Source organism: Crinia signifera, chromosome 11, assembly GCF_055691185.1.
Source record: "Crinia signifera chromosome 11, ASM5569118v1, whole genome shotgun sequence".
In the NCBI taxonomy this organism is placed as follows: Eukaryota; Metazoa; Chordata; class Amphibia; order Anura; family Myobatrachidae; genus Crinia; species Crinia signifera.
In genome coordinates, this window is record NC_139227.1 from 19,701,475 (window position 1) to 19,845,653 (window position 144,179).

General features: G+C 45.1%; 2 protein-coding genes and 1 pseudogene across 5 annotated transcripts; 2 read left to right on the top strand and 1 right to left on the bottom strand.

Moving 5' to 3' along the window:
* Positions 1–8,241: 8,241 nt before the first annotated feature.
* Positions 8,242–91,695, bottom strand: CYLD (CYLD lysine 63 deubiquitinase). 4 transcript variants are annotated; one of them, XM_083165234.1, is made up of 21 exons: positions 91,583–91,695; positions 91,340–91,434; positions 67,744–67,903; positions 66,093–66,176; positions 65,143–65,769; positions 50,771–51,073; positions 45,080–45,185; positions 43,520–43,654; positions 37,113–37,232; positions 36,103–36,162; positions 34,835–35,217; positions 29,392–29,557; positions 25,576–25,717; positions 25,376–25,498; positions 23,813–23,904; positions 23,209–23,275; positions 19,569–19,701; positions 15,574–15,682; positions 13,591–13,709; positions 12,432–12,648; positions 8,242–8,839 (listed from the first exon to the last, which is right to left on the bottom strand). In XM_083165234.1, the coding sequence occupies exons 5-21, from the start codon at positions 65,647–65,649 to the stop codon at positions 8,655–8,657; spliced, it is 2,967 nt and encodes a 988-aa protein (XP_083021360.1). In that variant the 5' UTR covers positions 65,650–65,769; positions 66,093–66,176; positions 67,744–67,903; positions 91,340–91,434; positions 91,583–91,695; the 3' UTR covers positions 8,242–8,654. The 4 variants fall into 4 exon arrangements, with proteins under 4 accessions (XP_083021360.1, XP_083021361.1, XP_083021362.1 ...); XM_083165235.1 differs by having other exon boundaries at positions 37,113–37,229; positions 91,522–91,678; XM_083165236.1 differs by having other exon boundaries at positions 34,940–35,217; positions 91,522–91,678.
* Positions 91,696–96,920: 5,225 nt separating this feature from the next.
* On the top strand, positions 96,921–97,056 carry LOC146046495 (U2 spliceosomal RNA; annotated as a pseudogene).
* Positions 97,057–112,666: 15,610 nt separating this feature from the next.
* On the top strand, positions 112,667–139,799 carry SNX20 (sorting nexin 20). The gene is made up of 5 exons (XM_083164177.1): positions 112,667–112,748; positions 121,431–121,545; positions 129,917–130,062; positions 133,838–133,977; positions 138,292–139,799. The coding sequence occupies exons 3-5, from the start codon at positions 129,924–129,926 to the stop codon at positions 138,976–138,978; spliced, it is 966 nt and encodes a 321-aa protein (XP_083020303.1). The 5' UTR covers positions 112,667–112,748; positions 121,431–121,545; positions 129,917–129,923; the 3' UTR covers positions 138,979–139,799.
* The last annotated feature ends 4,380 nt before the right edge of the window (positions 139,800–144,179 follow it).

The following is a 144,179-nucleotide window of genomic DNA, read 5'->3' on the forward strand; positions in this document are numbered from 1 at the left end:
CATTGGGCGCTGGGCACATATCAGTCTCCACTGGGGGGTTTGACTTTGTTCCAAGCGAGTCACTCGCAGTCTTTACTTCAGCTACAAAAATCAACATTTGTTTTTTTTTTCTTTCTCTTTGTAACTTCCCGGAGGCCATCGAGCTGAAGTTAATGACAGGCTAAAAAGTATTAGTTACTCAACAGCTGGCAGACAACACTTCCCTGTAGTTTTATGTCCCAGCATATGCCAACCACTCAGAACATGTTATAATTCATACGCGATCTCCTACCACAGAAGCAGATGGGTTGAAGTATTGTTATTCTCACTCTAGTTCCCAGCCCTTGAGGGATCACTAAATAAAATCAAAGCAGATGGGCGATTATAGCCTCATTTGTGCTTGTTACAATGTAATGCACCCGGATATCAAACAGCATAAAGCAAAACAAAGATTAGGCTTAGTGGGTAACGTGTACATGGGGGGGGGGGGGTATGAATGGGGGAAGCCAAGAGTAGACCTATTTATCTCAGCGTTATGTCTTGGAAAAGAGTTATTCTTCATTTGCTGGTTATATGATCCCTGTACGCTGCTTGGGGAGCATTGAAGCTTAACAAGTGTCTGCCTGTGTATAAATGGAAGATGTCATATCCTACTTAGAGGCAGATTAAACACTGGAGTGGGGAGCTGGTGAATTGGCAAGGGTGCACCCATTCCTGCTTATCAGTTTTGCTGCCAAACAACAAATCGTTCCCCGGGCTGAAGGATGAAGACACATCAAGCTTTGTGTTTTCAGTTCAAATGGTTCCAGGTAAATTGTTGTAAACGTATGATTCTGCACAATACAATAAGAACTTGGAGCAACTCGCTTTACAGAACTATATAGAACGAGAGCTGCATAGGCTCAAGTGCATTTAAGAGCCTGGGAATTTGTAGGTGACTAATAAAGTTGTTGAAGAAGCAAGGTGCTGTGGGAGAAATCAAGGCAGCAGGGTCATGGGACTTTGGGCCAATCAGATAGCTTTGAGGAGGCAGCTGGAGGAGGGGTATATAAGGGATAGCTTGAGGGGTAGCACTTCCTCTTGGAGTCCGGATCCCCACCCTCCCTTCCCTCTCTTTCTTTCCACTTTTGTGCTACCTTGCCTACGGGCTGTCCAAACAATTTATTAACAAATTTTAATACTTAAAATCGGCAAGAAGGCGCTCTCGACCAGCAGTCGGGTGAGGTGTCAGGCAGTCACTGTCCGGTATTGCCCCCCTTTGCCAGGACGGTGGGCGAGTCCCCAATTGGGCGGGGACAGTGGTCACTTCCTGGAATGTCCGCGTCATACCTAGAAGGGGCGGTAAGACGTCACGGTGCAGGCTGTACCTCACGTAAGGGGTGTTTTGTTAGAGTGGAGCGTCGTAGTCGCTACCATTGGCATACACCTCTGACTGGTGCTGGTCTCAAGTGCTTTTCTTGGCCATCCCTTTTGATAGACAAATAAGGGTCATACCACCTCAATAAATAATGTGACCAGTGTAAACTTATGCCATGGTTGTCCGAGTCGTTATTTTAGTTAAGGTGTCCTGTGTGATTTATTTCTAGGCACTTAAGTTTAAGTTAAGGTATAGGCCAACCAACATAATTCCTTAGGCACCTTATAACAAGGATATAAATAGAAAAAAGAGAGAGCGCTTGTTTTTATCAATAAATTGATGTGCAAGAATGGTATGAACTGCTGAGCATGGTACCTGTAATAAAATTGGGTTAAAAAATATTTTTATGGGTAAAAAAATATGCAAGATATAAGGCAGATGTTTATCAGCTCTTTTTTGGATATTTTTGTGGGGGTATGCAAAGTCGGTTGGTGGATGAGGTTTCCGGTATACTAAGCTTTCCCTATCATACCTTTGTGTCCTCTTCCGGACTTGTGGGAGGATTTCTGAGTCTCACTTCGTCATAGATGACAGAAAAAGTTACTCCCAGCTGATTACTGACTGGCCACTACCCATCTTAGCAATCTGTTTGGTCCTGATGGTGGTGTGTACGTTGGCAGGGATCCTGATTGGGCAAATGCCAGACTTCTCCAACCCTTTGATGGTAAGCTTCCCCCCTGGATTCAAAGCAGATTTCAGGGAGAACCAGACGTAACTTTGAAATGTCAGGTCATGCGTCAAAACCCAGTATGGGCTCCGGCTTAGCTTGTCTTGCCCACCAACAAGCAAATAACAGGACAAGCGAGATGGTAACAAACCATGCAGAACTGAGTCTATACCAGTGCAGTAGAGGGGGTGCAAAGGGGATTAGAGGAGCCTGATTGGCAGGAACACTTCCTCCTGCTAGTACTGCCCCTTCAGACCCCTATACTGTTGGCCTACTTTAAAATAAAACAGAAAAGGGAGGGGGGCCCTCTGCCAGCCACGCCATAGCACCTAGGGCACGTGCCCTTCACACTCCCCTGCTTATGCACAAATGCCCCCTACTCTATAAAACTGTCCTTTCTCAGCGCATTGGTTATTGGTTCTAACTTTTTTTCTTTCTTGATTATTTTGTTACGTGAAGTGCTCCAAGCAAACGGTACTAGGTCATTCTTGTTCTTCCTGCTCTACACTAATACGAAGCAATAATCTCCTCTGTAAATGATACGCTCCTGGAATACTCATTTATTGTTATGATGACCAATAAGTTACTTTCTAGTATTCCTACTGCAGTCTTACATGGTGTGCAGGGTTGCATCGGGTTGGTGGTCCTGGACCAAATTATTCATGATCAATATCATTGGCAAAGCCAGTGCTAAAGGTTTCCAATCATAAAACATGTCAACAATCAGAAGCTAAACTCTGCCCACGACATACTGTAACTGAACCACCACGTAACCGGTCAGGAAGGCACAATTCACTCAGTGTAATATTTTTTCCAAATTGATGGTGCAGTTCCAGGGATCATACGCACATTGCACATGACTAGTTACGGCAAACTTCCCTACTTCTAGTTTCTCCTCTCCGAGAGAGGCCCAGAGAGGAGACTCAGCTGCACTTCAGGGGCGGTGATGGAGCCAGATGCAATGTGCGCCATTTCAGCCGCAACCACTCCAAGAGACCGACAGAGGAGGGGGATGCGGGGGTTACAGGGGGATGCGGGCCTTTCAGGGAGGGTAGGCAAGTATCAGTTATGGCTTTGGTTTGCAGTTACTACATATCTAGTAAATGTTCTCAAAGATGTCACCTTTATTGTGGATTCCAATTTTTTTTGACCATAGTAAACTTAGTAAACTCAGTATAAACTAGCATTTCATACATTACTATAGAGATGGGTTGGGATCATTTGGTCTACAGCATGATGGTCGACAGTCATTAGGTCAACATGGGAAAAGGTTGACATGGGTCTAGGTCGACATGGGTCTAGGTCGACATGGTTCTAGGTCGAAAGGTCATTAGTTCAACAATGTTTAGGTCGAAAGTCAAAAGGTCGCCATTGGGTTTTTCACGTTTTTTTTACCTGAATGTCAACACAGTCGACATGGACACAGTTTAAAGTGCACCGCATCCCCTTGCATCGCCCGCTGCAATCGCAATGTGTCGGGCACTATTTTATTCTCCCACCATGCCCTAGTGGATGGTAGGGCATGAAATACCACCTGTCGGCTCATGTCGGCTCAAAAAACAGTAAAAAACCTCATGTCGACCTTTTGACTGTCCACCTAGACAATGTCGACCTAATGACCTGTCGAACTAACGACCTATAACCATGTCAACCTCTTCCTATGTCGACCTAGACGCATGTCGACCTGATGACTGTTGACCATCATGCTGTAGACCAAATGACCGCATCCCATAGAGATCACTGGGGGCAAATTTGGTAGGTTCATCATGTACTGCGTTGTGTACTCAGGCAGTACATGCTGGACATAGCAAATGCTGCACATGCTGCGTTCCAGCTCCCTTTGTGTTATTATTTAAATGTGTAGGATTCGTATCTGAAATAAATATAATATCTGCACAATAACGGCCACTTAAGCTGCATATGCCATGTATTGCACCACAGCTAAAACTAGCTAATATTACAGTACCTAATGTGTGCAAACCCCACAGACAAGACTTATATACATATAATACAATCCACAACATCTGGTCTATAAAGGTGCAGAACACGGAGGACAAAGTGGGTTCGAATTACAGCATGACATTATGGTTGGGGGATTCAGACTCATTAGGTGCGGGGCGAATTCGCTACCCCGTCCGATTGTTGAGGTTTGCACATGCGCTAATATGCCCATGTGCAAATCCCCAGATTTTTTTTTTAAATCATTTCAATGAATTCATTATTATTTCTGAAGTTCTATGTTCTTGCCACAAGATGGCGCTCAAGAGCAGCCCATAAACTACCAATATAAAGATCCTTTCAGACAACAAAATTCCTTCTCTGTTCAGAGTTGGGGACCAGAATATGAACTTTTAGTATAAGGGAGCCTTAAAGTAGCTTCATAAAAATCTAAATCACAAGGAATAAAGCAGTGTGTGTTTTGGGAATTAACTCCCTGTCTACATCTTTTTAAGTTTATTAAATACATATAAGGGAGATGTGTACAGGTGCTTTTTGCGCCCCTATAACACTTATTTATTAACAGTTCTTTTATAGCGCATACATATTCCGCAGCGCTGTACAGAGAATATTTGAACATTCACATCAGTCCCTGCCCCAGCGGAGTTCACAATCTATATTCCCTACCACATGTGCATGCACACACAGACATTCTAGGGTTTACTTTGTTAGGAGCAAATTTTTGGATTGTGGGAGGAAACCGGAGTACCCGGAGGAAACCCACGCAAGTACGGGGAGAATATACAAACTCTGCACAGTTAGGGCCATGGTGGGAATTGAACCCATGACCTCAGTGCTGTGAGGCAGCAATGCTAACCATTACACCATCCGTGCTGCCCCTCACTAACGAGGCGAAGCAGGAAGTGACATCGACAGGATGTATTAACATCTTGTCCACCTAAGAGCCAACTCCCCCCTCCAGCCATGTCCCCTGGAGCAGACAACGCATCAGCTTGCGCTGTTTGCTTTCCCCTGGCTGGCTGTACTGGGCATGTGCGAGATCTCACTACTCATACAAGATCTCCTGTGCAGCCCGAAGCATACCTTGCTGTGGGGATAGGGCATCGCCACCCTGCATATGTCGAAGGCAGAGGTTAAGAAGAGTTATTTGTTCTCTAGGACATGGGTTCTCAAACCCGGTCCTCAGGACCTCACACAGTTCACGTTTTCCAGGTTACCCGACAGGTGCACTCATTACTCATGGACACATTTTAAAAGATCCACAGGTGGAGCTAATTATTTCACATGTGATTCTGTGAGGAGACCTGCAAAACATGCACCGTGTGGGGTCCTGAGGACGGAGTTTGGGAACCTGCGATCTAGGACATAGTGTTTCCCAAACTGCCTGTCTAGGTACCCTGGGGTGCCATGAGGCTCTTGTATCTCTGATTGGTGGGTCAGGACCAAATTAAATTGCTAGTAGCCAACAGGATAGCTGTTCGCCATCCCGTTCGCACCCACCAGTGTGGGGCGGTGGCGACGGGCTGCACCCATGGGAACGCCCATGAAAACGCTGGGGGTTCCCGTGGTTGTTAAGCAGTGACGAGGATTAGGCAGTGTTACACGAGTCAGGAAATTAGGCAGTGACACGTCACCAGGTAGTACCCAGTGAGTACTACTGTATGCAGCCAGCATTGTTCATATTAAAAAGATCTATCAGATGTGGAAAGTATTTGTCGGTGTGTACATAACTAGAGATGGGTCGTTCGCGAACAAAGCGGGTCGTTTGGACAGATCCCATAAAAGACGGAGTGATCCCGAAAAGGTGAACCGTCATACTTTTACTTTCAGTTTCGTTTTCCATCACAATGCATTTGCCTGAGCTCAGCACTGCCACCTGTGGCAGCTGAGATGTACTAACTCTGGAGACTGAGTACAGTGCTGCGACAGCAAGTGAAAGAATAACAAGGCTTCTGCTGCTAGGGATGGCCATCGGTCCAGACACCATCGATGGTTGCCATCTGTGGCGATTCTGCATCCAGCCATCGATCAGTGTTTTACTCGGTCATGTATGTTCTTATTTGTTTATCTCACGGTTTAAAAAAAAAAAAAGTAAAAAAAAAAAAAAGGCAATACATGATTGTAAAACAAATTATGCTTTATTATCAAATTACCCCTCCCCCCAAAGCGAACCGTTGACTTGTGCAAAAGATCCGGATCTTTTCACGGACTGATTTGCTGGATCCCAGCTCTCGTTAGTGACCCGTTTTGCCCATCTAACCATGTAGGTTGGTTTTGTTTCTATGGAGATAATTCTGGTCCACACGGAACGCTGAAACTTTTGCAGCGTTGCGCGTGGATCAAATGCGGCTCGTATGGCCGCCCGTCCCCCTCGCTCGCCAAGTTCCCCTCACAGCTGTGAACGGATGTTTTGCATAAACAGCCATTTGCAGCCTGGGGTGCGGGGGCCAAATCATTCAATGGCCGCGATCATCGAATGATTTAAAAGGTGCACGCAAAACGAAGACTCTCTGGTGTCTTAGCTTTGCGTGCTTCCTCTACAGGAGTTTAAATGAGTTTTAACCTGAGCTGTAGATTTAATATGAAGAATATCTCGCTTGATGTAGAACAACTAGTTGGGGTGAATAAATATGAATCCGATCTTGAAGAAGTCTCAGTTGTTAGGAGACGGAACGCGTCAGCGCCCCATCTGGTCTGTGGCCAAATGATTGTCATCACAGCAGTAAGCCCTTCACCACCCAGGTCCCTCTCTGTGTAACAGCTGGACGGTTCTTGGGACCCGATCCACAGGCACCTTAACTGGACCACTCCCGTTAGCCACCCACTAGAGGCTGACCATGCTTCTTCAGCTGATTCCTGTGGAGCATGGCCTATACATTACAGCTTCACAATCCCGGTGGCGTTTCTTCATAGAACGGACTGCGTGGCAGGTAAAAGCTTCCCATTAAAACCTGTGCTATTAATGGGAACAATATCCTTATGTTTGGAACACTTCAAGTACTTTTTATACAGGTATGCCTGCGTGATGCATTTATGGGGTTCCAATTAATACTCTCCTGCATCCGCTACTAATTGATCAGCTTAAGAATATCTGCCTGCTGCTTCGTTAACAGCTATTTGACTTACTTTTTAATTGCTGGGATGCAAGCAATACTAATTAATTGGTTTATTATTATATACATATATATATATAAGCCTTGCGGCTTTTATCAAAATATATATCTTCTGCTTATGCAAATTTGTGAATAAATCGGATTAAGCATTAATTATACTGTATGCAGCCTTTCTAATACCACTTTCAGACCGCACTCTAGACCCGGGTTATTGCCGTGTCCTTGCGGCCGCAACACGGGTCGAGGTGCGGTCAGTGCAGTGTGAATGGGTTCCTGGGTCGAGCGACCCGGGTCCCGCTCACAGTATGGTGGAGGTATCGCTGTCAGCTCCACGCGATGCCTCCTCCCAAGCCCCCTGGTGATATGCCGCCGCTCAGCACCGCCGCTCAGCACCGCCCTGTGTGACGTCACCGACAATAAGCCAGGTCAGATGCGGAGCTTTCAGACCGCAAATGTCATGTTGCTAAAGGGACCAGTGTCCTAATCCTGGGTGCGACCCGGAATTTGCGGTCTGAAAACAGTATACATCTCCAGGAATAAGGGAAACACATGCTTGAGATTAGTACTAGATGGACTAGCTAAAGCTTGGTAGGAATGTTCCAATCAGAGGCTTAACTCTGGGAGGCAATGGAGTCATCTGCCACTGTGCTCCTGCCCCCAAGGGGGCACCTCTCCTCCCCTGCACTATGAATCAGTTCATTGAAAGCGGTCAATATTGCTTCTGTGGCTGACTCCTCCTCCTAGCAGAATAGATGTCACACTCTTTATTCTAAACATACATTTTTTCAAGTGTCACAACCTATATTAGAACCCTAGGTCTGTCGTACTGGAGTCAGACACCTTACTGACTGAGCGATTTGGGGGGCACCAATATATATTTTGCCTCCGGGCAACTGGGACAAACTTACGCCGCTTCCAAGTCTGCTCTATCACGGTAAGCAAGACAGATCCTCCTAGAACCCCAAGACATAACAAGGGAGATAAAAGTATATGGGCATCCATATTTTTTCCCAGAGCTATCCAGGTAGGGGGAAAATGCAACGCATTGCTGCTTCTGCACAGCGCAGTATCCCAGCCTTACAGTATACAGCAGAGAAAAACGGATCTTACACCAAACACTTTTATTTGTGCGGTTTAATATTTTCTCAAACAAAAAGAAAATAACACAGTAAAAGTCTGTTAAAACTTAAAGCTTCGGCGATCTTCCATCCTGTCACTTACATTCAGTGGAACTTAAAAGACCAAAAAAGGAGAAAAAAAATGAAATACTTGAAGTGCAAATAAATTTCTTATGCAGTTGTATTGTGTTATCTTCTTTGTTAACAGCAAATGGGTTAAGGAAAACACGGGAAGAATTGCTGTAGTGTATAGGAACGCCTTGACAGCTGCACGGCTACGTAAGAATTTACAACAGGCTTGGGTATAGTGCGGCTTTTCAGTTGTCGGACTACAATTTCCAGCACAGCATGGCAACTTCAACAACTGCCGTAGTCACAGGTTTATAATCCAATGTCCTTGTTCACTTGTACAAGCTCATGGTGGGGCTCTGGTATATGCACATGTAGGCATCGCACAGGAGCCGCCGCGCGCAGCCCTGGATATTACGAGAGTCTAAGGCGTGAAGTTCTTCTAAGGACATCTTCAGATATTCCCCAACTTCCGGACAAGGAGTGACTTGTGGAATGTTAAAACCATTTTGCCCACCTGAAGGGAAAAAAAAACAAAAACATTAATCTTAACCTTTTACGATGTTTCTCAATTAAAAATCTGAAAAAATAAATAAAAATAAAATTATATATATATATATATATATATATATATATATATATATATAAATAAAAGTATGGACAGGAGCGCAGCACTCGGGATGGAATAGAAATAAATCAACACGTAGCCAAGCTAATGTGGTTGACGTTTCAGCCTTGCGGCTTTTATCAAAACAGCTAACAACACAGCTACAAAAACGCGTTTCTCCGCCTTTAGTCAGTCATCAGCGGATGACTGACTAAAGGCGGAGAAACGCGTTTTTGTAGCTGTGTTGTGTTCCAGATACCGCTAAGGCATAATTGCCCATCGCTTCCAACCACGCCAGATGAGTGGCAATTGTTCTTCAGGCTGCTACTCATACCCCTTCTCAGCTTCTACAAACATCTTGCTGAGTGTGAGGGTGGACTGAGTTTTGGATACCTATCAAAGGCTAAACTGTGGAAACATCACTACAGCCTGAAGCCCTATTGAATGAGCGGAACTGGTAACTATGGAATCTGCCTTGCCTAAATTATGTCAAGACTGAGAAATGAGCCATTTTAGCTTACTACAGATGTATCGAGATTCATCTTTGCAGGTAATGGCGACGCCATCGCCATCACCTGCATCCCCGCCATCTGAATGCCGGAAGGGGACGCGCGCGCACGTCCCCTTCCGACGGTGCTGCCCTTGGTCGCCCGGTGCCCACACCGGGCGACCGCACCCCCCCGCAGCCTCCTCGGGTCCCCCCCGGCACTATCGAGCGGGAGGCGGACAGTATTGCGTCTGTTAAGTGTTGTTATTGAAGTGCACTTCGCTGCTATTTGAGAGATATTTTATTGAATATATATCTGCTTTATATTTTTTAATAAATATTCCTACTATTGAGGAAATCTGTATCTGGTATCTCCTTTCCTGAACATAGCTGCGCTCCTTGGTTATGCATGCGAGCCTAGGCAGCATGATTATCACTAAATTGATTCTGTCTGTACAGAGGTACACAACCTCTGTTAACAGGGAGCAGCAACAGTGTTCAGGGGATCCATTATTAATACTACTGGTGTGCTTATTCCTTCTATCCTACCAGCGCTCCTAGGTGACCCCAGGGTCACAATTATATAGTCTCATTCAAAGCAATCAGATCACGCATGGCTTCATTGATTTGTACACAATACCATTATCTGGGTTCACTGTTGTTTTGGGGCCAAACACGGAACAGTAGCTGGCAAGCCGACAGACACTGGCTGCAATATGGCAAAGCAGCTTCAGCTTAATTGGATCTCAGTGTATATTACCTTGAACAGATTCTAGATCTACAATGTCTAGTCAGACCGTCAATAAGTTGCCACCATATGGTCAACAGTGCTTAATGTTGACTGGTACCAAAAGTCTACGGGTTCAAAACATGAAAATGGTCGACACACAAATCGTTAACGCATGTTTTACCAACATTTGCTGGCTATCCTATCTACCTGGCGTCTGCTGGGAACAGTAACTTGTGGCGAGCGATGTGAGGGGACACATTTGTACTGATGGTAGTCACATAACTTAGAATAGACAAGATCTGGCCTAAAACCCTACCCAAAAAACTTGTGTTGATCTCTTGTAATTGTTGCTCTTAAGTGCTGTCGACAATACTGTATGTTGTTCATGTACTGACTGTAGATCTATTATACCGCACCATTTGAAAAAAGCAATCCAGATCTCTTCCTATAAGACAGGGGTGGCCAAACCGGTCCTCGAGATCTACCAACAGCCACATTCCCCAGATCACCTAGCTGGTGCACAGCTGTAGTCATTACTAACTGTCACATTCCCCAGACCACCTAGCCGGTGCACAGCTGTAGTCATTACTAACTGTCACATTCTCCAGATCACCTAGCCGGTGCACAGCTGTAGTCATTACTAACTGTCACATTCCCCAGATCACCTAGCTGGTGCACAGCTGTAGTCATTACTAACTGTCACATTCCCCAGATCACCTAGCTGGTGCACAGCTGTAGTCATTACTAACTGTCACATTCCCCAGATCACCTAGCTGGTGCGCAGCTGTAGTCATTACTAACGGTCCACATTCCCCAGATCACCTAGCTGGTGCGCAGCTGTAGTCATTACTAACTGTCACATTCCCCAGATCACCTAGCTGGTGCACAGCTGTAGGCATTACTAACTGTCACATTCCCCAAATCACCTAGCTGGTGCACAGCTGTAGTCATTACTAACTGTCACATTCCCCAAATCTCCTAGCTGGTGCACAGCTGTAGGCATTACTAAATGTCACATTCCCCAGATCACCTAGCTGGTGCGCAGCTGTAGTCATTACTAACGGTCCACATTCCCCAGATCACCTAGCTGGTGCGCAGCTGTAGTCATTACTAACTGTCACATTCCCCAGATCACCTAGCTGGTGCACAGCTGTAGGCATTACTAACTGTCACATTCCCCAAATCACCTAGCTGGTGCACAGCTGTAGTCATTACTAACTGTCACATTCCCCAGATCACCTAGCTGGTGCGCAGCTGTAGTTATTACTAACTGTCACATTCCCCAGATCACCTAGCTGGTGCACAGCTGTAGTCATTACTAAATGTCACATTCCCCAGATCACCTAGCTGGTGCGCAGCTGTAGTCATTACTAACGGTCACATTCCCCAGATCACCTAGCTGGTGCACAGCTGTAGTCATTACTAACTGTCACATTCCCCAGATCACCTAGCTGGTGCGCAGCTGTAGCTATTACTAACTGTCACATTCCCCAGATCACCTAGCTGGTGCACAGCTGTAGTCATTACTAACTGTCACATGACCCAGATCACCTAGCTGGTGCACAGCTGTAGTCATTACTAACTGTCACATGACCCAGATCACCTAGCTGGTGCACAGCTGTAGTCATTACTAACTGTCACATTCCCCAGATCACCTAGCTGGTGCACAGCTGTAGGCATTACTAACTGTCACATTCCCCAAATCTCCTAGCTGATGCACAGCTGTAGTTATTACTAACTGTCACATTCCCCAGATCACCTAGCTGTTGCACAGCTGTAGTCATTACTAACTGTCACATTCCCCAGATCACCTAGCTGGTGCACAGCTGTAGTTATTACTAACTGTCACATTCCCCAGATCACCTAGCTGCTGCACAGCTGCAGTCATTACTAACGGTCACATTTTCAAACCATCTGCATTCATTCCTACTATAGATCCACAGGTTGCCTGGAAAACATGCACTGTTGGTAGATCTTGAGGACAGGTTTGGCCACCCCTGATATAAGACACATACTGTATATAAGGAGCAATCCACATTTATCTTCCATAGGTTTATGTTCTAGCTTGGTTAAGTCCGAGGCTCCCCCTTTAGTGTCTAAAGTCCGCCTATAAAGCCGCTGATGACCAATCAGTGTGCATGCATTTAGTAGGCAGGAATATCTGTATATATGGAATACTGAGGACCAGAGGAACATCGTCAACATATGCTTCCGTTCTCTTTTCACTAAAATGTCCCGAAATGTATCATATTTTGTGTGGGATTACTAAGGAACGTCATGCGTACCATCACGGTCTGCCATGCTGTCAAAAAATACCCAAGAAGAGTCATCCCGGCCGTACTTTACGAAAGCCACATAATGACTAGTCTCTATGCAGAGCACGGCAAACAGGTCCATCTTCTGGTATGGTATGCAGCCCCGGCGCCAGTCCCAGTCCGGCAGCTCTTTGGGGAGAGATACTGGGTTGAATTTATGATGCTGTCGTTTCGGATGGAGGTGAACCTAAGGAGACCATAGGAGAAAACATATAAACACAACAAACAAAACATTTCAAAATCGATATATATAAAATGTGTGTGTATGTATGTGTGTATTTATTTTAAATTGATTTATTTACAGATTCTTATATAGCGCAGCGTATTCCATTGCTCTTTACAATTGGAAACATAGATAAAAAAAACTGGGTAGTAACAAACTGACATAGAGGTAGGAGGGCCCTGCTCGAAGTTTACAATGTATAGGAGTGTGTATGTTCCAGCAGAACTTTGGAATGCCAGGAGCAATTTACACCAATCTTGGTACACATATGACTTGGAAACTGGAAAAAAGTACTCTGGGGGTAAGACACCCCTAGCAACCCTGTCCCGGGGTCCCAAAAAGGGGGTCGGGACACTACACAAAGTGGGTCAAGGAAGATATAGCAAAGTTGCATAACATTAAGGGGGTAGAAGTTATTGATTGGGTACAGACTATGTTCACATCCACTTAACCCTCAATCCCGACTCCCGTTGGGGTCCCAAAACGTGTCCGGCTACTACAAAGTGGGTTTGGGGATAGAAGATATGTACGGCAGAGTTGCATAACATAAAGGGGGTAGAGGACATGGGGTTTAAGAAAAAAAAAAAACAACAGGTATATGCCAGTCACACCATAGGCATGGGCATGGCGAGCAGTAAAGCTTAAAAGAAGGATAAAGTTCGAGTTATGCTAATTTCCCAACCAAAGGAGCATTGATTACATTTACAAATGTTTATTAACCCACATGAAAACAATGCACAAACCTATACCAAAAAGACCAAGAACATGTACCGCTAGGGGTTGCTGTGCATTTGTACGTCCAACTTATGCCGGTACTGTAACTGAAACCACATTTTATTGAACACAACTGCTACCAGATCTAAGGCAGCAGCGCAGAACACGTCTCTGTACGCAGCGCGCACTAACCTGGGTGTTACAGGTCTTACAGAACTGCTTGATTTTCCCGGCAGAAATGTCACAGTCGTCATAGCACTCTCTGCATTCATACATGGCCAGCCCTCCGCAGATACGGCACTGCCTCGGAGCTGGAGAGGAGTAGGAAAAAGGCAGGGGTGACCATCAGGGACCGAAACGGTAACACTGGGTAAACGGCTGCAGCATCAGTAATTCATGTGGGTAACACAAGAATAGTCCAAACCAGCTACCAGTGGCGTAACGAGGGTTCAGGGGGTGCAGCTGCTATGGGGCCCTTGCTGTTTTAGGTCCCGCAGCTCCCCCTGCACCCACACAGTCATAGATTGGGGGATTCAGGCTGAATCATTAACCAGCCTGAACGGAGGAACCTTACCCGGCTGGCCAGAGCAGGAAAAACTGCAGCACATGGGATTTGTAGTTTAGCTGTTACTGCCCAGACTCTGAGCAGATTAACTACAAATCCCATGATGCCACTATTCATTTTAAAGATGGCCACCGCGGAGCTAGCAGACACAGCACATGGGCTGTCCTGCCTGTCCACTCCACACCAAGAGCCAGATGGGCCTCTCCCAGTGTTGCTCTGTCAGTGCCAACTGTAGGGTTTAAACAGGAGGGTGCAGATCGAGCAGGTGGGCGGAGCTACATGTCAGTGATTTGGGGGTTTATTGTACTGCGCTCAACTTAATCTGCTATAGTTATGGGCCCCATACATCAGCAATCACAATTTATGGATTTCCAGATACAGGGATTTTTTGGCCAGATAAATGGATTTTACAATCTATCTGACTTTGCCCACACATTACAGATTTATTTCAGTGATCGGCAGATTTTTCCATCTAAAGATTGCATCTTCATATCTGGAAATTGCCCCAATCGATTGTCATTTCAGCTGTTCATAATGTAAATAGATGAAGAAGACAAATTGGGAACGCCCACACATATAAAAAAGATCTGCAGATAATACCAGATTATTAAACATGTTTAAAAATCTGATTAAGCAATCGATTGGCGATTTTGATTGGGATTGCCAAAAGGGGGAGCCCACACATCTAAAATTAATTGTGGCAATCATCTCCATATCTGAAAATTGTCACAATTAATTGCTGATGTATGGGGCCCTTAAGGCTCTGCTTAGCCTCAGGGGTTACCCGTTTCCCCTGTGGGTCATAAATGCAAACCCCCACTCTTTTTTGGAGCTACATGGCAGCCTGCATATGTGAGGAGGAGGCAGTTGCAATGAAGACACTGTGCCCGCCCATTTTTGTTTTATTACTTGATTGGTCTCAAGATAAGAGAAACTGAACCTTTCAATAAAAACATAACAGACTTTGGGGTAGATTTATTATAGCGGCGCTAAGAGCGCCGCTATAACACTCCCTGCTTCGCCTCATTAGAGAGGCGAAGCAGGAGGGGACACCGACAAGATCTACTAAGATCTTGCCCGCTGAAGTGGGGGAGCGCTAACTCCCCCCTCCAGCGATGTCCCCTCCAGCTGACAGCGCATCAGTTAACATTGACGTGCCGACTGGACTGCGCATGTGCGGGATCTCGCTACTCATGCGAGATCCCCAGCGCAGCTCAGCGCCAGCAGCAGGGACGGCGCTGTCCCTGCTGTAGGTATAGGGCATCGCCGCCTGCAGGTGTCGAAGTCGATAGCTGCAGGCGGCGGAACGGCCAGCGATGCTGACCGTTCATAAATCAGGCAGGAGGCAGGCGCGCAGTACAAAATATCGTAGCTGTGCTATGCCTCCTGCCTCACACCGCCGCTGATAAAGTACCCGGACAGCATGTGTGATAGATCAGGGGAAGCGCTATCCCCTGCCATAAGGCACGGGGATAGCGCATGTTCCCCTGATCGCCAGATAATAAATCTACCAGTCTGTTTCTTAACCGGTTAACACATTTGACCCATCACACTTCACATTATACAGAAATATACAGACACCTCTGTTACAGTAATAGGCTTCTACTCACTGTCTTCCAGTAAATCTGTGATATTCAGATCCAGGGAAGGGAAGATTTTGTTGAACATCTTAAAGTCTTTTCCGAATCGAGGCATCTGAATTATTAGGCATGATGGAGCCTATGGAAAGACATAATTGATTGATGTACTATATATAACATAAATTAAGAGGGTCTATTTCTGGCTATCTTCCGGTATTATTAATCAATTATCATTCATATTGACTCAAGGACAGTATTAATACTTAAATATGAATTTCATTTGCAAGTTGAAATTCCTAGCATCGTTGTGGCACAGAGCCGTGAGTCTTAGTGCACCCAATACATAAAAATGGGGGTTCCCATCATTGTCTCCATATTGTCCACACTGCAGGAAGGACACACCACTCATGGTCCAAGGTGAACGCTATACAGAGACCTCAAGGAGAATGGACAGACTGCTATACGGAGACCTCAGATAGAATGGACAGAGGGAACTGCTATACGGAGACCTCAGATAGAATGGACAGAGCGAACTGCTATACAGAGACCTCAGAGAGAATGGAATGAGGGAACTGCTATACGGAGACCTCAGATAGAATGGACAGAGGGAACTACTATACAGAGACCTCAGATAGAATGGACAGAGGGAACTGCTATACAGAGACCTCAGAGAGAATGGACAGAGGGAACTGCTATACAGAGACCTCAGATAGAATGGACAGAGGGAACTGCTATACGGAGACCTCAGATAGAATGGACAGAGGGAACTGCTATACAGAGACCTCAGATAGAATGGACAGAGGGAACTGCTATACAGAGACCTCAGAGAGAATGGACAGAGGGAACTGCTATACAGAGACCTCAGATAGAACGGACAGAGGGAACTGCTATACGGAGACCTCAGATAGAATGGACAGAGGGAACTGCTATACAGAGACCTCAGAGAGAATGGACATAGGGAACTGCTATACAGAGTGCTCAGAGAGAATGGACAGAGGGAACTGCTATACAGAGACCTCAGAGAGAATGGACAGAGGGAACTGCTATACAGAGACCTCAGATAGAATGGACAGAGGGAACTGCTATACAGAGACCTCAGAGAGAATGGACAGAGCGAACTACTATACAGAGACCTCAGATAGAATGGACAGAGGGAACTGCTATACAGAGACCTCAGAGAGAATGGACAGAGGGAACTGCTATACAGATACCTCAGATAGAATGGACAGAGGGAACTGCTATACAGAGACCTCAGAGAGAATGGACAGAGGGAACTACTATACAGAGACCTCAGATAGAATGGACAGAGGGAACTGCTATACAGAGACCTCAGAGAGAATGGACAGAGGGAACTGCTATACAGAGACCTCAGATAGAATGGACAGAGGGAACTGCTATACGGAGACCTCAGATAGAATGGACAGAGGGAACTGCTATACAGAGACCTCAGATAGAATGGACAGAGGGAACTGCTATACAGAGACCTCAGAGAGAATGGACAGAGGGAACTGCTATACAGAGACCTCAGATAGAATGGACAGAGGGAACTGCTATACAGAGACCTCAGAGAGAATGGACAGAGGGAACTACTATACAGAGACCTCAGATAGAATGGACAGAGGGAACTGCTATACAGAGACCTCAGAGAGAATGGACAGAGGGAACTGCTATACGGAGACCTCAGATAGAATGGACAGAGGGAACTGCTATACAGAGACCTCAGATAGAATGGACAGAGGGAACTGCTATACAGAGACCTCAGATAGAATGGACAGAGGGAACTGCTATACAGAGACCTCAGATAGAATGGACAGAGGGAACTGCTATACAGAGACCTCAGACAGAATGGACAGAGGGAACTGCTATACGGAGACCTCAGATAGAATGGACAGAGGGAACTGCTATACAGAGACCTCAGATAGAATGGACAGAGGGAACTGCTATACGGAGACTTAAGATAGAATGGACAGAGGGAACTGCTATACAGAGACCTCAGATAGAATGGACAGAGGGAACTGCTATACAGAGACCTCAGATAGACTGGACAGAGGGAACTGCTATACGGAGACCTCAGAGAGAATGGACAGAGGGAACTGCTATACAGAGACCTCAGATAGAATGGACAGAGGGAACTGCTATACAGAGACCTCAGATAGACTGGACAGAGGGAACTGCTATACGGAGACCTCAGAGAGAATGGACAGAGGGAACTGCTATACAGAGACCTCAGATAGAATGGACAGAGGGAACTGCTATACAGAGACCTCAGATAGAATGGACAGAGGGAACTGCTATACAGAGACCTCAGAGAGAATGGACAGAGGGAACTGCTATACGAAGACCTCCGATAGAATGGACAGAGGGAACTGCTATACGGAGTCCTCAGATGGAATGGACAGAGGGAACTGTTATACAGAGACCTCAGACAGAATGGACAGAGCGAACTGTTATACGGAGACCTCAGATAGACTGGACAGAGGGAACTACTATACGGAGACCTCAGATAGAATGGACAGAGGGAACTGCTATACAGAGACCTCAGACAGAATGGCCAGAGCGAACTGTTATACGGAGACCTCAGATAGAATGGACAGAGGGAACTGCTATACGGAGACCTCAGATAGAATGGACATAGGGAACTGCTATACAGAGACCTCAGACAGAATGGACAGAGCGAACTGTTATACGGAGACCTCAGATAGAATGGACATAGGGAACTGCTATACAGAGACCTGAGATAGAATGGACAGAGGGAACTACTATACGGAGACCTCAGATAGAATGGACAGAGGGAACTGCTATACAGAGACTTCAGATAGAATGGACAGAGGGAACTGCTATACAGAGACCTCAGAGAGAATGGACAGAGGGAACTGCTATACAGAGACCTCAGATAGAATGGACAGAGGGAACTGCTATACAGAGACCTCAGAGAGAATGGACAGAGGGAACTGCTATACGGAGACCTCAGATAGAATGGACATAGGGAACTACTATACGGAGACCTCAGATAGAATGGACAGAGGGAACTGCTATACGGAGACCTCAGACAGAATGGACAGAGGGAACTGCTATACAGAGACATCAGATAGAATGGACAGAGGGAACTGCTATACAGAGAACTCAGATAGAACGGACAGAGGGAACTGCTATACAGAGACCTCAGAGAGAATGGACAGAGGGAACTGCTATACGGAGACCTCAGATAGAATGGACATAGGGAACTACTATACGGAGACCTCAGATAGAATGGACAGAGGGAACTGCTATACGGAGACCTCAGACAGAATGGACAGAGGGAACTGCTATACAGAGACATCAGATAGAATGGACAGAGGGAACTGCTATACAGAGAACTCAGATAGAACGGACAGAGGGAACTGCTATACAGAGACCTCAGAGAGAATGGACAGAGGGAACTGCTATACGGAGACCTCAGATAGAATGGACATAGGGAACTGCTATACGGAGACCTCAGATAGAATGGACAGAGGGAACTGCTATACGGAGACCTCAGATAGAATGGACAGAGGGAACTACTATACGGAGACCTCAGATAGAACGGACAGAGGGAACTGCTATACAGAGACCTCAGATAGAATGGACAGAGGGAACTGCTATACGGAGACCTCAGACAGAATGGACAGAGGGAACTGCTATACAGAGACATCAGATAGAATGGACAGAGGGAACTGCTATACGGAGACCTCAGATAGAACGGACAGAGGGAACTGCTATACAGAGACCTCAGAGAGAATGGACAGAGGGAACTGCTATACGGAGACCTCAGATAGAATGGACATAGGGAACTACTATACAGAGACATTTCTTAAGCTAAAAAAGCAATTGCTAAAAAGCCACTGCTTCAAGGTCAAGACATTTTCTTTTTTAATTGCAATTCTGATTGAACTAAAAAAAAGTTTAGAACAAATACATCTAGTAAATGACACGCAATGATTTTTTTCTTGATTCCCAAAACATTTATGTTTGCATGGCTTACCATAGTTACCACTGAGAATGCTCACCTCTGCAAACTTTAAGCTGCTGTTAATAAATGACCACTCTAATAGCTGCTGAATGGTGGGTACCCCAACATTCTCGTTCTTGTCCATGAAGATCTGGTAGAAGTAGCAGTCTTGTACTTTCTGTCCTGCTGACCTATGAGTTTGTAACAGATTGCTAATTAACCAAATAAAAAGAACAAATGTATAATATATACATACATATATATATATATGGATACACAAAAGAGAGGGAGTTCAGCGCCAAGATATGGTATACAGAGAGTAATTAGAAGGATAGTTATGTGGTCCCTTTAAAGTAAAAAAGCACTCCCCACTAATAATGGGTGTCTGCACGGGTCCAACTTGAGGGACGGTGGTGGACCGTCTCTATAGAAAGAAGGATATTTAAAGAAAGTTTGCGGATCCCGGCGATCTATGCTTAATTATATAAAAACTGGACAAATTTGACTATGTCAAAAAAGATAGAAATTTATTACAATAAATGAGGGGATATGGGGTACACAGCAATCAATAAAAAATATATGAAACTAGCACATAAAAGTATAAAAAATGAGTATTACTTATAATAAGAGCAGTAGTATTGACGAGAGATAAAAACAAATAAGAGAAAATTCCTTTAGAATAAAAACCTTTTTAGAATAAAAAGAATATTTCACAGTAGCTTTAGTATAAAGGAAACATAGCTTAACTGAGGGATGAGGATAAGGACTCAAAAGCTGCCCGACATGTTTCGTCTTACAAGACTTCCTCTTGAGGAAGACGAAACATGGTAAGGAGAGCGATCGTCACCTGACGATCGCTCTCCTTACCAGGCATCCCCCTACTACCCGCTGTTCCTGTGTTGGGTGCCCGAGACGCCGAGTCCACGTGGAGTGACCAGCGTTCCTTGCTGTGGTTTCCCCCAGAGCTCCGGAGGCGGTAGGAGTGATTGCCTGGATTGTATATATAATATCGTGTGGTAGCCAGCCCACAGCAGTGTGTTTTTTGGTACGAGCATTATATTGGCTGTTACCTTGGAGCTTTTTACTGCCCATTAAAATTTCGTGGTTTTACACTATGGAGCGCTCCTCCTTTGTTCTATTTTGACAGATCTTCCCCCGTTCCTTAAATCCTGGGAACTAATTTGGAGTGAGCAGCAGTCTGGAAAGAGGACTTGGTGTTTTTTCCTTCATAGAGTCTGAAACTCTTGAAGTTTGTACCAGCTGGTTGGACTCAATTCAGCGCTAATTTTACCAGTCTTCTTTTGCAATATATATATATATATATATATATAATAACGATTTTCAAAAAAATGAAAACAGTGCCGCCTCCTGTTTTCATTTTTTTGAAAATCGTTATTATATACTTCTGATGTGGAAGGCACCTCACCTGTTGACCTATTGGATATACTAAGTGCCGGTCCTCTCGACCTCTATATATATATATATATATATATATATATATATATATATATATATATATATATATATATATATTTGTGTACTATCACGGTGCCCATCGCATCGCAGACCATAAGGCATGCGATGGTATGTGATGCGATGGTATGCAACGAGATTTCCCCCGATGTCATACAATGTTAAAATTGTATAGCATTGTATATGGCATACAATGCCATACAATGCAATGCAATTTTAAATTGTATAAGCACCCTAATGGGGGCTTACAATGTTAAATGCACCCCCACTATGAACGTGAACCCGAAGCGTGGCGAGCGCAGCGAGCCCGCGAGGGGCGGAGGTACGCCTCCTCTGACCTTTTCAAACCCCCACTATCCACCTCGGCGTGGAGTTGATGTTATATAGTGTGGCGAGCGCAGCGAGCCACCGAGCCCGAAGCGTGGTGAGCGCAGCGATGGGACGCGGAACACATGTAAAGTAATACGCGTGCGCTCGCCACGCTTCGGACTCGGTGGCTCGCTACACTATATAAAATCAACTCGTGGATAGTGGGGGTATGAAAAGGTCGGAGGACGCGTACCGCCGCCCCTCGCGGGCTCCCTACGCTTCGGGTTGGCGTTCATACTGGGGGTGGCATGGGGGTGCATTTAACATTGTAAGCACCCAACTGTAACCAACCAAGATCCCGACACGATCTAATGTGGGTCGAATAGAAAGTGAAATCTCACCGTGTGTACACACCTTAAAAAAAATACATAAAAAAAAAAAAAGCATCAGCAGCAAAAGGGTTAAAGAAAAGCAAGTAATCCAGCAGCACGTTCGAAGTTTCATGTACAGCCTTACAGGGAGTTTTTAATTTTTGGAAAATATTTATAATACAAAATTAAAAAAAAAATGACCATGTCAATTAAATATAAGATTTCAAATCTTATTCATATAAGAAAAATGCAAGCTGCATCATGCATAAAAGTGGCTTATATCGGTCTAGTGGTTAAGATATCACTACAGTACATTATAATAACAGTCCCGTTTTGCCATCACTTTCATTCTTAGTTCCCACCACTAGATGCCACACTCTTCATGTTTTATGTTCACTTTCTCCTCCTGGATCAACTAAATCTGGATTCCTTGTACAAGGATCGAAACTGATTACATTTAAGTTAATCATTAAAATCTACATATTAACCCCTTCAGTGGTTGTTTTTTTTGGGGGGGGGGGAGCGCTCCCCACTGGGCGAGTTTTTTATGGGGAGCGCTCCCTTGAAAAATAAAAACACCACTACCTCCCTGGGTCCGGGCAGCGCCGCTGCACTGTCAATCAGCGCGTGCCCGGACCTGCGCCCCCCCGCGCCGCGTCCCTGTCCCCGGCAGCCAGCTTGTCATAAGCCGGCGCCCGGGACTTCAATAAGAAACGCGGAGGGGAGGAGGAGAAGGAGGGGGTGCCGCAGAAGGGAGGGAGCCGGGCAACGCGAAGCTGCCTTAGATCAGTGAGTGAACTCAGCACTGGCTCCAAACAGTGGCAATCCTGAGAATTTTACGGGCTTGCCAGACTGGGCACTGAGGCACAGCCCGGAAAATTCTCGGGATTGCCACTGAAGGGGTTAAAATGAATCAAAAGTACATTTGCTAGGATTACAAAAAGCTAATTGTAACTATATTTTAGGAAACAATCTTTTCAAACTCCTTTGAGGTAGAGCCACACTCTGTTTTCCATGTTAAATGGTAGTTTGGGCAACAGGAATTCTACATAAAAGTAAAGGTGCCCGTAAACGGTGCAATGATTGTATACAATTTGGACTAGATCGCATTGGTTTTGCAATGTGCAGCACGTACTTTTTGAGCTGTGCGATGGGACCACGCATCTCATCGCACCCAGCAATTGTACAGTGTATGGGCACCGTAAGACAGCGGTAGCCAACTCCAGTCCTCGAGAGCTACCAACAGTTCACATTTTCCAGACAACCTAGCTGCTGCACAGGTGCGCTCATTACTACTTAGACATTTTAAAAGATCCACAGGTGGAGCTAATTACTTCACTTGTGATTCTGTGAGGAGACATGGAAAACATTTACTGTTGGTAGCTCTCGAGGACTGGAGTTGGCTACCCCAGCCTTAAGACATTGCATTAAGGTCTATGGGGGGAGACAAACGGCCATTGCACTGAAAATATTTGTGACTCTCCCTAATTATCCTCTAGCAGAGGCTGAGAAAACAAATGAAACTCCAGTGTTAAGAAAACTTACCTTATTTTTAACAGAGGATCTACTCTTAATATATGATGGAACAAGATATTCAGGAATTCCTCTGGATCTGTAAATAAAAGCAAAAATAACAATGTGACACAAATAACTCACTTGTTACACCATTTATGCCTACGGCTTTTGTATCTGTTCTTTGTTGACTCATTGCTGATGCATAAGAAATGGAAAGTTACAGTACAGTGTTTTCCTAGAAAAAAAATTCTATGCAGTTACAACCGCAGTCACACACTGTATATAGGCCATACTTTCCTACCCTCCCAGAATGGCCGGGGAGGCTCAAGAAAATCAAGTCCCATTCCCGGCCCCCTGGGAAGGTGGGCAATTCTCCCGCATCGCCCCGCAGTCCCCTTCCCCGCTGCACCGCAGATGGGGTTTTGCGGGTCTGCTGTAAAGGAGCGGGGCTAAAATGACACAAATCGCATCATTTCACATAATTTTAGCTCCTCCCCCAAACCGCAGAATCATGAATTGCCGCATTTGCCTGCCAAGGGGGCAGGGCTTGGCCTCGCCCCACCCCCTGACATGTACCATGATAAAGGCATGCCTAAGATGAAAGTCTGTTTTTCATGACTCTAAAAATACTCACCTTTTTCTTCTGATGTAAACCCAGATGCGGCTTCCACTTTCTCTAAAATTTTCCTTAATTTCATGATTTTAGTTGCACATACATATCCGTATCTAAAAGAACATAAGAACGGGACGACAAACAATGAATACTGCAGATCAGTTGGTGCATGACTATAGATCTTTATGAGCTCCAAACTTTTGAATTTCAGATCGTCTACAACGTACTGAACAATGTAGCACCACTTTCACAAATATCATCCAATCAGATGTTCATAAACAAATATGGATCAATTAAGATAAATCAAATTTGTTCACTTTGCTTTCATTAAATAAACTTCAAAGACTAAAGCAGGGATTTGTTATGTTATTCTTTTTAGGCCCCATATACTATTGGCCCAAATCGGGTCCGATGCGTGGTCCCATCGTATCTGAGCCCGAGTTCGGACTTGCTGCCCATCCAACCTCCGACTAGCCACCCTCCAGGCGGTGGGGCACGGGGTCGCATGTGATACATCGCATGTGAAAAGGACCACATGCAATGTATTGCTTCCTATCCTGCCGCCTGGAAAGATCCCGGGCGGCTTAGGGGGGGTTTGGGTGACCCATACATCGCACCCTGGATTTTGTACCCGGCTAGCAAACACTTTTCCATTACAAGCCAGACCTGGCATTAAGCCAGGCAGGTGATGTCATCAGGAGGCGGGGCCGGGCGGTGCTGGGAGATAACAGCATCTGCGAGCGGCGCATTTACAGTGCAGTGAATGGGACTCGAGTCACGTGGACCAGGTTACACGTTTCCACTGCCCCTGGACTCGGGAGCTTCCCGGGTTTGTGTTTTCACTAGCAAAAAACCTGTGCATCAACCAGGGTTATTTTTGCTAGCGGAAAAGGGTATAAATAGCGTAAAACATGCATCCATTTTAAAACTTCAATTCCTGACAGCCTGCAGAACATCTCTGTGGGACATTACCAGGGATGGCGGAGCCTGGAGGGGCTTGTCCTAGGAAGCACGCTGGGAGCAAAAGGCGAGAAGGACAAAGAGGTATCTAATAAGGTGTTTGGCACATACCGCTCAGTACCAGCAAACTTACCGTATTAGTCACCGCAATGTGTGCAGTCAGGTGTTTATTGAAAGGTGGCCGGAGTTGGAAAGGTTTGAGGGGGGGTTGATTATTGAAAGGGGGTGTCAGTGAGGTGATTACTGAAGGAGGAAGTGCTATGAGAGGTAGACATTTGGACCTTGTTTGGATCTTGACCTATTGTTGCTGGTTGCCATGAAAGTTTGAGCTTCAGAGTCGCAAAAAAAAAAACAGGTCATAGAAAGTGGACAATTATTGTAGTAAGTGTGGTGGTGTCACATTTTCCACCCAGAAACCCCAAATTATGGGTGGTGGCGCAAAAAGTTATAGTTTGCAGAGGTTTGCCTAAAACGATTAAATATTAGCAGCTGCCGGGACTTGTCTGGGTAATGGCATCGTCTGGCAAGCAGGGAGTGATGGAGCACTGGAGGTGGGGGCGGGGGGGGGGGGGGGGGGGAGTTGGAGCCATGCTGCATTGAGCATGGCGACTCTTCTTCACTTACATTCTCAGAGGGTTCACAATCTCTGTCCTAAGAAGTGCTTGTGTCTCACTGTAATACTCCACATCGGTTTTCTCTTTCGGTCTCAGGAGGACAGAATCCAGAACAGAACTGAAAGAAAATAGGCTGCACGGACAGACGAGAAGCGTTATTTCATGCTGACAGAGGCATACAAGGTGCAGCGATACGGTGTACCTTCTTACCAAAATAACGTTGAATCAAGGTAGCAGGAGTTGTAATGACCCTGGATCCCTTTCTTCTTTCCAATCATTACTTCTAATCCTTCCTTTTCTGTTCTTGGGGGAGTATTCCCTTCAACTACTTCACTTAAGTATCCTCCAAAAGCTTCATGTACAACAAAATAAATAAAGCAATTACTGCAAATCAGTACACCAAAGCCTCAGCACAACACAATGTATCCGTGGTACTTTTCACTGATGACTTCAGTCAGGCTGCTATAGTAGCATACTATGGATGAGACCTATTCCACGTGCCAATACCATTGTCATAGGACATCTTTGCCGATGTAGTGTCAAAAAGCCCCTCTGGGCCCACCATGGTGCATGAGAATCTTTCTGCTGAATAACATCTTATTCACAACACAATGTGACTAGGATGCATGAGGAGACTCTGCTGATAAATGTAATAATATGAACCTTGTATATTTGTGCGTGACTGAGGGCCTTATTCTAGTTCACTCTTGTGACAAAATCCTTCTTAGATGGACAAAACCATGTGCGTTGCAGGGGGGCAGATGTAAAATGTGCAGAGAGAATTAGATTTGGGTGAGTTATTTTGTTTCTGTGCAGGGTAAATACTGGCTGCTTTATTTTTACACTGCAATATAGGTCTCACTTTGAAGTAAAACCCCACCCAAATCTAACTCTCTCTGCACATGTTACATCTGCCCCACCTGCAGTACACATGGTTTTGTCCATCTAAGAAGGATTTTGTCAGAAAGAATGAACTAGAATAAGGGCCCGAGTCACAAAGTGCTTGCTTTGTTTGCAAATGTATAAAACCATGCTGCACTTTAGGTGGGGCAGATGTAACATGTGCAGAGAGTTAGATGTGGGTGGGGTGTTTCTAAACTGCAGTGTCATAAATAAAGCTGCCAGTATTTACGCTGCACAGAATCAAAATAGCGCTCTCTGCACGTTAAATCTGCCCCACTTGCACCGCACATGGTTTTTCCCTTTGCATACAAAATGTGCCTTGTGATCAGGTCTGAATAAGGCCCTCGGCCAGACAAAATATACAGGTGTCATATACAGATGTAGCCATGGACATCCATCAGTGCAGCAAGGATGAGTCATCACTAGTATGTCTGCGAATGGGACGTTCACATGTGTGGTCGGCCGCCGGGCTGCGACTGGTTTAAGCCTGGCATATAGTGGAGCATGCTGCGATGCATTTGCCCATGCGTACGCTTTACAGCATAGAGGACGCCGCCCACACCTGTAACCTATTCATCAGCACAATCTTATTCTGCGTCCTATCAGCACTGTGTTGCAAATAAGCACTTTCGGCCCAAAAAAATAAAAAAAGACGTCTGATGTTAGCAGAGTTGAATGGGACCCAAAGGCTCACTAACGTCAGCGTCTCACGCTGCATAGCATATTAAAGCTACATGTATGATGACACATCTGTATAGATTCTGCTTTCTTTCAGGTAAGAACCATTGTAGAACATTCTGTCCTTGTTACCCATACATTGCTGCGCAGTAGTTTATTGATTGATTGAAACGAACTTGAACAGAAAAACGTCAGCTTTCAGCGAACAACATAAAAAGAGTTCCCATTCAAGGACGTTTTGTTCGCCTTTATAAAAGCATCACATGTATTTGGGGGTTGTAGATCCAAGTAAACAGCTAAACAGAAATGACTCACTGCTATTCACATTCACTCTTAAGGTGCCCACACACTAGAAAGATCTGCGATCGTAAGATGTGCGCATAAATTAGCCTTGAAATATTTTTTCCATCCTGGACAAAAGATTTCAGGCAAGCGCACATATTTACCAAAGATTTTTCTTAAGATCCCGTGTGCGTTCCTATGGATCTTTTGTGAAATCTTTTTATCTTTTGTGCAGCACGTAAGATCAGAAGATTCAGCTAAAGATCCACGGGAGCGCGCATCGGACCAAAATCGGCCGATTTATCGAAAATCGGCCCAAAAATCGTTCTAGTGTGTGGGCACCTTATCTGCTATACACTCCGGAACCAATATTGGGGCAGATGTATTAAGCTTTAACAAGAGATAAATCAAAGGGTGATAAGGGGAGATAAACATCCGGCCAATCACCTGCCAACTGTCATGTTACAGGCTGTGTTTGAAAAAAGTCAGTAAGGAGCTGATTGGCTGGACGTTTATCTCTCCTTATCACCCTTGCATTTATCTCTTGTTAAGGCTTAATACATCTGCCCCAATATGTGAATCACAGAAACAGAATCGGATACCAGATAAGAACCACATAGTCCCTTTCAGTCTGCTTTCTAGCATTAGGGTATTAAAGTTAGTTTAGGGGGTTGAGTTACAGTGGGGCAGATGTATTAAGCCTGGTGAAGAGATAAACTGGAGATAAAGTAGAAGGAGATAACGCACCAGCCAATCAGATCCCAACTGTCATATTTCAAACACAGCTGATTGGCTGGTGCGTTATCTCTTCCATGTTATCTCCACTTTATCTCCAGTTTATCTCTTCTCCAGGCTTAATACATCTGCCCCAGTATTAGTTGTTGTAGCAGTTTGCGTTAGGCTATTAACCCTTTTGAGTGCCAACGTTGGTGTGAAAGATCCTCAAAATAGTCGCTAAAAATGCCAGCGCCGCTCACAGCGCCTGTTCCTTTTGTTTGGGTGCAATGTTTAACTAGATTTCAATTGATTGACTTTTCTGTATTTGTGTTTATTTACACTAAAGAACAGTCGCTGTGAGCGGCACCGGCATTTTGAATGGATATTTTGACGATCTCTCACAGCAACATTGGCACTCAAAGGGTTAGAGGTTATCGCTAGGGTGACGTTTGTGGTTAGGGTTGTCATAGGGTTGGGGTGTAGGGGTCAGGAAACGGGTAGGGCTTGGGTATTAGGGTTGGTTTAGCGGTTTGTGTTAAGCTCTTAGATTTAGAGGTTATGGTAAGAAATCGGGTATCGGGGATAGTTTAGGGCAGGCGTTCCCAACCACGGTCCTCAAGGCACACCAGCAGTGCAGGTTTTGTAGATATCCAGGCTTGAGCACAGGTGACTTAATTAGTATCTGAGGGATTCTGATTAAACCATCTGTGCTGAAGCCTGGATATCAGTAAAACCTGCACTGTTGGTGTGCCTTGAGGACCGTGGTTGGGAATGCCTGGTCTAGGGGTTTAGTTAAAGGATTCAGGTATTAGGGATAGGGTTTAAGGGTTAGGCAACCCAATACAGGTGTGGATCGTATTGTTGACCCGACTTAGGTCAACAGGCATTAGGTCGACACCGTTGGGTCGACAGGCAACTAGGTAGACAGGGTTCTAGGTAGACATGGGTAAGGTTGACAGGTCGCGAGGTTGACAAGGTTTTTTTCACTATTTTTTTTACTTGAATGTCAACACAGTCGACATGGACACAGTTAGAAGTCAACTGCAGCCCCTCGCTGTGCTCGGCACACTATTTTATTCTCCCACCATGCCCTAGTGAATGGTAGGGCATGAAATACAGCCTGTCGGCACATGTCGGCTCAAAAAACAGTGAAAAAACCTGTGTCGACCTCGTGACCTGTCGACCTAACACATTTGTCAACCTAAAACCATGTCAACCTAGGCACCTGTTGACCTTCATCGATGTTGACCTAGAACCCTGTCGACCTTGTTGCCTGTTGACCTAAGTCAGGTCGACAATACGACCGTATCCCACCCAATACAAAACAGGGGACTGCTATACCAGCAATTACATGTGCTACATAAGAAAGACCAGCTATAAAACAGTATCTGTACGGTCCCATCGTTCCCCATTTTAGGGCTCTGATGTGATAATCGCAGTCATTACCTAAGGAATTACATCGTTCTATCTGGTTGGAGACTGGCTGAAGTGACGCGAACCTGGAGTCTGGCCTGCAGCTCTTCAGCTTCACGAAAAGTGCTTTTTTGGGGGCACAGGTAAAAAATCTTGTCCCTTTAAAAGTGCCATCTGTACATCCTGCACACTCATCTTCCTGATTGAAAAAACACAGCAAAAGAAGCACCACAAACAGTTCACTAAATGACTCGCAGGAACACGTGGGCATACCGTACATTCAATATGAAATGGAATAATGTAACATCCTCAATCTACAGAAGTATGCAAACATCTGGGAGCCACTGGCCAAAGGGCATGTCACACTAAAAGAATAATCACCACAGGGTACAAAGTTAAACATCTTTGTGCACATTTTCAATTTGCCATTTATATATTATTTTATATTGAAGTGGTCTCAAAGCTGGTTCTTCAGGTTAGGTGAAGACCATTCACAAGACAAAAACTGATAAAAAAAAAAAATATCTGGGCTTAACCCTTGCAAACATCTCTGTGATAGATGTGCTTAATATCAGCTGAAAACACCAGCATCGCTCACATTTGTTATATAAATTCAAATTAAAAAAAAATATTAATTTCCTATAGAAAAAGGTAATCATTACAGGTCATTATGATGAATAAAAACGGTACTTGTGTAGTTTCACGGCCCCCCGATATATCAGATGAGATATCAGCCGATATATCGGATGCGATATCGGCCGATATATCTATGCGATCCAAAGCTATTTTTACCTGTTCATAGCCCCACTATCCACTACGCATGGAGTTGATTTTATATAGTGTGACGATCGCAGCGAGCCACCGAGCCCGAAGCGTGGCGAGCCCCGCGAGGGGACGCGGATTACTGCGCTCGCCACACTATATAAAATCAACTCCGTGCGTAGTGGATAGTGGGGTTATGAAAAGGTCAAAAATTGCTTCGGATCGCATCGATATATATATATCGGCCGATATCACATGCGATATAATCGGGCACCGTGAAACTACACAAGTACCATAAAAACATTTGCTTGGCAATTTTCACACCGATTTTGACGAATTCACGTGGCACTCAAAGGGTTAATGCCCATACACACTGGGCGACTTTGACCTGAAAGACGCTCAGTTTATTCATCTGAAAGTTGGCCAATCTGCCGCTTATCTGCTGGTATTACCAGCAGATGTGCGGCGGAGTTTACAGCTTTCCATAGTGTTCTGCTACGGAAAGACGTCCAACCCGGGGAAAATCGCGAAAACAGGCAAAAACCGCTCAGTGTATGCACTGAGCATTTCTCAGCCCAGAGATTGTCCCCATCATTGGTCAGCATACACGCTGGGCAGAATCACCCAGTGTGTATGGACCTTCACTCTAGACAACATGGGTTCTTCCAAAAGGCCAAAAGAGAAATAAAAAATAAAGCTAAAATAACCCTTTCATGAATAAAAATCATAGAACAATGGAATTTACCAGAAGACAAGGACTACTTGGCCCATCTACTGCAGTCTACCCATTTTTAAATCTTATGGGGGATATTCAATTCCAGCGTTCTTTCCGACAGGGGAAATAGCGGCAGCCACCTACCTGTATTCAATGATGTTGTTGGATCAGTTTTGTTGGAAACGGTCGTGGATTGTTGAATTTGCATCCATTTCCATCCAATCCACGTCCATTCTTTCCAGCACTCCCCCTTTTTGCCACTCAACAGAAAGAGCATTGAATCCCACATGTCCAGATACTTTAGTGTTGGGAGAAAACGGGCTAGGGTTCCTAAGAATCCAGGATTAAATACCCCCTGTAACTTCAAACCCTATTTTAACCTTAGTTCTTTGGGCACAATTCAGATACGGACGTAACTCACAGCTGCATCTGTGGACTCAGTTGCTGTGCAAAAATATGGCAATGCCGAAGGTGGCATCTTGTATACAGTAAATAGACAACTCCTGACCGTTTCTCTGATCCTGGTGAACATCACAAATCAGTGTAACCCTCAGATTACTTAGGATGTCTGGGTTATTCACACTGTTGTGGCCAGTGAAAATCAATCCAAAGATGCAGCCATTGGCCTTGGCATGCCCAGAAAATGAGGCAGAAACGCTATTGCCTTCTGGGAAGTTTCCGGATGATGCCCACAAATGGTCGAAGCATGTAAATCAGGCTCCGATGTCAAGGGCACTGCGATCGATCTCGCAGAACGAGGTGTAGTGCTACATCTGCAGATCTCACACCATTGTAGATGTACATAGAGTATTGGGTTTGTGAATAAGTCGCTTTGTACGAATATCCTTATGGACAGTATATCCCAAACACCTTTAAAATGCTCTATTGCAGGGGTCCTCAAACTATTTTGCTCTGAGACCCCATTAGACAATAAAAATAATTACGGGAGCCCAGCAAGTTACTGCAGAAAGTTATCATATCACATGTGTAGTCAGCAGACAGTACATACATGGCAGCATTGTGGAGGCACAGAGTGATGGGAGGAGTCTAATATACCATAACCCATCACATCACAGGTGCAGTCAGCAGACAGCACATACATGGCAGCATTGTGGAGGCACAGAGTGATGGGAGGAGTCTAATATACCATAACCCATCACATCACATGTGTAGTCAGCAGACAGCACATACATGGCAGCATTGTGGGGGCACAGAGTGATGGGAGGAGTCTAATATACCATAACCCATCACACCACATGTGTAGTCAGCAGACAGCACAGACATGGCAGCATTATGGAGGCAGAGTGATGGGAGGAGTCTAATATACCATAACCCATCACATCACATGTGTAGTCAGCAGACAGCACATACATAGCAGCATTGTGGAGGCACAGAGTGATGGGAGGAGTCTAATATACCATAACCCATCACACCACATGTGTAGTCAGCAGACAGCACAGACATGGCAGCATTGTGGGGACACAGAGTGATGGGAGGAGTCTAATATACCATAACCCATCACATCACATGTGTAGTCAGCAGACAGCACAGACATGGCAGCATTATGGAGGCACAGACTGATGGGAGGAGTCTGATATACCATAACCCATCACATCACACGTGTAGTCAGCAGACAGCACAGACATGGCAGCATTGTGGGGGCACAGAGTGATGGGAGGAGTCTAATATACCATAACCCATCACACCACATGTGTAGTCAGCAGACAGCACAGACATGGCAGCATTATGGAGGCAGAGTGATGGGAGGAGTCTAATATACCATAACCCATCACATCACATGTGTAGTCAGCAGACAGCACATACATAGCAGCATTGTGGAGGCACAGAGTGATGGGAGGAGTCTAATATACCATAACCCATCACACCACATGTGTAGTCAGCAGACAGCACAGACATGGCAGCATTGTGGGGACACAGAGTGATGGGAGGAGTCTAATATACCATAACCCATCACATCACATGTGTAGTCAGCAGACAGCACAGACATGGCAGCATTGTGGGGGCACAGAGTGATGGGAGGAGTCTAATATACCATAACCCATCACACCACATGTGTAGTCAGCAGACAGCACAGACATGGCAGCATTATGGAGGCACAGACTGATGGGAGGAGTCTGATATACCATAACCCATCACATCACATGTGTAGTCAGCAGACAGCACATACATGGCAGCGTTATGGAGGCACAGAGTAATGGGAGGAGTCTGATATACCATAACCCATCACATCACATGTGTAGTCAGCAGACAGCACATACATGGCAGCATTGTGGAGGCACAGAGTGATGGGAGGAGTTTGATATACTATAACCCATCACATCACATGTGTAGTCAGCAGACAGCACATACATGGCAGCATTGTGGAGGCACAGAGTGATGGGAGGAGTTTAATATACTATAACCCATCACATCACATGTGTAGTCAGCAGACAGCACATACATGGCAGCATTGTGGAGACACAGAGTGATGGGAGGAGTTTAATATACTATAACCCATCACATCACATGTGTAGTCAGCAGACAGCACATACATGGCAGCATTGTGGGGGCACAGAGTGATGGGAGGAGTCTAATATACTATAACCCATCACATCACATGTGTAGTCAGCAGACAGCACATACATGGCAGCATTGTGGAGGCACAAAGTGATGGGAGGAGTCTGAAGTAACAGACAATTCAACAGATATTTCAGACTCCTTGAATCCGTGACTGAGATTAGAAAAGTCATCAGCCTGATGGTCAGCAACATGGAGTCGCGACCACATGCTGAGAAGGTCAGGACCCACAATTTGAGAACTGCTGCTCTACTGTATTATCCTCTATTATCTCTGGGGTGAGGCTATTCCACTATACTTTGTGTGAGGTAATTTTTTCTCAAAATTTCCTTTGAATCTTCCTCCCGCCTGGACCTGGTTTAAACACTTGATGTACTATAAAGTTTCTATCATGTCCTCCCTTTCCGTTCGCTATTCCAAACTATGCATAAATGGGGGGTATTCAATATGTGGCGATATTTCCAGACAGGAGAAATATCGGCACTCACCAATACCATGCTGCCGTTACCAACAGCATTGAAGGGTGTCAGATCCAACTTATTTTAAATTCAGATCTGTTTGTTCAGAAACAGCTGCGGGTGGTGGAATTCACGGCCGTTGATTTGGACAATCTGTGGCCATCTTTACCGATCCACAGGCTTTCAAACACTCGACAGACGAGACATTGGATTCCGACTGTTAATTTACTGTCTGATGAAACAAAAACGGCCCGGGATTCCGACTTTTGGGACGTTACACTAGTCGGAATCCCATATTGAATTCTTAACCTTTTGAGTGCCAACATCTCTGTGAGAGATGGGCAAAATATTGTCTAAAAATTCCAACATTTAACTTTGTACCCTGCAGATCTTTTCTTACATAGCGATTAAGTCCTCTGGTCTTTCTGCTATGTTTCTCACTGGAACTACTGTAGATGTTTCAGCAGAGGGAAGCCTTACAATCCATTTACCAGATGAATTTCCATAAACACAAATGACATCAGTACACTGCATCATAACAGCAGGGGTAGTGTCCATTCTAGCACCCTGCTCCTCGTAAAATCCTTGTAGTTCCTCCTCCCTGCCTGGGGTGTCGCTGTCTGCTGTGGTGCTGCAAGAACAGTCTGGTTTCTATCTCAATGTTGAGATACAAACCAGACTGTTGTAGAAACACCACAGCAGACAGCGACACCCCAGGCAGGAAGGAGGAACTGCAAGGATTTTTCAAGGAGTAGAGTGCTAGAATGAAGACTAGCAGGGCAATATCATAGGGGGAAAAAAACCAATGTAGTTTAAAGCTCAACTACCACATGCGAAAATGTAATGTGAAACAAAGGCTAGATAGACACTATTTGTTATAATGTGCCAAGATGAGAAAGGCGTAACCAATCCCACAGTAGCATTATAGAAATTCTCAAGTCTTAATTGATCTGCTGCTAATTACCAGCTCTAGTCCAGCTAACATATCGGTGACACCTGCAGGCTGACCAATCCAGCGGATCACCCCATAAAACGGGGGGTTCTCTTTAACTTCTGCAAGCGATCCCACCTCTAGGCCGTGCAGATTAGACAGGTGCTGAGGTCCGGGTGGGCTGTCCTGCAGGGATGTGTGGTTTAATTCTCCGATGACTGACTGCACAGACAACGAGAGAGGGGTGTGTCCCATTGTGCCGTTAGTACTGGACATCTTGGAAAGGCTAAATGGGAGAGAGTGGAATCGATTTTCTCCAGGGGAGCAGCTGCTTGCTGTAGGTTGTAGAGGGGGTGAACAGTGTCCGAATGAGGAGGGGGATGTCTCGGTCAGAGACTTTGCAGAATCTTCGACAACTAGGAAATGGAAAGTAAATCATTAACAATGGGACATGTTACTAGTAAAGTATACAATTAAAGGAACACAAAAAGAACATAAGGGGGTTGTATTGAGCACAAAAAAAGTAAATATAGGGGGGTATGCAATGTGCCAACGCTATTTCCGACGTGGGAAATAGCGGCGGCTCCCTATTCAATGCTGTCATTAACGACAGCATTGATGCGGGATCACGGCAGAACGGGCCTGACTTCAGAAGCTGTCGGGCCTGTTCTGCCAATCACGGCCGTGGATTGTCGTTATCCGGGCCGCAGATCGACAATCCATGGATGTTTTCGTGGCCACGCCCCCTTTGCGCCCATCGGCAGGCGGGACATTGAATCTCGTCTGTCGTTATGCGGTTGATCTGACCGCAAACGGGCCTGGATCACGGCTGTCGGCGGGGATCGACAGCCGTGATCCTAGACTGCATGCCCCCAAAGATGGGGGATGGGGGGGCACAATGCAGAACACATAGGTGGTACAACACACAAAATATAGGGTGATACACAGTGCAGAACACATAGCAGCGGAGGCCATGAGGGGGCCTGAATGGTCTCTGAGTTGGCATAGAAGGGCATAAGGGGACTCAGAGGCTTATAAAGGGGCATGAGTAAGCTCTGGCATGCAGGAACTATGTCATTTGACAGCAGATAAGACAGTAGATTACCCATTTACTTTGCCCCTTTTCTGATTTAGGGAGTTCGGTGGGGCGCTATTTCACAAACACCCACAATGTGTGCCACCTGTGCACAGGTAAAAGCAGAGCTCACTCCACATATGCACGGAATTTTATAGCCGTGGTTTCTTAGTAAACATTGTAGAATCATGAAGATGAGCTGAGTAAGAAATGTGATGTACTGTACCTTCACAGCGGCTGCTCTCTGGAACACCAGAACTGCCCCCTCGGGATGACCTCTCACGAGCTGTAAGGGCAAAGATGCTATATAAATGTAGTCCTTTTTTTTTTTTTTAGAAATCCAGTAGTTACTTAAAAAAATAATATTAATACATGAAAGCAATGTTCTGACGAAGGTGGGAGGAAGTCACAACTTTAGACAAAGTGTGTGGAGCTAAAATACCAGCTAAGCAGCTCCTGCCTGCCATGTTACAGGCGGTGTTTAAAAAAAAAATGACAGAAGCGGATTGGCTTGTACTTTATCTCTCGCCAAGGCTTAGGACATATGAGTGGACTGGGCATTCTCCATGCCTGGGTTATTCCTCGATGCGTCTACATATTTACATCATGTAACTATAATCACTGTCATTATATCGTTGGTTACATACACACGCTAAGAAATCCTATCTTACTGATAATCATGATGCAGATCTTTCCACCGCAGACAACCTGAGCTACAGATCCCCGTCTCCACTGAGACATCACATTTAGGGCTTACAATAAGTAAATGAATGCGAATGCTTTTGTTCACGGCAACGTTGGACAAATGTCTTCTGCATAAGACTGCCTATGACCCATACCCCTTCACAAATGGGTACTATGCCCGTCTAGTGTGCCCGCATCAGGGAACAAAATGAATGGAGCGGGCAGGACAGATCCCTTAATGCAGGCTATTAACCGGTGGCATGTAAATGTGCACATATAGGCCCTTATTCAGATCTGATCGCAGTACAAATTTGTGCGCTGCAGGTGGGGCAGATGTAACATGTGCAGAGAAAGTTAGAATAGGGCGAGTTATTTTGTTTCTGTGCAGGGTAAATACTGGCTGCATTATTCTTACACTGCAATTTAGATTTCAGTTTCAACACACCCCACCCAAATCGAACGCTCTCTGCACATGTTACATCTGCCTCACCTGCAGTGCACATGGTTTTGACCAAAGCCTTTGAGCATCCACATTTCCCATTTCCAACCTACCTTCATCCATGTACCAACTAGTCTTGGTCTTTGGCTGGTGCGGAGTTTCAGCTGAGCTGCCATTTAAAGTGTAGAAAAATTCTGACCGGTTTCTGCTGCCAGTCTCAGAGGTAGATCCTGCTACAGAAAGGAAAGGCAGATATTGCAGGCTGTTGAAAGCTCAGACATGGAATCATTGGGCATTTACAGCCCTGGCAGTTTTCACCACATTCATAAGACACGGCATTTACCTACAGTATGAAGCGTCCCGTTAGAGGAGAAAGACACGGAGGAAACACGAGTACACTACGAATCACTAATCCTCACCATGAGAAAAAGTGCAGCCAAAGATATGGACTTGGTATAATGGGTGGCAAAACTCCAAAACCTTTCCTGTTCCCATTACCGCCTGCACGGTGTGAAGAAGCCCATGGATACAGGCTGAACATGTGATTAGCTCTCATTCCTCCAATAAAATCATGTGGTACAGGGACATTAAAAGCATGTACAAAGCCTAAAAATGTTAAGATTCTATGGAACACTGGTTCTGATTGGACAATAGAAGTAAGCAGGGTGCACCACTGAGGCATCATTTGAAATAGATCAACATTTAATATATGATTGTATTAATAAATTATAAGGCTTCCTTTACTCTCAGTTGGTAAATGGAAAAAGGCGGGCCTGCAGACCACGGGTGTGGATCGTTTTATCGACCACACTAAGGTCGACAGTTATTAGGTCGACACAGTTGGGTCGACAGGCAGGGAGGTCGACAGGGTTCTAGGTGGACATGGTAGAAGGTCGACAGGGGACAAGGTCAACATGGTTTTAGGTCGATATAGCGTTAGGTCGACATGGGTTGTGTCGACAGGTCTCGAGGTAGGCGTGGGTTTTTTCACTGTTTTTTGGCCCGAATGTCGACACAGTCGACATGGACACTGAAATCAACCGCAGCCCCTCGCTTCGCTTGCTATGTTTCGGGCACGGTGCCTCGCTGCGCTCGGCACACTATTTTACTCTCCCACCACGCCCTAGTGGATGGTAGGGCATGAAATACTGCCTGTCGGCACATGACGGCTCAGAAAACAGTGAAAAACCCATGTCGACCTTGCGACCAGTCGACATAACCCATGTCGACCTAACGCTATGTCGACCTAAAACCATGTCGACATTGTCCCCCTGTCGACCTTCAACCCTGTCTACCTGTCTACTAAGTGTAGTCGATAATACGACCGTAAGCTCAGACCACACAGCATTCAGTTCCTTCTTACATCATGCCACATCTGTCTATTTTCTGGTCTCAGTCATTGCTTTGTGACCAGCCAAGCTCAACCTACAGCCAAAAATACTTACTGAGAGCAGCAGCAGGTGAAGCTCAGTGGGTGATAAAATGGAGAATACTAACAATAATTTGATAGAATTATATTAATTGCCAACTTCTGCTTTACACAATCTTTCCTACACAACACAGAAAAATCTACCTCAGAGGAGGAGTTGTGCGATTCCTGCTAATAAAGCAAGGTACCAGTTTTAGGCAAACTTACTATGTACCATTGTGGTGTAAAGTTGTTTATTTTTGGTTTCGGTGACATTTTTCTAATTTTGAGACTATCAACACTTAGCAATAGCTGCAAGTCTGTCGGGGGTAGGTGTATAAAGCAGTTATATGGGAGGAGAAGTTATAAAGTGCCTGTTACTTTATCACCGGCCAATCAGCTCCTGACTGTTAAGTTGCAGACTGGGTTTAAAAAGGGACAGTTAGGAGCTGATTGGCCAGTGATAAAGTACCAGGTATTTTATCACTTCTCATTTATCGCTGCTTCATACATCTACCCCTCAGTGCCCGTTCACGGGCAAGAGAGAAGAGCCAGAGGTATATATAGCAAAAATAGGTTAAAAATGAATAAATAAGTCTCTTGGTGCAAATGCATGCATGGAAGTCGCAATTTCAAATGCACACAAGGAGAAGTATATTGGAAATGTAGGGAGTACTCCTGCATGTCTTAGTTCATGCACAGAGATGGCCCATCTTATTTGTACTGTATGTCCTCTCCAATGATACATTAGGCCAAAAACACCTGAATGATCCAATACTAAATGATCCCTTATTACATAGCTAAGCTCTCTTTGATGCGACAGGTCAAATTGACAGCATGATTGCTGATGTGAAATAAAAAAAGACAAATAAAGCTTTTTCTCGATTAGCTAAAAAAAAAAAAAAAAAAAAATAAAAAAAATCAGTGTGTGCAGCCTTTGCATACTGTATTTCAAGGAAGGCACTTTGTTTAATAGATTTAATGTTCCTTTATAGTTAGCCATTAATTAGGGAGCCAAACAATGCAACTGGACAATTTTATATGTACCCTATATCTAGGTTCTGTTGCAGAGTTGGTAATAAATTGTGATCAAAAGAAATTTTCACAGGAAAAATGTTTCTTTTCTCAAGATGTGACCACCTTGCGTATCTTATACAAGGTGCAAATAATACACCTCCAATAAGGAGTATTGTGCCTTGCCAACATTTGCATGAATGTGCCCTTACAGAACTTGTGTGACTGCCCCTACAAACCAGCTGAACACCTTGGTGGTTAGTGTAAATGAGTTTGACTGCATCACCAGCAAGCATTTGTGTCCACCCCTTTTGTGCACAGTGCAAATTCACTTACTACTCTTAGGGGTCGATCCTTTTAGTTGCGGGTTGATTCGCATCACAGCACTGGGTGCTCTTTTCAGCGGACAGAATTCGCCTAAAAGCTCTTGTACTTCCATTGGGTTGTGAGCAATTTTAAGCGAATCAGCCCAGCGAAGGGTGCGGGATCAGGTGCTGTTGCTGGCATTCAACCTTTTGAGTAGTATGCCCGCTGCCGCAGTGGGTCGTCCGCATTTCCGGGCATACTACCAATATACAGGTGTGTGCCAGTGGTGCCTGCAGCTGTAGACCACAGGCGTATCACTTCTCGGGGCACCCCCCCCCCCCCCCCTCTGGCGATCGTACGATGGAGCTCTCCTGCTACTGCTCCCGACGCCATTTGCTGCATTGCGCTGGTGGCAGGCCCTGCTCGGGGAAGTTTGGGCACCTGAGTGCCCCCGAGCCACCCTGAACATCCCCCAGCCTTCCGCCTGGTCACTGCTGTGAATAGTGGTGGCAGGGGAAATCCGGCATATGATCACCGGAGCGAAAGGAGGGATGGGGAGGGGGGGTTAGTGGTCTCCCCCGTCTGTGATGGGTATTTCTGGGGCATGTCCTACCCCAGAAAAAAGGGGTTAAATGCATTGGAAAGGCACCCGAATGGCACTTTGCGGCTAATAGGATGGACCCCTTATTCTAAAATCCATTTTTTTTTAAAAACATTATTTTAATTGTACCATCATCTCTGCCTTGAGAAGGGAGTGCGCTAAATGGTACTTTCCTGACAGAAATGTCAATTATTTGCCCCAGAAATAAACAAACAAAACAACCATTAATCTCGTTAGACACATAGATTATCAAGGAAATTAGGCAGGTAGAATTAGCCAAGGAAAACATCAGATTAATGAAGATTATCCTACTTGTGATTGTATAAGTATGTACACACGTCTGTCAGTTTCCACTACGAAAAGAAAGCGTAACAAAAAAAAATAAACCCACAAAAAAGAATAAAAACTAAAGGCTCACAAAGCTGAGTGCACAAATGGTTTTAAATCACTGATTCATCCGAAATGGATTGGGTCAAACTGAAAACGGAATACAAATTCTATTTAACATTTCCAAATACCAACATAATAAAAGAAAGAAAAAAAAAGCTGGGGTTACCTAAAATAAATTAATTCCATTGTGCTTTCAAAGCACATTTGACCTTCAGTTAAAAAAATTATATAAAAAAAGAAAAAAGGCAATTAACCCCCCCCCCCCCCCCCCCCAAAAAAAAAAAATTCTTTCTTTGCGTCAGTTTTAGTGAGGATAAATGCCAACAACCCAACATGAGCACGGAGACGGCAAACGGAGGATCTGCACGTGTAAGAGAACGGATGACATAAGGAGCCATATTACAATACCACTCACGGACAGCAGAACTGCACACCCCTGCGTGGAGCAGCAAAAGCAATACCTCCCACCATAAGCCACAGGGGATACGTCACTAGGTCTACATGCCGAAGCATGGCGAGCACAGCTAACGATGCGAGGGGACGCAGTGCTACATTTTAGTGTTTATGTTGACTGTTGACCTTCCCCATGTCGACTTAACCCATGTCGAACTTCAGTCATGTCAACTTAGTGGTATCGACCTAATTGGTGTCTGTCCAATGAGCCATACCCAGCCACAGAGTCCACTTCTACAGCTGAACACAGAGACCCCAGGCCTGAACAACCGTCAGGCACCAGTAGCAGAAACACAGGGCTGAGAGAGGAGGATTCCTGCAGGGTACCGCCGCTACCTGGATTATTACATTACCATCCCTACAGACTACAGATCTATCCACTGCTGAAATTAGAACCTGCGTTATCATTTGGCCCCAGTGAAGCTTTCCCTTTATGTTATTGCAATACGATCACACTGACATTTTCTATACAGACAACATTAGTACTAGATCACTATTAGTTATGCCTTCATGTGTAATACATGCAGTATGTGACGATTGGGTTATGAACCCAATACTAGTAAAGGGATTCTTTTTTTTTTACGCATTCTCCACAGGCGAAAGGATCGCAAGCAATACATTGCATGCAGTCCTTTCACATATCATATGTAACCCCACCACCGGGAAGTCAGACAGTCAGCAGGTCCGACCTCCGGCTCAGGATCGATCAATACCCCACACCGCACCCGGCAAGGACATCAAACACATCCGATATGGCCCAATTTCTCAGCCAGATCTGTTGGTATCAGGTGAAATTGTCTCAAATAGCACTAGTGCAGTGGTCAGGGAACTCGGTCCTCATTACCCCACACAGTTCATGTTTTGCAGGTCTCCTCACAGAATCACAAGTGAAATAATTAACTCCACCTGCGGACCTTATACAATGGGCGGTATTCAATGTGAATACCTGCGAGGTGCAGCGAATCCTTTTTAGGATTCGCTGCACATCGCCACGTTCCGGAGCCAGCGGGCTTCGGTATTCAACGTGTCAGGGGCTCGCTGCCCCTGACAGGCGAATATGAGCTCCTGCGGCGAATGCCGCAGGGAGCCTGAGGAGGGTGCCAGGCAGAGAGATGGAAGTCTCTCTGCCTGCCCCTGAACGTTTGTGGGGGGCAGGTGGGCTCCCCGGGTGCCAGGCAGCACAGGCTGCCCCCCGGGGGTGCCAGCAGGGGAGTGTATATGCACTATACCCGATCGTAACGATCGAGTGCAGTGAATATATGAATATGAAATGAGCGGCTCGGCTCTGGCGCCCCCTGCTGGCTGCTGTGTAAAAAAAAAAATATATATATATTTTTTAAAATTAAATATATATTCATGTGCTTACAGCACATGAATAAAAGTAGCATGCCCCTCCTCAGAATAAAATTCCCGATTTTTTGACACCAATTGTAAAACACAAAACACTTTATTTTAAAAGTTCACCTTCCACTTCACCATAAAAAGATAGCGATTGCTACTCGGTGAATCATGGCGAAAAAAACCTTCAAATGTATTCGCCATGTGGTCATTGAATAGGGTGATTCACCGTTTTTGTCAAAAATTCGCCAAACAGCACAAATTCGCCATAAAAACATGGCGAATCAGGCTCATTGAATACCGCCCTATGTGTCTGTGAGTAATTAGTACACCTGTGGGGTTACCAGCAAAACATGCACTGTGTGGGGTAATGAGGACCGAGTTCCCTGACCACTGAACTAGTGTATGGGCACCTCCAGACATACGCTCAATGGCCGGTAATCATGAGATCCGACTGAAGAGCAGGCTTGCTGGGAATCAGTCCCCCTTTGAGACATGCAGCAAGTCACAAAGCTAAAACACCCTCTCATCTGACTGACCCATACCCTCCAACATGACCCATTCCAGTAGGTACAAAATGCTCTGTTCCTGGACTTCCCTGCCAGTGGCAGTTACAGAGGTGGGACTCCAGCGCAGTCCAATATTCAAAGAGGGGGGTCACACCAACTGCCAGTGAGTCCAGGACAGTGATGTTTGAGGTGGCAGTAGGTGTGGCTCCCCTATATGAATATTGGACTGTGCTGCAGCCCCACCTCTGTAACGGCCACTGGTAAGGAAGTCCAGGAACAGAGCATCTTGTACTAATGGTATGGGTCATGTTGTAGGGTATGCTGACCCAATGCTGAAAAAGAAGTGTAGGGAAAGGTCTTGTAACTAATAGAAGGTTTTTATTAGAAAAAAATATATTCTCAGTAAAACAAAAACAAAAAAATTGAAATAATAAAGTAACAATCTTCTATTATTACAAAACAAAGCAATTCATTACAATGTGCATGTCCATTGTGTAATACCTGAATGCAGAACTGTATTATCCAGACTTCTGTTTCCGGTGACCTTTGGTTTGCTGTGACTGGATAAGCTTTTCTCACTCCCACACCGGGAAGTATAGGCAAGTTTTAAAGGCCTCCTCTCCTGGTTTACAGATTCTGGAATGGACAAGAAGAAAATAAATATGTACTATTACATCATATGCCATTTGAAAATATAGATTTAAAAGTGATGACACACAGGGCCAGATTCTCTAAGCTTCAAAAGTGATAAAATGGAGAGTGATAAACAGCCAGCCAATCAGCTCCTACCTGCCATGTCACAGACTGTGTTTGAAAAATGTCAGGCAGGAGCTGATTGGCTGGCTGTTTATCACTCTTTTTTTTATCAATTTTGAAGCTTAGAGAATCTGGTCCATAGGCCATTATAGGGGCAGTGGTGTAATGGTTAGCATGGCTCCTCACTGTAGGTTCAATCCCCATGATGGCGCTATCTGTACGCAGTTTGTTTTCCTTATGTTTACACACGTTTCCTCCAGAAGCTACTTCTGACTCTCACAATCCAAATACATAATAATAAATTGGAGTCTGTGTAAAAACTGAAGCCTATATCTGTGTTAGTACATGTGATAGAGAATGACTAAATACTATCTGTAATAGTAATTCACTGTGGAATATGTGTGCATGATATAAATAATTGTTAATGACTGATTAAGCCTCTATTTTACTTAGAAATTAGATTAACAAGACATATTCAACCAGAATGGCAAACAGACCTACGGTATCTCTTAAACAAAGGATTATGAAAACTTTACCTGTAAACGGATTATGTAAGCATATAGCATATCTAAAACTCAATGCCAAGGATTAAAAAAAAAAAATACTATTCCAAAGGGATACTGGTGGACAGCATACCAGCGGTGATAAGACCAACCCTGGCGTCTTGTTCTGGAGAATACTGTAAACGGCTATGTTAGTAACCTATCCCTCTCACCCTACTCCCCCCTCCCCCATCATCCTAAGGGCTATTTCACACACTCCGGCTCCTGCTGGGCGGTGAAAACCTGCACGGCCAGGAAGCCATGCCACACTCAATAGTTTAGAACTGTGGGGATGGCCACAGCCCGGCAGCCGTCCCTACCAGTGGTGGGATCCGGCTGCAACTGGGTGGGGGGGCCGTGGCCGTCCCGTGTGAATGGACACAATAGTGTCCCTTATTAACTACTGTGCGCAGCACGGCTTTTGGCTGTGCGGGATTTTGCCGCCCGGCAGGAGCCGGAGCATGTGAAATAGCCCTAACCCTCCCTTGCAGCAACCTTACCCTAACCCCCCACCCCACAGCCTAACCCTAACCACCCTACCCCACAGCCTAACCCTAACCACCCTACCCCACAACCTAACCCTAACCCCCCATCCCCGCTCCCCGCAGCCTAATCCTATACAGTCAATTTTTAAAAACCCCTTTAAAAATTCTATAGACAGTAAAATATGGCATATAAAGCAGTCAATACTTGTCAACATACAGAGGGCGTGCATGGATACTTTCTGTAGGATTGTAGTTCCGGTACAATTAGCAGACCTTACCTGGGATGATATCATTTATGTGCAGAAGGAGAGTGCTTTCCACACTAGCAAAGCTACACAACTGGATCCCATTATATCGCCCATCCCAATTTCCAATTGGATTGTCCTGGAGAAACAAAAAGGCATCAACAACAAGCAGTTCTTATCTCTATGATAAATAGCACACTGGTTACCAGTATCACCTCTGTCTGTACAACATGGGCATTTATCTGCAGACCATTATACAGCACACGGTGTAAAGGTGCCCACGCACTAGAACGATTTTTGGGCCAATTTCCGATAAATCGGCCTATATATCGTCCGATGTTTACCGATAATCGGTCAAAAATCGGCCGATTTTTGTCCGATGCACGCTCCAGTGGATCTTTTGCTAAATCTTCTGATCTTACGTGCTGCATGAAAGATCAGAAGATTTAACAAAAGATCCATAGGAACGCACACGGGATCTTAAGAACAATCTTTGGTAAAGATGTGCGCTTGCCTGAAATCTTTTGTCCAGGACAGGCAAAAAGATTTGAAGGCTAATTTATGCGCACATCTTATGATCGCAGATCTTTCTAGTGTGTGGGCACCTGCCAAGGAAAGCCAATCTGCTAGATACAACATGTGATAACAGATAATACCTTTTTAAATCATGATAAAGCAGAAAGCTCTGGTCTCTGGTCTTCTGGAAAGTTTAGAGCAACTTTCTTATCCCTTGCAGAAGAGATTCTGCTGTGAATCCTGTGTGGTTTAGGGCTGGGACGCAAACTAGAATTTTGCAGCTTATTTTAGACCAAACCACAGGACTGTTACACAGTTCGGAGGGGGGGGGGACTGCTGGACAGCGGCTTCTTCCAGAAGGAACATTTCCACACGGAGCTGTGAAAGTAACTCCGATGTGGCAGGATTTGGCTAAATAAAAACCTGATCATTTCAAGTAAGTCATGCCTTTATTTACCGGTACTTGATCAGTGTAGCAGATATCTAGATTAATGCGCAGTAAGGGGTGTGGTATGTTTCTCCGACAGTCGGGATCCCGATAGTCATTATCCCGACTGCCCGGACTCAGACAGCGTGGCCAGCGCAAAAAAAGCCCCTTGCGGGCTCGCTGCGCTCGCCACGCTACGGGTGAGCCACCTATTCTATTCTCCCTCTATGGGGGTTGTGGACCCCCACGAGGGTAAATAGTCGTCGGGAACCCGGCCGTCTGTGTTTTAACAGTCGGGATCCCGACATTGGGTTAATGACTGTCGGGACCCCGTCCGGCACCCGCAGTAAGTTAGTGAGATAACAAAACAAAGATACTTTTTTTTTCTTGCGGGGGGAAAACACCACTCAAAATAGTGTTGTGCCAATTAAGGAAAAAAACTATCTTTGCTTGTTAATGCACAAATAGCATGATACAGCAAAGTGAAACGCGCAAATTAGAGAACATCATCAATTCAATAATATATTAATTCAGTTGATTACATGCAATATGGAACATCTTGACCCTGATGACTGACTGATAGATATATATATATATTGAAGTCCAGCTAAGGGCAGCTCTCAAAGTAAAATCTAACCACACAAAAGATCCAATAAAGAGAAAATATATTGCAATAAGAATATAGTTTAACCCATCGAGTGCTAACATCTCTGTGAGAGCAAAATATCTGCCAAAAACGCCGGCTTTGTGCACATTTGTTATACAAACTCAAATAAAAAAAAAAAATGTTATATAAAAGATTATATTTCCTATATAAAGTAATCATTACAGGTCATTATGATGAATGCATTTGTTTGCTTGGCAATTTTTACAGCTATTATGACCAAGTCACATGTCTCAATATTTCATCACACAAATAATACTGCATTGCATTGTGGGAACAAAAGAAACCAAGTGATACAATGAGTGGTCAGTGATCTCACCCATCATCTGAATAAATACCATGTTTCTGTAATAGTAATATACCCTCACTATGAATAAATGCTATACAGATTAGCCTGACTCATGGGTATATACCAGGGTTGCCTACTTTTAAAAAATAATTTCAGGGAGAAAAGTAAAAAGCCAGGGGGTGGGCCTTGCGCCGCACGGGGGGGGGGGGGGCTCAAGTCGCATGGGGGGTGGGCCTCAAGTCGCCAGGCAGGCATTCCCCAAACCCTGCAGCAGACCTAGCTATGTACTAATTGCAATTATACAGCAGAGCTGGCAGGCTCTGCTGTAGCCTCTGCATAGGGAGAGGTATCAGCAGTACAAAGAAAGAAGTAATAAGGCCACTGTATAGGTCATTGGTACGACCTCACCTAGAGTATTGTGTTCAGTTCTGGAGGCCATATCTCCAGAAGGATATAAATACATTAGAGACTGTACAAATAAGGGCAACTAAAATGGTGCATGGCCTACATCACAAAACGTACCAGGAAAGACTAAAAGATCTTAATATGTATACTTTAGAGCAGAGAAGGGAAAGGGGGGACATGATAGAAACTTTCAAATATATCAAGGGTTAAATATATCAAGAGTTATAACAAGGTACAGGTGGGAGACATTCTTCACAGGAAGAGGAGCAGCAGAACACGAGGACATGCACTGACACTAGAGGGAGGAAGGTACAGGTGGGAGACATTCTTCACAGGAAGAGGAGCAGCAGAACACGAGGACATGCACTGAAACTAGAGGGAGGAAGATTCAGGGGAAATGTGAGGAATAATTTTTTCACAGAAAGAGTAGTAGCTAAGTGGAATAGCCTACCATCAGAGGTGGTAGAGGCAAATACAGTAGTACAATTTAAACATGCTTGGGATAAGCATATTGATATCCTTACAAAAAAAATAAGGATCAAATATGGTTTGAGGTAACATGTTTAAAAAAAGGGGCAGACTAGATGGGCCAAGTGGTTCTTATCTGCCGTCAAATTCTATGTTTCTATGTTTCTGTAATCCCCTCTGCCTTAGCCGTTACCGGTCACCAGTCACTCCATGTCTCTGACACCGGACACTGGCTGGAGCGGTGGGGGACGCAGTCCCTGTGTGATGTAGCCACTCCAGCAAGTTGATGCCCAGAACAGGACTACATTTCCCAGCATGCATAAATATCTGCTGCCGGGTTCTCAATCTGCCGGCAGCGCAGGAAATAGAGGACTACAAGTCCCGGCAACCACTGCGCCGAGCACCTATCATGTGTCATGAAGCTGGAGGAACTGGTAGGCCAGCAGGGGGTGCAGAGTCATTGCGTCGGCGGCAGAGTCTGCGCTACCTAGTAAGTACACAGGGAAAAGCAAAGCAGATGTAGCGCCCGTCTTGTTTGCTGATCCCTTTCACTGGCGAGCGCCGGCGATAGGGACTGGGACGCACGTGCGTCCCAGTATCACGGTGGCTGGACAGCCTCTCCCTGCCGGTCTCCACTACTCAGAACGGCGAGGGGGACCAGCGCTGACGGCGGGGGAGGCATTGGGGACCCCCGGCAGGCTCCATTGCCATGGGGCGCAGGAGCGTCTTGTGCGCGCGCGCCCCTGGCGGCGGCTGGTGGTGGAATCGCCAGCCCCTGCAAAGAAGAGAGGCGCTACATCTGTACTTGGGTGGCAGGATTGCATGTGATATAACACATGCGGTCCTCTGGCATGCGACATATCACACGCAATCCCAGCTGAGCCTGCCCCGAGCCGGAAGCAATACTGTAGATTACTTCTCCAGCCAGGGCGACTCGGAGGGCCCGGTGCGATGCTGTCAGTCACCTGCACTTTGGGCTCTTTTCCTACTAGTGATCGTCACAATCTCAGGTACAGAGCAGGTGAATCCCCCAGTGTATGGGGCCTTAACAATGATGAAATGATAAAAAAATCACAATGAAGGTTAACATGATTAATACAATGAAGCATTCACCATCATTATTTAGAAAAAACTACAGTAGTATACGGAGTCCGCAATCTTGCCGTAACAGTAATTCAGCACATGTATGAGGTGTGGCGATTAAATAACCATACTGCACGAGATAAAAGGAAGTGGAGGAACATTGATCGGTCTATCCCAAAATGGTTGTGCAAGTTTCACCCCCTCGCGTATAGCTGCCCAGGCAAAATATCATTCAGTGGTCGCTGAAAGGCATAGGCCTGTACACTGGCTGTATAATCGTACCCTAGGCTCTGGTACAATGGGCCTTATTCTAGTTCACTCTTTCTGACAAAATCCTTTTTAGATCAGGGTTGCCTACTTTTGAAAAATCATTTCAGGGAGAGAAAAGTAAAAGGTAGGGGGCGGGCCTTGCATCACCAGGGGACGGGCCTTGCCTCGCCAGGGGGGCGGGCCTTGCGTCGCCAGGGGGACGGGCCTTGCGTCGCCAGGGGGACGGGCCTTGCGTCGCCAGGGGGACGGGCCTTGCGTCGCCAGGGGGACGGGCCTTGCGTCGCCAGGGGGACGGGCCTTGCGTCGCCAGGGGGACGGGCCTTGCGTCGCCAGGGGGGCGGGCCTTGCGTCGCCAGGGGGGCGGGCCTTGCGTCGCCAGGGGGGCGGGCCTTGCGTCGCCAGGGGGGCGGGCCTTGCGTCGCCAGGGGGGCGGGCCTTGCGTCGCCAGGGGGGCGGGCCTTGCAATATTTTGATAAGCATGCAGCCAAATTTTTTTGTAGCACAGTGGATGGGCAGAAGCCTGGCACATTGGGCAGGGCCGGGGCAGCGAGAAGCTGGACAGGGCATGAATGATTTTAATGGATGGGCAGAAGCCTGGCAGATTGGACAGGACTGGGGCAGCGAGAAGCTGTACAGCATTTGCAGAATATGCCATCAATCTGCTTCCACCCATCTGATACTGTGCTACAGATAAATGAAATCAAGTGCTGTACAGCTTCTCGCTGCCCCAGCCCTGTCCAATCTGCCAGGCTTCTGCCCATCCACTAAAATGATTTTAGTGGATGGGCAGAAACCTGGCAGATTGGACAGGGCTGGGGCAGCGAGCTGTACAGCACTTGATTACATTTTTCTGTAGCACAGTATCAGATGGGTGGTAGCCTGGCAGATTGATGGCCGGGGCAGCAAGAGGCTGGACGGGACGTCACATGTTGCACTAGCACTGTGCACTTGGAAGGTGACGACCACTGAGGCACTGAATGAGGTAGGACAGGTGTAGGGGGAGGAGGGGGGCTTTGCAGTAAAATATGGAGAGAGAAGAGGTCACAGATCATACTTATCGCTGGGACCAGTAACCTGTCTCCCGCAGCAGACGCTTTCTCCTGCAGCCATCCTCTATCCTCTCTGCGGCTCTGCCGCGTCTCTTCCGGGATGGCTACTGCGCATGTGCAAGATAACAGCGAAGACGCCGCCAACGTGATGAGGCTGCATCATCGCGTCATTGCGTTGGCGGCGTCATTGTGGTTATCTCGCGCATGCGCAGTAGCCATTGTGGCAGGGGGAAGAGATGCTCCGGGAGAAAGGGGGCTCTACCCGGGAGTCCGTGAGATTACCCACAATTACGGGAGTCTCACAGACATTCCGGGAGAGTCGGCAACACTGTCTTAGATGGACAAAACCATGTGCACTGCAGGTGGGCAGATGTAAAAGGTGCAGAGAGAATTAGATTTGAGTGAGTTATTTTGTTTCTGTGCAGGGTAAATACTGACGGCTTTATTTTTATATTGCAATATAGATCACAATGGTCAGCAAATCTGCAATATCTTCTGTAATTTATAAGTATACAAACTTCTAATACGCCAATACAATGTAGAATGCACTTACCATGTCAACTCCGACAAAATATCCAAGGCTTTCTTTCCCAGGCAGGACATCGCAGAAAATAACGGTTCCAAACTCCATACCCTCTCCGATTTTCAGAGACACTCTGGAGTTGATCTCAAGAGGAGGAATCTCTGCCTGGCTAGGGTCTACCGGAGACGCATAATCGCTCTCTAGCTCATCGTCATCTTCCTCGCACATTTCTAATTTGTCTAGAGCAACAAACACGCCACACTCCTCATCACATCGAAATAGCTGTTTTCCCTGGTACGACCCATCTGTAAATCCCTGACCGCGGCCGTCTTCCTGGTAGGTGAGAAAAGAGATTTCATCAAACCATTGTCCTGAAGAATGTACAGTACATAGACACCACACACTGGCCCTCATTCTGGCTGACTCGTAAAGCTGCGGATTTCGCACCTTTGCGAGTCCATTAAACCGCTGCCTGCACGAATGCACGCCATACGCACGCTGAATTCACCCGCGAGCATGCAAATGGATGTTTTGGGGGGGGGGGGGGGGGGGATTAATTCGATGGTCATACAACTATGTAATGCACATACAGTATAAATGTAATATAAAATCAGCATAGACCAAGCTAATGCTTTCACTGATATTTTGCACATTTCGGCAAGCTCATTTAACCCCTTCCCGCCGCAGCCTGTTTTTGCCTTCCTGACAGAGCCCTTTTTTTCAAATCTGACAGGTATCACTTAAGTGGGGATAACTTTTTTTGCTTTTACTTATCCCAGTGATTTTGAGATTGTTTTCTCGTGACACATTGTACTTCAAGTTAGTGGTAAATTTGGGTCGATACAGTCTGTGTTTTTTTGTGAAAAATACCAAAATGTCGTAAAAAAATGGAAAATTTAGCAATTTTCAAAATGTTAAATTTTCTGCTTGTGAGACAAATAATCATACCACTCAAAATAGTTAATAACTAACATAGACCATATGTCTACTTTATGTTTCCATCATTATTTCAAAATCCTTTTAATTTTTTTGGACACTAGGAGGCTTAAAATATGAATAGCAAATTCTCAAATTTTTAAGAAAATTTCAAACACTGATTTTTTTAGGGACCAGTTCAGTTCTGATGTGACTTTGAGGGACTTGTATGTGAGACACCCCCATAAATGATGCCATTTCAAAAACTGCACCCCTCACAGTATTCAAAACAGCATTTTGGAAGTTTGTTAACCCTTTAGGCAGGGCTGGGCAACACCGGCCCTCCAGATGTTAATGAACTACACATCCCAGGATGCTTTGCATTAGTTTTGCTATGTGGCCATGCTGAAACTGATGCAAGGCATGCTGGGATGTGTAGTTCATTAACATCTGGAGGGCCGGTGTTGCCCAGCCCTGCCTTTAGGTGTTTCACAGGAATTAAAACAAAGTGTAGGTGAAATTTCAAAATTTCATTTTTTTTGCAGATTTGCAATTTTAATACATTTTTCTAAGGAACACAGTAGATTTTACTAGAGAAATGTGACTAAAAATTGATTCCCCCAATTCTTTTGTTTTCATAAATATCCTATATGTGGCCCTAGTGTGCACGTTGACCAAACCACAGGCTTCATAATAGAAGGAGCACCTACTTGATTTTGGAGCCTTCTTTTTATGAGATTATTTTTTAGGCACCATGTAGGTTTCTAGGCACCATAAGATGCTAAAAGTTAGGAACCCCCCCACAAGTGACCCCATTTTGCAAACTACACCCCTCAGGGAATTCATCTAGGGGTATAGTGTACATTTCAAACCCCCAGGGGTTTCACCAATTTTGATACAACTGGGCTGTGCAAATGAAAAATTACATTTTTTACACAAAAATGCAGTTCTGGCTCCAAATTTTTCATTTTCACAAGGAATGAAGGAGACAAAGCACCCCAAAATCTGTGCCCCAATTTCTCCCGAGTACGGCAATGCCTCACATGTGACCAAAAAATACCATTTGGGTGCATGGCAGGACTCAGAAGGGAAGGAGTGATTTTTGGATTTTGCAGCTCAGATTCTGGTGGAATGTTGGTGGGTGCTATGTCGCATTAGCAAGACCCCCGAAGCACCAATACAGTGGAACCCCCCCACAAGTGACCCCATTTTGCAAACTACACCCCTCAGGGAATTCATCTAGGGGTATAGTGTACATTTCAAACCCCCAGGGGTTTCACCAATTTTTATACAACTGGGCTGTGCAAATGAAAAATTACATTTTTTACACAAAAATGCAGTTCTGGCTCCAAATTTTTCATTTTCACAAGGAATGAAGGAGACAAAGCACCCCAAAATCTGTGCCCCAATTTCTCCCGAGTACGGCAATGCCTCACATGTGACCAAAAAATACCATTTGGGTGCATGGCAGGACTCAGAAGGGAAGGAGTGATTTTTGGATTTTGCAGCTCAGATTCTGGTGGAATGTTGGTGGGTGCTATGTCGCATTAGCAAGACCCCCGAAGCACCAATACAGTGGAACCCCCCCACAAGTGACCCCATTTTGCAAACTACACCCCTCAGGGAATTCATCTAGGGGTATAGTGTACATTTCAAACCCCCAGGGGTTTCACCAATTTTGATACAACTGGGCTGTGCAAATGAAAAATTACATTTTTTACACAAAAATGCAGTTCTGGCTCCAAATTTTTCATTTTCACAAGGAATGAAGGAGACAAAGCACCCCAAAATCTGTGCCCCAATTTCTCCCGAGTACGGCAATGCCTCACATGTGACCAAAAAATACCATTTGGGTGCATGGCAGGACTCAGAAGGGAAGGAGTGATTTTTGGATTTTGCAGCTCAGATTCTGGTGGAATGTTGGTGGGTGCTATGTCGCATTAGCAAGACCCCCGAAGCACCAATACAGTGGAACCCCCCCACAAGTGACCCCATTTTGCAAACTACACCCCTCAGGGAATTCATCTAGGGGTATAGTGTACATTTCAAACCCCCAGGGGTTTCACCAATTTTGATACAACTGGGCTGTGCAAATGAAAAATTACATTTTTTACACAAAAATGCAGTTCTGGCTCCAAATTTTTCATTTTCACAAGGAATGAAGGAGACAAAGCACCCCAAAATCTGTGCCCCAATTTCTCCCGAGTACGGCAATGCCTCACATGTGACCAAAAAATACCATTTGGGTGCATGGCAGGACTCAGAAGGGAAGGAGTGATTTTTGGATTTTGCAGCTCAGATTCTGGTGGAATGTTGGTGGGTGCTATGTCGCATTAGCAAGACCCCCGAAGCACCAATACAGTGGAACCCCCCCACAAGTGACCCCATTTTGCAAACTACACCCCTCAGGGAATTCATCTAGGGGTGTAGTGTACATTTCAAACCCCCAGGGGTTTCACCAATTTTGATACAACTGGGCTGTGCAAATGAAAAATTACATTTTTTACACAAAAATGCAGTTCTGGCTCCAAATTTTTCATTTTCACAAGGAATGAAGGAGACAAAGCACCCCAAAATCTGTGCCCCAATTTCTCCCGAGTACGGCAATGCCTCACATGTGACCAAAAAATACCATTTGGGTGCATGGCAGGACTCAGAAGGGAAGGAGTGATTTTTGGATTTTGCAGCTCAGATTCTGGTGGAATGTTGGTGGGTGCTATGTCGCATTAGCAAGGCCCCCGAAGCACCAATACAGTGGAACCCCCCCACAAGTGACCCCATTTTGCAAACTACACCCCTCAGGGAATTCATCTAGGGGTATAGTGTACATTTCAAACCCCCAGGGGTTTCACCAATTTTGATACAACTGGGCTGTGCAAATGAAAAATTACATTTTTTACACAAAAATGCAGTTCTGGCTCCAAATTTTTCATTTTCACAAGGAATGAAGGAGACAAAGCACCCCAAAATCTGTGCCCCAATTTCTCCCGAGTACGGCAATGCCTCACATGTGACCAAAAATACCATTTGGGTGCATGGCAGGACTCAGAAGGGAAGGAGTGATTTTTGGATTTTGCAGCTCAGATTCTGGTGGAATGTTGGTGGGTGCTATGTCGCATTAGCAAGACCCCCGAAGCACCAATACAGTGGAACCCCCCCACAAGTGACCCCATTTTGCAAACTACACCCCTCAGGGAATTCATCTAGGGGTATAGTGTACATTTCAAACCCCCAGGGGTTTCACCAATTTTGATACAACTGGGCTGTGCAAATGAAAAATTACATTTTTTACACAAAAATGCAGTTCTGGCTCCAAATTTTTCATTTTCACAAGGAATGAAGGAGACAAAGCACCCCAAAATCTGTGCCCCAATTTCTCCCGAGTACGGCAATGCCTCACATGTGACCAAAAAATACCATTTGGGTGCATGGCAGGACTCAGAAGGGAAGGAGTGATTTTTGGATTTTGCAGCTCAGATTCTGGTGGAATGTTGGTGGGTGCTATGTCGCATTAGCAAGACCCCCGAAGCACCAATACAGTGGAACCCCCCCACAAGTGACCCCATTTTGCAAACTACACCCCTCAGGGAATTCATCTAGGGGTGTAGTGTACATTTCAAACCCCCAGGGGTTTCACCAATTTTTATACAACTGGGCTGTGCAAATGAAAAATTACATTTTTTACACAAAAATGCAGTTCTGGCTCCAAATTTTTCATTTTCACAAGGAATGAAGGAGACAAAGCACCCCAAAATCTGTGCCCCAATTTCTCCCGAGTACGGCAATGCCTCACATGTGACCAAAAAATACCATTTGGGTGCATGGCAGGACTCAGAAGGGAAGGAGTGATTTTTGGATTTTGCAGCTCAGATTCTGGTGGAATGTTGGTGGGTGCTATGTCGCATTAGCAAGGCCCCCGAAGCACCAATACAGTGGAACCCCCCCACAAGTGACCCCATTTTGCAAACTACACCCCTCAGGGAATTCATCTAGGGGTATAGTGTACATTTCAAACCCCCAGGGGTTTCACCAATTTTGATACAACTGGGCTGTGCAAATGAAAAATTACATTTTTTACACAAAAATGCAGTTCTGGCTCCAAATTTTTCATTTTCACAAGGAATGAAGGAGACAAAGCACCCCAAAATCTGTGCCCCAATTTCTCCCGAGTACGGCAATGCCTCATGTGTGACCAACAAATGGCAGGACTCAGAAGGGAAGGAGTGATATTTGGATTTTGCAGCACAGATTCTGGTGGAATGTTGGTGGGTGCTATGTCGCATTAGCAAGACCCCCGAAGCACCAATACAGTGGAACCCCCCCACAAGTGACCCCATTTTGCAAACTACACCCCTCAGGGAATTCATCTAGTGGTATAGTGTACATTTCAAACCCCCAGGGGTTTGACCAATTTTGATACAACTGGGCTGTGCAAATGAAAAATTACATTTTTTACACAAAAATGCAGTTCTGGCTCCAAATTTTTCATTTTCACAAGGAATGAAGGAGACAAAGCACCCCAAAATCTGTGCCCCAATTTCTCCCGAGTATGGCAATGCCTCATATGTGACCAAAAAATACCATTTGGGTGCATGGCAGGACTCAGAAGGGAAGGAGTGATTTTTGGATTTTGCAGCTCAGATTCTGGTGGAATGAATGGTGGGTGCTATGTGGCATTAGCAAGACCCCCGAAGCACGGTGAAATGATGAACCTAATAATCCATAGATGTGTGGTATATTTTAAAACACTCCTTTATACATAGGCCGGGTTTGTCGGGGCAAGTTTCACAGTGGAAAATAGTATCCTTTCTTATTCCCTTTTTATAGCAAACTTTGCACCTTTTTTGTGTCCTGCCCTTTCTTGCAGTGGAGGGGATTTCGTTAGGAAAATGCTGCCCTGGTACAATACGGGGGCCAGTACTAGAAGTACTGGGGCCCTCTGCCTGCTGGTTCCCAAATATTAGGCCCTTTATGACTTCCTCTTGAAAGTGCATAAATGTCCCCCTCTGGCTGGTAGAATGGAATAGCACGTAAGCGTTATACAGTGCCATCTGGATGATATACACGGCCAGCTTCTTGTACCAGATTTTTGTTTTCCGCAGGGGACTGTACGGCTTCAGTACCTGATCTGAAAGATCCACTCCGCCCATGTACTTATTGTAATCTAGGATACAATTAGGTTTTGAGGTGTGGTTACCTCACCTGGTACCTCGTACAGGGATGGAGGTGGTACTGTCTCCATGAATTGTTGTCAGTATAAGGACATCCCTCTTGTCCTTATATTTGACCAACAACATATTTTCGGTGCATATTCCCCTGCTTTCACCCCTTCTCAGTAATTGGGCAACGTGCGTTTTTGGGAGGCCTCTTTGGTTCTTGCGCACAGTACCGCAAGCTGCTGTACCTCTTGAACCAAGGGCCTTAAACAGGGGGATGCTAGTGTAAAAGTTATTCACATAGAGGTGATAACCTTTATCCAGGAAGGGGTGCACTAAATCCCAGACAATTTTTCCACTAACACCTACGAGGGAGGGGGGGCATTCTGGCGGTTCAATTCTTGAGTCCTTCCCTTCATATACCCTAAACCTGTGGGTGTACCCTGAGGTGCTTTCACACAGCTTATACATTTTTATGCCATACCTTGCCCTCTTACTGGGAAGGTACTGGCGGAATTTAACCCTTCCTTTAAAATGTATAAGGGACTCGTCGATACAAATAAATTTTTCAGGGATGTACATCTCTGCAAATTTGGCACTGAAATGATCAATGACCGGCCTGACTTTGAATAGCCGGTCAAAGGTGGGATCATCTCTGGGTGGGCACTGTGCATTATCGGTGTAATGTAAAAATTTAAGGATTATCTCAAAACGAGTCCGAGCCATGGCCATACGGTAAAGTGGGGTGCTGTACAGAACATCTGTACTCCAATATTGCCTAATTTCTGGCTTTTTTACTATGCCCATATGTAACACCAGACCCCAAAACGTCATCATCTCTACTGCATCTACAGGGGTCCACCTAGCAAATGATGACGTGGGGTTTTGAGCAATAAACTGCTGGGCATATAAATTACTTTGGTCCACCATTAAATTTATAAAATCATCAGAGAAAAATAATTTGAAAAAGTCAATTTCTCTGAGACCTGTTGAATCAAATTGGATTCCTGGGATGGCCAAAAACTCAGGAACCTGGGGCTCAAAATTGTCTGGTGGTGGGGTCCATACGGGATCAATCATTTGGGAGTGGGGGTCTCAGCTGCTCTACGGGGGCGTCTTTGAGGGGGTCCCTCATCACTAGAGGAGGAAGAGGAGCTTAAGACGAATCCTTCAAATTCCCCGCTTGCATCACTGGCTGTGTCAGAGTCAGAGGCAAGCATGGCATATGCCTCCTCCGCTGAATACATTCTTCTGGATGACATTTGGGATGACATTTTTATTTTTGGGTTTCTGTAAGTGCAATGTTTCAACACGTGTATAGTGTTGGGGGGGTACAAACTTTATTTCAACACGGGGGGGTATGTAGTGTGTAGTGTGTATGTAGTGCAGAAAAAAAAATACTTTATACAGGAATTTGATCCCAATAAAAAAAAAAAAAAAATTGAAGGGGTTAAAAAAAAAAAAAAAGGTCCTGCGCCAAAAATTGAGCACAGATGTTGGTCAGTAACGTCCGTCACTGAACAGCGCTCAAAGGCAACAGGTGTAAAAACAATTAAAAAAAAAAAAATACCACAGCACTCTCCAAAAAAAAAACAATTTAAAAAAACTGCAGAAAAAAAATGATATCAACCCTGTGCCAAAAATGCTGTTCAGTGATGTACGTCACTGATCAGCGGCCACAGGACACCCACAAAAGCACCCACAAAAGCAACGTGGGTGTAAAAACAAAACCCCACTGCAATCCCCCCCCAAAAAAAACTGCAGATCAGTGATGCAGTGATGCGACACTGATTAGCAGTGAGGGGCAGTAGGCAGACAACTGTGGGTGCAACCTGACAGGGTATATATAAAAAAAAAAAACCCTGGACCCCCAAAAAGTTGCTGATCAGTTAATTAATTTAAACTGATCAGCACAAAAGGGGGGGCAGCAGTCAGTTGCACAGGCAGCACAACCTTTGGTGCAACTGACAGGTATATATATAAAAAAATAAAAAAAAGTTGCTGATCAGCACAGATATACTGATCAGCACAAAAGGGGTGCAGCAGACACAAAATATAGCACTCTCTATCACTCTCTATCACTCACTATATCTGACTATCTCTGACTTTCTCTCACGATCTGTGACTCTATGACACTGCAGCAGCAGGACACAGGAAGTCACAAGATCCAGGAAGCATCCAACTGCTGGCAGCACGCTACCAGCGGTGATCAGCGGTGATCAGGTAAGTATCAGGCAAGGTTCAGGTATGTATATCACGACAGAGTGGCCGGTGACCGCTCTGCACGCAATTCCAGACCGGAATGGCGTCTGCAGCGCAGTCACCGTTAGTTTAAATGGCGCGCCTTGGCTGTGATTGGTCCGTCGGACCGACGGACCAATCACAGCCTTGGGGGCAGGTGGGGTGAGGTGTCGTCGTCACCGATGACCCCCTCATGCCCCCTCACACCCGGCGGTGATTGACACCTGTGTTACCGAGCGTCTGATTCGCCGGTAACACACAGGAAAACGCTGCGAATGGCTGTTCACATTGAACAGCCAATCACAGCGATCGCCGACGGGGGGGCGGCATCGCCGCCCCCCCTGGGCATGCAGGGACATGTCTGCTGTCAGGGACAGCAGACATCGTCCCTCTGTCACTGCGTCTCTAGACGCAGTGGCACTTTGAAGTCATGACGTATATATACGTCATGTGTCGGGAAGTACATCCCGGCCATGACGTATATATACGTCAAATGTCGGGAAGGGGTTAAAAAACTAAAGTGATATAGAAAAAATGCCAAAAAAATATCTAAATACAAAAAGTTAAAATATGAATAATCAGCATTAACTCGATATATGTTATTTTTGTTACATGTTTGTAGGTTATAGCTGTTCTCATTTGATCTCAGCAACTGTTAGGTCAAGGTTTTAAAAAAGTCTTTGTGCAATTGTAAAACTGATTGTGAACGTCATTCAGCCAAGTATCATATATAAAAGGGAAAATGTGTCTTTCGGTCTCTCTTTCTATACAAATCCACAGTTTACAAGACAAGATTGTGTCATTTTATATAAGACCGTATTAAAATACGGCCGAAGCAACAACAACAAAAAAATCTAAATCGAAATTAATTATGGTTCATTTTTAATTAATTTAAAACCACAAATTTTGTTTTATGCTCATTCCGATCACCAACCACACCCACTGATACAAGCCCATCACATCATATGCTCAGGGCTCTCTCTCTCTCTCTCTCATATAAAAGTGAAAATGTGTCCTTCTGTCTTTCTATACAAATCCACAGTTTACAAGGGTATATCGTATTATGAGCGTATTAAAACACAGGCAACTTAAAAAAACGTCCAAATCAAAATTAATTACACTTAATTTTTTATTAATTAAAAACCACAATCTTGCTTTACGTTCATATGTATGTTCCAGCATAACTCTGGAATTACTTCAGCAATTTACACCAAACTTGGTACATATTACGTCTACTATTAGAATCTGGGAACAAACACTGTGTGGCTAACACACCCCTAACACCCCTGGGGGTGAGGCAGCAGCACAGAGTATTTCAGCAGACAGCATAACTCTGGAATGGATGGAGCAATTTACGCCAAACTTGGTACACACATAAATTCCAATCTGTGAACAAATACTGTGTGGGTAACACACCCATGGTGTACGGGGCATGCATGATACTGTATGTCAGTGATGACAGGGCTGCATGTGACAGGGACAGTGAACCCACACACTAAAGGTTATAAAGTGGCAGTAGCAGGGTCCCCCAGCAGCACAGAGTATATCAGGATCTGCATAATGTGCTGCGCTTTAACGTAAATGAACAAAACAACTAATGTTATTAATATTAAACAAACATTCTTAAAATCCCCGGCAACGCCGGGTATTCCAGTTAAGCTGTGTACACACGGGGGCGATATATTGCTCAGTGTCTCCTTTTCGCTGATGAAAGGGAACCTCTGACGGGGGAGCCGCAGAGGTAATCAGCTGGTCACAGGAGCAATCATAAGGGGGCTAAAAATGGGAGCGCACACCCGGCAATTTATCACCGGTGCACACTCCAATCGCTGGCAATATGGTCGCTCAGCGACCATTTTGCCAGTGATCTATGCCCGTGTGTACGCACCTTTAGTGTACATATAAAGTTGTGCTCATAAGTTTACATACCCTAGCAGAATTTGTGATTTTCTGGCCATTTGTCAGAGAATATGAATGATAACTCACAAACTTTTCTCTCACTCATGGTTAGTGGTTGGGTGAAGTCATTTAATGTCAAACAACTGTGTTTACTCTTTTTAAATCATAATGACAATAGAAACTACCCAAATGTCCCTGATCAAAAGTTTACATACCCTGGAGATTTTGGCCTGATAACATGCACACAAGTTGACACATATGGGTTTGAATGGCTGCTAAAGGTGACCATCCTCACATGTGATCTGTTTGCTTGTAATCAGTGTGTGTGTATAATAGGTCAGTGAGTTTCTGGTCTCCTGAAAGACCCTTGTATCTTTCATCCAGTGCTGCACTGACGTGTCTGGATTCTGAGTCATGGGGAAAGCAAAATAATTGTCAAAGGATCTGAGGGAAAAGGTAATTGAACTGTATAAAACAGGAAAGGGATATAAAAAGATATCCAAGCAATTAAGAATGCCAATCAGCAGTGTTCAAACTCTAATTAAGAAGCGGAAAATGAGGGATTCTGTGGAAACCAAATTACGGTCAGGTAGACCAACAAAAATTTCAGCCACAACTGCCAGGAAAATTGTTCGGGATGCAAATAAAAACCACAAATAATTTCAGCTGAAATACAGGAGTCTCTGAAAAAAAGTGGTGCGGTTGTTTCAGGATGCACAATAAGGAGGCATTTGATGATAAATGGGCTGCATGGTCGAGTCGCCAGAAGAAAGCCATTACTACGCAAATGCCACAAAGCATCACGCTTACAATACTCCAAACAGCACAGAGACGAGCCTCAAAACTTCTGGAACAAAGTCATTCGGAGTGATGAGACCAAAATTTAACTTTTTGGCCACAACCATAAATGTTACATTTGGAGAGGATAGGAGGAGGGTGGGCGACCCGCACCACATATTATTGAGTTTTTCGGTACTTGTTTTCTAGCACGGCCACACCGATTTACATCGGGGTGGTCGTGTCAGAAAAATCGGGTCGATCGCGTCGCATGCGATGCGATCGACGCGACCGACCTTTGACCCGATTTTTTTTTTAATGAAATGTAAATCGGGTCCCTGGGACCCGATTTTACATTGGATTCAATGTAAAATATTCCCAACCCCCCCAAATTTAACGGCGTACACCCCACCCCACGATAGACGCCAACCCGAAGCGTGGCGAGCGCAGCGAGCCCGCGAGGGGCGGCGGTGCGCGTCCTACGACCTTTTCATTCCCCTACTATCCACGTCGGCGTGGAGTTGAGAATAGAATAGTGTGGCGAGCGCAGCGAGCCACCGAGCCCGAAGCGTGGCGACCCCCGCGAGGGGACGCGTATACCTGTGAAGTTATACGCGTCCGCTCGCCACGCTTCGGGCTCGGTGGCTCGCCACACTATTCTATTCTCAACTCCACGCCGACGTGGATAGTAGGGGAATGAAAAGGTCGGAGGACGCGCACCGCCGCCCCTCGCGGGCTCGCTGCGTTTGCCACGCTTCGGGTTGGCGTCTATCGTGGGGTGACGACGGGGACATCTATAATGTGAAATGGGTCATATTGGCCCATTTCACATTTTCTCACTATTTCAATGTTAAAAAATATTTTAACATTGAAGCCTATGGAAAAATCGGGGGCATCGCGTCGGGACCAACGTTAATGGTCCCGACCGACGCGATGCCCCCGATATTTTACCTTTCCCGACACGATTTCAATGTTAAAATATTTTTTAACATTGAAGCCTATGGAAATATCGGGGGCATCGCGTCGGTCGCGTCGGGACCAATGTTAATGGTCCCGACCGACGCGATGCCCCCGATATTGTGTCCTAGCCGGCAAAATGGACCTGATTTCAAAGGAAATCGGGTCCATCGTATGGATCGTGTACCTTAACTTAAAGGTACACGATCCATACGATTGTGGCCGTGCTAGGAAACAAGTACCAGTTTTTCAATGTGATGTGAGTGGAAATATGCCTACCAATGGGAAACTTATTATATATAAACCTTTCCCACTTGGTTAAGGGTGCAGTCTAACTGATTGGATACGTATACAGTATATAGGAAGAAGAAAGAAATCAGTTTTTTTGTGACGCACTCCTTGTTCACAATGCCTAAAATAATTTTATTTTTAATATAATATCTTTAATACATTTTTGTGTGTTTATCCTTTAATTTCTGTATTTACTTACAGGCCATCATTTGTTTTCATAACAATTTTTAATTTTATTAATTATAATGGACCCGATGATCTGTACCCCTGTATCAGGGATTACAGTGGCGAAAATATTAAAAAAAGGTTGATAGATACAATATTGGAACTGTGAGATATAATAATCACAGTGTATCCTATAGAAAATTATACTATGTACTTCAATGTTGCAAATATATACTCGAAGGCTTAGATACCTACAACACAGAACTCTCTGAATGAGAAGTGATCGGGGAATGAGCTTACACCACACCAATTAATATAGGACAACAAAATTGGGTACTTATGTAGTATCTGGGCGTCTGATTTAGAAATCGGATCGGATCGCATCGCATCGCATGCGACCAAATCGTATGCGATGCGATGGTCAAGATTTTTCCATAGGATTCAATGTTAAAATGGTCTGAGTCCATTTTAACATAGAATTCAATGGGAAAAAGGGGTCCTTTTCCTTTCCCCACTATCCAAGTGGGCATGGAGTTGGATATAAACCTGTGGCGAGCGTAGCGAGCCTCCGAGCCCGAAGCGTGGCGAGCCCCGCGAGGGGACACAGAATACTTTTTAAGAAATATGCGTCCGCTCGCCACGCTATATAAGATCAACTCTATGCCCACTTGGATAGTGGGGAAATGAACAGGACCTTCTTAACATTGAATCCTATGCAAAATCGCATCGCATCGCATCTGACTGTATGCCTTAAGGTAAGGCATACAATCACAAAATCGGACGCCCAGATACTACATAAGTACCCAAAATTGGTATTAAAATCTTTTATTGAAAATATGTGCATTGATTAAAAAGACATAATACTTACCCGCACCAGAAGCGGGATTAACTGATAATACTATCAAAACAAACTTGTAGCAGCGGCCAGCAGAGTTTTATTTTAATCTTTCAAATTTCTTTTTCTCTATATCTATCAACCTTTTTTTAATATTTTCGCCACTGTAATCCCTGATACAGCGGAACAGATCATCGGGTCCATTATAATTAATAAAATTAAAAATTGTTATGAAAACAAATGATGGCCTGTAAGTAAATACAGAAATTAAAGGATAAATACACAAAAATGTATTACAGATATTATATTAAAAATAAAATTATTTTAGACATTGTGAACAAGGAGTGCGTCACAAAAAAAACTGATTTCTTTCTTCTTCCTATATACAACATTTGGAGAGGAGTCAACAAGGCCTATGATGAAACACGGAGGTGGGTCGCTGATGTTTTGGGGATGGTGAGCTAAAAAGGCACTGGAAACCTGATCAAAATTGATGGTGAGATGAATGCAGCATGTCATCAGAAAACACTGCAGGAAAATTTGCACTCATCAGCCCGGAAGCTGCGCATGGGATGTACCTGGACGTTCCAACATGACAATGATCTAAAACACAAGGCCAAGTCTACCTGTCATTGGTTACAGCAGAATAAAGTGAAGGTTCTGGATTGGACATCTCAGTCTCCTGACCTCAATATCATTGAGCCACTCTGGGGAGATCTCAAACCTGCAGTTCATGCAAGACAGCCCAAGAATTACAGGAACTGGAGGCTTTTTGCCAAGAAGAACGGGCAGCTTTACCATCTGAGCAAATAAAGAGCCTCATCCACAACAGACTTCAAGCTGTCACTGATGTTAAAGGAGGCAATACACGGTATTAAGAACTGGGGTACGTAAACTTTTGATCACGGTCATTTGGGTAGTTTCTGTTGTAATTATGATTTAAAAAGAGTAAACACAGTTGTTTGACAAAAAATGGCTTCACCCAACCACTAACCATGAGTGAAAGAAAAGCTTCTGGAGTTATCATTCATATTCTCTGACAAATGGCCAGAAAATCCCAAATTCTGCTAGGGTATGTACATTTATAAACACCACTGTATATAAATAATACATTTGTCAGAAAAATCTTTAAAATAAATAACAAACAAGAAGAAAACATAACTTACCAATAATTCCACCCCAAACCAGATGCCGGTGACAGTCCTTTCTGGCAGCAATGGTCCCCTATACCGTACAACACCTGGGTAGTGCCCATCTCCCGGCCTCAGGAAAACCCTTACGGCAGAGCCAGTCTCGATCTGCAAGGCCTTAGAAAGCCTGACTTTATTTTTGAACAGGCTACATCTCTCCTCACAGTTTGTGATAGCCAGCAGCACCTCTGCCAGCTTCTCTGTAATTTCAATGACATCTTTCTCGTCCACTAGCAACAGTGTATAAGGCTGCTCCAAAATTTTAAGCGCGATCTGGGCTTTTTTGCTCTTCGATGGGATACTCCGGCTGTGGGCCACTGCCGACCGCTCCTGAACAAACTGTCCAATGCTTCCTCTGGGGACTTTGATCTGTTTCTGTGTCTGTTTGTCAACCAAGCTGCACTCTTGTACCAGCAGGTAAAAGATTCTCTCTTCCCAGTAGGTGGAGCTGCTTTTCTCTTGACCCCAGAGACTTGAACTCATTGTGATAAGGCAGAATTCAACTTGGGGGAGTTCCGAAAGTCCTTAAATAAGATAATTTTATATATCCAATACTATGAAACTGCCAAGTCGATGACGCAGGTAAATGAATGAAACGCCACCCTAAGGGGAACATTACCGGAATAACATTGATGTAGGTTGCGGATAAGAAGCAGAACATTTGGTACTTGTGTATTATCACGGCGCCCACTAAGCAAATCGCATCGCACAGCCCGGGGCAAAAAAAAGAGCAGTGAATAAATTACATAGGAAAATCACAAACGATCGTATCGTACGCATGTGATGCGATTTTGCCTACGGTGCCGTACGTATGGTAATTGGGCACCGTGATAATATACAAGTAGCGATCATTTTTAATATATGTATACTTTATAGGTAAACAAGAATTTTCAACGAATGGATATATTTGATTAATGACACTTTACCATGTTATCCGTTGAATTTGCAGCAGCAGCTGTTCTCTGTGGCTTTTCTTGCTCAGACTCAACGGTTCCTTGCTTTGCAATGTGCTGCCAAAAAGAAAGACAGGTTTATTATAACCAACTAGTTACAAGCACGTCAAAATGATGGCTTCTGCCATATACTTTTACCTGCGACAGTTTTTACTTTCACTTTGATCGGTGACGGTTTTTTTATTCCACTGTGAGCTGCGGCAGTTTTTAGCCCACAAACTCTCCACCCTTACACAAAGAAGTAATTTTGTCCGTTGAGTGGTGAGAGGTGAGGAGTATTAAGAGAAGTGTGTGTGTGACAATGCCAAAATCATAGATTGCCAGGAAACATAAGTGAGCAGAGCCTGTGATATCAGAAAGTGAAAACGGACTGCTATGTAAAGGCCCATACACACTGGGCGACTTTCAGCTCAAAGCCGCCCAGTGGGTATGCCCCAGCAATGAGCAGTGAGCGCTGCTGCGCGCCCCCACATCATCGCTGGGAAAGCCGCTCACCTGCTGGTAATACCAGCAGATGAGCGGCTTTTAGGACGGCTTTGCATAATGCTGCACGCAAAATGCTGAACGCAATCATCGCTGTCCATACACGCTGGGCATAGTCGCCAGTGTGTATGGACCTTAAGGCAAACTACAACTCAAAGTAATTTTAAAGCTGGACAGAGAGAACATTACCTTCCATTTTTACAGATTACAGGACCACAAAGGGAATTTAGGGCCAGATGCACTAAGCTTCAAAAGTGGTAAAATGAAGAGTGATAAACAACCAGCCAATCAGCTCCTGCCTGACATTTTTCAAACACAGTCTGTGACATGGCAGGTAGTAGCTGATTGGCCGGCTGTTTATCACTCTCCGTTTGATCACTTTTGAAGCTTGATACTGTACATCCGGCCCCAGTGGTGAAACTTCATCCCAGGTGCCAGGAGGCAAAATAAATGTCAGTTCCCCCCTAATAGCTCAATCAGGGGTTTATTCTAGTTCATTCTTTCTGACAAAATCCTTCTTAGATGGACAAAACCATGTGCACTGCAGGGGGGCAGATGTAACATGTGCAGATAGAATTAGATTTGGTGAGTTATTTTGTTTCTGTGCAGGGAAAATACTGACTGCTTTATTTTACACTGCAATATAGATCTCACTTTGAAGAAAAACCCCACCCAAATCTAATTCTCTCTGCACAAGTTACATCTGCCCCACCCGCAGTGCACATGGTTTTGTCCATCTAAGAAGGATTTTGTTAGAAAGAATGAACTAGAATAACCCCCTCAGTAAGGCGTCTGTCTCCAGTAAGACAGGTCATGGGTTCTAACACAGGGTGACCCTTGCAAAAATGATGCTACAAGGGGAGTCAGCCCCATAAGGGATATTGATGGCTTTCAATTAACTGATTCAAACATGCAGTGGAGGAGAGGTGCCCCCTTGGGAGCAGGAGCCCGGCGGCAGATGACTCCATTGCCTCCCAGAGTTAAACCTGTCTGGCCCTAGTCTGTCTGCAAACTACCCAAGTCAATTTCTTAAAGTGGTGCTGGATATTAATACGTTCAACCTGGCATCTTTTTTTAATATACTGTACATACCTCTAATCTGAATCCATCAACATGAAATCTCATATATAATCGGTCGTACCTCATCAATGGGCTCAGCAATGATGACAAATTGCAGTTTTTTTCTGAATTATGTTGGCCACAGATTTCAAATGCCCAGAATACACTGCTGCTGAAATTATCTTGAAGGTCAAAGCGTAGTGCAAGTCTGCTTTCAGTGAAAGTCAAGGTTGGTTCTGGATCTGTCACAGGGGGGAAAAAAACAATGAAAATATCACACATTGAGAAGTCGTAGCTATGTACAGTGCAGTGTTCTGGATCCTGAGCATAGGATTCTCAATGGTTAACTTTCTAAATGATTTGAGTTGAGAGAAATTGAATTGATAATAGTTATACACGGACATCATCCCCTGTCCATTTAATCACTTCAAAAGTGATAAAATGGAGAGTGATAAACAGCCAGCCAATCAGCTCCTACCTGACATGTCACAGACTGGGTTTAAAAAAAAAAAGGCAGGAGCTGATTGGCTGGCTGTTTATCACTCTCCATTTTATCACTTTTGAAGCTTGATACATCTGGCCCAAAAGCAGAAGACTCAGAGCAAGATGTATGGGTTGAGAAGGGTTATCAGCACAGGTCCACTTCTCCCCATGTATTACTGTGCTGGTGTGAGGTACCGCACCCCTGCCATTATAAAGTGCATCTAGCTTTAAGATAGCATGGAGATAAGCCGGGCAGTGTATGAACATTCAATTACACTGACCGCTCCGACGAATGCAAATATCAGTTTCTACAGCTGCAGTTTTCCTTGACCAATAACCTCAGCAGGGACAGAGGCATACCTGAAAAAGGGGAGTGACCCCTGTTCAAGGTGGTGTGGCCTTGCAGGGATACCGCACCGTGAGCACCACCCCAATTTTCTGTCATTGTGGGGAGGTGGCCAATGCTCTGATCTACTGGTCATGCCCCCAGCTCCTCTGACTCTCTCATGCTGCTTTCAGACCGCAAAACTGGCTTTGACCAGGTATTTTGAAACGTTTCTAAAAACGGGTCTGACAGGTAAAACCCCTTTCACACCGTATCTCTTAAACTGGATATTACCGTTTAAGTGCCGTTTTTTACACTGGCAGACCCGTTTTTGGAAACTTTCCAAAAACAGGATCAAAGCCAGTGCAGTCTTCAGCAACCCCCCCCTGTAACACGCTGTGTGGCAGCGTGTTACAGTTAACACCCCCCAATGTGTTTAAGAAAGCCCCCCGTGCAGCCAGTACCTCATGCCTTGCGGATCACCCCCCCCCCCCCCCCCCCCCCCAATGTGTTTAAAAAAAAACCCGTGCCTTACGATCCCGGCTGTCGGCTCCTGCTCCCGTCGACTCCTGCTGCTTATAAAAAAAGTGACTTTCGGAAAATGGCTGCCCCCATACCAAAGACAGTTTTTTCAAACAGTCTTTCCTATGGGGCAGCCATTTTCCAAAAGTCAGGAGCAGGACAGCTGGCGGGATCGGAAGGCACGAGGCACGGGGGTTTTCTCAAACACATTGTGGGGGCGCAGCAGTGAGCACTTTTGGTCCCCAGTGCCTGCATATTTAACGAGCCGGCCGTCCATTACATATGCGCATATGTAATGATTTGCTAATTACATATGCGCATATGTAATTAACGGTCGGCTCATTTAATATGCAGGCACTGGGGACCAATAGTGCTCACTGCTGCCTGGGTACCGTTTCAGACCGCAAAAAAAATTACCGTTTTAAAATACCGGTTATTTTAAAACGGTAAATTCACTCTGGACCTTTCAGACCGCACATATTACCGTTTTGAAACGGCAATATACCGTTTAATTTGTGCGGTCTGAAAGGGGCATTAATAGACGCTGTGCATCTAATCACCTTAGCGACTGCTAGGGGGGCTGCCAACTGCCCCCAGCACCCACCCCATAGAAGACCAACTTTACTCCTGGAAAAACATGCTGTATGGTAAGGGGAGCAAATGCATTTATAGTGTTTGCATGCAGGGCAAATACTGGCTGATTTCGCATGAAGCACACAAATATTGGGCAGTCTTTACAATTTGAGCTAGAACAGGACCCTTCCCAACTGTAAAGCGGCCGCACGAAGTGCAACACAGTTTTGTCGAGGTAGAAATGTACTTGATCTTTTATTCTCTGCTCCTGACTTGGAATAAGCTCCTTTATTTTCATGTATTGCATTTACTAGAAATTAATATGTGAGCTCTATATGCCAGAAAACAGTCCTCAACAAATATTTGCCATACTGTAAAGAAATACCACTGTTAATAAATATATCCTATAATGTGCTATCGCTTGAAGTCCCCTGACTACAGAAGCTATAGCCGTGCTGTATCCAGCAGTGATGACCTAGGAAAGTGTGGGCTCACAATACAGAGATAGGCAGTCCTACTCCTACCTCCTCAATAACCCATTCCCCATCTCTCCTTGCAGCGTCTGCTGTCAGCGCAGTCACAATGGAAAGTGGCTCTTTTCTCCGCTACAGAAGGCTGGTTATTATGCAGGGCTATAATTACCATCTCACGGTCAGCATGCGAACTCACGCATTACGCACCCATGCTACATGCAGCACGATGAAAATAGCACATGGCTTGGTTTTAACCCCTTTGCTGCATCAGAAGTAGATGATGGCAGTGAGCGCAGATGTATCCAATTACCATTACTTTAATATTTAGCATTTATCGGCAGCACGTCTCTGTCTGCATACAGGCTTGGGGAGAAACTGTGCGTTATGGAAATCCTGGGATTACAAGGAATCTGTACAATGGAGTAAGTGAATGAAAGATGTGCTAACATTCCACGGACAACAGGAACATGGGGCCTTATTCTAGTTCACTCTTTCTGACAAAATCCTTCTTAGATGGACAAAACCATGTGCACTGCAGGTGGGGTAGATGTTACTTGTGCAGAGAGAATTAGATTTGGGTGGGGTTTTACTTCAAAGTGAGATCTATATTGCAGTGTAAAAATAAAGCAGTCAGTATTTACCCTGCACAGAAACAAAATAACTCACCCAAATCTAATTCTCTCTGCACATTTTACATCTGCCCCACCTGCAGTGCACATGGTTTTGTCCATCTAAGAAGGATTTTGTCAGAAAGAGTGAACTAGAATAAGGCCCATGGTTACTAAAGTGGGTTAAGTTATCCAAACAACTGTATCAATGCGTAAGCATTAAATATAAAGAACTGCATTACTCCCAACGGCCTGTACAAGAATATGCACTGAGACGTGTGCTTGCATTTATTTTGTTCCCGACAGTCTATTTTGAACACATCCCGATTCAACAATCCTCCTATACACATGGAACATGTCCATTGCACAATGATAACAGTACTTATTAAAGAAACAAGAAACAATATTAAAACAATAACAGGCAGTAGCAGAAATCTCCTGTATCTGTGCCAGTCCCTCCCTTTCTGGCACCTAAAGGTTTTTATGGTGGCTGCTTGGCAAGTCGGGCTTACCAAGTTCCGGAATGGAAGGTTTGGCACAAACACTTTATTACCATTGCACTTGGTGTATGAATGAAACAATAACTTCTCTATTGGACACTACTGATTTCTTTTTTACATACAAATATAAATGTGCACTCCCCAAAAATGGGTGAAGGCTCTGTTCTGCATAGGGAGTGGTGCTAGTTCCAGCCTCAGCACAAGCTCTTCAATACATGGGTTTATTAAACCGCTCTTTGGAGGAGATAAATACGGAAGACCGGCAAACGGAATGCCAACATACCTTACAGGGGTCAGGTAAATAGACTGACTTTCACCCTGCCACCCCAATTCTCCCGCCCGCAGCCTGTCCCTAACCCAGCCTTCTAAGTGCCTAACCCCCATACCGGTGGTAGGCAGAAAATTATACAGAAAATAGCATGACACCATCTTTTTTTTGTGCTGCTGTCAGGAGTCACCTGTAGGGTAATGGTGCCCTTTTAGATCAAGCTATCCTACAGGTGACTCCTGACAGCAGCACAGTAACCCCCTTGAACCCAGAGTTGTCACGATCACTCATTGACATCCAGACAGCCCTAAATTCAATCATCCTACATGACACAGTGAACACACACAACTTGCTTTCTCAAACATACTCCTCTGCAGTCTCTCTACCTTCTTTCCCTGGGAACAGCAGTTTTTATAGTGTTTTGTGAGTCTTTAATATATGTAATGCATCGATCAGATTGGTATTCTGGTCCACTTTTGTAAATATTCACATGTTTGTACAACCATTGTCTTCTACCTCTGTAGTTATGCTTCCCCCGGGTTTCCACGGCAACGGGAGAGACGCTGCCAAAGTACCGGCGCAAAGTATGGACACACGCTGGGGAGGCTGGCGCGAGCCAAGCAATTGGATGCTGGACGCGCCCCCCCGTGAAGGGGGGGGCGCTGCACATGGACGTGATGCACCGGCTGGGGCGTGATGCACCGGCTGGGGCTGACGTCATCCAACCTGCGCGAGAACGGGCGTGCGAGCTGTGCATGTGAAAAGGGGGTAAGTCAACCTTAATCACTTGGGCAGTATATATGTGGTGTATTGGACACTTGTATTTGTGTATGCATTAAGTTCTTGATAAAGGTCTAACCGACCGAAACATTGGACTTGAACCCTGATTTTATTTGCTTTGAAGCCCCTTTGAGTTCGAGAGAGAGAGAGAGAGAGAGAGAGAGAGAGAGAGAGAGAGAGAGAGAGAGAGAGAGAGAGAGAGAGAGAGAGAGAGAGAGAGAGAGAGAGAGAGAGAGAGAGAGAGAGAGAGAGAGAGAGAGAGAGAGAGAGAGAAAAACACAATATTGTACAGCACATAAATATAGCCTCCGGTATATTTGGCCAGTTCTTGGAACCAGGATTAGTTGTCCAATCACCTCGTAAGTGCATGCAGTAAAGGCCCATACACACTGGGCATCTTTGAGATGAAAGTCGCTCAAAACACCCAGTTTGAGCGGCTTTCAGCTCAAAGCCGCCCAGTGTGTAATCCCCAGTGATGAGCAGTGAGCACTGCTGCGTGCTCCCACATCATCGCCAGGAAAGCCGTTCATCTGCTCGTTATACCAGCACATGAGCGGCTTTGAGGACGGCTTTGCATAGCGCTATGCAACGCCGTCCTCCCCCCTCCATCAGCACCAGGCAAGGGAAAAGCGGCTCAGTGTGTATGCACTGAGCGGCTTTCCTCCCCAGCAATGAACGTGATCATCGCTGTCCATACACGCTGAGCATAGTCGCCCAGTGTGTATGGACCTTTAAACACACGAACATTGTGTGGTAGTATAGTCTATATAAACACACTTTCAATGATCCTACTCGCCGGACTTAAAGGTGAGAAAAACCTATAAAAGTTTGTTTAAAACATTATTTGCTTCCACATGGTCTCAATGGAATATATATGGCCAAAAATGTGCACAATATTGTATTATGAAATATAAAAGTATTCATTAAAAAGTGAATACAATAATCGGGCTAATTAAATCTCACGGTACAAATAGCATACCTCCCAACATTGGACTGCCGCAAGGAGGGACACTTTGCGCACCCAAAATGTTGGGGGGTGTGGCCTATTCCAGCGAGGCCACGCCAGTGAGGATTCCATTAAACAGTGAGGTTCGTTGCATTTTGCGGCGAGTCCTGCCGTGTTGATGGCCCCACTCGCCGTTTCTATTTTTCTGGAAAGAAAAGGCGAGGTGGAAACGGCGAGTGAAGGGGGCGGCATTGAATACTCGGACGGGGAGCTATCGGCACGGCTCGCCGTATACCTCTCCGGACACAGGACACAAACACCAAAATGATCATCTGCCCTCTATATTACGATGTGTCCTAGCTGTCAGAACGCCAATAACATACAAACAACAAACAAAGCATAATAAAAACAAACAACAGAGGGGAACATTACTTCATCATCGTCATCATCATGTCACCTTGGAAATGATTCAGCTCTTCTGAATGATCTTCCTTTGTACTGATGACCTTCCCTTGCTGCCTTGGGACTCCACCCTCAAACAATCCACAGGAATTTGTGCTTACACACGGATTCACAGAACCAAACCAAAGACTAGAGATGTGCCGCTTCTGATTTACTCTGATTTCCAAGCAGGATATTATTGGCTTTCCCAAATCACATGACAGTTGTTGATAGTTGATAGCCAATAAGATCCTGCAAAACCAAAGTGTTACCTTGTGGATCTACAGCATCACAAACAAAGCTGGAGCCGTTCTCATATATTTATAAAGTGGGAAGATGGAAGTTTTCAATTCGCATTAGACCGGTAAGAACACTGCATATAGTCTGCACTACCCCTACTCTACTCAGAATACGGTCACTAGGTCGACAGTCAAAAGTTTGACATGCATTAGGTGACCAATGCAGGTCAACACATGAAAAAATGTCGACATGGCTTAAGGTTGGCAGGGTCATTAGGTCGACACAAGGTTGACATTGGGAGGGTCGACAGTCCATGTTTTTCATGATTATTTAACAGATGTGTTGACAGGCGGTATTTCATGACCTACCATCCATTAGGGTGTAGAGGGAGAATATAACAGTGTGCCAAGCGTAGCGAGGCACCGATTCGGAACGCACGGCGCGCCATGCGAGGGGATGTGGTGCACTTCTTCAGTGTTGACTGTGTCGCCATTCAGGACAAAAATTGTGAAAAACCCATGTCAACCTTCCCAAGGTCGACCTATTGACCCTGTCGACCTTAAGCCATGTCAACCTTTTTCCACGTGTCGACCTAAGGCCTGTAGTGGCCAACCTTATGCATGTCAACCTTAGTTTGGTCGACGTAATGGCCATACCCCTCTACTCTGCCTAAACGCCAGTGGCAGGACAGCTATAAGGAGTTACGGAGGTGAAAGAAGCGGGTCATAAACTCCCGGTAGTTACTAATTCCCTTTCCTTATTTTGATTTTTTGGGGCAGTAATATCCAAAATGCCTGTGTGTAAATAATAGAGTGCAACGCCACTGCAGAGGGTAATTTACCGGATGCGTTATAAACCCAAGTGATGTTCACCGGTTCCGGCCCACTTGTGATCCCATTGGCTAGAATACACGGTCAGGTCCATAAATATATAGACAGGGAACACATTTCTGCTATTTTAGCAACTTACCAAAACATTTTCAAGTTGCAGTTATAAAATGAATGTGGTTTTAACGTGCAAAATATTTGATGGATATCTAAACAGGAGTATGGTTTTAAGAACTACAACTTAGGGGGTATTTAATCTGGGGTCCCGACAGCCGGAACCCCGGGCCAGTAACTCGTCAGACGGAATTCAATGTTCCGAATGTGGGAAGGTCGGTGAATCGGCAAAATAACTGACATGAATTCGACAATCAGTGGGCGATTGTGAAAAATAGTCGGGTCTGACACCCCTTATTGCGGTCATTAATGTAAGCATTGAATAGGCGAGTGCCGACATTTCCCCTGTCGCAAAATATAATCACAGATTGAATACCCCCTTAATAGGATGTCCCCTCTTATCAAGGGACCAAAATTAACTGGACAATTGAAGCAAACGTTGTTTCATGAACAGGTTCGGCTTCTCCGGTGTTATTTCTTTATCAATGGAGCAAGCAAAAAGTCATAGTTGCTTCCAAGTGTGACAGGTGCATGTGGAAAGCTCTCAATGCTAGTAAAATAAGACATCCTTAAGGCCCATACACAATGGGCGACTGAGCTGAAAGTCTCTCAAAACAGCCTGTTTGAGCGGCTTTCAGCTCAAAGCCGCCCAGTGTGTATGCCCCAGTGATGAGCGGTGAGCGCTGCTGCGCGCTCCTGCATCATCGCCGGGAAAGCCGCATCAGCGCCGGGCAGGGGGAAAGTCGCTCAGTGTGTATGCACTGAGCGGCTTTCCCCCCCAGCGATGATAGTGGTCATCGCTGTCCATACATGATGGGCATAGTCGCCCAGTGTGTATGGACCTTTAGGTTGCAAGAAACAACTTTCTGGGTTAGAAGGAACCACAGCAGTGGCCATATTAACAAGTTGGCACAATCTTATAGGGAAAAAAAACACACTGGTGAGCTTGGGAAGGCAAAAGGATCCAGACGGCAGTGGTGGATAAACACAGAATCTTTCCTATGGTAAGTAAAAAGGGTATGGATCATTAGGTCTACAAGAAGTTGGTTGACACCATTAGGCCGACATGCTGAAAGGTCGACATAGGTCTAGGCCAGGGCTGGGCAATTGCGGCCCTCCTGATGTTGATGAACTACACATCCCAGGATGCTTTGCATTAGTTTTGCTATGTGGCCATGCTGAAACTGATGCAAGGCATGCTGGGATGTGTAGTTCATCAACATCTGGAGGGCCGCAATTGCCCAGCCCTGGTTTAGGCTGACGAGTCAATAGGTCGGCACAAGCATTAAGTCAACAGTCAAAAGGTCGACCTTTCAGGGGGTTTTGTCAGTTTTTTACCTGAATGTCGACACAGTCGAAATGGACACTGAAATGTAGCACCGCTGCGCTCGCCATGCTTCGGGTACACTTTTTATGCTCCCACCACTCCCTAGTGGATGCTAGAGCATGAAATACCGCCCGTCGGCACATGTCGGCTCAAAAAGCAGTAAAACCCCATGTCGACCTACTTGGTATGACCCAATGACCATATCCCCTTGAAACTGTCTTAACTGTGCAGTTTACTCAAACTGAAACTAGCTTGTCACCATTTCTGTAATTGCAGCTGAACAACAGGCCACACACTACAATGTATGTGACAGACAAAACACACACACACTGGGCAGAATCATCCTCTGATGCTGCACACATTCTACCTATGCTGTCACCAGAATATCGGGGAAGGATGTATGAAGCCTGATAAAGTTGAAGGTAATAATGCACCAGCCAATCAGCTGTGTTCGAAAAATAAGTTAATAGTTGATTGGCTGGTCGGTTATCGTCTTCCACTTGATTTCTTTACCATGTGAAAGAAACAAACTCTTCTGTCACGCCACATAGCATCTATACAGGAGTCACACCCCCGACATTCCTACCTGCAAACCCTTTTCGTTATAACCAGCACATTTTATAGGAGTTAAAGAATATTAGTATAATTAGGAATGTGGGCTAAAAATCGTTCTCAAGTGACCACTGTGGTACAATCACTACAAATGTCTGTCCCGTAAATGATTCATGATCTATTTTCTTTTCTCCTCGATCTCCCGTTTCACTGAGTAATGAAATATTAATGGCAATGCCTGTGTTAAGCTCTAAATATGACACGAGAGGCTTTATCGCAAGGCAGAGGCCCATGCTGAATTATGCCTGGGTACAGCAGCATTACCTATGTGCTATATGTTTAGGTCACACTGCTCTCCATCCCTACTGTTCCTCTCATGTCCAATGCAGCTCTCCGCTGATCCCTACTTGAGTCTTTCATCCAAAGCCTGTACACTGCGCTAGAAAGGGAGACGATATGCATAATAACGATGTACAAACGATATTGATAAATGCTCCTGGTTCCTTATCGAACACCTTTCTTAATTTTTACACCCAAATACACCCCTTTAAAAGGCCCCCATACACTAGTCCTAAGGACAAGTTGGACCAGTTTGCCCTTGAGAGCCCCCGCCAGCTCCGCAAGAGGCTTGCTTACGATTTGGCACTTGTTGTGCCATTTTTACATGCAATAAATCGAATGAGATTTATTGCATTTAATCCCGGGGTGCTGTGGCGGCTGGGAGCTTGTAGGTTTGTGCCGCTGGTGCTTTACCACTGGCACACACCTACAGATCGGACCAACACATCGCGGTCCGATCCGATAGATTTAATGTGCAGCACATCCGACCTCCCCACTCTGACCCAATGCGCACGGGACCGCATCGAGTCGGAGTGGATGTTTCCAAATGTACAACCAGCATTTTTTTTTAATTGCTGTAGAAGCTCTGGTAATTAAGGGGTGGAGTGGTGTCATTTGCTACCCGTTTCAGACAGAAAATCCCCAAAACCCAGGTACAAAAACCCGGGTAGAACTAGGCTGAAAGGTGCTGACCCCCTTTCACAGAAGCAATAAAAACCCGGGTATTTCCCATGTTGACCCCTTTCAGACAGAAGCCGGATTTTTCCTGCAAATCTCTGTGTGTCATAAGAAAAGGAAAGTTTTAAAGGCACACAGAGATGAGGTCATCAAAAGTGGGTGTTGACTGCTCACTGCATTGCATTAACCATGGCATGACACAAGGATATGTTGTAAACAAGTTTTATTGCTTTTATATACTGAAAGGTACATGTTACCTCACATGGCTGTCAGTATATTTGCAATGTTTGAGTACACTGTGGCATCTTTAACTGTCCCAGTCATCTGTTTGCCGATATCCTCCTCCACCTCTCACTGCCAGCAGCTCTCACCTCTTGCTTCTTCCAGTGGGCCATGCTAATCTTTCTTCAGCTCCCTAATGACCTCAGAGGCCAGCCCCATTGCCATTCCCTCCCAGTCAGAGAGGCCCATCCTCACAACCAATCAGCCAGCACCCCACCAGGGGAGCCAATCAGTGCCTAACAATGTGTAACAATCCCAAAAACACAGGTTGTTTCCTTTCAGACAGCCGGCGTCCCGGGTTTTTGGAATTCAGATCCGGTAAAAACCCAGTTAAATTACTGGGTTGAAGCCCTGGTATTTTAGACCCGGGTTGACCCTTTCAGACAGAAAAAAAAAAACGCTGTTTACAAATATATCCATTGTTACTAAGGGAGTGACTTTAAGTGTTGAGTGCAGCAGACATTAAATTCAGCGCATAGCGTATAGACTCAAATACACCAAAACAGAAAAAAAAAACGGGTCTACTCTCCTGGACCAGGGAAATTCCCGGGTTTTTTTCCTATCTGAAAGGGGTATTACTGTGCTTTTATGTCCTTACCTATGATATACAGAGAAATAGGCTTTGTGAGGAAAATCTTTTTCCAAATGGAAACTTGACTTTGAATATCTCAAATAATGCGTTGACAAAAAAGTCAGGATATATATAGTCTATACTAATGATACATTTTTGTCAAAATTTAATAGTGAAAGTATAATGAGTTCGTAGCTGAAAATTGTTTTTAAAAAAGTGTATTATTATAGTAAACGGTAATATTAGATCTGATGGCTTCATAAGTTTAATTATAGAAGTTGATTAAACATTCTTGAGATTGTATAATGCCGTGTTCTCACTGCGAGTGAGAAAGACACGGCTTTTACTGACACACTGGACCCCCGTTCTCACTGCAAGGCAAATTCCTGGGTGAAGAAGTTCTACCCGGGAATTTGCCATTAAACACAGGTTTTTCGGCAGTGTGAACGGGTCAACCGTGTCTGCATATCCGGATCTCAGACACGGGTAAAAAGAAGGGTTTTACCCGTGTATGAAATCCGGATATGCAACCCGTTCACACTGCCAAAAATCCTGTGTTAAAAGGAAAATTCCCGGGTCTACATGCTAGACCCGGGAATTTGGCTGCAGTGAGAACGGGGTATTAGTCAGACAACAATGTTAGCTGAAGATAGTTTGGCAATGTCTCATTGATTATTAAGTGACATCAGGAGACATGACAAAATCTTCCAGTTAGAGTTTTAGGGTCAACTGTGCATAAGACGTCTATTATAGGTATCCATAGTACATCAGTGTTCATTCTAGCACCCGCTATCTCTGAAAACCCATGCAGTTCCTCTTCCATGCCTGGGGTGTCGCTGTCTGCTGTAGTGCTTCTAGCACAGTGTAGTCTGTATATCAGCACTGATATGCAAACCAGACCTGTGCTAGAAACACGACAGCGACAGCCCAGGCAGGGAACAGGAACTGCATGGGTTTTCAAAGTTGTCGGGTGCTAGAATGAACACTAGTACATCAGGCTCCCTTGGATAGAAGAATGATGGTGAAGGTAAAGCTGGATGAAATAAATCACTTTTAGTTCGACTTCATCTTCACTATTGCCCATAACATAAGTAAGCCACTATTTCTTGTCATTCACAACAAACATACAGCCATATCTGAACAAAATCTGAGTTGCTGAACTAAAATCAGTGTTTTCATAGACTAATGAAATGTTGACATGTTCGAGTGTGGACATATCATCCCGGGTGATCCAGCAGTGGCTCACCTGCTCTCTACCGCTGGGTCCCAGCATTCAGTTTACAGCCAGTGCCGGCACAATCATCTAAATGAATGGCATACTGGTGAGAACACCTGCCATATCCCTAACTAGGGGCAGACTAGATGGGCCAAGTGGTTCTTATCTGCCGTCAAATTCTATGTTTAACCAAAAGCTTCACTAGTGTCGACAGTCTGATAAAATCTGCATTTCACATCTTGACATTCCAAGAATGTCAACATTGATGTCAACCATGTCGACATCATAACTGTACATATTGTTTGTCAACCTCGTTATTGTCAACAAAATTACCACATCCTGAACTACACATAGCTATAAAATACTTGAAACCATTTACCCATTGTTTGCATGTAATCTCTGATAAAGGGAATGCTATCTAGCACGCTTATCAAAAGCACATATAAATCCAGACTGCAGACATTCTGTCATTACTGGTAACATGCCAAAGCAACTTCCTTTAGCCCGCAATATTTTAAACAGAAATAGAGGGGAATTCAATGCCCCTGACGGCGACCTATCGACGGCGAGAAGTGCCAATAGCTCGCCATCAGTATTTAACTCCCCCTCCCTTCACTCGCTGTTCCCACCTCACCTGTTCCCTGAGACTAGGTGGACACAGTAGGTGTGGCCATTAAAATGGCGGGGCTCGCCACGTTATGCAGCAGGCAGCGAAACTCGCCGTTTAAGGGGATCCTACATTGAATATACGGGGAGGGGATTTGACGGAGGTTGTGATCTCACAACCCCCCTCGCCGGCCACCTTGAATATGGCCCACAATATTAAGCGCAAAGCCAGGTATGTTTTGCAATTAATACGATTGTATTGGTTTTATATCACAATGCCAGGACCTCAGAAATATACTGCCCGAGTCTATAGTGACTCTCTGGGGAAATGTACTAAGATGGTTCTATTTCACATGGGATGTTGCTATGGGAAACTAACCAGAATCTGCTTCTTCTTTAATTAGCACCCTCTAGAAAATAATAAAAAGCATCTGATTGGTTACCCATAGCAACATCCCACTTTCCGCATATTATACAGGCACACAATGATGGAAAGAAATCGGTCAACACAAGTCTGTGACATTCCAGCTATAAAATATATATATATCTGTAAAAAGTCTGGTACCTTACCAGACCAGTCACTGCTTCCAGTGTCTCGGGAGCCGCATTCACTATTTACATATTCTGCTAGAATCCTTAGTTCTCATTGCCAACGCTCCTCTGTCTGCAGGCTGCCGGCATTGGCATCAATGAGCTGTAATTTACAAAAAGTGTGGTGGCACAAACGAGCCATGTGGGGGGGCGTAAGGTTAGTACGGTACGTAAAACGGATGACCACCCCCTTAGGTTTTGTCAGGAGAACACAGAAAAGTTCTGCGTATAGGGAGAGTCTTGGAAGAAGCAGGTATGAAAAGATACAGCCAGAGAAAGGTTAAGCATTTAATACACAACAGAAGATGCCGTGGAAGAGTCACCATGCGACACAGGGGGGAAAGAATGTAGGGTTAAATGTCTTGTGAGCAATGAGAAAATCTATTCTAGGTTTCCAAATATACCAATGTATGTAGGCGGGTATGGAATTGGGAGAAACAATTACGCTTCTCTTCCACAATCTTGTGTAGGAACATAATATTTACAATCAATGCTTTCAAACATTTCCTGTAGAACCGTTAGCCACAAAACCAAAAATAGAGAAGTGAAAAACACAACGACAGATGTATTCATATGTTAAGTTACTTTGTACTGTACTTTTATAGAGATAAAGTATATATGTGTAGCGAACGGAAAGGATTTTATCTAAGCGCGTCTTGTATCATCTCACTGACGCACAGTAGCGAAACATCGTATTATTGGGAACGTGGATAGGAGGGTGACACAATTTCACCAGTGAGTATGTTGGTGCTGGGACCCGTGAAGGTGTGGCCGTGTGTATGTCCAACCGATTCCACTTGAAACATCGCATGCGGTCTTTTCACATGCGATGTATCGCATGCAACCCCGTTCCCTTCCGCCGGGAGGTAGCGGAATCTAGAGATCATATGTGCAACACATACTGTACGATATCTGGATCCGATGCGCACGGGGACATGCATCCGATCGGATGTCAAAACACGCACAATCCGTTAGCACAATCCATCAAAATCGGATGAATACCGCCAATGATCCCGCACAGGGCAGCGCATCGGATGAGATGCCAAAAACACATCCCATTTGGCCAGTTTTCATCCGATCCATCGGAATCCAAGGAAAACAGATAAAATCAGACCTGTGTATGGCATACTTGCCTACACTCCCGGAATGGCTGGGAGGGTCCCGCAAATCGGGTCCACCTCCCGGCCCCCCGGGAAGGGGAGCAAGTCTCCCACATCTTCTCCACAGCCCGTTCCCCCCTTCCCCGCAGTATAAAACTACAAATTTTGCGGGTCCATGGGGAGGGGCTAAGATGACGCGATTCGCATAATTTCGCGTCATTTTAGCACCATCCAAGGACCCAAAAATTTATGCAGCTGTCTGTCATGGGGGTGGGGCTTGGTGATGTCAGCCTCATCCCGCCCCCTTTCACTCCTCTCCGGGTTTTTTTTGCAAATGTCGGCAGGTATGGTGTATGGGGGCATTTAGAACTGAACCATACTGTAGCACTTACTGGAATGTTTAATGTTACAACAGCAGCACAGGTACCGCACAGTTGAACTCCCATTCCCAACCTCTTTATTATATAGACTACTAGAATGCTGCTTAATGTGTCACCTTCCTGCTACATCACATATAATCCTTAGGGAAAAGTAGGAGACTGACTGAACAGTAAGTAAAAGAATAAAACCTTATAACAAAATAAACCTTGTAGAACAACAGCAATTAATCATGAGGATAAAGCAGTTGTATATACCAGTCACTGAATACCTAGCATTCCTGGTGACAGGTGCAATAGAATAGTGCTTTATTCACAGTTGGACACGTGCACATGAGGATTTCATCTTTCATTATGTATATTACAATTTGCAGAAGTGTCAGCAGAATGAAAACAGCTGTGGTTACTATGGGGGAAACTCTATACACCAGACAAAGCCACAGATTCTATAATGTGTAAATGGGGGATACGGTTGTTGGGTAAACTTATATTTGGTTGACAAACATTGGGTCGACACCCTTCCGTCGACAAGCCATAGGTCCACACCTATAAAAGGTCGACATGCCAAAGGTTTTTAAAAGTTTTTCATACCATACCATCCACTTGGGCATGGAGGAAGATTAAAATATTCCTGATGGAAGGAATGGTATTAACCCCTTCAGTGGTGGGTTTTTTTTTTTTCTTCCAAGGAGCACTCCCTAAAAACAAACCACCGTTGAGTGTCCCAGGGCCGGGCAGCGCTGCTGTGCACTAGATCAGCCGCTGCCGGGCCCTGCTCCCGGCAATCCGGCTGTGTGCGGCGTGACGTTAGTAAGGTCACACGGCACACAGCTAGGAGGGAGGAGCCGGGCTCCGGCAGCGGCTGAAGCTGAGCTCATCTCAACGCTCAGCGGTGCTGCCCAGCGCAAAGAAGGGGGAAACAGGGGCAATCCCGGAATTTTGCCAGGAATGCCAGTGTTAGCACTGAAACATAGCCAGGAAAATTTCCAGGGAATTACCACCGAAGGGGTTAATAGTAATTCTTGCATTAACACAGTGGTTCCCAAACTTTTCTGAGTTACCACACCCCTGAGTATCACGGTACCCCCTAGCCCAAAAGTTTCTCATTGATAAAATCATAAAAAAAAAAAAAAAAATTAAATTAAGTAAATTGTGTTTATATTTCATCCTTAGGGTCAGTTATAAAGTATTGCACAAGATTCACTTCTGTTTGTCTACAATTTGTCCATTATTTTGGTCATAACCAGAGCCGGCCCTGTCCTAAATGACACCCTAGGCAAGATTTTGGCTGGTGCCCATTAGCACCGCCACTAGTTCCACCTCTGACCCTGCTCGCCTTTCCCAGCACCATCAACCCTCATCATAGCAGTCATCATTTTGGTGCTCCTACCTATAATATTTTAAATAGAAAGTGCACACATTCGGTGCGCAGCCCAAACAGGGGTGTGTTCTTGCTGGGAAGGGGCATGGCCACACAATAGTACCCCCAATTCAAATTATGCCACACAGTAGAGCAACTTTATTCACATTATATCATGCGATGGTGTCCCTTATTCACATAGTTATCACACAGTAGTACCACTTTACCTTATATACATTACTCCTCACATTATTCACATTATACCCTTAGAAAAAAATCCAGAGAAAATATTGTATTTTAAGCACCTCCATGGCCACACTGCAACCCAGCACAAAGCAGTGTGTGCTGGGTAGAGGAGAAGAGCTGCAGCTGCTGCTGCTGTCACTTAAGGGGAGGGGGCCCGGGGCCCCCACTGGACACCATCAGACTTTGGCCTGGGTAATTTGTACCCCCTACCCCTTTCTCTTGGCACCCCTGATAATACCACACAGTAATGCCCCTTACACATGACATACATTATTAATGTCCTTATAAACATAATGCCCCTTTCACATTATGCCAACCTTTATTAATGCCCTTCATACACATAATGACACACATAATGCCCCTTACACATATGTTGCACATTATTAATGCCCTTATACACATGACACACATAATGCCCATTACACATATGTTGCACATTATTAATGCCCTTATACACATGACACACATAATGCCTGTTACACATATGTCGCACATTATTAATGCCCTTATACATGACACACATAATGCCCCTTACACATATGCCGAACACTATTGCACAACCAACCCACCCGCAGACAGCACTCGCACAGCTGCTAACACTGTGACCTCTGCCTATGCTTGGATACAGATGTTTCCTCATACATCTTGCCTCAATAGGCCATGCAGCTCCTGCCAAGTTCTGCTAACGTTGGGTGCCTTTTTTTGCTGACAATTCTGCTTATTTGAATTGTTATGTGACCACAAGGAGCTTCTGCTGATTAAAATGATATGCAGCATGCCTATATTCTGTGTGCAACATGTGGCTGTACCTGCATATGGAATGCTATGTTACAGTGATTTCCATGAATACACTATTTCATATGCAGATACAGCCTCACTCACACACAGAATATAGGCATGCTGCATAACATTTTAATCAGCAGAAGCTGCTGGTGCCCGTAGGCATTCCATGCGCCTTAGGCATTTGCCTAGTTTGCCTATGCCTAGGGCCGGCTCTGGTTATAAATAATTTCAAATGGTCATGAGCACCCCTGCAAGTCCATCCAGGCACCCAAGGGTGCCATGGCACACAGTTTGGGAAGCGCTGCATTAATATATTGTCCAAGTGAAATAGCTTGCACTGCATTTGTAGGGAAATGAGCTGCTGTATATCACACTGGGGGTTATTGCAGAGCTAGGAAATGATGATGTAACAAACAAGCATAGTGAGAACAGTGTTTCTTGTCAAAACCTTTAGAAAAATCGGATCCACGTTGAACATCGTCCACAGCAGCCTGCTTCATGTACTGTCATAGTACTTACAGCTGCACTTACGGATGTCATTTCTAGGACTACCTACCACCATTCTAATATTTATTATTAAAAGTTTCTTATACAGCGCACACATATTCCGCAGCGCTTTATAGAGAATATATGAACATTCGCATCAGTCCCTGCCCCAGTGGAGCTTACAAACTATTTTCCCTACCACATATACACGCACACACATTTATTCTAGGGTTAATTTTGTTGGAAGCCAATTAGCCTACCAGTATATTTTTGGATTGTGGGAGGAAACCGGAGTACCCGGAGTAAACCCACACAAGTATGGGGAGAATATACAAACTCCGCACAGTTAGAGCTATGGTGGGGATAGAACCCATGACCTCAGCACTGTGAGGCAGTAATGTAACCATTACACCATCCGTACTGCCCTGTATATATAACACATGGTGGGGATAGAACCCATGACCTCAGTGCTGTGAGGCAGTAATGTAACCATTACACCATCCGTACTGCCCTGTATAAATAACACATGGTGGGGATAGAACCCATGACCTCAGTGCTGTGAGGCAGTAATGTAACCATTACACCGTCCATACTGCCCCGTATATATAACACATGGTGGGAATAGAACCCATGACCTCAGCGCTGTGAGGCAGTAATATAACCATTACACCATCCGTACTGCCCCGTATATATAACACATGGTGGGTATAGAACCCATGACCTCAGTGCTGTGAGGCAGTAATGCTAACCATTACACCGTCCGTGCTGCCCCATTATGGGCTCTTATTGAAGAGGACCAATAAGAGGCTGCAAGCTTGTGACTTCTAATTGGTCTGCTCTGCAGCATCACTGCCCTGCTGAGCCCCACTGCATTATTATTTATTACTGTAGGTGAGTAATGATCCTACTAGTAGCTACGTTACTTAGATAAAACTAGAAAACCACAGATGGCCACATTTAGTGACACACAGGTGAAACATGACCATTGCTGAAGATCCAGGGAAAGGATGCAGCCACTGGGCAGGCCAAAGCAACTAGCCAGGGGAAAAGATGTGTTAAAAGAAGTCACACAAAGCATCTATACTGAGACACTGGGCCTTATTCTAGTTCACTCTTTCTGACAAAATCTTTCTTAGATGGACAAAACCATGTGCACTGCAGGTGGGGCAGATGTAACTTGTGCAGAGAGAATTAGATTTGGGTGGGCTTATACTTCAAAGCGAGATCTAAATTGCAGTGTAAAAATAAAGCAGCCAGTACTTACCCTGCACAGAAACAAAATAACTCACCCAAATCTAATTCTCTCTGCACAAGTTACATCTGCCCCCCCCCCCCCCCCCCCCTGCAGTGCACATGGTTTTCTCCATCTAAGAAGGAATGTCAGAAAGAGTGAACTAGAATAAGGCCCACTGGCACAGAATTGCTGAAAAGAGAAAAAAAGAGTAAACATATGACTGCAGCTGGCAGGGGAGAACCAGACGTCCCACCAGGTCAGCAATTGCAGAAGAGAGCGTCACTGTCCCCTTAACAGTGGGAACCTTTACTTTCCACTCGCTACTTGGAGAGGGAGGTTATGGCAAAGTGATGCTGGCCACAGATGCTGTCCGTAAGGAAAGAGTGGCCATTAAGACTCTAAAGAAGAGAGCAATGACTGAACGCGCAAAGAGAGAATTACTGAAACGTGCGCAGGTTTTGGCCGAGTGTTGGGTGCTTCAGTTGGCACATGAGAGTCCTTTCCTGACCCATGGATATGCAGCCTTCCATATCTTTACTATGTATTGGAACTGGCTGGAGGAGGGGACCTCTTGAGTTTTGGGTTAAAGCACATGCTGGACCCATCAACGATAACATTTATTGCAGCAGAACTGGTCCGTGGATTGCAGTTCATGTATTCCAGTGGAATAATCCACGGAGACCAATAACCACAGAACATTTTGCTGACCACTCGCAGACATGTAAAGATCACAGACTTTAGCCTGGCCCTGGTAAATGTAAATGAAAAAAAACAATGGCAGTCTAATTCATGGTTGACCCTCTCCTTCAGGGAGACAATGCTCTGTTCCTGGACTTCCCTGGTAATGTATGATTGCCAGAGCATTTTCTCCCTGAAGGAGAGGGTCAAGTAGACAGCCATGGTCTAATTGCTGGGAAATACGGCTATATGGCTCCAGGTATTATGCAGATGTAGCCCCTGCCATCCTTGGCCGGGGCTCGCCAGACCCTCCCCACTGGCGACCGCCGGCAGACAGGGGCTACACTGAACTGGGACCCGCATGCGTCGCACATGCACGCGCGTCCCAGTCCCTCGGCGGGGACGCTGCGTGTCCCTGTACGTCTCCGCTTCAGGGAGACGGGCAGGGTTAGGGACGGAATAATACGTTTTATGGACTGCATATGGATTTTAAACAAGATTAATTTTGGAATGTTGATGGAATTTTATTATGTCACGTATGTCAAAATATATAATATATGAATTTATATACAAATATAATTAAAGAGGGACAGTACAAGAAACGATGATGTCACTTCCTGTTTCCCTCTTATTGGCTGTTCATTACATAAATAGTGGCTCTTCACTCCACTCTGGCATATCTTGATAAAGGTCACAGAGACCGAAACGCGTAGATCCTGCCGGAGGAGAGTGAACAGCCACATAGAAACCTTTTGGATGTACGTATGGATTTTATTCTGCTTTTTAACTTTTTATGGTTCTGTTTTGTAAATTGATCTTTGTTACTGGATTTCGGATTTATGTGGTTTGGCCCACAAAATCTATTGTATGGGACAAATTTTTTTGGATTAAAAATATACTGTGAAATTTTTAAACATCGGCTTCCCGGCTCCATTTTTGGCCTTTCTACACTCCAACCACAAGCACTTTGGAAAAGAAACCGCTATATGCGTGTTTCCCCCATAATAAGGGGTGAGTAAGGTACGCCATTACAGTTCTGACCCAATAAATAGTACTTACAGAGACCCTTATATATTGAATCACATTTTTGAAAAATCTTTATTTTATGAAAACTACACCGGGGAACCTTCTGGTTTAAATTGATGCACACCGGATCTGCAAAGTCACAAAGTCTAATGCACCAGGGAGAGACCCATGTAAAGAAACCTTTATAGGTTTGAAACCTCCTGACCACTCCGTGAGTAAGGGTACGCCCTTCTTTCTAAATCAGTAAAGAAACCTTTACATGTGTTCTCCCTCACTTTCAACACGTAAGTGAGGTACGCTGTCAAGAGCTTACCATCTCCATTCAGCCTCCCCACTTACTCACTTAATGTCACAGAATATATGTCTTAAAGTTTATTAGAACCTTAGACACTTTTCTTTCTTTATTCCGAGTACTTGAGGGAAAACGTCTAATCCTTCAAAACCAGTGCACACTGGATTCACACAGCCACGTAACTTACTGCACCAGGGAGAAAACCCACGTAAAGAAACCTTTACAGGCTTGAAACCACCTAATCACATCGTGAGTAGGGGTACGCCCTTTTTTCTTCAAAAGTAAAGATACCTTTACATGTGTTCTCCCTCACTTTAATCACGTAAGTGAGGTACGCTGCCAAGGGTTCATTATCTTTGCCCAGCCTCCCCACCTACTCACCTAACAGTTTAAAACAAATTGTTTAGAATATATTAGAATCTAAGACACCTTCTACTTTCTATTTGAGCACGGGTGAGGAAGAAGGATTCCCATCGAAAAATCCGTAAGCCCTTCAAAGGACGTACCAAAGATACCTTTATGAGAGGAACACCATCATACAATAACGTGAGTCTTGGTACGCATACGGAATCTAGAAATCCTTCCCACCACAATATTTGGTCTACATTAAGTGAAATCCTTTATATAAATTCTAATTATTTATTGTCTATGTTCTTTTTACTGAACACTTGCTGATCCGGTCATCCACTCCTATGCAAGAATAACTCCAGTCAAATTCAAGGAGGAACCTGTAACACTAAAAGAACACCAAGTATCTCACTGCGCCACTTTTCCATTTCCCTAATGTTGTTGTAGTGTATGGTTTGTGAAGTTAGGGTGTAACTTCTGGGGATTGTGAATCGAGGCAGCATTGCGCCTCGTATTATCTGTCACTTGTCTTGTAAAGGGTTAGGGGGTGCTCGGGGCGGCTAGAGGGATACCAGCGGCAATGGCGGGGACCGGAAGCAGGCTCCAGTTGCCAGGGGGCGCACTAGCGTCTCGTGCATGCGCGCCCCCTGGCGGGGATGGCGGGGCTGGCGTTAGAAGGGACAAGCCCCATCTGTATATGGTGCATCTTTCGGTGCAGGTGTGGACTGGTTCGCATTTGGTATTACACTATATATGCTCAACCTATGAAAGAACCCTTTAACTAGAGAGAGTATGGAAGAGATCAACAGCAAGTTCCTTAAGAAAAAAACATTGTATTCAGGGCTTGCTGATCTTGCAACAACAGGACATTATATCCAAACTACAGTACTTGTTTCCTAGCAGGGCGCCCAGATTTCCTACGTAAGCTCAGTAGTTAATTTATTCACTGCACCGAGTGAAACTATACATCCCAGCATGCCTTGCCATAGGTTTAGCATTTCCTTAATAGCAAAACTGTGGCAAGGCATGATGGGATTAGTAGTTTCACAACAGCTGGAGGGCCATAGTTTGGACATGCCTGAACTACACCGTAAACTAGGGATTAGGGCTACTGGCGACACTACCATAAAAAAAAAAGACATTTGGTGGCCACCTCAGTACATCCAACTCATTGATAACTTTAATAACTTAAACAACGCTGGGTACTTTCTCTAATGTTTCATAAAACAAAACTGTACATAACGCCTAAGCTGGGTGTGTAAACTGAGAGATATGTGGTCTGATCAGGCAAATGAGTATGAGGAGCAGCCTTCACCCCAACAAATGTCACCCATAAGCACTTGCTTCTTGTGCCTAATGGGAAATCCACCACTGGTACCCTGTACTTGTTCTCTATTGTATTTAACTGTAAGTCACTGTTTTGCTTATTTATGTACTCTGTAAATGGGCATGTCAGATCCCTTGTGTGGCCATATAAATAAAGGACTATAAGAATACCTGCATCTAACAACACAACTATAATTGTGATACCATATAGCGTTAGGTATTTCAGAAGTATACACATTGTAGAATATTGTTTTTGGAAGTGTTTAAGTAATGGGCACCGGGTATGGGTAAAAACCGGACCAGGACAAAACCCCCGGACCGCCGGACCAGACATCAAACTCTGCATTTTGGAGCTTGTAACGTCCGGCCCGGGGGGTGTCCTGTCCGGGGGTGTCCTGTCCTGGGGGGCTGCCTGTGACACCTGTCACCAGGTAGAGGAGGAGGGTAGAATAAAGTCTCCCTGTATGGTCCGGGCATGTAGCAAAAACCGGACAGTCCGGACCACAGGGGGAGGCTGTAATCTCCCCTTCCCCATGTCCCTGATGATAGCTATCACAGGGACCCCCCTGGACAAGACACCCCAAAACAGGACACCCCCCGGACCTATAAGCTCCGGAATGCAGATTTTGATGTCCTGTTCGGCGGTCCGGAGTCTAGTCCGGTCCGGTTTTTACATAGTCCCATGGGCACCCAACGGGATATATTCAGCTGTGCTGCGGGCATCATTACTTATCATGCCCAAATGCAACGGGTTTAGACGCGTAAAGGTTGAGGAAGCGCCAATTTGGGTGGATCGCTGTTCTCCTCAGTAAGGTGCAAGCAGAAATAATGACCACCTGCAGGATTCGCACATACAAATGAAAAGCTCCCCCACTGTAGCCAGGAGCTGCGGGCATGCAAAAACAACCACCCCGTACCCCTCATACAGATATAACATTTTCCAAATGTGGCATCCAGAGGCCCCTATCAATAGTAATCATCCAAAGAAGTACTGATATACTGTATTATACATCATGCAGGCACACATGTACTGGGGGGAGGTACACCGTGGACCAGTCCTGGTAACAAAATGGGATTTTTATGCCCTGAACACTCCCTTCAGGCACAAATGACACAACCATATATATATATATTTACATGACAGGGCTGTAAGATCTCACCTGATAGAGGTCATCCCGACATCATGATCTCTCCTCGCAGGAACAGGCTCTGCAGAAGTCTCCATATATATGTATGTACAGATATAGGATGAGTGCTGTAAAATAAAGACATGCACACACTGTATAACTGTATAGGTCCCCGGTGAATAGGCCCCAGGCAGCACTCTCCCCCCAGCACTCACCTCGGGGATATAATGCGTCTTTGCATTAATAAATATCCTGTTACTATAAATAAACAACTACCTCATATTTACAACACTACAGGTCTCTCAGGCACAACCGAACCCGATGGTGAAACGTGCCCCACCCCCGTCACGCCCACACGCGTGGGAAACGGCCACGGTCACCATACAACACCGCCCACTGTGACCAATACGTGCTTTCGATTGGCTAGCGGAGACGTCTGTCCTTAACGCCCCGCCCTGAAGGGAATTTCCAGCCCGGCTGCAAGTTTGGTAGCGTCGCAGAGGTGGGCGTGGCGGGGACGAGAGAGAGCATGTTGGTGCTCGCTGATTAGTCATCATAGAATTACGTTGCGTGCTGATTGGTGTAGAGAGGTGGCAGTCATAGTGTCAGCAGCTAGTGTCTGACAGTAACTAGCAGACGTAGTATGTGAAGCAGCGGCATAGACTGACGCTGACCTGAGTCCTGACGCTGTTGGGCATCATAGTGCAATACAACCGCTACGCTGACTATGCGTATGTGATTGTGCTGTTTTTATTATCATGGCTTCTGTATATGCTGTGGTGTTATCTTCATGTTCTGCAGCTATAATTAGTCATGCGGATGATAGGTAAGAGATACATGCTGTGCTTACTATGGCTGTATTGGGCCCCATACATCTACAGATGGATTGTCAGATTGGGCTGGTTGGAGCAAAAACCTGGTAATATCTGAATGACTGTTTTTGGCAGTTTTCCAGCATTTCAAAGCAAATGGTCAACTGTCATTCGCTCTCATCCATTACCAGGATTTTGTTCCAACCAGCCAGATCTGACAATCGATCTGTAGATGTATGGCCACCTTAAGATTGGTAAGCATGGGGGCGATTCAGGTCCGAATTCACCTGGTCCTGATGGTGGTGATTTGCACATGTGGGACCACCATCAGGACCAGGTGAATATATAGTATATGTATAGCAAGCCCCCAGAGCGAACCACTCCGGCAAGTTTCACACTCTACCAATGATGGGGGGTAGGGTTTGCCCAGCGTTTTATGGGCGTGTCCAAGGAAACGCTGGGCGGACACATGCGAGCACACTCATGTCCATGGCTGCTTGGAGTGGGTAGCTGATGTCACATGATGTCAGTGCCCGCCCCCATTTATGCCATCTCTGTGATAAAATTAAGTATAGACTTTTATTGACGAAGGGAGGAAAAATAATTCCATGGTGAGCGACCAGTTCATGGTTACCTGCTCGTTACCTGCATGAATATACATTGCCTAACGAGCAGTCCTGAATCAGGCCCATGTGGTGTGCATACCTCCCATCATGACCCATTTCTGGAGTGACACAATGCTCTGTTCCTGGACTTCCCTCTTCATGAGTGATTGCCATCACCTGTTTTAAACAAGTTAATGGATAAGAAAGGTGCTTACACACAGGTGATGGCAATCACACATGAAGAGGGAAGTCCAGGAACAGAGCATTGTGTCCCTCCTGGAGAGGGGCATGTTGGGCGGTACAGTATGTGAATGAATGCAGTCCAGGCCTCTCATTTCTGTCATGTTAATTAATGTCTGCTATATCATTTTATGGTTTTGTTTGATTTATTTTTAGTTGAGCTGTATAAATGATCAGTGGCGGCTGCTGATTTTCAGCCCCAACCACACATTGCATTGGTGGGGGTTAACACATGTAAACATACATGTTATGTGTGTACAGGGTCGGATTGGCCATGGACCCCACAGGGAAGATTTCTGAAAGCCGGTGCACCTGTGGTCTCGTCCTCCTGTATCCCACACAAACTTTACCAGTTCACGGAGCAGAGTACTTGACGCTGCAAATATTTATCTAAGGCAGGCACCCAACTGTTAACGGGAAAAAGTGGGTGCCATCTGAGGATTTAACAATGTCTGGGGTATTTCTGGGTTCCACTGCAAGAGTGGATAGTTGGCAGATTATGGTAATACGTTGTTTGTCTGCTTGATGGAGATTTGTGGCCTGTGCTCAGTTTTAGTGGGGGGAGGAGGGATATTATTTGAAATGTGTAGTTTTGTGGTTTGTCACAGCAGCTTAAAGGTCTGGAGGCCACTAGACTGCCACCGACTTCCATATACAGTTACATAGAAACATAGAATTTGACGGCAGATAAGAACCACTTGGCCCATCTAGTCTGCCCCTTTTTTAAACATGTTACCTCAAACCATATTTGCTCCTTATTTTTTTGTAAGGATATCAATATGCCTATCCCAAGCATGTTTAAATTGTTCTACTGTATTTGCCTCTACCACCTCTGATGGTAGGCTATTCCACTTATCCACTACTCCTTCTGTGAAGTAATTCTTCCTCAGATTTCCCCTGAATCTTCCTCCCTCTAGTTTCAGTGCATGTCCTCGTGTTCTGTTGCTCCTTTTCCTGTGAAGAATGTCTCCCACCTGTACCTTGTTAAAACCCATTAAAACCACTGATATATTTGAAAGTTTCTATCATGTCCCACTTTTCCATTCTCTGCTCTAAACTATACATATTAAGATCTTTTAGTCTTTCCAGGTATGTCTTGTGATGTAGGCCATGCACCATTTTTAGTTGCCCTAGTCTCTAATGTATTTATATCCTTCTGGAGATATGGCCTCCAGAACTGAACACAATACTCTAGATGTGGTCGTACCAATGCATTGCTTTGTTACATTGCCTACCTGCCTTTAAGTCCCCTGGAATAGTGACACCTAGATCCCTCTCTTCATCAGTAGTTTTCATTATAGTGCCATTTATACTATATTTAGTCTTTGGATTTTTGAGACCCAATTGCATGATTTTTCATTTTTTGGCATTAAACTGTAGTTGTCATGCTCTTGACCATTCCTCTAATCTACCTAGATCATCAATCATTTGTTTTACCGCAACTCTCCCCCCCCCCCCCGGTGTGTCTAACCTGTTGCATACCTTTGTGTCATCTGCAAAAAGGCACATTTTATCCTCAATTCCATTTGCAATATAACCAAGAAAGGTATTAAAAGCTCCTGATGAAGACGTGTTAGCACGTCGAAACGCGTTGAGCCCCACCATTTGATTGGCCCCAACCAAGAGCCTATACGAAAGCCTGATCCATCATTACAGCTCCTGATAAAGATGTGTTAGCACGTCGAAACGCGTTGAGCACCACCATTTGATTGGCCCCAACCAAGAGCCTATTCGAAAGCCTGATCCATCATTACAGCTCCTGATGAAGATGTGTTAGCACGTCGAAACGCGTTGAGCACCACCATTTGATTGGCCCCAACCAAGAGCCTATACGAAAGCCTGATCCATTGTTTGGCCCCAATCTGAAGCCCACACGAACACCTTGCACCAGTCTCTATCACGGTGAACTTCACTCCGGACCAGCCTCCATCCCCCTGTGCTCCACAGGTCTACACCTCCTTTGCAGTGACTCTCGGCGGTGGCATTTCCATCATTCCACCTATCATTCCTGCTCTTATTTCATCTGAGGCCACCTGGATCCACAAGCTGGAAAATAGACCGGAATTATCCCTTGGTCAACTCACTAGACCTTGAAGTTCGATCATCATTGGTGGTAACTATCTCCAACAGTTTGGGCCTAAGAACTGCCTTTCCACCTTCTTGGAGCTATGTGCATGCATTGACTGGTTTTATCATCCCCCCCCCCCCTCTTTTTAATTCATTGCGCAATTTTTTCATTTTTTCTTATACAGTACAGAGAATTCTCTTTAAATTGTGTTATGCAATAAATGTATTTGTACTTTTTCAACATATTTGTGTCTGACCATCTTTCAGAATAACCCAAGCGCTGTATACCTCTTTTTTCTTTGTCCATTTATTAACAGGGAGTTTTACACACTCCCATATACAGCAGCTTTAATTGGTTCCGTGGTTCAACCCTTTCTTACCCACAGATCCCTGGGGTACTCCACTTGTAACTTTTCCCTCCTTTGACTGTACTCCGTTTACTACAACTCTCTGTTTTCTGTCCTGCAACCAAGATCTTATCCATTCAACTATCTTAGAATCCAATCCCAAGCTTTCAAGTTTATTTAACAGTCTGCGATGTGGGACAGTGTCAAAAGCCTTACTAACGTCTAGATAAGCTACATCTACAACCCCACCTTGACCTATGACTTTAGTCACCCAGTCAAAAAAGTCAATAAGATTTGTTTGACATGATCTTCCCCCCAGTAAACCCTTGCTGTTTCGGATCCTGTAAGTTGCTGGTTTTGAGATATTCTACAACTCTTTGTTTTAAGAGTGTTTCCATCAATTTTCCTACTACTGATGTAAGGCTCATTGGTCGAAAGTTGCTTACCTCTTCCTTGCTTCCACATTTGCAGTTTTCCAGTCCCCTGGGATTACTCCAGTAGCTAGTGACTGGTTAATTAATTCTGGTAATGGTTTCACCAGCTCCCCTTTAAGCTCTTTTAGTATCCTTGGATGTATCCCATCTGGCCCCATTGATTTATCCATTTTCAGTTTTGAGAGTTCTGTGAGGACTTTCTCCTCTGTAATTGTACTTGTTCTCCCTCATTTGTGCTCATAAGTTTACATACCCTAGCAGAATTTGGGATTTTCTGGCCATTTGTCAGAGAATATGAATGATAACTCACAAACTTTTCTTTCACTTATGGTTAGTGGTTGGGTGAAGCCATTTATTGTCAAACAATTGTGTTTACTCTTTTTAAATCATAATTACAACAGAAACTACCCAAATGACCATGATCAAAAGTTTACATACCCCAGTTGTTAATATCGTGTATTGCCCCCTTTGACATCAATGACAGCTTGAAGTCTTTTGTAGTAGTTGTGGATGAGGCTCTTTATTTTCTCAGATGGTAAAGCTGCCCATTCTTCTTGGCAAAAAGCCTCCAGTTCCTGTAAATTCTTGGGCTGTCTTGCATGGACTGCACGTTTGAGATCTCCCCAGAGTGGCTCAATGATATGGAGGTCCGAAGACTAAGATGGCCACTCCAGAACCTTCACTTTATTCTGCTGCAGCCAATGAAAGGTCGACTTGGCCTTGTGTTTTGGATCATTGTCATGTTGGAACATCCAAGTATGTTCCATGCGCAGCTTCTGGGCTGATGAGCGCAAATTTTCCTCCAGTATTTTCTGATAACATGCTACATTCATCTTGCCATCAATTTTGACCAAGTTTACAGTGCCCTTGTAGCTCACACATCCCCAAAACATCAGCGATCCACCACCGTGTTTCACAGTAGGAATGGGGTACCTTTCATCATAGGCCTTGTTGACTCCTCTCCAAATGTAATGTTTATAGTTGTGGCCAAAAAGTTACATTTTGGTCTCATCACTCCAAATGACTTTGTTCCAGAAGTTTTGAGGCTTGTCTCTGTGCTGTTTGGAGTATTGTATATGGGATGCTTTTTGGCATTTGCGTAGTATTGGCTTTTTTCTCTGCCTTTTGGCTAAGATCAAGTGTAGTATCTGTTCTTATCAGTGGGTATGGACTGGCCTCTGGCAGAGAATAGAGAAAGGCTGGACTGAGTAGCTGCTCTGATGGGCGGAGGGTGTGGGACCCCTCTTTTTTGCCTGGGAGTGGTGAAAAGTCTGGATGAGTACCTTCACCTCTGCCTTTGGTAGGAGGTGTTGTTTCCGTAAATCCACTGGTAAGAGGGGGGGAGAAACACTGGGCCTAGTAGTTTGACTCTCTTGACGGGGTTCGTAGCCCCCGAAGGATGAGACAGCGAAAGGCTCAGTCTAGTATCCATTCCCAAGGAGCGGAGAAAGGCTGGGACTGAGTAGATGGCTCCTGTTCCAGAGGTTCGTAGCCTCTGATGGGGAGACCGCGAAAGGCCCAGCTTAGTACCTTAACCTTGGAATCGGAGAAACACTGAGACTGAGTAGATTGCTCTTCCGAGGGGGTCGCAGCCCCTAAGGGAGTCACTCGAAAAGCCCAGTGGAGTACCCATTCCCATGCCAGGGGCTGGAAAGTGCCCTACGATGGGAGCAGAGAAACACTTGGTCAGACGCTGATCGGTCGGCTGCTTGGAGTCCGAGGCTGCACTGTGCCCCCGGGGAAACTCGGGGGTGCCGAACATGCACGGGTGATACCAAAATCACCATGCACTAGTAAGCACTAGCACTGCGCACTTCCCTCTAGGTTAGCGCTTCACGTCCTTACCTCGTCCTTTTGGATGGGGTAGGACAATTTTTCACACCCCCACCCCGGCCTTCTGGCTGGGGTCCTCTTTATTATTTATTTCTCTTCTTCTCACGTTTGTGCACTTTTCACGTTTTCTGTTTTCTGTAGTTTGTCACGTTTTTTTTGGGTAGTGTGGTCGACCCTTACGGGCCTTCCATTTCCCCAACGTGCCAAAGCTCTCGCCTTTTGGGGAGAGCTGCGGTCCCCCCGAGGACGACCCCGAGCCGCAAGGCGGAGGGAAGTCCACTGAGGGTCTCTCCAAACCTTCGGGTGCGGAGGACCCACCGTCCTAACCCTTCCGGGGGTTGAGGAAAGAGGGTTTCTCTAAGCTTCGGCGAAGAGGACCCACCGTTCCCTATTTTCCCCTCTTCGGCCTTATGGTTGAGAGGGGTTAGGGGGAAAACGGGGCCCGTCTCCTTCGGGAGATACTGTAAGCCCATTCGATCGCACGGCCCCCTTTGCACGTGTTTAGGCACAGCACTGGTGGTAGGGAGCACACCTCGGGCTCCTGAGTTTCTTCAAACTCAAACTCATTGGCTTTCTTCTGGCAACTTGACCATGCAGTCCATTTTTCTTCAAATGCCTCCTTATTGTGCATTTGAAACAACCACGCCGCTTTTTTTCAGAGAGTCCAGTATTTCAGCTGAAGTTATTTGTGGTTTTTATTTGCATTCTGAACAATTTTCCTGACAGTTATGGCTGTAATTTTGGTGGGTCTACCTGAATGTGATTTGGTTTCCACAGAATCCCTCATTTTCCACTTCTTAATTAGAGTTTGAACACTGCTGATTGGCATTCTCAATTGCTTGGATATTTTTTTATATCCCTTTCCTGTTTTATACAGTTCAATTACCTTTTCCCGCAGATCCTTTGACGGTTCTTTTGCTTTCCCCATGACTCAAAATCCAGACACGTCAGTGAAGCACTGGATGAAAGATGCAAGGGTCTTTCAGGAGACCAGAAACTCAATGACCTTTTTACACACACACTGATTACAAGCAAACATCTCACAGGTGAGGATGGTTACCTTTAGTAGCCATTCAAACCCGTTTGTGTCAACTTGTGTGCATGTTATCAGGCCAAAATCTCCAGGGTATGTAAATTTTTGATCAGGATCATTTGGGTCGTTTCTGTTGTCATTATGATTTAAAAAGAGTAAACACAGTTGTGTGACAATAAATGGCTTCACCCAACCACTAACCATGACTGAAAGAAAAGTTTGGGAGTTATCATTCATATTCTCTGACAAATGGCCAGAAAATCACAAATTCTGCTAGGGTATGTAAACTTATGATCACAACTGTATATATCTATATACAGTATATATTGTGTAAGAGCCAGCATTCCCCCACTTGAAAGTAAAGTGGAGGATCCAGACCAGGTTTTGGTAGCATGTGTGTAATCAGCAGCACCTTGGATTTCCTGATATAAGGGTTTCCCGGGCAGAGTCACCTTGCTCTTGATGTCAGAAGAGCTACCCAAGTGATAGGCTGGGGCACTTATCATAGAGACCATTGTATCCTTTCCAGAGTCTATTATGCTGAAAGAGCCTGTATGCTACTGTGTCACATCCACCATGGCTCTTACCCAAGTCCCCTGTGCTGTGCCCAGCCCTAGGTCCTCTAACAGCATGTCTAATACCATGGCGCTCACCTCCGCTCGTGTTCCTGGTCCTGGTGGGGTACATGTGGCCGTGCTGTCACCGTGTGGTGACAGTGGTGCTGTGTGCTCCGGTGCCATGATGGGCATGAGCGGCATGAGACCTGAACCGCCATGTGTGTTTGTGCCTGGTTAGGCCTCTGACTGAATGCCGGCAACTGCGCAGCTGCGCACACTCACTGCCGGTTGAATCCTGTCGCCCCACTGGCGGGCGCCATCTTTTCGGATACCTCAGCCTGTCCTGTGCGGCTCCACCTCTCCTGTCAAATAGGCTAGCCAATAGCTGCACAGCTCACCTCTTAAGTACTGACTGGCCGGGTAATGTGGGGTACACACCACGATGACCCGCTCACGATGCACATTGTGAGCGGGTCGTCAGTGTTTCTTCAGACCCGCTCACGATGATGCGGGGGGGGGCACGACCCGCTCACGATGTGCACCGTGATCGGGTCCGATCCGATGGCGACCCGCACCCGGCAGTATGGTCGTTATTCAGATCCTACCTGCAGCAGGTAGGATCTGAATAACGACCGACCGACCCGCGGGACCGCGCATCGGATCGGTATCGGTCCACACCAGGACAGAAAAGGGCCCAATCAGCACACAATCTACATCCAATTGGTCGGAATTGGATCTAGATTGAGGGGATCGGGCCCTAGTCGTCCTGGTGTGTACCAGGCATAAGACTGGCAGTCAGTACAATGATGTCTATCCCTAAGCATCATTGCTCTGGTCTGGCTCTGTAGTTCCCGCTACAATCCTGCGTCTTCAAGTGAAGTTCTTCTCCTGCTGATCGTCTCACTGCTCTCCTCATGCACCACGGACTCTGCTGCCGCCAATGCGGACTGGTTAAGGTTAGCCCCTCAAAGGGGTAATATCTTATCTTTCTTTCCCGACGGTTATTATCCACAGTCACTCCTGATTGCAGCTACGATCCAATCCAGCAAGGACAGACTTCTTCATTATTGTTCTTTCATTTATTATTCCTTCAATCTTCCAGCCAATCATCCAATCTTCTAACCAATCATCCAATCTTCCAACCAATAATCCAATCTTCCAATCAATCATCCAATCTTCTAAACAACCATCCAATCGTCCAACCAATCATTCAATCTTCAATCAAATATCCAATCCTTCAACCAATCAGTCAAGTATTCACTCCTAACCTCCAATCTTTCAGTTATTCTTCAACTATTCAATCAACCCTCCAATATTCTTTCCAAGTATCAAGCATCATCATATTCTACAATAAAGTATTGGACTATTGACTTTTTTCATTGCATAACCTACAGTATATTATTTATGCCACCAATATCAACTTGTATCACAGTATCTTTATTAAATCAGAATTATTTTATCCTATTGCTTCACTCCCTGTCGATGCAACAACCTTACATTAAAGCACCCAGCCTCCATTACACTCCAGCTGGTGCTTCAAGGAGCGTGACAGTCTGCCTGTACTACTGACTGCATATGGATTTAACCTGCTATGTTATGACCTGCTGTTAAAAAATAAACACCAAAGTCTTCTTGTAGCTTTCATTAAGAATGTATTGCAGCTCGGGACACATGATTTATTGCACCTGGTGCAATGCATCAAGCCCGATGGATGTCCAGGATTATTTATACCTTCCTAACTTTTGATGTTTCGGTCAGTTTCATTTAACATTATTTGAGCAAAACGGCCTTCTTGAACTTTGGGTCTTCTTTGCAACAGTCTACGTAAAGGTTTGTACGACAGCCCCTTTCTCCATCGGTGTGCCTCAGGATGACCTGCGTCTTCTTCAAACCCTTGTGGCGTACAAAACCATTCATGCTGGAATGTCCAAAGCCGCATCGCAAAAAATAGCTGCCCACCTCTGGTACTTATCCGAGGAGTTGGTTGGCCTTTTCCTCTTGACAACAAGGTCAGCCACAATATCAAAGACCATATGTATCTGCTATTTTACAGGTCATTAAGTGACCACTAAATATCAAAATATATATATTTTTTAATTATTTCTCTTTATTAAATTTCAATGATCACAAAAAAATACATTACAATCTATCGATCATATACTCTTACATATTTTAGACAATTGTCCATTACACATAAACAAACAAAGACAAACACAATAAGTTGCCCAGTTGTGCCTCATTTCTATCGGTCGTGATACACTATGGTACTTGATAATTAAATGTGGCTCGTTACTTATGTCAAGGTAGACTCTGGGGTACATTGTAATCAATACATCGGGAGATTAGCTAATATGAAAAAATTGTTTAACAATCCATCTAAAATATCCACTGTATCTTAAAAAACAATAATTACCCAATGCACAATTATATTCAAACAATATATAATATATATATATATATATATATATATATATATATATATGTATATATATATATATATATATACAAGACAGAAGTGCTCGGTTCTATATTTTCCTCTATTTAGTATACTGTAGCTACTGTATAACATAATATTTAATAATATTTTGTGGCCCATTGAGTGTATCAGAGAATCCCTGGGGCATGTATTAATCACTTGTTACGTGATTCTTTATCCAATTACCATAGCTGTGGGCAATCCAAATCTCCATTCCAAATCCAAATATCAAATTGTTTTAATGATATTTCTGACAGTGTTTTTACAATAAATGAAAGATTTTGAGAGGGTCAGACCAAATTTGTTTACGTTTTTTGTTTGTCATATAAACAAGGACCTCCCTAGTGTGTATTTATGTTAGTGTGTATATGTCTGTATGCATATTTGTGTGTGATTGTGTATTAGTGTTTGTGTGTGTGTGTGGGGGGGGCTGCACTGCATGGGTGTGGTACGGGACTCCGAGACAGTCGGGGTCCCGACAGTCATTATCCCGACGTCGGGATCCCGACTGCCCGGAGTCAGAGAGCATGGCGAGCGCAAAAAAGCCCCTTGCTGGCTCGCTGCGCTCGCCACGCTGCGGGCACGGTGGCTCGCTATGCGAAGTAAATGTGAAGTAACAACACTGGACTTAGGTTAATTTGGAGGTAACCAATGGCAACAGATGCGAAATATATTTATTTTACAGACCACAATTCTTCAATAAATCCAGGCAGATGGCTGTTATTATTCCTAAAAAGAACACAATCAGGGGAATAACCCCAAAGTAACCTTATAGTTAACAATCAAGCATTACTTTTGTAGCACACATATTCAGTATTTCAGAATTAGATACATGGCAATATTCAGTTATTAGTTTAAGCAGTCAAGGTAATTTATTGCTGAGAAATTAGAAGTAGCTAGCTAAATGGTGTGGAATAGTATCTCAATTATGTTACAACAAACAGTTACTTTTTGTGGTTTTTTTACTGGACGTTGATAACCATTGTAGCAGTGTAATAATTATGAGCTAAACAATAGCAGTTATTAAATACACTTAAAGTCAATTATATAGTATTTGCTCTGAATTGTGGTACAGAATATGTAAATGAAAAAGGCGAGTAGTTTGCTCTTTTTAAATAATCACGGTAAGATTGCCGTGCTGCGGCACACCTTAATTACTAGAGTGTAATCTTTGTAGTTCAGTGACCATACAATAATTTCTAATTGGTCTTTAATTAAGGATCATTTTAAGTATGACACAGGGGATAGGAGTGAAGAAATAGTGACAAGAGTACCCTCTTCCAATCCCAGGATCTATGCTTGTGTATCCTTGCTCCTGAACTGAATACTCGGGGTTTAGTAGAAAAAGATAGTACTGCTGTCCTGAGGGAGAGGTTGTGAGGACTTCTGTTGGTTAATACAGCGCAGAAATGTTCTGCTCCACATTCAGGATGAGTGTCTATCAGTGCCGAAATGGTGAGACAGGTAGCGAGGATCCCTGGCCGCTGGCTGTATGCTGCTGCTCCCCACTTGCCAGCAACAGAGGTGGGGGGTGAGCGATATTTGGGCGGGTGCAGGGATTCCCAAGGATAGAGAGGGAAGATAGAATATGTGGGGATGTGTGAATCCCCTCTCCTGGTTGTGGGCTGCTGCTCCCCACTTGCCTGTGGTAGTGGTGGAGAGTGAGCGGCATGTCAGAGAGAGCCGGGATATCCCAGGATTGAGTAGGGCAGCAGATTGCGGACAGACTGCCAGGCGCGTGTCCGCAGCGCAGTGTCCTGAAAGAAACAAAAAGTTTACAGGAGAGGGAGAGCGGCACGGGCGCCGGGGGATACCTGACAATGTCAGTTGACACTGAGTCGTGCAGGTGGCCGGTGTCAGCGTGTCGGGGAAAAAAGGAGACGCAAAACGCTCTTGCTGTGTTAAGGTGCCGCAGTGAAATGCATGCCGTCAGCAGTCATCTGGTACGCGCTGCTTGAAAATATTTTGAATTAAATTAAAAGTTAAGTTTTAAACAATTTTTCAAAAGTAGTGCCCCCACAAACAGAGAGTACTTTTTTTTCTTCTTCTTCTTCTTCTTCTTCTTTTGAGTACTGTGTTTACTCTCAGGGGAGCACCTCCACCAGCTATTGTATTTATAATCAAAAGTACAGCACCCAATTGTTAATATTGTGGAAACATATATCTGCTATCTTTATCTGTCTCTATTTGTGTAAGTGACCTGTGCACCGGTACCCTCCCATAATCCCCTTCCCCTTGAAATATCAGACGATCGGTCGGAAATCGGACAAAAAATCGTTCTACTGTGTGGGGGGCCTTTAATTTGTTCTGACCTATAGGGCCTCATTCAGATCTGCGTGCATTCGCACGCAGTTCCGATGTTGCGCGCATGTGCAGGCAAATGGTGTGTGTACCCCCGGCGACCTTTTGGTTTGCCGGGTGCACGCACCCATGGCGGCGTGGGGGCGCCGGGCTGCTCCATTACCATATGGGCGTTCTCATGGTAATGAGGCAGTGACGCGGGTGTGGGGGGCGGGTAGCTGACATCAACGGATGTCAGCTGCCCGCCCATATCCACGCCAGCGTGCACGCATATGTAAGTGACTGAAAAGTCACTTATATATGCGTGCACGCTAAACATCATTCGATGGTCGGTGACCATCGAAAGATGTGGGCGGTTACTTTGAGGGGGCGAGGGGGGGGTGGGGGCGGTCGTTCGCCAGGCGGGGTTTGGTGGGCTCGCAAGGCTGTGAATTCGCAGCCTTGTGAATCAACCAGAATAAACCCCATAGTGTATACAACAGACAAGTATCTTATTGACACGACAAACGAGTCTTGTTTGTCGTTAACAATAGAAGCATAAAAAAATCTATTTAAACTTAAATAGCAGTGAAGACATAGGTATTGTTTCCCAAATGCAAAGTGTCTGCAGATAAGTTAATGGACCGAGAGTGGGGCATACACTGTATGAAAGTGATTTTTGTGGCAATTCTATGGGAATGCGAACCGTATTTATTCAAACCACGTGCTAATACACAGGGCTTCACGAGCCAATCTACGCAGCATCTGGGTTTGCGCACGCACAGCTGGTACGCAACCACACAGAGGCCACTCTGTTACATGTGGCTATAATATTTTCGACTTCCATAGTATATATAAAGGGCATTACAGTGTGTGGCATAATGTGGATGTGGCGTAATGTGTAAGTGGCATTACAGTGTGTGGCATAATGTGTAAGGGGCATTACAGTGTGTGGCATAATGTGGATGTGGCATTACAGTGTGTGTGGCGTAATGTGTGAGGGGCCGCCAAAAACTATTTTGGCTGGGGGGAGCAAAATTTATAGTTACACCACTGCCCTTGTGTATTCCACTCTTCCCTGCGTGATGCCCCAGGCCCCGCCTCCAAGTCCTCCGGCTTCTTCAATAGAGTTTGACTAGTTGCTGCGCCATCTCGTCAGCGCGCAGCCTGTACTGCCGATGCGGCGCCGAGTTTGCAAAGACTGTAACTATATCATCTTGTAATACTGACACTAAAACTGCAGTTGCCTGGACGTTACATTATCAATGTCTATACCACACACAGCCTGGCAGCCATTGATGATGATGATGATGATGATGAAGATTACCTTGTATGGCGGTGTGTGTGGTACAAATTGTGTACCACATACAGCCATACATGGTAATCATCATCAATGGCTGCCAGGCTTTGTACCGTACTGGCAGGATATATCATCAATATCAATTTCTGGTGGTACAGTGTGTATTACAATGATATGATTTCCTTCCATTCAAATCAAGGCGGTAATGTCGGCGTAACTAAATATATTCTGGGGTAAAAGGTAAAAAAGTTCCCTGACCCCTGACTTACAGTATGTACATGTAGTAAAAATAAGTTGTTTGTCGTTTTCAAGCAATTCAGACTGCAATATGAAATGACACCAGTAGGTGGTAGGGTTGCTTCACATATATGAATGATATCTGTGTAAAGATTCCCCAGTGTGTAGCAGCAGAATTACATAAGAAAGCAGGAAGAAGAAAAAGGATCCTGATTCAGACTTATTTATTTACAGTTTCTTATAGAGTTTCACCACACCTGCCTGAGTCTGAGGTGATCTTGGCCACCCAGAAGAGTGTCCAAGGTGCCAAATAGGGGTGTGGCCTCACTGCAAGGAACGTGGCCCAACAATGCTTGGAGCCTTTTCACTCCTGGGTTGATGACAGCCTCACTCCTGTCAATTGCTCAGCCCTGCAGAAAAAAATCAAGGGCACATGTGTGGCGCGTCATAATCTATATCATACCTCCCAACTTTGAAACACACGGAGGAGGGACAGATGGATGCGCGCCGGAGGCAGTGTCCCGCGGCGAGGGATGTTGGGAGTCCCCCTGTCGGCTGCTGAGCAGCGGGGAATAAACGCTGTGCGCATGCGCACAGCATCTATTCCCACAGCCAGGGGGCTGGGGGCATGGCTAGAGGCTCACAGAGCCTCTATGTCATGCCCCCATAGCGGCAAAATGGGGGGTGTGTCCTAACTAAAGGGGGCATGGCCTACAACTGCGGCTCTCCCATGAGGCCACGCCCCCGTTTTGACGCTATGGGGGCATGACCCAGAGGCTCTGTGAGCCTCTAGCCATGCCCCCAGCCCCCTGGCTGTGGGACTAGACACTGGGGCAGATGTATTAAGCCTCAACAAGAGATAAATGCAAGTGTGATAAGGAGAGATAAACGTCCAGCCAATCAGCTCCTTACTGACTTTTTTCAAACACAGCCCTTAGCATGGCAGTTAGCAGGTGATTGGCTGGACGTTTATCTATACACTATAAAAGGCTTATGCTGCTCCTCACCTCTGCTCTGCTTCTGGACTTCCCTACTATTGTAAAGCGCAACGGAATCTGCTGCGCTATATAAGAAACTGTAAATAAATAAATAAAAAATAAAATGTATGATGGCCTTCACTTGTTTTAAACAGGTTAACTGATAAGAAAGGTGTTCATCCCAGATGATGGTAATCATAAATAACCAGGGAAGTCCAGAAACAGAGCAATGTGTCCCTCCTGGAGAGGGTCATGATGGGAGGTATGTGTTGTTCTGTTATTTTGCCAGGCTGGTAACTAGTTTTGGTATAAGCATGAAAAAGGTAAATCAATCTAAATGTGCATCTATGTGTGTGTTGAAAAGTGAATGCGAGTGCAAATAATGTTTATGACTGGAAATAGTTGGGATATGGCAGCGTTAAGGCCCATACACACTGGGTGACGTTCAGCTGAAACAGCAGGTTTGAGCGGCTTTCAGCTCAAAGCCGCCCAGTGTGTGGCCCGGTGATGAACGGTGAGAGCTGCTGCTCGCTCCCGCAACATCGCCGGGAAAGCCGTTCATCTGCTGGTTATACCAGCAGACGAGCAGCTTTCAGGACGGCGTTGCATAGCGCTCCGCTATGCAACGCCGTCCTCCCCATCTCCATCGGCGCCGGCCAGAGGGAAAGCAGGTCAGTGTGTATGCACTGAGCGGCTCCCTCCCCCCCCCCCCCATCCCCCCCCAGCGATGTAAATGATCATCGCTGTCCATACACACTGGGCATAGTCACCCAATGTGTATGGACCTTTATACTATCAAAACCTTTGGATTTTAAAACGCCTCTTCTGCCTACTATAATTACTGAGGGCCAGATGTACTACGCTTGAAAAGTGATAAGTATGAGGTTGTGGACTGTGGGCATCTGGACTGGCCCCAACATGAAATGGGCAGGGAAATAATGTTGTACGTAGGGGAAACTTGACCCTAAATTCACCACTGGCCCAGGAGATTTATTTTGGTCATGCACCGAAGCAAATAATTCTTCAACTACAGCAACATTTAGCACAAGGTTGCCCACCCTTCCGGAATGGCTGTGAGGGTCCCTGAAATCAGATTAGCCTCCCGACACCCCAGTAAGGGTGCAAGTCTCCCAAAATGCCGGCAGTTTCCGGCAACCCTTTAGCGGGTGGTGTGTGGGACCAGATGACATGAGTTGCGCCATTGAATTGCACCATTGTAGCCAAGACCACCTCTACGCAATGTCTGAAATACCGGCATTGCACGGCAGCGGCGTGGCCCCCAAACATGATGTTAGGTTGGCGGCCCCGCCACCATGCTGCCGCTTTCCCATCCTATAAGTGGCCGCGCCCCCCTCTGCCTCACTGAAGAGGTGATATATATATATCCAAGAGGTAGGCAGATAGCACTCTGGAGATTATAGTACTATTGCACGGCGGCAGTTTAAACAGTATACAAAGTCAACAGAACACCAGTAGAGAGTGTCTACACTGACGAAGTCGATGACCTAGCGACGTCAGTAAGAACAAAGGAGTCCGCGGTGTAAGCAGCGCCAAGTATTAAACGGTGCCGGGCACCAAATTCATGCTGATTGTGTCTGCGGTACCCTATACCGCCTGTCTTGGTACGTGATCCTATCCCCATTCATGTTATCCTGTCTTCAAATAAACCTATCTTCTACCTGCACTATGGAGCGCCTGTTCTTATTCTGATTTTAGATCTACCTACCTGTTTGGACACAGGAGAACAGTGCTGCCAGATTAAGGATCTGAGTGCATTCAAAGAGGCACAGGAGTTGGACTCTGTTCAGAGACTCTGGGAACAATTAGTCCCAAAAATATCTTCACATATTGCGCACTGTATTTATCCAGTTTTCATATATATATATATATATATATATGTATATATATATATATATATATATATATATATATATATATATATATATATATATATATATATATATATAGCAGTGTGGATTATCCGGCACTCAAACAACCAGCGGTAGAAGCTTGCACGGGTGCCTTCACAAAACCTCAAAACTCGTTCAGGAGATGAGGTCCCGGTACTTGTGAGTTATCCGGGCTCCCGATTTTTTGATTGTATGCCTTAAGTTAAGGCATACAATCCGATGCGATGCGATACGATATCGCATCGCATCGCATCCGACCATCGGATGCGATGACCCGATTTTTCCATAGGAATCAATGTTAAAATGATTCCTATGGAAAAAGGGGTCCTTTTCATACCCCTACTATCCAAGTGGGCATGGAGTTGGATATAAACCTGTGGCGAGCGTAGCGAGCCACCGAGCCCGAAGCGTGGCGAGCGAAGCGAGCCCCGCGAGGGGACGGTATTCCGTGTCCCCTCGCGGGGCTCGCTACGCTCGCCACGCTTCGGGCTCGGTGGCTCGCTACGCTCGCCACAGGTTTATATCCAACTCCATGCCCACTTGGATAGTAGGGGTATGAAAAGGACCCCTTTTTCCCATTGAATTCCATGTTAAAATGGACTCAGTCCATTTTAACATTGATTCCTATGGAAAAATCGGGTCATCGCATCGCATCGCATCCGATGGTCGCATGCGATGCGATGCGATGTCCCGATCCGACCCGATTTTAAAATCGGACGCCCGGATAACTCACAAGTACCGAGGTCCCAATATATAATCACTGGATGCGGCACTCACGTGTCTTCATGAAATAAGACAAATGACAACTGTCTTGATCAACGTTTCGGTCCTTTTTTATTCGAACCTTCCTCAGGATACAGTGATAAATACACAATACCTTCCTTAAATACCAGTACACCCAGTGACTGAATGCACGTAATGACGCTGCTCCCAGCTGCCGCAAATTGCAGGGGAGTGTGCTTAGTACGGGTAGTCTAATGTGTCAAAAAGTGTTCACAGGTAGTAGTTGCTATAGAGCAACATCACAACCTCTGGCGCAAAAGAGCGCCCTAAACAGTATTAAACAGTATTACTTGCGTCAATGCGTGCAATCAGAAAAAATATATAACAGGCAAAAATACATAAATATATATAAAAACATACACACAACACCTGCACAAAATACACCGAAAGATATAAAAATATACACCAAAAGTAGCTAGCAATATGTCCAATATTATATTTATTATTTAATTATCATGCTCCGCTAAAATCATCAGCTCACCTAATTTCCTTAGATGGCAATTATATTGCTAAGCTCCGCTAAATCAAGTCCAATATAGTACAATAAATACAGTATTCTCAAAACACCAATAACCGGTCATTCTACAAAATGATTAAAGAGCAGGGCAATTCATAAAAAGCAATTCATAAAAAGCAAGCTAGTGATAAATTTTCATTTAATCCCCGTGGGCTGATTGTATCAAGTTGCATTATCCAAAAGCTTTCCCTTTTAAGTAAAGCAAGATTCCGATCCCCCCCACGTTTAAGGGGTGGGATACAGTCAATCATGCGATATTTCAGACTGTTTAAAGGGTGTTTGAAAGCGGCAAAGTGCCGTGCAACGGGTTGTTCACTAGACCCGCTTTCTATTGCAGATTTAATTGCTGAACGATGTGCACCCATACGCTCCTTAAACTTACACTGGGTTTTCCCAATGTAAGAGAGGCCGCAGGGGCACAATATATATATATGGATTGAAAGAAAGCAAGCTGCGGCACTCAAGGGTCTTGTAAAAAAGTCAATTGGCATTTATTTCATACACCTACACCTTGAAAACGGGGACTTGATCCCCGAAATGTCGGATTTCTGCATTTATGAAATAAATGCCAATTGACTTTTTTACAAGACCCTTGAGTGCCGCAGCTTGCTTTCTTTCAATCCATACAAATATTTTCCGGAGGGCACCGGGGCACTAACAGTCTGGGAGAGTGCCAGGCCGACCAGCCAAGTATATATATATATATATATATATATATATATATATATATATATATATATATATATATATATATATATATATCCAATTGCATAGATGCGGCACTCCAACTTTGTGCAGGTAGATTGGGGGGTGCCCGCCGCAGTACATCTGTCTCTCACAACAGGTGCGTATGTGCAGAGATTTGGGGAGGGGCGGCACTCACTTGTTAAAAAATAAAAAGTCAGCAGACCAGGGTTATCAAGGTGCATTGAACCATGTGTTCATTATCCCTTATCCAAATATCCGTTATCCAAATTATTCTGAAAGCCATAGTCTTCAAAATGTACCTACTGGGTACATCTGTAACTGACACTACTGGGGACATGATATGTAACTGGCACTACTGGGGACATGATATGTAACTGGCACTACTGGGTACATCTGTAACTGGCACTACTGGGGACATAATATGTAATTGGCACTACTGGGGACATGAGATTTAACTGGCACTACTGGGTACATCTGGAACTGGCACTACTGGGGACATAATATGTAATTGGCACTACTGGGGACATGATATGTAATTGGCACTACTGGGGACATGATATGTAACTGGCACTACTGGGGACATGAGATGTAACTGGCACTACTGGGTACATCTGTAACTGGCACTACTGGGGACATAATATTTAATTGGCACTACTGGGGACATGAGATGTAACTGGCACTACTGGGGACATGAGATGTAACTGGCACTACTGGGGACATGAGATGTAACTGGCACTACTGGGGACATGCGATGTAACTGGCACTACTGGGGACATGAGATGTAACTGGCACTACTGGGGACATGAGATGTAACTGGCACTACTGGGGACATGAGATGTAACTGGCACTACTGGGGACATGAGATGTAACTGGCATTACTGGGGACATGAGATGTAACTGGCACTACTGGGGACATGAGATGTAACTGGCACTACTGGGGACATGAGATGTAACTGGCACTACTGGGGACATGAGATGTAACTGGCACTACTGGGGACATGAGATGTAACTGGCACTACTGGGGACATGAGATGTAACTGGCACTACTGGGGACATGCGATGTAACTGGCACTACTGGGGACATGAGATGTAACTGGCACTACTGGGGACATGAGATGTAACTGGCACTACTGGGGACATGAGATGTAACTGGCACTACTGGGGACATGAGATGTAACTGGCACTACTGGGGATATGAGATGTAACTGGCACTACTGGGGACATGAGATGTAACTGGCACTACTGGGGACATGAGATGTAACTGGCACTACTGGGGACATGAGATGTAACTGGCACTACTGGGGACATGAGATGTAACTGGCACTACTGGGGACATGAGATGTAACTGGCACTACTGGGGACATGAGATGTAACTGGCATTACTGGGGACATGAGATGTAACTGGCACTACTGGGGACATAATATTTAATTGGCACTACTGGGGACATGAGATGTAACTGGCACTACTGGGTACATCTGTAACTGCCACTACTGGTGGACATGATATGTACTGTAATTGGCACTACTGGGGACATCTGTAACTGGCACTACTGGGGACATGATATGTAGCTGATAGTACACAAACTTTGTTTCAGGTTTTAAAACCTTGTTTCGAGCACAAATAAAATATATTTGTGTGTATTTTATGTGTTTGCTGTGTTTATACAAAATAAATGCAAGATACCTTATTGAAATACATACCTCCCAACAGTCCCGATTTCAGCGGGACAGTCCCAATTATCAGGGCCTGACCCGCTGTCCCACCCGCGGGCGGCAGTGTCCCGCGGTGAGGGGGGGCTGTTGGGAGTCCCCCCTGTCGGCTGCTAAGCAGCAGGGAGTAAACGCTGTGTGCATGCGCACAGCGTCTATTCCCGCAGCCAGGGGGCTGGGGGCATGGCTAGAGGCTCACAGAGCCTCTGGGTCATGCCCCCATAGCGGCAGAATGGGGCGTGGCCTCGCGGGAGAGCCATGAGTATAGGCCACGCCCCAAAATTAGCCCCCCCCCGAAATTTCCGGCACGCAGCAGCTGCGTCCCGCATTGGTCTCGGCAGAAATTGGGAGGTATGGAAATATATAAAAAATATTCCAAAATACGGAATAGTCCGTTATCCAAAATGCTTCTGGTCCCGAGCATTTTATAAGGGATACTCAACCTGTATAAATTAAACATTAACTAAATGAAATAACAAAAAAAGAATCCAGAAAATTAATGATTAAACTGTTTTGTAAAGATTCAGTTTGTACCCAATATGCAATAGATTTCACAAGCTGAACCAGCAGGAAAGGCTACACAAGGAGAAAATCCCAGGATACTCTCTACCTGCAGGTAATTGGTTCTGCGGACATGGGGACAATAGATGCAACTTCCTGTATTTTCAACTTTATGGAGGAACTAGAAGTGAAATTTGAACTGAAACTCATTTCTTGGTATACGTAATCTGAGGAAATCTCAGCTCCAAGAATCACAAGTCAAAATGCTATGTTATTGGAAGTTGCTCTGCTGTCTCATGGACATCTCTTCCTGTAAAGAAATTATTATAATTTATTATACAACTAAAATAAATTCTCAATTTTCCTGTGATTGCCAAGAGTTTGATTTAGAGACGCATAGTCAGTTCTGTATGCAGTGGAGCCAATTTGTGTCACTGCGAATGTGTATCAGGGTTGTCGACATTGTAGCTGCCCTCTCCAGCTCCAGGAGACAGGGGGTGGGGCTAATGGCCGTGCCATGAAAGGGGCACAGAGATTGAGGCCACACCCCAAGCCTTTTAATGTCTGTATTACAAGCATTGCACAGAGGAGGGTAGGGATACGATGGCGCCATTCGTGTCATCTGATCTCCATGGACCCCCGCCGAGGGGGGGTTGTGGGAGGCCGCCACCATTGCGGGGGACTTGTCCACCTTTCCAGGGGCCAGGAGGCAGACTCGATTTTCAGGAGCCTCCCAGCCATTGCAGGAAGGTAGGCAAGTATGATGTGTGTAAGCATACCTCCCAACATGACCCATTCCTAGAGTGACACAATGCTCTGTTTCTGGACTTCCCTCTTAATGTATGATTGCCATCACCTGCTCTAAACAGGTTAATGGATAAGAAAGGATTACGCTGTCCCTCCTGGAGAGAGTCATGTTGGGAGGTATGGTGTAAGTAACACCCACATGTGCTGCTGTGTTTTTTATAGCAGTGGAGGCATGTCACAATCATTTATATGGTTGTATTTCTGCACAGCTGTTGCTAACAGAATCACCATAGCAACAACACTTGAAAACACCTTAGAATCAGTCCCAGTGTTCTGGCGTTAAGGGGCTTGGTGATGCCGGACCCTGCCCTGCCCCCTGTGTAGTGTATGCACAGTATAAGTAATCTACATGTGTTTCCTAAGATGGGATCAGACTGTTTTGCTTTTATTTCCTTACACTTAAAAAAAAACTGTATTGACAAATCATATAGAGTATGTTTACTATAATCACAGGCACTCAGCACTGACGCCACTCGCTATGTCCAAGAGGGTATTCAGTCCCTGGGTAGACAATGTTCAGGTCGACAGTAACTAGTCCACCACTATTGGAAGACAGTAACATGGTTGACATCTAAGAATGGTTGACATACCTTAGGTCGAAAATGACAGAAGGTCAACATAAGCTTAGGTCCACATAGAAATGGTTGTAAGACTCAAAAGGTTGACACGTTTTATAGTGTGCCGAGTGCAGCTACCCATGCGAGCGTAGACCATGTCCATTCCGAACTTAAACTTGTGTTGACCTTCTGTCAATGTTGACCTATGGTATGTCAACTGTTTTAGGTGTCAACCTAGTGATTGTTAACCTAGACATTGTCGACCCCCTAACTTGGTCCTCAGGACCCCACCCAGTTCACGTTTTCCAGGTCACCCGGCAGGTGCACAGGTGCGCTCATTACTCACTGACATTTAATAGATCCACAGGTGGAGCTAAGTATTTCACTTGTGATTCTGTGAGGAGACCTGCAAAACATGCGCTGTAAGGAGTCCCGCGGACCGAGTTTGAGAACCTGTGCTTGGATAAACATAATCAATGCAGAAAGTGATGTTAATAATACCTACTGTATAGGCAGTGGTGGAACTTGTGGGTGCTGAGCTCAGGTACAAAAATATAATTTGGGCCCCCTCATCCACCCCAGCTCAGGCTCACAATATGCAACACACCAGTGTATGACAAGGAGAGGCAGAGAGTGACAGGGAGAGGCAGGCGGAAGCAGAGTGTGACAGGGAAAAACAGTGGGTTACAGGAGCAGCAGTGGGCCACCAGTGCACTGCACCTGCTGCTCCAAAGCAAGTTCCATCCCTGCTATGGGTTCAAGGCACCATTTCCGATTATTCACAGAAGCAGAGTGTGACAGGGAAAAACAGTGGGTTACAGGAGCAGCAGTGGGCCCCTTAGTCCTCAGGGCCCCCAGTGCACTGCACCTGCTGCTCCAAAGCAAGTTCCATCCCTGCTATGGGTTCAAGGCACCATTTCCTCATACATTATTCACAGAAGCTTCGCTCTTCTGGATAAGACCCCAATTTGCATTTTACTGTACTCTGTTGTTACTGCACAATGAGAAAATATACAAAAGGACATTACATTATACTTACCATGTGTAACGTCTGTAACTTGTGCTGCACCCCCTGGCTGTATGCTGCGGAGAAATGCTATCAGATACCGCGCTGGCTCATTTCACTTTAACCTGATGAGATCAAGAAGCCTTCTTGTCTGATCAAAACATAGAGACACCAATTATGTGCACAAGTGATTGAAAAACCCACGTCAACCTCGCGACCTGTCGACCGAAAGTCATGTAGACTTTTTCACCTGTCTACATTCTATGGGTGAGATTTGATAGGATGAGAGATTCAGAAAGTGAGAGATTTGGGAAGAAATCTCCTGGTTTTTTTTAAAGCGGCAATCATTTACACTGCAAAACCAGTTTGATTTTGCCGTATAAATAATTGCCGCTTTAAAAAAACTGGAATTTCTTCCCAAATCTCTCACTTTCTGAATCTCTCATCCTATTAAATCTCACCCGATATGTCTGTATTTTGACCTTGTCGGTATTTTGACCATGTCGGGATTTTAAATGTCGGTATTTTGACCTTGTCGGGATTTCCCCTTATTACATTGGGTTGGGATCATTTGGTCTACAGCATGATGGTCGACAGTCATTATATCGGCACCATTAGGTCGACATGGGAAAATGTCGACATGGGGATAGGTTGACATGGTTCTAGGTGGAAAGATCATTAGTTTGACAGTGTCTAGATTGACAGTGAAAAAGGTCATCATGGGGTTTTTCACAGTTTTTTGACCCGAATGTCAACACAGTCAAAATGGACACAGATTAAAGTGCACCGCTTTGCGCATGTGCAGTCACGAAATATCGCTCCCCTTTGCGAACAAACTAATTGTAAAAAAAAAAAACCTTCTTATTAATGGTGTAAGAGGGCCTTACACCTAGGGTTGCCACCTCAAGCATCTTCGATTCCTGGAGATCCCCCCCCCCCCCCACACACACCTTCATGTGCGCGTGTGCTCCTGGAAAAGTGGGCGTGGCTTTGTAAAACGGGCATGACCTCTTCAGAAAAGTGGGCGTGGCCTCTACTACAGACTTGTATTGAAGTCCCTATTGTTACATTTAATAACACATTTCCCCTACTGACAACTCCTACACAGAGATACCTCATACATCCTCCTCTCACCCTGACACCAGGGACAACAACTTCACAGCAACCTCCCCCACCCCCTCACTTCTCTAAGATGCATATCTGCCCCAAACACTGACCGTGCACACACACAAATCCCCCCTCCACTCTGGCCTCACCATTTCCTCAGCTGACAGCACAGGCTGCAGAGGTCCCCTGGGATTGATACACAGTAGCAGCCGGCTTATCTCTCCTCTGAGGCTCAGTTTGGGAGGCTGCTGCAGCATCCTCAGCTGTTGGCTGCTCAGTGCTCCTCCGTCCTGTCCTCTCCTCTCCCGCGGCCCAGTTTAAATATTTCTGGAGGTAGAGGGAGCTGTGGGGCGGGCAGCAACTCGCAAGTGCTGGAGACCGACGCACTGTGCATTACCTGTGGCCTTTCTGGCGCCCGGAGCTCGCTCTCTGCCGGAACCACCCTCCCTACGCCCCTGACAGTGTACACACTCAGTTGGGAGGCTGTGGAGGCTTTCAAAGTCACCCGGATTCCGGGAGAATCCCAAAATCCGGGAGACTGCAAAAATGTCCTGGAGGGTTGCCACCAATTCAGGGAGAATCCAGGAAATCCTGGTGAGGTGGCAATTATTTACACCATTGGTAAATAAACAGCACTTCCTACACTGCATAGCAATCTCTGTACACAACACACATAATAAAATGACTTACCAGCAATTCAGCTTTCTCATCCCCATAATGAGCACCAGTAACACATCAGACCAGACAGGAAGCAGAGAGAGCAGCTGCAGTATGTTAGCACCGGAGTGTGTGTAACAGGTAGCACAGCTGCACAGCTCCCTCTCTGCACTCACTGACTCCTCCTACAGCATTTACACACTACTCACAAGCTTCCATCTGAATCGCCACAATTGTATTTATTACACCATTGTTTCTGGAGGTGCGTGCTAGTGTGTGTACAGATAAAAAGCCATTTACACTATGGGAAGGAAGTGGGAGAAATCCTCCTGAACATAAATCAGCTGTTCTATAGGAAAGTTATTTCTAGTTTAGAGTGAATGTGATGAATTCGTATTTGACACGGACTTAGCATTTCCTGGGCCTGATTTGGAGATGGCGGCAGTTCATACTTGCCTACTTGATCTTCTTCCTCTATGGAATAAGCCTGGGGAATCTGGAAGAGTAGGCATATATAAAGCAGTTGTTGCAGAGACTGGTACTACGTAGGGATGGCCATCGTTGCCATTGCCATCAATGGTTGCCATTGCCATTAATGGTTGCCATCGATGGCAATTCTGCAACTGGCCATCGATAGTGCTAAACTATGCAATGGCTGACCATCGATATTTTTACATATTGATGGTCATCCATTGTGTTTTATTTATTGCCCTGTGGGCCAATCAAAACACGGGGGGGGGGGGGGGGGGGTGCTTCACATTGTTGGGGGCGGAGCTATGCTCAGTGTCCCGGCACTTAAAAAAAAAATGCAAAAAATCGTTTTCCTGTTCCATCGATGGAGGGAAACCATCTGTTCTCCCCCATCGATGGCAAAAGTATTCAACATCGGCCAGGAACCATCAGTGATTTCGAATCATCGATGGTCGATGGCCATCCCTAGGACTACGTATGCTGATTCTCCAGCCAATAGGCTTCCTACTGAAATGCCCGTCACTATTCCACCTAAAAAGCCATAAGTCCGGTTGCACCACTGGACATTGCACAAGCCCTGCGGAGGCGCAGATTGTCCAGCGGAATACGTCTGTCGTTATCAGTGCAACTGCGATCAAAGATGCAGCCCCTGATAGCGAGATGCCAGCTACATGCCCATGTTCTACATCGCGAACATTGCCCACAACTCACCCATAACTGAAGAGTCTATTCACTGGCGTATAATGGGTGCAAAATGTACGGCGCACACAGACTTCTGGGTCAGGGGGGGCACACACCCTGCAACCATTTAAGGATATTCACATCTCCGTTGATCCAGTGCTTTCGGTGCAGTGCAAGAGTCATTGGGAAAATGGCATGCACAATAGAGGTGTCCTCATGAACGCAGCATGGGCGCCATGTTCCCGGAGACTCTGACCTAATCGGAACCTGCACACAGATCCCCTCCTCTCTTAAGGCAACTCTGGGTCTATTCATCAGTCTATAGGCCCATACACACTTGACGACTTTCAGCTCAAAGCCGCCCAGTGTGTTTGGCCTGGCGATGAGCGGTGAGCACTGCTCCGCGCTCCCGCATCATCGCCGGGAAAGCCGTTCATCTGCTGGTTATATGCGCTATGCAACGCCGTCCTCCCCCCTCCGTCGGCGCCGGGCAGGGGGAAAGCCGCTCATTGTGTATACACTGAGCGGCTTTCCCCCCAGCGATGAACGCGATCATCGCTGTCCATACACGCTGGGCATAGTCGCCCAGTGTGTATGGACCTTAACACTGCAGCATAGCAAACAAAAAATATATATATTGCATTTTATGTTTAAAAATGGATAATTTAACAAGGCAGATGCGCAATACTCAGATATGGAGGCAATAATGCACCAGCATAGAAATGGTGAACATATGGCCAGCATATGGACACGTGTGAGCAACTGAAAGCCCAGATTTGGGCTTTCGGTTCTATTTAAAATAGTTACAAATAGATTGAACAAAGTCAACAACAACAGATGTTAAAATTTTTTATTAATGGGCGAAAATTTAATAACCAGAAAGATCAGACCTTTAATTAATGGATAAACTATTAACCATCACAGTAGTTCTTCACAGTAGGGTTAAACAGAGAGTTACTTCCTCATGTATAAAATGAAGAATGTTAAAGGTACACAAACAAAAAGTATTTTATAATTGGTTACTAAGCAATGCCATTCAGAGACAAAGCATAAGTCAGCGGGGATCTATGATCTGCTATTGTGACTTGTTGGAAAGAATATGAGTGCAGAGAGCTCTCCCAGCCACTCATAGAGCCACCCAGTCTTTTGAAAAAGCGGGGTAGACTGACTACTGCTGCAAACACGGCAGACCACTGCCAGTTACCACCACCAGTCTTCTGCTCCCCGCCCGGTTCCAGCACTGGGTGTGGCGAAAAAAAAAACACTTTAGATGCGATTGGATGTGATGGGCACTAACCTCTGCAGTCAGATACAGGGAGACGGCAGGGTTGGCGAGGGGGACCGTCATCGTCAGGGAGCTCCATTGCCACGGGGCACGCAAGAGTTTTGGGTGCGCACACCCCCTGGCGGGAGCTGGCGGGGGCTGGCGATAGAATTGCCAGCCCCTGCCAAGATGACGGGCTACATCTGTATCTAACTTGTAATTACTGACGTGGGTAAGTCATACTGTATCTATATGATTTCCTTAGTGGCCAAAAATACATTCAGTTTTGATGTAAATTCATTAACAGTAGTTGCTGTAACCACCCCACCGGCAATGAGATCCAGAATGTTACTGCTCTAATGGTGAAGAATCCTCTTCTTAATTCAGTACGGAATTTATTTTCCTCGAGCCTCAGTACGTGCCCGCGTGTCCTAAGTATAGGCCTGTTAGTGACAAATCATCTCCCAGTTCCATATGATTCCCAGTCCTGTATTTGACCATACTTATTATAACCCCCTCAACCTCCGTTTCTCCAGTGAAAACATATTCAGCCTGGGTAACCTATCTTTGTATTCTAGTGATTCCAGACCTTGCACTAGCTTAGTCGCCTTTTCCTGTACGTGTTCCAATTCATTTATATACTTTTTAAGGTGCGTGCCCAGAACTGAACACAGTATTCCAAGTGTAGTCTCACCAATGCTTTGTAAAGAGGCACTTTCACATTGGCGTCCCTTGAATCCATAGTCCAGGGGTAGCCAACCCTAGTCCTCGAGAGCTACCAACAGTGCATGTTTTGCAGGTCTCCCCACAGAATCACAAGTGAGCTAATTATCTCCATCTGTGGATCTTTTAAAATGTGTCAGTGATTAATGAGTGCAGCTGTGCAGCAGCTTGGTTGTCTGGAAAATGTGAACTGTTGGTAGCTCTCGAGGGCTAGGGTTGGCTACCACTGCCATAGTCCATGTGGATGGTAAAGTACTGTATGAAAAAGTCCAAAAATGATAAAAATTGTGAAAAACTCCTGTTGATCTTCTAATGGAAGACAACACAATGCATTGCTATAAGTCAGTAATACTGCACCGATCCAAGTGGTAATATATATGAACATTATTATAACCACCATGATGTCATTACAATATAACCAATAAGAGAACTTCCTACATATGGAACATTGTGTTACCTAACCTAGCAATCAAACTAACATCTACAAGTTCTCAAAGGCTTCAATAACTATTCAAAGGGCCCGCTGGCACTTGTAGTTCCACTGTAAAAAATAGTAAAATAAACACACTGACACACAATAAAAATAAAACTTTAATACATCCAAAGCCCATACATACTGATACTTACCTATCTTGAGCCCGTAGGTAGGTCCCTGGGTCTTGGTCCGGTGCCTTGTCCTGCACCATGTCGGCTCCATGTCGGCGGCGTCTGTGTCGGCGTCAATCCGGGTCCGAAGAAATCCATGGGGGACCTGTGGAAGGAAATCCAACTTACCCATGTCCTCCTGTGAAGATCTGTAGTCTTGATCCCCCGTAGTCCTGGAGTTCTGTCACTTTCTGTGACACGCCGGCGACTCCATCAGCTCCCCGCATCGGACTGTCAGAGAGGCGCAGAGATCCTTCATCTTCCGCGCCTCTATATAGAATGATTCTATTGGCCGCTAGGCGGCCAATCAGGAGCTGAGAAAGTCAGCTTGGAGCATGTTCCTGCGACCAGCGATCACTACTGGGGATAAAACGGGAGCGTGCACCCCACGCTATACCGCACTCCCATCGCGGGCAATATGGTCGCTGAGCGACCATATTGCCCACGATATTAGACAAAATCCCCTTTGTGTGTGCACAGCCTAAGAGTGAACTAGAATAAGGCCCACAGTGTTGTGTTTGTATACTATATAGTATATAATGCATTCTTTATATTATGTAGAATATTTTTTAAAGTGACTTTTGTAAAGTGAGATTTGCATTTTGCTTTTCAAAACCGTACTATATCTTCTTTCCTAAGGAACGGAACACAATCCCAATGCTGACTGATAAAGTACACTTTATTTTTGTAGCTGCCATTAACTCACTTTTATTGATAGGGGCCCCCACAAATCTGTTGTCCTGGGCCCCCGCAGACCTTAATCCGGCCCTGCTTATCATAACAAGAGCAATCTCTGGGACTCAGACGATTGTAACTGCAGGTCGACCAACACCCTTATTTAGAAAGGAAACCAACTGTCACTTCCTTGTTTTTGCACAGAAACAGGTTATCAATTTGCATCCAGTGAGCTCGCCTGTGACGGAGTAATAACAGAATCACCCCTGAGCTCTGGTGATGTCATATGGATATTTATCTGACATAAGCCCAGGAAAAGGTTCGTATTCTGTGTTCATCATACACAATCATATAAGTCTTTCCCTCTCTCTCTCCCTATTTCTGATTCATATAATGTCACCGTGTAGGTTTTTGAGCTAAACCATTTGCTATTTAAAAGTGAAAGTTCTTAAGGTAGCACGTTGCTTATTTCTGTGTGTGTGCTCTGTGTTAAATATTATATAACTAGGGGTGATCTTTGTTATTTACATTTTATTATATTGCCAACATGACCTTCTACAGGAGGGACACAATGCTCTGTTTCTGGACTTCCCACTTAATATATGATTACCATCACCTGTGGGGAGCTAGGTAATTGATAAGAAAGGCGCTTCAACACAGGTGATGGCAATCATAAATTAAGGGGAAATCCAGGAATAGAGCAATGTGTCGCTCCTGGAGAGGGTCATGTTGGGGAGGTATGCAAATAATGTTATTTTGGATATGACTTATTTTACTCAACAGAACAACCTGCTGCAATGCCACAGCCATACGTGGCACAGATCGTATAAGTTGCGTCAGTCAGTAGAGAATAGAATGCCATCTAGGACAGTGGTTTTCAAGCTCGGTCCTCAGGACCCCAACACAGATCATGTTTTCCAGGACACCCGACAGGTGCATTTATTACTGACACATTTTAAAACATCCACAGGTGGAACTTATTATTTCACTTGATCCTGTGAGGAGACCTGCAAAACATGCACCGTGGTCTAGGAGATCTGTATAACACACACTTGCCGACTTTTGATTTTGCCTCTATGGTCCAGGGGAGAGCGGGGCTCTGGAGGGCAGACGGGAGACTTGCCTACCTTCCCGGGGGGCCGGGAGGGGAACCTGATTTTCGGGAGCCTCCCAGCCATTCCGGGAAGGTGGGCAAGTATGGTGTAACATGCAGTTATAGTCCCTGAGGACTGGAGGTGGAAAGCACTGCTGTAGATTGTTATAATTAGAACCAGGGGAAAACAAATGATTTGTAGATGGGGATTTCCAAACGTTTGCTTTCAGAACAGGAATAAGCTGCAATAAGCCAGCAATAGACACTTCTTTGTTGTCAAATTGTTTTACTGTAGTTAAAAAGTGCAATTAAATGAACCATGTTAGTTATTCACATAGTTTAGGTCTGCATGCTATCTAGTTACAAGACTATGGTATATTATTATGTTTTTGAAAACATTAAGGTTTATTTTTAAAGCTGTAAAGCTGGGTACACACTAGATGATGTGTGTCCCCAGTGAGATCGCAGGTGCAGGGTCCTGGTGGAAGAGCCAGCATCGTCAAGTGCCGAAACACTTGCCAATGCCAACAGCAATGGAGAGTTGGTGACGGCCATGCGGCCTTCACTTGCGACATGCTCCGACTGAGCAGCATGTAGGGCTGACGGGGGATGTCACTGATGACACGCGGGAGCATGCATTGTCAATGACATAGGGGCTGTACCAGACCATAACGCACGGCTGCGAATTCAACCACCGCCCCGCTAGACTGAGCACAGCCTTTATTCCCTTCAGGCTAGGTCGACTCCCAACTCCAGTGGCGTAACTATAAATTTTGCCCCCCCCCCTGCCAAAAAGGATTCCCTTGGCTCCGATGCATCCTAGGCCGCCCCAGCACGCCCATCCGCCCGCCCATCCTGTACACAGTAGCCAATAGCCGGCTCTGTGTACAGTAAATTGAATCAGTGGGGAGGATTTCTCATCTCTGCCATGGCCGCACCCGCGTTGCGGCTGACTCGCCTCCGGTGCTCAGCCAAAGGGCAGTGGCAGGCAGCAGCATGTCAGTGCCTCCAGCGGGTGCTGGCGCCCACATAGACCCCACTGTGGCTTGCTCCCCCAAGTGGCAGCTGGGGCTGCCTTACAGTAGTTACGCCACTGCCCAACTCCCCCCCTCCCCCTGTCGCAGGACATTGCTGGCCCTGGGTGGGACATGGGACAGTTGGGAGCTACAGTATGCTATTGTTGCTAGTCCATAATAAGTCAATATGCTGCAATGTCAGGATAATTGGTTCAGAACCTTGTATTTGTGGGCCTGGACAGGAATTTGGTGTATACTGTAGATGAGTGTATAACGGAGACTGCAATTCCATTACGCTCTGGGCCTAAATCTACAAGAATATATATTGTGCCTAATTCAGCAAGGATCACTAATTTGTGAATTAGCAAAATCAAGCGATTATCAAATGATTGCGCATGCACAAAGGGAACGAGCAACTGAAAATGCATATGGATTGTAAGCAATCCACTCGCATCTTAAATGACAGGAAGTCAGTGTTTGGGGGTGGAATCCTGCCATTTTCTGGGTGTGTCAGAAAAAACGCAAGCGTACCCAGGTGTTTTTGGGAGAGGGTCTCTGACGTCCAATTCCAGCCTGTCACAGATTAGTGGAAGCCTCATACTTATACTCATAGATTTGCACAGATGGCAAAGGACCTTGTTCAGGTCTATTCGACCTGCCGCGTGCGTTCGCACGCTTCCAATGTTTTTTGTTTGCGCATGTGCATTTCTGCACAAACTGTTCACTGAGGGCATGCACCCACCTTTGTGGCCAGAGGGCGGGGGGGAGTGGGGAGTGGGGGATTCACTCGCAAGGATGCAAATTCACATCTGAGCGAATGAACCAGAATGACCCCTAAAGTCTGTTTGTTGTATTAGAAGTTGCGTATGGATAGTGATTGGAGATCCATTTGCAATTCTGTTTACATTACATTTTGCATGCAGCGGTTACTCTTTCTGTCTTGACGGCAGCTTTCTTCTAGCTGCAAATTCTACGATTAGCGATCCATACTGAATGTGGCCCTTAAATTGGTAAATCCAAGATGCATGGCATCTCTAGCCTAATCCTGACCCCAAACATCACCCTAACCATGACCCTTAACGAACCCTAATACCCTAACCCAAACCCCTTAACGAATACACTAACCGCTATACCAACATTAACACCCTATCCGTAACCATTACCCCTAACCTAAACCACTAAATCTTACACCAACCCTAATACCCTATAACTACCTAAACTAACCATAATATTCTAACCCTAAGTTTTTTCTCTTACTTCAGACATACAGCACACAGGCCTAAAGAGTGCTAGGGATTGGAAGGTCACTGTGAGGTGGCTTCGGCAAAAGGTCACTGTGGGTCAATGCAATGTGGCATCTGCAGTAGGGGCTGTGGTGTGGGCCAAAGAGCTGGTGGTGTGGTGGGTAAGGATGGGTAAGGGACGGTACATGCACACATTGCACAGTCATGTATGTGCCCAGCTTAGGGCCTATGACATGTAACAATGGTGGAGGGGTGGGTATCATAGCAGTTGGTGTAAATTCCCATAAAACAACACTGTAGGATATTCATGAGAATTTGTAATATTAGTAGCAGAACAGAGTATGTTCACTTATCCAACTCCTGTGGGTTTATGTGTAGGCCAGTACACACACAAAGTCAAGTGGCCATTACCTTTTTTTTTGCAAAAGATACCTTGACTTTTGAAATGTGGCACTCAGTTCCGTCTTTCCCCCGCTCAGCACACGAGCCACCGTGCCCGCAGCGTGGCCAGTCGGGATCCCGACATTGGGCTAATGACTGTCGGAACCCTATACCACACCCAAGGGACTATGGACAATTAAGATGGACCAACCTTCTCCAGACCAACCTTTTGGGCTCATATTAAATTGGAGCTAACTGTGCACTGCAGAATATTTTAAGATTGTATATGTTTTTTTTTTTCTAATAATATATTACTAATGAATTTTATATTTAATAAATATATTCATTTTGATTACGAATGTTTATAATTAATTTTGCGCTCTCTTAAATCTATCTGCTTTTGGAATTGTTAAGTAATTAATCAAGTTACTCTCTGGAGCTGCATAAATCAAGTATATGTGGATCTAGGTGTAAAGATTATCCATAGACATTCATGCTCTAAAGGAAAAAATAGTTTTTTGTAATTTAAGCCATATGAGAATATAAGTATTGCGCCCGATTTCCTGTTTTATACCAACTTAAAGAGACAGTGCACCTGAGTCCACTACATTATTGTATTTGTATGCTGGGAGGGGTAACCCTGAGTGAGATACGGTAAAGCAGTCTCAGGGCACGGTACAGCTTCTATAGATGTGTATAGAAAAGTTGGATGTTGTCCATGCAGCGGCGTAACTACATTTTGGGCGCCCCCCCGCCATTAAAGGGAGGGCGCCCAGTCACTCACCCGCCCCTCCGCCCGCCGCCCGCCGCACCAACCCCCGCAGTCTTACCTAGGTTCAGTACGCGCTGGTCCCGGCTCCCTTCTTCTGCTATGAGGACCACCACAAAATGTCCGCCCCCATACAGCAGACAGTTTCAGAGAACTGTGTGCTATATGGGGGCGGCCATTTTGTGGTGGTCCTCAGCAGAAGAAGGGAGCCGGGACCAGCGCATACTGAACACAGGTAAAGACTGGGGATGGGGGGGTTTGCGGGGGTTGGTGCGGCGGGCGGCGGGGTGTAACGTAATTATACCACTTTCGCCCCCTGTTGCCCGCACATGCTTAGCGCCCCCCCCCCCCCCGCGGTCACGGGGGCTGCGGTGCTATAGTTACGCCACTGTGTCCATGGCAACCAAGCAGATTCTAACTACCATTCCCTATCCTAGATAATGATAGGCAAAGTGAATTGGTTGCTATGGGCAACAATGACACTTCCTTGCAGGAAAATGCTCAAGGATCCTGCTTCCTGAATAAACTCATGGGGAGGATCCTTTGGTGACATGTTTTAAATGCTGACAATTGCAAAAATCCTAGTCCTGGGCCTCATTCAGCTAGAGTTGTTGTAATGTGAATAATCATAAAAATACAACTCCCGGCGGCAGCATGCGGGGGACTGCCCCGCACAGTGCAAGGCCACCCTGTATGCTGGGTCCCTCCTCACAATGCGATCCAAAAATTTTGCAATCCCATCACTATCATGTGAGCTATATAAGAGCAGAGCTGTGAAGCCAGTTACAGGGCCGCCATGTTTGTAATCACACATCCGCCACGGCCGCCCTGTAAACGGTCGGGAAGCGCCTGCGTTGCGGGAAGCACCCGACAAAGCGGTGTCATCTTCCCTGCAACACCACGGCAATGCCCCTGCAACACCATGTCACCTCCCCCACCGACCCTTACACTGCAGCTGTACTGAATGTGACTGCACTTACGCATGCCTGCTCCAGTGTTTGCACATACGCAGATTAACAAAAATCATTGAAGACCTGAATTAGGCCCACTGACCATAGTTCAAGGCAACACTTTTGGCAAGTATTCAATGCCCAGGGCGAGGGCTGCCTGCTCGCGGTCACCACTGGCCCCCAAAGTATTCAACTGACCCCCCTAATACACCGATTCCCCCTTGCTCCGTTTTTGCAGCGAGGGGGAATCGGCATATTTTGCTGCTGAAGCAACGAAACCCGTGGTGAAATGCAGCTGATTCGCAGCATTTGGGCAGTATGGACGGTGTAATGGTTAGCATTACTGCCTCACAACACTGAGGTCATGGGTTCTATCCCCACCATGTGTTATATATACTGGGCAGTACGGATGGTGTAATGGTTAGTATTACTGCCTCACAGCACTGAGGTCATGGGTTCTATCCCCACCATATGTTATATATACAGGGCAGTACGGATGGTGTAATGGTTACATTACTGCCTCACAGCGCTGAGATCATGGGTTCTATCCCCACCATGTGTTATATATATGGGGTAGCACGGACGGTGTAATGGTTAGTATTACTGCCTCACAGCACTGAGGTCATGGGTTCTATTCCCACCATGTGTTATATATACAGGGCAGTACGGATGGTGTAATGGTTACATTACTGCCTCACAGCGCTGAGATCATGGGTTCTATCCCCACCATGGGCGGGATGTTGTAACATCCGCGCCCATTATCGCCGGACATCGCATTTTTAATAACGGCATATGCTATAACATATGCCGTTATTCATGCAAGGGACAGCTCTTGCGGTAAGAGCTGTCCCTTGCGATGCGGTGCCGGCGCTGGACTTCCGGGTCTGTGACCCGGGAGTCCATCTGCGCATGCGCAGACCCCGGCGCCGGCCGCAGGGCACGCTGGGAGGGATCCGTGACGGATCCCTCAAACAGCGCTGCGGTAAGAAGCCCATAGGCTTCTGCAGGGATTCGCCAGCTTTAGCTGGCGATTCCCTCCGCAGCGCTGACACTGCGGAGGTGCCATATAGCATATAGAAATGCGGTAGAAACCCCGAAAACGGGGTTTTTACCGCATTTCTGCTATATAGCATCCCGCCCCATGTGTTATATATACGGGGCAGTACGGATGGTGTAATGGTTAGTATTACTGCCTCACAGCACTGAGGTCATGGGTTCTATCCCCACCATATGTTATATATACAGGGCAGTACGGATGGTGTAATGGTTACATTACTGCCTCACAGCGCTGAGATCATGGGTTCTATCCCCACCATGTGTTATATATATGGGGTAGCACGGACGGTGTAATGGTTAGTATTACTGCCTCACAGCACTGAGGTCATGGGTTCTATCCCCACCATGTGTTATATATACAGGGCAGTACGGATGGTGTAATGGTTAGCATTACTGCCTCACAGCGCTGAGATCATGGGTTCTATCCCCACCATGTGTTATATATACAGGGCAGTACGGATGGTGTAATGGTTACATTACTGCCTCACAGCGCTGAGATCATGGGTTCTATCCCCACCATGTGTTATATATACGGGGCAGTACGGATGGTGTAATGGTTAGTATTACTGCCTCACAGCACTGAGGTCATGGGTTCTATCCCCACCATGTGTTATATATACAGGGCAGTACGGATGGTGTAATGGTTACATTACTGCCTCACAGCGCTGAGATCATGGGTTCTATCCCCACCATGTGTTATATATACGGGGCAGTACGGATGGTGTAATGGTTAGTATTACTGCCTCACAGCACTGAGGTCATGGGTTCTATCCCCACCATGTGTTATATATACGGGGCAGTACGGATGGTGTAATGGTTATATTACTGCCTCACAGCGCTGAGGTCATGGGTTCTATTCCCACCATGTGTTATATATACGGGGCAGTACGGATGGTGTAATGGTTAGCATTACTGCCTCACAGCGCTGAGGTCATGGGTCCTATCCCCACCATGTGTTATATATACGGGGCAGTACGGATGGTGTAATGGTTACATTACTGCCTGACAGCACTGAGGTCATGGGTTCTATCCCCACCATGTGTTATATATACGGAGCAGTACGGATGGTGTAATGGTTAGCATTACTGCCTCACAGCGCTGAGGTCATGGGTTCTATCCCCACCATGTGTTATATATACGGGGCAGTACGGATGGTGTAATGGTTATATTACTGCCTCACAGCGCTGAGGTCATGGGTTCTATTCCCACCATGTGTTATATATACAGGGCAGTACGGATGGTGTAATGGTTAGCATTACTGCCTCACAGCGCTGAGGTCATGGGTCCTATCCCCACCATGTGTTATATATACGGGGCAGTACGGATGGTGTAATGGTTACATTACTGCCTCACAGCGCTGAGGTCATGGGTTCTATCCCCACCATGTGTTATATATACGAGGCAGTACGGATGGTGTAATGGTTAGCATTACTGCCTCACAGCGCTGAGGTCATGGGTTCTATCCCCACCATGTGTTATATATACGGGGCAGTACGGATGGTGTAATGGTTACATTACTGCCTCACAGCACTGAGATCATGGGTTTTATCCCCACCATGTGTTATATATACGGGGCAGTACGGATGGTGTAATGGTTATAGCATTACTGCCTCACAGCACTGAGGTCATGGGTTCTATCCCCACCATGTGTTATATATATGGGGCAGTAAGGATGGTGTAATGGTTAGCATTACTGCCTCACAGCACTGAGATCATGGGTTCGATTCCCACCATGGCCCTAACTGTGCGGAGTTTGTATATTCTCCCCGTACTTGCGTGGGTTTCCTCCGGGTACTCTGGTTTCCTCCCACAATCCAAAAATATACTGGTAGGCTAACTGGCTCCCAACAAAATTAACCCTAGAATGTCTGTGTGTGCGTGTACATGTGGTAGGGAATATAGATTGTAAGCTCCACTGGGGCAGGGACTGATGTGAATGTTCAAATATTCTCTGTAAAGGCCTGCGGAATATGTGTGCGCTATATAAGAAACTGTTCGCTGTTTGGGTGAATCCTCGCCATCTTGTTATAGCGAGGATTCCCCCGGAACATTGAATAGGGCGATCGGCCGGTGAGGGGGTTAAACAGCGAGGATTGCTGGTTTTCTGTGATCTACGCTATTTAACCCCCTCGCCGGCCCCGGCAACCCCCAATTGAATACGGCTCTTTGTTTTTCATACAGGGTCAACATGAATGCTGAAAGCTCTAACAATGACGCACAATTAATAAGAGATTCACCAACATTACCAGAAGAAGCCGAGCATTCGGGGAATATCACAAATAAAGAAGAAGATGGATCAATGGAGCAGATGACTGACGGACACTCAGGTTTCTGATTACTAAGTGAATCCTTACATTTATTGTACGGTTTTGTGAACTGAAATAAGCGCTGCCTTAAAGTAACAAGGTTTCACATTCAAATAAATAATCTCACCAGAGCTGCGCCTGTGTTTTCGGGGTTTTACCGCATTTCCAGTATGTACTAAGCCATGGACACATGCAGCTTCGATGTGGAGGGTAATGCCAGCAAAAGCCGAATTTACTCTATTGAAGCCTATGGTATTCTTACTGCATCAGTCAGTGGGATCCAATTGGATCCTTTCCCGGCATTCTCTGCGGCTGCCTGCCGAGTCCTTCTGTGCATTCACAGACGGACTCCCAGGGTGGAACCAGATGTCCAGGGACCGGTGGCTATAGCAAATGGCAGTTCTTATCAGGAGAGGTGCATGGAAGTAACAGCTTTTTCTGTGTGTGGACGTAACTGCTTCCTCTGTGCGTGTAAGTAACTGCATCCCCTGTGCTTGGAAGTAACAGCTTCCTCTTTGTGTGGAAGTAATAGCTTTTTCTGTGCATGGAAGTATAGTAGCTGCTTCCTCTGTGCATGGAAGTAACTGCTTTCCTGTGAGTGTAAGAGACTGCTTCCTCTGTGTGCGTGAGTACCTGCTTCCTCTGTGTGTGTAAGTAACTGCTTCCTCTGTGTGTGTAAGTAACTGCTTCCTCTATGTGTGGAAGTAACAGCTTCCTCTTTGTGTGGAAGTAACAGCTTCCTCTGTGCGCGGAAGTAATAGCTTTTTCTGTGCATGGAAGTATAGTAACTGCTTCCTCTATGTGTGGAAGTAACAGCTTCCTCTTTGTGTGGAAGTAACAGCTTCCTCTGTGCGCGGAAGTAGTAGCTTTTTCTGTGCATGGAACTATAGTAGCTGCTTCCTCTGTGCATGTAAGTAACTGCTTTCCTGTGAGTGTAAGAGACTGCTTCCTCTGTGTGTGTAAGTAACTGCTTCCTCTGTGTGTGTAAGTAACTGCTTCGACTATGTGTGGAAGTAACAGCTTCCTCTATGTGTGGAAGTAACAGCTTCCTCTATGTGTGGAAGTAACAGCTTCCTCTGTGCTTGGAAGTAACAGCTTCCTCTGTGCTTGGAAGTAACAGCTTCCTCTATGTGTGGAAGTAACAGCTTCCTCTATGTGTGGAAGTAACTGCTTCTTCTGTGTGTGTAAGTAACTGCTTCCTCTGTGTGTGGAAGTAACAGCTTCCTCTAAGTGTGAAAGTAACAGCTTCCTCTGTGCTTGGAAGTAACAGCTTCCTCTGTGCTTGGAAGTAACAGCTTCCTCTATGTGTGGAAGTAACAGCTTCCTCTATGTGTGGAAGTAACAGCTTCCTCTATGTGTGGAAGTAACTGCTTTCCTGTGTGTGGAAGTAACAGCTTCCTCTGTGCTTGGAAGTAACAGCTTCCTCTATGTGTGGAAGTAACAGCTTCCTCTGTGCTTGGAAGTAACAGCTTCCTCTGTGCTTGGAAGTAACAGCTTCCTCTATGTGTGGAAGTAACAGATTCCTCTATGTGTGGAAGTAACTGCTTCCTCTGTGTGTGTAAGTAACTGCTTCCTCTGTGTGTGTAAGTAACTGCTTCCTCTATGTGTGGAAGTAACAGCTTCCTCTATGTGTGGAAGTAACAGCTTCCTCTGTGCTTGGAAGTAACAGCTTCCTCTATGTGTGGAAGTAACAGCTTCCTCTATGTGTGGAAGTAACAGCTTCCTCTATGTGTGGAAGTAACTGCTTTCCTGTGCGTGGAAGTAACAGCTTCCTCTGTGCTTGGAAGTAACAGCTTCCTCTATGTGTGGAAGTAACTGCTTCCTCTGTGTGTGTAAGTAACTGCTTCCTCTGTGTGTGTGTAAGTAACTGCTTCCTCTATGTGTGGAAGTAACAGCTTCCTCTATGTGTGGAAGTAACAGCTTCCTCTGTGCTTGGAAGTAACAGCTTACTCTATGTGTGGAAGTAACAGCTTCCTCTATGTGTGGAAGTAACAGCTTCCTCTATGTGTGGAAGTAACTGCTTTCCTGTGCGTCCCCTCGCGGGGCTGGCTGCGCTCACCACGCTTCGGGCACGGTGGCTCGCTGCGCTCGCCACACTATATAAAATCAACTCCATGCATAGTTGGATAGTAGGGGTATGAAAAAATGGGGTGCATTTAACATGGGAGTCCAGATAATACATAAGTACCGTAACTTCTTCCTCTGTGCATGGAAGTAACTGCTTTCCTGTAAGTGTAAGTAAAAGCTTCCTTTGTGCATGTAAGTAGCGGCTTCCACCAAACATAGATTAGAGAGAAAACAAATAATGCTGTAAGGGCATTAAACAACTTCCGCCCAGTGGTGTAACTACCGAGGGTGCAGTTGGTGCAGCTGCTATGGGGCCCAAGTGGTTTCTAGGGCCTGTAGCTTCCACTACACCCACTGAGATCTGCCCTCAGTGCTCATAGCTTTTCCCTGTCACTGGCATATCCACCCTCTTCAGGCACCTGCAGCCACAGAGAATGTAGCAGTGTATCCCCCCCCACACACACACACACCCTCCGGCAAAGCTTTCCCCAGCCTAGTCGGCTCCCTTCCATGCCATAATTCATGGCCATTTTGGGGGCAGGGCCTAATGCTGCGAAGTACCCATCCCCAAGTGAGACCTGTGGCTGACTGCTGTGCTTACTGCAATGAGGTAATGCTCTCTTTATTCCTCTCCCCCTGTTTATTTCTCTTTGTCCCCCCTCATCTACTGGCTGTACGCATAGTCAATTACTGCAAGTACACAACTGCTACCACATTGTGTGTGTGTGTGTGTGTGTGTGTGAGACACACCCAGTAACCCCCTCCCAGATGTGTAACAGTGTACACCTCCTACCCCTGTGTGTGTGACACCCTGTACTTTCTTCCACTCCCCACCATGTGTGACAGTGTACCGCTTATACCCCTGTGTGTGACACCCTGTACTTCCTTCCCCTCTCCACCGTGTCTAACAGTGTAAACCTCCTACCCCTGTGTGTGTGACACCCTGTACTTCCTTCCACTCCCCACCATGTGTGAAAGTACCCCCCCATACTTCTATGTGTGACACCCTGTACTTCCCTCTCCTCCGCACACCATGTGTGACAGTGCACCCCGCATATCCCTATGTGTGACAACCGGTACTTCCCTCTCCTTCCCACACCATGTGTGACAGTGTACCCCCATATCCCTGTGTGTGAGACCCTGTACTTCCTTCTCCTACCCACCATGTGTGACAGTGTACCCACCATACCCCTGTGTGGTACACCCTGTACTTCCTTCTCCTCCTCACCATGTGTGACAGTGTACTTCTCCATACCCCTGTGTGTGTGACACCCTGTTCTTCCTCCCCTCTCCATTGTGTGTTACATTGTAACCCCCTACCTCTGTGTATGTGTTTGTGATGCTTTGTACCCCCACTCAATCTGTGTGTCATCCTATACCTGCACTGTTCCCATGTACCTCCCCTCTCTGTAGAAGGGAGGCACCTTCAAAATTTTGCTATATGGCCCACCAAGTTCTAGTTACGCTACTGCTTCCGCCCACACATGACGCCACATTCGGGCCCTTTCGGCCAAGGGGAACTAGTCACAACCCTACATGATGTCCCACTGCCATTGTGCTGCAGCACGGTGACCGCCCAGGTACCTCTCAGAATAACATTGGTGGGGTCCATTTGCTTCTGGATTTACTGGACATCGGACACAGAACAAGCCCGCTGTATGATCAAGTCAGATGTTTCTGTGTTTACTAAACCAAACTTAATATCATTTATTTGAACCCCTACCTCTAGGGCCACATGAACACCACCTCATGACTACACAAGAACTCCAGCTGTACTGGGAAAAGGAGAAGCATGACGGGAAGCCTGTTAAACTTTTGTTTGAGATTCAGTCCACCCGCATTGCTGAGGATTTTCTTTCCAAGTTTGTGGTAAGGCTGCGTAATAAAAAGGAGAATAACTATGGACCCATTACAAATCGCAGCACATGACAAAAGGAAATGTATATGATCAGTGAACATGAATAACCACCCACATAAATGGGGTTATGCATGCAAGTAGGTGTTGTTGTCCATGGAAACATGTGGGCATAGGCGAATCTAGAATTATGGTAATGGGTGGTCCCTGATCCAGATATAACAGGAGGGGGACCTTTGCGCGGCGTAGCCGCGCGCCAAAAATGGGCGTGGCCTCATGGGAAGGAGGCGTGGCATCACAAAAAGGGGTGTGGTATTACACTTTAGACCATACACAGTAATGCCCATTACACATTTTAGCAAACTCCGTAGTACCCATTACACATAAAGCCACACGCCATAATGCCAATTACACATAAGGCCACACACCATAATGCCCATTACACATTGTGCCACACATCATGATGCCCATTACATACTATATAACAAACCGTAATGCCCATTACATATTTGCCACATAAGTGCTGCTTACCTACGTGATTATTGCTAGGTGGTTCTTGCTTGATGGCACTATAGTACCCATTACACATGATGCCGCACACCATAGTTCCCATTACACATGATGCCGCACACCATAGTACCCATTATACATGATGACGCACACCATAGTACCCATTACACATGATGCCGCGCACAATAGTACCCATTACGCATGATGCTGCACATATAATGTCCCTTACACATGATGCTGCACACATAATGCCGCTTACACATGATGCTGCACACCGTAATGCCCCTTACACATTAAGCCACACATTATGCGTAATGCCCCCACATAATGCCACTTGTAGCGTCCCTTAAGCAATGCCCCCAAAAGTGCCACTTACTGTAAATTTTTATATGAGCCTTCGCTGCTGCTGCAGGGAGAGATGGAGAGCGGTGCAGCTGCTTCTATGGGGAGAGGAGCAGAGCGCAGCGCAGAGCACGCTCCCACTCCCCTCCTGGTGTCCCCTCTAGCCGAGAGGACATTTTAAATATTGTGCGCGCTGTTGTTGTGCATGAAGCTGCAGGGGTGACAGTCATTGACAGTTGGGCAGAGAGCAGGGGGCTGCCCGGCTGTATTCAGAGCACTGCAGGTCACGGCTGTTTGAAATAATACCCCTTTCACAACAGAAAATGCAGGGATTTACCCAGGAATATGGTCCCAGGATTATGCAGGGACATTCCCACGCTGACCCCTTATACACCAGCCTAGTCCCTGCATTTTCTGGTGCGAGGGGGAGAGACAACCACTCCCCTCTCCCTACTCCCCTTTAACCAACCAGCTATATCTTCGGAACCAACTGACCCATTTACATGAGACACGTATCATATTGAAGAACTTTTGAGTTGGCTTCGAATGATTTTGGTCCCGTGAAACTGGGCTGTTTGGTTCCAGAGAAATCTGCCCTCAAAGAACATAAACAGCCATGAAATTACAATTAAAAAATGAAAAAAACGGTTTAACCTCAATATCCCTGGAACCAATTAACCCATATGAATACAGCCTGGTATCAGATTGAAGGCCCAGCGATTTGGGTTCGACTGAGATCAACCTCGAGCTTCAATGATGCCGAAGGGGGAACAGGTAGCCGTTGAACTGGGTGGTGGTCGGAATTAGCGTGTCCCATGTTATCCTATAGGGAAAACGTTCCAGCTTTGCCTGGCCGTATCTCCGGTTCCCAGGGGGCTAGAGACACGGGGCTGGGCTCGTTGGAAAGCCCTGGTCCTCAGCTACAACATGGGCTAATGGGTGGTCCTGTGCACCCCCGGACCACCCCCTAGATTCGCCTATGCATGTGGGAGGTTCCCCCTGTCCTGTGAATGGCTGTTACTGTGTAACAGCCAATCGCAAGCCCCTGCAAGCGAGTTACCTTTGCGAGTGGGTGTCCCCAGCCAACCATTCGCAAGGCGGGGTCTGGTGGACTCGCAAAGCTGCAAAATCGCAGCCTTGCTATCAACCAGAATAACCCCCTTCATCCGTTATGTTTGCTTAAGCAATGGGTGCAGTTCTTAGGTCGACACTATTAAAGTTGACATGCATTGGACGGACCACGGAAGGTCGACAGGCCTTAGGTCGACACATGAAAAAAGTCGACATGGCTAAGGTCCACAGGGTCAAAAGGTTGACATGAGTTTTTCACTTTTTTTTTTTGAGCCGACATGCGCCGACAGGCGGTATTTCATTCCCTACCATCCACTAGGGCGTGGAGGGAGAATAGAATAGTGCATGGTGAGCGCAGCAAACCATTTAAGGTCTGGATACCCTATAGCAGTGCACTATGTCAACTGTGTCGTCATTCACGACAAAAACATGACTCATACCCATACTTGGAAAGTATCTTGCTTCGCCAGCTATGACTGAATGCGCCCATTGCAGTACAACAGCCAGCTATAGCAGAACACACCAACATAGACGCCCCATCTACCTATGCAGAACACCCAAACACCACAGCTTCCAAATTCCCCACACTTGCTAGACTTTGTAAGATCGTTGTGCAGAGGCAGAACTCTGGGAGGCAATGGAGTCATCTGCCGCCGGGCTCCTGCTCTCAAGGGGGCACCTCTCCACCACTGCCAGTTTAAATCCATTAATTGAAAGCAATCAAATATGCTTCTGTGGCTGAGTTCTGAAATATATATGTTCTCTCTCTCTCTATCTCTCTCTATCTCTCTGTCTCTCTCTCTCTCTCTCTCTCTCTATCTCTCTGTCTCTCTCTCTCTCTCTCTCTCTATATATATATATATATATATATATATATACAGTATATAATATATATTCATAACAGACTATATATATATATATATATATATATATATATAAAAATATATATATATTTTATTTTGAATAACGTGTGTGTGTGTTGGCGGGGGGGGGCACCAATATTCATCTTGCCTCCGGGCAACTGGGATGAACTTACGCCACTGTCGTTGTGGGAATGGTTGATATAACCTGGAGGAAATTTACTAAAGGGCACTTTTGCTAAGGTTGAATCTGATGCACATTGTTGAGATTTTGGCCTCCAAATCGCCAGATGTATATTCGGGAATTTGGAGGCCAATTATCAGGGCATTTTCAGACCACTAGTGATGACTGGCAGTTCGCAAATGTCCAGCTGACTGAAAACTTTTATGGGTTGACTAAGGAAACAAACGACACTAATACTGTCAATCTCTTATTTGGGCAATTTTATTTTATTAATATATGAGTCAATAAAGTGCCAAATTAATATATTTTTTTTTAAGATGGAAATATTTGTTATATTAAAAAAGCAATAGTAATTAATAGTTAATTGTGTACTCTAAAAAAATTATTTAGACAATTATTATTTTAGAATGTGGGCACCATTCAAAGATCTATACAATTAGAAAAATTGGGGCAATTATGTGGTATGGGGTATTATTGTATTTTCTTAACTGTCATTTGGCAGTTTTGACTTTTTGTAAATACAACAGAAAAAACAACAACAACTGGAAAAGATGAAAACTGTTTTTCTTAAACTGTCATTTATTAAATGTATCTCTTGTCTTCAAAGATAACAGCATATGCTTCCTTAATATAAAGCCTTACTTGATTTTTTAAAGATTCAATTACAATTTTTACAGCCATGGAAAGCAAAGGCTATTTACTATTATCCACCCAAACCAGATCGCATCGCATGCAAATCGCATACAATGCGATCTAGTTCAAAACGCATACAAATATTGTACCGTGTATGGGCACCTTGAGATGTTTTGAAAATCAAATAATAAAATGGAATTTAAAAAAACAAATACAGCAACAAAATTATAAAGCAATCTTTTAACACTTAATTAACTTGGTTAATGGTTAAAAAAATTGAAGATGTTGAATTCTGTTCTGTTTCATGCAATTTTTTTTTATTTTTTTTTTGGTATTTCAGGACTGTATCCAATTCCTAATAAAAACATTGTGGAAAATAGACCATGGAACGCAACAACACAATCATCCTTTTATAGTTATATATAAAGTTCCTGTTTTGATTTCTTTATATTAATGTATAATAATATTAATAATATTATTATTATAATTGTCATCATCATTATTTGATTATAAATTGCGCACATGTTCTGCAGAGCTTTAAAGATAACATTTAGTAATTTGCATCAGTCCCTGCCCCATTGGAGCTTGCAATCTATATTCTCTACCACATGTTCTCACTAGGTTGATTTTTTTTTGTATCAGAAGTCAATAAGACTACCAATGTGTTATTAGAGTGTTGGAGGAAATCCATTTAATTATAGCTAAACTGTACCAATTTTATTTCACAGATGTACCAGATCGTAATCATAAAGACTGGAAGTTTTGATGGAAATAAAGTCTTGATCGAGCGGAGGTACTCGGACTTTGAGAGACTTCACAGGAACTTATTAAAGGACTTTCAAGAAGAAATGGAAGATGTGTTGTTTCCAAAGAAGGTTCTAAAGGGAAACCTCACCCCGGAGATGATTAATTACAGGATGTTGGCCCTTAAATATTACCTTGAAGAAATATACGCTCTACGTTGTGTAAGAAAATCTAGGAAATTTATTGACTTTTTTATCTATCCGGAGCTAGAAGATGGGTATAGCTGTGTCCGAGGAGGGCAGTATGGAAAAGCCATAGAGTTATTTCTGCAGGTTGTCTACCTACAAGAAAAACTGGCACCACACTATCCCAGCTTTAGGGCACCGTCTCTATGTGCCCTGGTTGTGTGTCATAAAGATATGGACCAATCAGTAAAGGCCTATGAATTTGGCCTAAGATCACTAGAACTTCTAGAGAAACATACTGGCCACAAATATTACATCCCATTGCTAGACACTTTGATTTCTTTGGCTTATAGACAGGGAAAAGACTTTGTTACTTTACAGGAAAAGCTACAAAAAGCTGAAAGAACGATAAATAAAGGTTTTGAGCATAATACATTTACTCTAAAAGAACTAGTAGTACAGGAATGTGTTCATAGAGAAAAATAACCTTAAAACTATTTTTGAGTGACAAATATTTGACCGTGTTGTTTAAAATTTGATATACATACGGTCTTTAAAATTGTGATGTCATCATTTAAGCTTTCAATAGGAATCTTGTTGGTGTAATATAAGGCATAAGGAATTGATTACTGTAAAATTTTATGTATATTGCAAGTCTCCTTGGATTTCCGTGACCTGTCTACTGCTGTGTACACACAATACAATTTGACATTCGATTTTGATGATGTAGTCAAAATCGAATGGGGATCGCATAGACATTGAATGAAGATAGAACATGTTTTTCAGCTTTCTATCCTGATTTGATGCTGATGCTCGCTCCCGTTCAGCTGACTTTGAAAGCCAAATAGACAGTGCAGCAATGACTATATAGTGCAGATTGAATGTAGATAGTATGAATTGTATGTAAATAGTACAGAGTTAGCAAAGATTGCATAGCAATCCAATCTTCAATGGAATCTCACCGTGTGTACACACCTTTAAATACATTGTTGTGTTAATAACTTTATTATTTATATCCCCTTTGCATCACTCGATAAACTGCCAACAATGTACATTTACAACAGTACTGCAATATACTGTATATACACAGTACATTGAAACTGGTGGTAGGTTATTAGCGGAGGTATTAGAGTTTGGACAAGTGTACTTCAGGTGTGGATTGTGTCATTTGAAAGTGTGGCCATCAGTGGTGGTTTCAGAGTGTATTTATAGAAAGCATTTACTAAAAGTGTTATTTTGCATATATATATATATATATATATATATATATATATATATATATATATATATATATATATATATAGATACAGAAGTACCAACACACTCGCCATTCCTAGGAATGGGGTGCAAACAGCACCCACATCCCAGGGTGGGGTGCGGTGGCCTGTGACCACACACTCTAGTAAATACAAACACAGGGGGCCCAGCACTCACTACAACAAACTAACTCACCTTAACATTCAAATAATCAATAAATAAATAATGGGGTTTTAGTTCATGAATTGATCAATGCATTTAAGCTTGCAGCCCATCGCCAAGGGACCCCATTTCACTGCAAGTCCTACACTAACAACTGCTTTTCTTGGGAACCTGGCACCTGCTTACACATCATAGCTAAAATGAACATGTGTTTTTTTCCTGGGTTAATGCTCAACTGCCAAGTAACTTATGGCTTTTATAAGGTGAGACAATCCCAAACACAGCACCTGAATTAGTATTAAAGGGGCAGCTGTCACAGGTTTCAGGTAAATGAGCTTATCTAGGGTGCATGAGAAAGCTATGATCACAGTAACAGAGGTTAATTAAAAATCAACCCAAATATATAGATACAGAAGTACCAACACACTCGCCATTCCTAGGAATGGGGTGCAAACAGCACCCACATCCCAGGGTGGGGTGCGGTGGCCTGTGACCACACACTCTAGTAAATACAAACACAGGGGGCCCAGCACTCACTACAACAAACTAACTCACCTTAACATTCAAATAATCAATAAACAAATAATGGGGTTTTAGTTTATGAATTGATCAATGCATTTAAGCTTGCAGCCCATCGCCAAGGGACCCCATTTCACTGCAAGTCCTACACTAACAACTGCTTTTCTTGGGAACCTGGCACCTGCTTACACATCATAGCTGAAATGAACATGTGTTTTTTTTGTATATATATATTTTTTATTTTTTTTTATCAAATATTTCATTTTGCATATTTTGCTTTTTTTGTTTAATATGAAATATCTGAAACAATTACTCTTGCGCCTGCATGTCCACATTTAATAAAAAGCTGATTTGTGGAGTATTATTGTCAGTTTTCCTTTTAAAGCTTAGCTATGTTCACTTGCTGCTGGGCACTATCCTTATTTTATTTCATTCAATATTTAGCGCAGCGTGTAAAGTGTAGTTAGTGCCAATTTTTTGGTATATGTTTATAGTTAGTATTAGTATTAGTATTAGTAATAGTTAGCCTTCTGAAAAGATTTATTTTTTTTAAATTACATTTGGATACAAGCAGCAGTGGCAGAATATACCTACAGGCTGCCACTGCCCAATTAATTTCCCCAGCTACAACCTGGGACTGCTTACTCGCAGCCAGACAGGCAGTCCCAGTGGGGATGTTTTCTCCCCTTGTGGGCTGCAATCCAGAATGCCATAGACACTCCTATGCTGTAACAGCAGTCCAATATGACTTCTCTGGGCTGCAGATGATGCAGTCTCTAGAATCCTTTGCTGCTTGTTCATTCGTGCGCATGTATATGGCTTTGATCCATTATGTTTTCACTATGGAATATATACTGAACTTTGACCATTTTTATTTAAATTTTCACCAAGTGAAGCTTAGACAGTTTTGTTTGTATAATTTAAGCTCTAAAATAAGCATAAAAAGGGTTGGCTGCATCCATGTAATAATGGAGCATCTCTGCGTAACTAAATCAGGATACAGTAACAAGTGGCCTGTAATGTCTGTGCCCTCAATCAAAATGTGTGTAAAGTAAATTCAGATGCTACAATAGATTGTGGCAAAATTGAAGATATTTTTGTGGATGCAATTTTTGGAAATGCAAAAATGTGAATATTTATCGCAAATCGCACATGTGTAAGTGTGTGATTGCGGCAAAAGTTGCACATTTTGACCGTGTTCAAAAAAACGCAGATCAAAAATCGCATCCAGATGGTTTCTGATTGAAAAGTATAGTGATCGCAAATGTAATAGGGCGTAATTTTTTAAATTGAACATCAAATATTAGCAAAAATCGCCAGAATAACAGATTAGGATCTGGCTGGTGAATTTGACAGTCAGTGTACAAATAGTAAACATTTAAAACAAAAACAGCATGGGATCCACTTTCCCAGGCACAACCAGCCCTGGACTCTATGAGACGGTCCTGCTTCCAAAAATATAGGAAAGAAAAAGGCCTAGGGGCTCCTCATATTTTTAAAACCAGCACTGGGCTCTTGGACCAGTCCTAGTTCCAAAAATTCAGAGCGCCAACAGCAGTAGGGTAATGCCACAACTGGGGAACACTTTTTTATAGGTCCTCCGTGGACGTCACAAACCTCTAACTGGTCATCCCTGGCTGGGGTCCTTGGGCACCCACCCGATAAGAGAGTTTCCCCTAGGCAAGGATGGTGGGTGCACTGAAACTGAGAATAGTTGACGGTCACAAAGCAGGAGAAGGCTATAAGAAGACAGCAAAGCGTTATCAGATGCCCATATCCTCTGTTCGAAATGTAATTAAGAAATGGCAGTCATCAGGAAGAGTGGAAGTTAAAGCAAGATCTGGAAGACCAAGAAAAATATCAGACAGAACAGCTTGCAGGATTGTGAGACAAGCAAGTGAAAATCCACGTTTGACTGCACGTTCCCTCCAGGAAGATCTGGCAGACACTGGAGTTGTGGTACACTATTCCACTACAAAGAGATACTTGTACAAATATGGTCTTCATGGAAGAGTCATCAGAAGAAGACCTCTTCTACGCCCTCACCACAAAAATCAGCATTTAAAGTTTGCAAATGAACATATAGACGAGCCTGATGCATTTTGGAATCAAGTTCTGTGGACCAATGAGTTTAAAATATAACTTTTTGGCCGGAATGAGCAAAGGTGCGTTTGGAAGAGGAAGGGCACAGAATTTAATGAAAAGAACCTCTGTCCAACTGTTAAGCATGGGGGCGGATCAATCACGCAGGAGCTGCCGGAGGCAGAATGAATGGCAGCGCCTGCTCCCTGGCCACTTACAGGGGCGGATTGGCCTGCCGGGAAACTGGGTATTTTCCCGGTGGGCCGGCTCATTTAAGTTAATATGAGGCCGCTCACCCTCCCTTGCTGGGCCGCGGACCGCCATCTATGTGGTTAGCGGCCGCAGCAGTATTCCCACTTCAAAGATGGCCGCAGCCCGGCTTGCCCAAACTTAAAATGGCCGTGGGAGGCTGGTGCGCATGCGCGGCCGCACACAGCTGCTCCCGCGGCACTCTGGGGAAGGCTGCACTGCGTGTCACCGTTCCATGTGATCACACCAGGAAGTGTCTCCCGGCTGCAGCAGTCGCAGGAAGCAGAAAGAGCAGCAGCCTTGCAGGGACTGAGGCTGAGCCGGGGCTTAGAGGCTGCTGCTGCTCACCATGCATGACGCTGCCAACAGAGGGGAGCAGAGATGGAGCACATCAGGACCACCAAGGTAATGTGGTCTGGACAGAGCTACCCTGTGGCAGCATCTAAGCAGTGGCAGAGTTAAGCAGCAGCTGTTTGTGCATAGCAGAGCATGTCCTGCTCTGGAGGTAACAAATGGCAGTGCATCCCACCCATGGCCAGCTTGCATGGAGACTGATCTGAATTCTTATACCCAGGGTTATTGCAGCATACAGGATGCCATTGTATTTATGGCAGACCAGTGTTGTCAGTGTAATCATCATCTGGCAATACACTGTTTCCTAGTGTTATGTTACCAGCCCTGTCCCATGCATGCACTCTGGCTGCAATACAGGGCTGATTCAGAGATTATCTTCATGGGAATTAGGGGGCGATTCTCTATCACAGAAATGCGGTAAAAACCCAGTTACCGGGGTTTTTACCCCATTTCTGTATGCTATTGGTTATTGGTCCTCCGCAGTGGCAGCGCTGCGGAGGGAATCGCCAGCAAAAGCTGGCGATTCCCTGCAGAAGCCTATGGGCTTCTTACCGCAGCTCTGTGTGAGGGATTCATCACGGATCCCTCCCAGCATGCCCTGCGGCCGGCGCGTCACTCTGCACATGCGCAGATGGAGTCCCGGGTCACAGACCAAGAAGTCCAGTGCCGGCGCCGCATCGCAAGGGACAGCTCTTATCGCAAGCTCTTAAGCCGACTGCGGTGGTGACTTGTCCACCAGGCATAGCCCACCGCAGTACGTCTACATGGTGAGATACCTTGATGTTTATCATTGATTATACCCAGGATCAGAGCACATCATCCAAGTAGTGTTTGTATTCACCAAGTATCTTTTTCTGCTTTTTTGCATGCATTTTTATGTTCAAATAAATGTTGTCTTTTCACAAATACCAGTGTGAACATCTTTTAAGAAGGTTGCGCCACACTATTCATTATATCATATGTTTGTCCATTGGGGGACGGTGTAACCCCTTTTCAGAGCCGCCGAGAGGCAGGGGGGGCGGGTACATTTTACCTGGGCCCGGGCCTGCCAGGGGAGCCCGGGT

What these genes read in the sequence shown, in the direction of transcription:
- SNX20 (XM_083164177.1), top strand. Translation starts at nt 129,924, where the DNA reads ATGAATGCTGAAAGCTCTAACAATGACGCACAATTAATAAGAGATTCA. An exon ending in GATGACTGACGGACACTCAG is followed by an intron (nt 130,063 to 133,837) that starts GTTTCTGATTAC and finishes CCCTACCTCTAG; the next exon opens with GGCCACATGAACACCACCTC. An exon ending in ATTTTCTTTCCAAGTTTGTG is followed by an intron (nt 133,978 to 138,291) that starts GTAAGGCTGCGT and finishes TTTATTTCACAG; the next exon opens with ATGTACCAGATCGTAATCAT.
- CYLD (XM_083165234.1), bottom strand. Translation starts at nt 65,649, where the DNA reads ATGAGTTCAAGTCTCTGGGGTCAAGAGAAAAGCAGCTCCACCTACTGG. An exon ending in ATTTTGTCGGAGTTGACATG is followed by an intron (nt 45,186 to 50,770) that starts GTAAGTGCATTC and finishes TTGTTTCTCCAG; the next exon opens with GACAATCCAATTGGAAATTG. An exon ending in CACAGATTTACTGGAAGACA is followed by an intron (nt 13,710 to 15,573) that starts GTGAGTAGAAGC and finishes ACTCCTCTCCAG; the next exon opens with CTCCGAGGCAGTGCCGTATC.